At 42.0% G+C, this 144,179-nt stretch overlaps 2 protein-coding genes across 3 annotated transcripts in view; both read right to left on the bottom strand.

Moving 5' to 3' along the window:
- Window positions 1-42,710: 42,710 nt before the first annotated feature.
- On the bottom strand, window positions 42,711-84,620 carry nlgn4xa (neuroligin 4 X-linked a). 2 transcript variants are annotated; one of them, XM_041032497.1, is made up of 6 exons: window positions 84,145-84,620; window positions 76,190-76,230; window positions 71,891-72,043; window positions 48,928-49,113; window positions 45,952-46,741; window positions 42,711-43,605 (listed from the first exon to the last, which is right to left on the bottom strand). In XM_041032497.1, exons 1-6 carry the CDS (start codon window positions 84,618-84,620, stop codon window positions 42,711-42,713), a joined length of 2,541 nt encoding a protein of 846 aa, XP_040888431.1. The 2 variants fall into 2 exon arrangements, with proteins under 2 accessions (XP_040888431.1, XP_040888432.1); XM_041032498.1 differs by lacking the exon at window positions 76,190-76,230 and having other exon boundaries at window positions 84,170-84,285.
- A 44,153-nt stretch (window positions 84,621-128,773) lies between these two features.
- The window catches only part of LOC121177736 (pseudouridine 5'-phosphatase), a 16,732-nt gene continuing 1,326 nt past the window's right edge, over window positions 128,774-144,179 (bottom strand). The window contains exons 2-4 of the mRNA XM_041032051.1: window positions 144,101-144,179; window positions 143,549-143,778; window positions 128,774-129,364 (exon numbers count right to left, since the gene is read on the bottom strand). The exon at window positions 144,101-144,179 is cut by the window's right edge and continues 140 nt beyond it. Coding sequence (XP_040887985.1) covers window positions 129,188-129,364; window positions 143,549-143,778; window positions 144,101-144,179 — 486 coding nt within the window. The 3' untranslated portion in view covers window positions 128,774-129,187. The remainder of the gene's footprint in view (window positions 129,365-143,548; window positions 143,779-144,100) is intronic.

A 144,179-nucleotide genomic window follows, 5' to 3' on the forward strand; every position in this document is an offset into this window, starting at 1 on the left:
GCAAACCTAATAACTTGTGTCTGACATTTCTCACTAGAGTATGATTGTCATTTTACTGCGCAAACTAACCAACACTACAAACACAAAGCTGAGGGACAAGGCCATGAGGACAGGACACTACCTGGACAGGACTCAAATGAGCCACATGGGAAAAGCTGCATTACATAATTACATCATTAAGTACAGTTTCAGAAGAGCCAATTTTTTTAGGTGAATTTTACCCATATGATTTTTTGCCACATGAATACTTTTAGTGGAGAAAAATAAAAAAAGAAGAAGACAAAATATGGCTCCAGCTATTTTGCTTTCTGGACCCTGAACTTACCCAGAGAAGCCAGCACAATTCTGTAATCTGTGAATGTCATTATTCACTGTATCAAATTAAGTCTAGTTAGGTCAACTTTAACTAGTGCTGTCTCAGTGCTATGGTGAGAACAAAAAAGAAGAAAAAAAAAGAAACATTAAAATAGTTCAAATTTCTGCAATCATTTAGTGATTTAAATGCAAATTTCTCATTAAGTTTGCTTAAGAAGGAAAGGTTTGAAAATGGCCTGAAAATGTTTAGTACTAAAGGATCCACCTTCTTTTCTAGAGGGAAAGTCAAGGGGGAAAGTATCAATCAGCTGGGAGTGATTTACAATAGCTTTAATTGTCTAGTCAGTAATGGGCAATGGTGTGATAGCTGCACTACTACGTTCCTGAGCATTTCATCATCAACAGCAGCAAAATCACCCATCGCGCTCTTGGATAGAGGAGAAGTGTCCAGAGACAGGAACTCAAGCACATTCGGTACCCGTGAGCCCCGTCCCCATACATTCAGCGAGAGAGCAGTAGTGTTCTGCTATTCCCACCAAATATTCCAGTCTGGATGCTGGACAGACACTGTTGCTGGAGGCTAAGCTAAGTGTCTTACTTCTCAAGAGTCTACCATTTAGGAGCATATGGATGCTTTCAAGTATTATCTCTAGATTAATTGGTCCAGTAATCACGGGCTGCATTTAAAATGATGGGCTGTCTGATAGGAAGGTCATTGAGGTTTTTATGCACAGGAGAAAAGAGGAGCTCATCATATGGAACGGCTTAGAAAAGGGGAAATGAGTGGAACGAGAACAGCGTTACAGAAGAGCCTTTTGATAGTAAAATGAAAATCCTTGTAAAGTCAGTGAAGAAGAACTGAGTACAATATGTGTTTACGGTGCTGAAACTTTTCATGCATTTCGTTTTTTGTTCAAAATCATCTTCCTTTCAGGAACAAAGACAATGCTGAGAAAGGGACAGAAACTACACATTTCCTCTTTTTTTTTCAAAATGAATAGCTGATTATGACAGGGTATGATATTATAGTCGTGCCAGTTATTTGCATCTCACTGTGGTAAAATTAACTCATTTCATGGTCTGCTGGGTGGTCCGGAGGGGGGCCCACAAATAAGTGCGAATTGCCACTTGCCTGGTCTTGGGATGGCTGGGGCACTGAGCAGTGCAGAGATGAGGGGGAGTTTAGAGAAATGTAAAAATCAAGCCTGTAATGCCCAGCCACAGAACACATTAGTGCTCGGAGATTTGCATATCGCTTTCCTTTGTACGCTGTAAAAAGAGACACATCATTTCCCAAACCACAGGAGGTGGAGATCGGAAGGAGGGTCTCTTCGCTCTGATGTGATGTCAGTCTCAGCCTCCTGGACTGAGCTCAGATCTGGGAACTCATGCGAAAGCTCTGGCAATTCAATGAGTCAAGGTCATTTTGAACGTGAGTGATACAGCACTTAATGAGAGAAAGAAAGCTTAGTGAAAGTCACAAACAGAGTTTCCCACTATTTCAAAGCTTCACCAGCTCATTCATGTCTTCATCCAACCACAACCTGACATGGTCACCTAAAGTCAATCATTCGTAAACTTTAAAAGCATTCTCTCCTTGGTGATTCGTTACCCGTCTGCACCCCTTCCACCACCAACTGCCGATTGCAGACCATCTCCAATCAAACCTTCCAATCTGAAGTCTCCTTCTAAGAAGACATCCCAGTCATTACCACCACCAGTGTCTAGGCTCCGGGGGGAGTTTCCTACACATCTAATCCATAGCATGGCTTCCCATGGCGATCTACTTCCAGCTGGGTTCTAAGACCCAAAGTCTATTCTACCTGTTGACAATAAAGCTTCTTTAAATTTTAGTAATCAGCTAATTGTGTAATTGGATATCCTGGTTGTCTGTGGACTGGTTTGACGAAATATTTAAACACGAAATATTTAACCTGTGACATCATGTGTATACCTTCACAGGTTATTAATAATTTGTATCACCCTTTCCTCTGAATGTCAACTATTGACATGCACATCTGTCCAGTGTATCTTTTTTAAAACATGTTTTTTGATGGTCCTTGTGCTGATCCAGCTGGTCTGGCTCAGTCCCTTCTCGGAGATGAATACATTTCAGACAGTGACTCGACTTGAGTGCTTGCTTCATTGTTGCTTTCAAGCATTCAGCAGTTTGCCTCAAGTGGCGGTATGTGCTTCCCTTCAAGGCATCAGCTGCATCAGTGAGCTTTGTTGTGTGCCGAGCTGCCCTTGTTACAATGCTCATATCCACTGTTTTTAACCTTGGTTGCTCACTTTTCCCGGACTGAAATGGAGCCAGATCTCCGTTCCTAGCTACTGGGCAAGATGAGGATAAGAGGAGCTATGGAACACGAAAGGTCCCTGTGGGCAAGAAGGTTGGTGCAGTGCGTCCTGCAGACAGGCAGGAATGGAATAGACAAGGCAGCATGTACAGCAGTCACTTTCAATCAGCCAGTCCACAACTGCTGGTTGGGTCAAAAAAATGGGTCAGCAGTGTAGTTTTGGAAAACCAGAAGAAAGTATGTTTCCATAAGTCCCCAAGGCAGCAGGGATGTAATTTATTCCTTGAATCTTTAAGCCCAAAGCCAAACTGAAAAGCTTAATGTCTAATAAGTATTTCATTTAGGCCCGAGGCTGAAAAGGTTTAAGAAGGCCTTATCTCAGTGATGCTCACTGACCCAAAATCCCTATTGAGTTTTGAATATCAAAGCCTCCTACAAGGGAATTTATAGATGTTAGTGAACCTAGAGAGCCACATTTTTCCGGCTTTTACTTTCTACACTGCACTTTTTCTGACTGCCTTGCACCTTCTGTGGGTTCTTCTGTGGGCGCCTTTTCGTCATCTATTTCGGACGCAGCTTATTTAAAATGCCGGGTCGTCAGAGACGCAGTGAGAAGCCAATAACTCTGATTGCTATTTTGGTTGCAAGGTACCTTTATCATAACGGATGCTCTGCTGGGAGCTGTGTGAAATTGCCCCGCGGGTGATTAGAATCCTCGAACTCTTCTAAGTCATGGAGTTGTGATCAGAACTAATTAGTTTGCTCCCACTTACATCTAAAATATGTCTGAAAGTGAATCTGAGGTCACTGAGACATCTATGCTGTCTCATGTTTCTTTTGATTATCATGCATTGCTTTGCCTCCTCTCCCTCATTGCTCCTACAAAGCCAGATAAGATATGAAAGAAGCAACACAGTCTTTTTTTCATGAGACTTTTTTTGGTCCCTGCAAAACAAACCACATGACTGGAAACAGGATGGAATGATTAACAGTTGAGGTGGTTGGTTTTGGGATGTTTTCTACAACTTACTCCAATTATAAGCTGCAAAATCTCAAGCAGATCAATGAATTTTTTTCTGGCTCTAGTCAGTTTCCAGTGTCTGAGACAAATAATACAGCGTTTAGAATAAACCCAATAAATAAAAGGCGGCAGCTGCCATCTTTAGCCAGCTCGTTGGCTGCATGATACAGAAGCACATTTCCAGCAACTCATTTCTCTACCATATCTGCCCCTGCACTCTTGTCTGCTGTTCAATATTTTCCGTGATGTATTGGCAGTGCAATCAAAATGGCTTGGTTGTAACTGTACGGCGCGTCTTATCAAGCAAACACACAAGCAACGCAGATGAAATTGTTATCGAACATCATCTGAGACCGAAAGTGGAGCAGCGACACTGAAAAATGATTTGGTGGGCGGCAGGAATGGCTCTGCGGGAAATAAATCATCTCATTTAGTTAAAGAAAATCTTTTCTATGAACGCAAAATAACCACAAATTGATGCCTAAAAAGGGTGTCATCCAGAACAAATAAAGGGAAATACAAAAGAAGTCAATATGTTTATGCTTAGAATTTGTTGCCTTAAATACTATATATATTTTTTCCCCCTTACCACTACCACCCCTGTTCTTTGTGACCTGGTGAATGATTTTAGGCCATCTTGGGAGTTATTCCAATACAACGCACTGTGTTTTACACATACATGTATACATGTATTACATTCATACATATATATATATGTATATATATATAAGGCATAATGCATGTGCATAAATGCATACACGTGCACACACACACATATAAAATATATACACACATCACATATGCATATGTGTGTATAGATATTCATATACATGTACTGTAAGGCTCAGTCTTAGAATCGGGGCAGGACTCAAAAGCAGACCGGATTGCGGTGTTAACAGTCTTTATTCCAAAAGAAACAACAAACAAAGGTGACAAAATGGCAGCAGGTGGATTCCAGGGCCGAGGAAAAACGTCAGCAAGGTTGGTGGTGAGTGAGCTCGGGGAATAGACCGGAGGATTCTGCAGCAGAGGAGAGGACACGGAGGTTAGTAAGGTCTGGAGCAAGGAAACACAATAGGTAAGTAATCAGCAAAAGAAGGTCTAATGGCGTAAGCACAGAGGTAAGTCACCACTGGAGATGACGGAACGATCTGGTGATGGTCAATAGGAAAGCAGAGCCTCTTATAGTCTGGAGTGTAGAGTAATCACGCCCAGATTGCGCACAGGTGTGTGCACTCAGGTTGAAAGTGAGGAGCTGCCCTGGAATCCACACCTGTGAACACACCCACACCGAAGAACACACCCCCACACAAACACAGAAAGAAAAGAGAACAATCCCAGGGGCAGCCGGGCTGCCTCATGACATGTACATGTGCACATGCATTATATATACATTGTATACATCTATATTTATATTCTATTTATATACTACTATATGTATTATATAAAATACATTTAGCAGTGTACATTCAAGCATTTGTCACATACACAAGTAGCCTAATATGAACTATATAACTATACATAGACATATATAGATATATTTACATATACATACGTGTATATATTGTAGGGAGCTGGCAGCCTCTCCCTCCTTGGTTGTGTTTCTGTTTCACCCCTTCTCAGTGTTTCTTTTTTGTCCCCTATTTGTCTGTTTCCTGTGTGTGTGTGTGTGTGTGTGTGTGTGTGTGTGTGTGTGTGTGTGTGTGCGCACGTGCGTCTAGGCCTGGTTGACCTACTTTCACTTTCCCGCCAGAACTTCTGCTCACCTGTCTACACCTCACCTCGTCAGCCACACCCTCAGTTCTTCACTCCACCCTTCGCCAGAAGGCGCTCTCCAAAACTTCAATGCCTTCTTCAATATGCCGCAGCTCTTCTCTGTACAAGACAAACAGACAAAAATTGTTGTAATATTTACAGATATTAAATTGGCATTTCCTTTGTTTCAGCTACATACTCCTGTATTCATATCACAATATATATTCATCTGACAGTGTGGGCTGAAAATGAACATTGATTCAGATTCAGACATCTGAAAGCTTCTGCTAGTTTTGTTATGCTAAAACACTGAAACAAATAAGGGGCAGTGTTAATTCTACTGAGAAATATTACCAGCTAGCATCAGTCTCATTAAACCTCCATTAAATAATTGCCATAATGTCCATCACAGTCTGCGCTTTGATCTTCGTGAATATCAATTGAGGCCACATTGTGAAAAAAAAAAAAAAAAAAATGCTGGCTCTCGACTGCGGATAAAGGACTTTATGAAAAATGTTGACAGCAGCCTCTGTCTCATAATTCAGCCTCAGCAGGTGCGCGGCCATTATGGATTCCTCATTATGACGAATAGAAGTGCACTTGAAATAGGAGCACCGGCGCACAATTATACATTACTGGGGGGGCATAAAAATAGCTCCCCGATGGGTTTATGTAACCAAAATGCGGCTGACAAAACAGAACTGGATTCTGTTTTCTGCAAAAACAAGACATAATCTTGTCCAAGTCCCACAGCATTGATATCTCGTACGAGACATTTAGTGGAAGTCTACTCTCATCTTTTCCTCTACTCCCCCTGCTCCCCACGCACCCCTCCTCACCATAATAGAGTAAGTGGCCCATATAAACCTGCCAGCAGCTCCCTAGGGTGCTGCTGGTGCATTAGGCTTTGGGTGATGCTTTCTGCCTTTTCTCTCTTGTTTTTGCAGCCTGGGTTCTAATGTCTAATCCACTGGACAACCCCCCCCCTGCCCATCATCATCCCTTGCTCGTTCAGCTTTAAACTATTTGGCAGACAGAGTCCAGAAAAACGGGCATCTCAGAGTCAGTTCAATATCTGACAGAGGGAGTAAAAAAAAAAAAATAAGATTTTTTTTTTATTGTTTTTGCTTTAAATCTTTTCGGTGGTGATCTGTTCAGAACGTCTTGGTTACAGCAGATATCTTTGAAGTGAGTTTTGCCTGTGGTGATGGTAGCAGGCGGTGTGTGTTGTCGGGAGGAGGTGGGGTGGGGGGGGGGGCATCAGCAGCTCGGTAACTTCCCAGCCGCTTCGTCAGCGAATTTGTTCAAGCGGGAGGGCGTGAGAGTTATGTGTCCGCAGGGTGAAGAGGACTGCACACACACACACACACACACGCACATCATATACTCCACTGGCTCCATAACTTTCTTTGAATATGTTTGATGTCAAACAGTGTCAGTCAGGGCTGTTTTAGGCTCTGGGATGCAGGGCCCGAATGGTCCTTGGCACCAAGGGTGCAAGGAACCTTTTGTTTTTGCAGAGATTATTAATTATGTTACTCTGCTTAATTACATTTTTGAGTTGGGTGTATGCCACTCCTTCGGTGGAGGACTGACAATATTTAGACTGAGGTTGGGGAATTCTTTCTTCAACATGGAGATCAAACTCAGAACACAGAAAGTTTGGCAGGTTCACACCCTGAACCCAGAAGTGATGGTTCTTATCACTGCACCACCAAAATCCAGGTGCACCGGTGGATTGAAGATGAATCAAGAACGCCTGGAGAAGATTGAAAAACAAGGACATTGCACGAGAATAAACGGATATAAGGAAGAGGATGGATGAATTGATTTTCTCCCCGTGATTAATTATGCAGGTGGCAATTTTCTGACAAGAAGCCTTGGAGTTTTTTTGGGGGGTGGGGGTGGGGGCAACAAAGTGGAGCTCATTTGTCTCCCTCTCCGCCTCCCTCCGTCTCTCTTTCTCATGCCGAGACTCATCTTTCTCTCCTTTTTTCTCCTCTCTGCTTCATTTACTCCCTGTGGTTCACCTGAGATTGATGCTCCTCTCCTCTGATTGTGGTAATTACCCCTGTCCTGCTGCTGCGATGCATTATGCACAACAGACTCACAAAGCATGAGGGGGGGGCAAGGCCAGATTGCTATTCATTGGTCTCTTGATGCACGCTGGGAGACGCTTACGTGGAGCTCTGTCAAGGACCGGAGACGATGATGGCTGACTTGCTTTTGGAAGTATTTAGCACGGCTGGCTGACAATTGATGTGTCAAGATGGAGACAAGTAGGACATTTTCTCATCCTCAGTGTTTACTGTTCCCAGTAAAGACTGATGCAGATGAAATCCCCCCCGCACCAATATATTTCAGAGTGAGACCTTCCTTGCTGTAATGTGGCAAACTGAAGATGATTGGATCTTGGGTGCAGGCTACAAATTTGAAATCAGTCAAACTTGCAATAACGGCAGCCCAATAACAACAACAACTCGTAGACAGCAAAAACACTGACATAACATTTTAAAGAGTAAGATCTCAAAACTGGTGTTGCTAACTGGTGTGGCTATGTGGTGCAGCTAAAATGGTTCAGCTAAACTGGTGTGGCTAAACTAGTACGGCTAAGTGGTGTGGCTAAACTGCACTGCAAAATGGGTGTGTCTAAAAACAAGATAAAAACACTAAATCTGAGGAAAAAGGTACTCAAAACAAGTGAAATTATCTGTCCATGCAGCAAGATAATTTCACTTGACAGGATTTCTTGAATTAAGATTGTTAAAACTAGAAATAAGCATGTTTAAAGATGGTATTCAGAAGGCTTAAAATAAGCAGAAAATGCTGGTTTTAAGATGAGATTACTTAAAATTTAACTTTAACAGCCCCAAAATAAGTGAAATATACTAAATATAAGCAAATGTGTATTTCGTTTTCTTATTTTTTGCTGCAAAAAATAAGAAATCCAACTATCCAATTAAGCTTAAGATTAGTAAAAAAAAAAAAAATCAAATTTAGAGAAAACACTTAAAATAAGAAATTAACTCTTAAAACAAGATAAATTATGTAACACTTCTACATCTAAGTGTTTTTTTTTTAAGAACCAAATAATTGTCAGTGTGGTGCAGCTAAGTGTTGTGTCTAACTAGCATGACTAAGTACTGTGGCTAAACTGGTGTGGCTAAGTGGTGCAGCTATGTGGTACGGCTAAAGTGATGCAACTAAACTGGTGTGGCTGAATGGTGAGGCAAAACTGGCGCAGCTAACTGATGCGGCTAAACTGATGCAGCTCCGTGGTGTGTCTAAGTGGCGTGTGAACTAGCATATACTTTGTGTAATTGTTGGTTACCTTGTGCTGATCAAATGTCCTTCCTCACAGAGTGATGACCATTGTACTTGAAATGCTACCAGCAACAGGTTACCCACCCACAGCAGTGGAGAGCTACTGTTACTCCAGGCTTCCTTGCTATGCAACACCAACGCCACCCTCCTCGCCATCTCTTCCCCAGTCACATGCTTCCTTTCTGCTGCATTGCAGTTTCCAAAGATCACTCTCAGCACATTTAAAAGAACTAATGTATGCGTTCATCTCTGGGGCGAGAGCTTGAGGTCGCTAATTATCATCACTTCCGCTCTTTCATTGATTTTTTTATTGTGAGAGAAAGGAGTTAATATGAAGCTGGTCCTGTACACCTAACAGGATTTAGTAGCGCTAAAGGATTTGATGACAGTCAGATTGCTTGTTAATGTCAATAAAATTGGAGCAATCTGTGTTTTTGAGTGTCAAACTTTTAATATATACTATCCATTTTTTTTTCATAAATAGTCATGAATGTTATAAAGATTTATCAGAAAAGATAACAAGCAACAAACTCCACAAAACCATGATACTTATATTCAGAATCGAAGCAGTCCAATCTAATCTACCTACTATGTGTGTGTGTCTTGTGTTTTTATATAATATGTGTACATATATTTATGCATGTGTAAGTGTTTTATCACAAGACTACAATATAGAAAGTAATGAAAATAAGAGAAGGTGTGTCCAAACATTTGACTGGTACTGTATGTCTATATACAGTGGTGGAAAAAAGTTTTCAGACACCCATAAAATTTTACACAATCTCAAATATTATCATGAAATATTTGCAGAAAAATCTTTTTTATCATGAAATACTTTACAAATCTTTTTTGTATTTCACAAGGTGTGGCTGCATCAGACAGACACAAACAAAACAAATAATTTATTTTGTTCATTGTTATCAAGAAAAAAAATAGCAAAACTAAATTCTTGTCAACATGTCAGTTCTCAACATTGTCGGTATCAAAGTTAACAAATAGCAAAGAATGTGTTCAAAACTGAACAAAAAATAAACCATCACATAACAAAATTAATATTCAGTACTACTGCCATTAGCACGCAGTTGCGCTTTGTTCTCCACGAGCCTTTCACACTGTTGAGGGGTAATCTTCTCGCATTCTTCTTGAATTACTGCTTTTAATTCCTCCAAATTCTTTGGTTTCCGCATTGAAACAGACCCTTATCCACCAAAGATTTTCAATGGGGCTCATGTCCGGGGGATTGAGCTGGTCACTCTAAGACCTGGATATTGTTCTCCTGCAGCCAAGTTCTACTTGACCTGGATGCGTGGCAAGGGGCATTATCTTGCTGAAACATCCAGTTTGTGCAGAAGGGAGCATGTACGTGGGTATTGAGAATGGCACAATACTTAGCAGAGTTCAATGTGCCATCACAGACAGTGAGGTGACCAACACCAGCAGCACTCATACATCCCCAAACCATGATACTGCCTCCACCATGCTTGACAGTAGGTACTGTACATGCTGGAGATAATGCCTCACCTGGCCTTCTGCATACCCTCACATTAGCACAAGGAGCATTAAGCTGGAAACTGGACTCATCCGACCACAGAATCTTCTTCCAGTTCCTAGCTGTCCAGTCCTTGTGTGCTTGGGCCCAGCGGCGCCGGGTTAACCTCTGCCTCTTGTTGATCAGGGGCTTCTTAACAGCCTTGCAGGACCTTAAGCCATGATGTAGGAGTTGGCCACGCACAGTGCAGGTGGAACACTGGACACCAGTTTGGTTTGACCACTGTTGCTGAAGCTCACGTGATGTCATTCAGCAGTTTTCCCTGCACATGCGGATCAGGATGCGGTCATTTCCTGCTGAAGACACTCTTGGACGCCCAGATCTTGGTTTGTCTTCCAAGCTGTTTGTTTGTTTATATTTCTGCTGTGTGTATCCAACTGCTGAAGGACTGCATCTGCGCTTTCTGGCTATCTTGTGGCAGCTGTACCCTTCCTGGCTGAGAACCTTTATCTTTAGGCGTGTTTCTTGTTTTAGCCATTTTTGATCTGAAGACCTTTCAAATGTGCTGGCTTTATATAGACACAAAGCACCCTAACAAAAATTGTATTTAATAAAAAGGATGATCTTCATTAGTGGGTCAGTCGTACCACAATACTCAAAAGTATTTTTAAGGAGCTAATCAATTTTAAGTTTTTAATGGCTGATTTTAGGATTGGTTTAGTATTGTGCTTGTGACTGTACAAAAACAAATTGCACTTGGAAATTTAAGAGTGATTGTTAATCCAATATATCACAAATGCATGGGGTGTCCCAAAACTTTCCCCCCCCATGTAAATATATATTTATCTGCATATGTAGCTCTGCTACACACACACATATACAGCTCTGTATATGTAGAGTTACATATATATGTAGTTCTGCATATCAGTATATCAGTCACATGACTGCCATGTGTGTTGTACTCTGTCTTTCCCATGCAGCAAACTTTGTTTCTACACTGTTTAACATATTGAGTGTGTTCATTTAACACTTGACTGGAGTGGGTGCAGTTGAGTGCAGCAGCCTTCAGCTGATCAAGTTTATCTCACAGGTGTTGCTGTAGTCCACCTACGCTACCTAATAACTGATTCTCTTAAAAAATAAATGTTGCTCATGAAAGAAAAAAGAACAAAACACAACAGAGGTGAGAGGGACACGTCTGCTCGGCACAGGCTGACCTCACACAGCCTCCTTCATCAGCTCAGATGAAGATATCACCGTAGTGATGCCTGCTTTAGGAAGCGAGTCTGCTTACAAATTCACCTCCACCTCCTCCTCCACTACTTCCTCGCAATTATACAAGCCCACACACTGTCAGCAGATATATACAGCAAGGAAAAAAAAAGATGATCAATCTGTGCATCTAATCCAACTTTATACAATGGCATTATATCTATAATTAAAAAGAAGATTAATAGGATCTTTTAAATATGACCTACACAGGGAGCAGAGCTGTTTCTGTAAACACAGAGCTGCTAAAAGTTACACTCCACTTAGTGTATGTTAATGCACAAGCCTTGTAATTAATGGGGAGCTTTTCAGTTGCATGTGACCTTGCAGTGGTGTGATGTTAACTGGGGACATGTTTCTCTGTGAGGGGTAAAATAATGTGCTGACATTCAGATACAACACCCCAACCCCCCAGCCCCGTCCCTTGCTTACTGTCATGAATAATTAGATTAATTTATTAAATCGTGAATATGGTTCACTTCTGAAGTGGTGCACATACGGTGCAAGGACACACAGCAGTGCTTGTTATAGGTGCTTAACCATAGGTGTGATGGATCAGAAACCTCTAATCTGAATTATTATAGCAGTTCAATGACAATTATTTTATCTGGTAAACTCCATACTTGGCATTATCCAGTAGGACAACCATGACAGGTAAACAGATTTGTGTATGTAAAATAAGTGAATTGCTCCTTTAACAAAGTAGCTTTTATAATAATAATAAAATGCTAATTATCATAGTGGGACGGTGGGACATCTTTTTGTAATACTCACAGTTTCTTCCCATTAAAGAATCATTTTTAATAAGCATGAAAACAATCACAGCGGAAACCAAAACAAATTTGTGGATAATCTACGGGGACAGTGCCAGCACAAGGATCCAGTTGCCGTCCTCAGAAATGAGGGAGGTCTGCTCACCAAAACATCTCAGCTGGGTTGAGTTTAAGCGAGCCATTTTTGGGGCCTCTGATGGCTGGGAGCCAGCAGAAACTGTCGCAGCACCTGTTCTGGCAATCAGCACTCCCAACTCCCAGCTACAGCCAAATGACTATAGGCATGCCAGCGCTAATGGGCTCGTGGTAAGGTGGCAATCATGGACGGTATCACTGTTATCAGGCACAATTCTTATCGGTGACATCTGCCCTGACTGTGGCATAATATCACCTGGAGGCAAGTGGACAAGCAGCAGGGGCTCATTTCACTATGAGCAGGATTTTGAAAGACACAGGGAAGGGAGGGTCGGGGTTGGAGGGGGCTGCATATCCTCAACAACATCCAACTTTATAATAATGCTTTGCCTTAACTCCGGTCACCAGTGTATGACAACCAGCAAGTCGTAAAATAAAAAGTCTATTTTCTGCCCTTCCCTCAACACAACATGAGCAGAATCCCATAATAAGTTCATTTCCATAATGAAGGACTTTATGGTTGTGCTGGGAGAATGACAGCAGGCATTTTGTGCCCTTTGTCTTTGCACCAGGAAGGAAAGGCGTCGCCTCATCCGTGGATTTTCTAGCTTGGTTTTTTTTTAATATGAAGGCAGTAAAAACAAGATTAACGTTCCACGCGGAGGCAGGTTAAAGACGAAAGAGGGGCCAGTTCTGCTGAAGGACATCATATTCCTACAGAGGAGGAGTTGAAAAGATAACATACATCACCATACAAAAGGTATATCTCTGTATACATGACTGTAACTGAAAGACTAATTCTGTTTTTTTAATTTTGTACTTCTTCTCAAATGAAACATGTATCACGTATTTAAGGAAGTTGGCACAATCTGATCTGATCTGCTTCACCCGGCGGTTTTACAGTGTTATCTCCTTTGTGCTTTTCAGGTCTTATTACACTGGATTAAAACACACTGTAAAAAAAAAACTTGAGCTTAAATAACAACCACAAGCTGCTACGCCTTACAAACTTCAGTGAGAAGTGAATGAGTCCTGATAACTTAATACAAATACAGCATAGATACCACATTTGTTAGCAACACTTATTTTCACCATTAGCCATGGCCAAAAGAACCACTACTGCTTCCTTGTTCCAGAAAGACAGCTGTGCTAATGTTTATGCTAACTAAGCAGGGAAGGCAGCTAATGCTAGTGCTAACTTGGCTTGCAGCAAAGTAAAATTAATAGCTAGAATCAAGCAGATGGCGATGATAAGTTTATTCTCCATTTCTGATTGATGGTGACATCAGAAGACACGTGACACCGCATCACGCGAAGTTCACAGGTTTAGAAGACTGGGAGACTGGTTGCATGCCCACTGTAGCTGGGCCTGTTACTTTAACATGCTAATGTTTTAGCATTATGTATGTAATGTATTGGACAAATGAAAAATTTTACCTGATGATGGGGCTTAGTCAAAAGAGGGTCAATAAAGTTAATAAAATTCATCCTGAGGGGAATACGAATGCATGAAGCACATCACATGATAATGCAATCCAATGGCTCGATGGAATGAACTCACCTTCCTGTTGAAACCTCCACTACTCTGCAGCTCCATCTGTACAAAATGACCATATGGCGTGTTTGACCCGTGTAAGAAGACAATGGATAAGATCTGTGGGAGCGTGGCATGGCATGTGTGTTCCAGCCAAATGTCCCCATCTCATGATGACGCTGTCCTCTCCTCACTTATACCTCCAGCTTAATGGCTCCATTTCATGGCCATTTACCTCTGCTCATGTGCTCCCATGGAGTCATTAGAGTGGATTTCTGTGCAGTCACAATTGAGTTATCCTCAGGAGAGCACATGATACTTCAAACACAGCAAAGTGGCACGACACTGGGGTAATAGCAGCTCACGCCAGTGCTTGGCGGTGAGAAACATATTATCAGATGTAGATTGGGGATATGGAGACCACAAACAGTTCGTGTTGCTCGGCCATCCCTAGCAAAACGAGCCAAAAAGGGTGAGCATTTACAGGGCAAGTCATTTATTTGAGTGTTTGGATGTGCCTGGCCACTTCCTGGGCTACAACCATGATTTTTTTATCATCAGTTTATTTCCCCAAGGATGGAGGGAGGGGTGAATGGAGGTACAGAGGACTGGAGGGTTCTCTGTGCAGAAGACCCTGGATCTAAGAAACTGACGGTCAGCAGATTTTGCATGATAGATGAGGAGCAGAGGGACTAACTATGCCTTGTTAAATGCATTTCGGCCAGTATTTATTCTGCACAGAGGGCTGCGGTTTGGTTTTGCATTCACAGAGGAAAAACTGCTAGTTTAAGAAAGAACCTTATTGGTTCACATAGTGAGCTCGGTGAGGAATGGCATTACCATAAAATTAGCATGAAAAAATCTCAGCCGTGCTAACGGTAATTTAGATTTTCTCTTTCTGTTCCCTGTCAACCACCTGTTGAGCAATAGACCTGATGAATTTCATTATTTGTAGATAGAAAAATTACCAATTTCTGAAAAGGTTGGAACAGTTCTCCGGGAGTGTGATGGATTAATGAGACGGATGCCGACATGTTTTCTTTACTGAGCTCGGCTTCATCATTCGACAATGCGCATGCTCGCTACACCTTGAACTTGTCTGTATAAACATAGATCCAAATAACACAGATCCATGTAACAAACGTGGTAAATCAATTCACCACAGGGAGCATTTCCTCAGTTTATTCTAAATTCTAAAATTCTTGTGGTTGCAGATGGAAGGTAGAAAAAGTTACTGATGACTTGATGTCCCTTTAATTTAGGTGTTTTAAAGAAAATGTCAGTACAGACATTCAACCAGTTCTGTTATGGCTTTGGATTATGAAACTAATGGCGAATGAAGGCAGCCTGCTTTAGCCTTTGATGGCGTTTCTCTCTTTTCTACCCCTGTCCCCTTTGATGAGCTCTCCAGGCAAACAGCAAGGCTCACAGAGGCTGAGGCCTGAATGATGTCGCCATTCAGGTGATTGCATCAATAGATGGCAGAGCACAATTTTCAGTCCTCACTCCTGTAGCACAAAATGAAACCATTATTGCCATTGTTAGCTCTTTGTCCTGAGCTGCAGTCTAAAGGACAGAATGTGCTGATAGTGATTGTTACATCTACAGCATTTTTCACATGACCTAACCTCATTTAAGACTCAATAACTTCAAATTAAAATCAAAGTGGGAGTTATTACAAAGTGTCATCGCCCGTCATGTGCTCTCTGACTGGGAATCAGTGGTGACAGTCAGATATGAGCTATAAAATGAAAAGCTTTCCAATAAGATAGCTAATAGTTCCCATTTGTTAGGGAAGTGACCAAAGACACGTATATCATTCGGATAAGCACAGATGATGAGCAGAATCTGATTTTAGTTGATTTATATTTGTGATTGCTTCCTGTTTGATCTGCATGAGGGTAACATAGCTCTGTGGAGTTCTGTGGTGCTGAGGTATGAAATGTTCAGCCTCTAGGGGGGCACTTCAGCCATGTTTGGCTGTTTAGATAATGCGTCCTTGGTATGTTCCACCTCCTGACAGCCATATCGGCGAAGAGGATCCCTGTATTTACTGAGAGCTGGTCCGAGCTGAGCCCACATTAAACAACACAGAACCCAGGACCCCATTACTGCTGCCGCCGCCTCTGACCAATGATCCGTGGCGCTCTTTTGTTCACAACACATTTAATCTGAATTGCTTGGCACAGGGCAATATCCAACAACAACCCCCCACCCCCCACCCCCAGCACACACATACACACACCTACACACATATACACCTTTATGTCTCTCTTTCTTTTTCTTTTTCTGCAAGCCAAAGAGGAAACTAAAAAAAAATAAAAGCACCATGCTATAATTTATTTAAAAAAAAAAAAAAAAAAATCCAAGGGCATTAGGGATTTTGGGGGCAATTATGATGCACTGAATGAAATGTTTGAGGAAATACCAAATACTGAAATACTACTATTGTTAAAATGCTTGTGTTAAATAAATAAATTGCTATGAAGTTTAGCTCTGACAAATAAGCCATTGCACAAGAAACTTTTTTTTTTGGATGAATGTGATTATTTATTGAAATTAAAAAGGCAACCGAGGCCTGTTATTCATCACGTTTTGTTTAGCAAACGATAAAGTAATTTAATTATGATTAAATAAGAACCAAACAGAGTGGGGATTTTGAAGCGACGGGGGGTGCATCTTTTATTTTGACGAGCCCAAGCAAGTCGGTGGTGGCTCGTTCTGGTGTCGCTCAACTTTGTTTGTGGCTGATTGCTGAAGCTTTTCAAGCCTTAGATGGCCATGTTGCACTGGATGACATGTTCCTTCATTACTACGAACAAACACACTGTAATTTATTTAGACTCAATCGCACACACACTGTACTGTATCCATAAATATTCAGTAGAACACCACAATGTGGATTAATCCACCGCTGAAAATAGTCCCCCCAAAACTGTAGTATTTCCTCCTGTTTGGGTCAGATTTGATAAAAACTACAGGTCCTGTCACTTGCTATATACTAATCCTAACACCACAAGCAGCAGTTTAGTATCATATTACATAGCCAACATTATCAGCATCTGGATGTTGAGTTGACATGTTGTTAATGCTGTGTGGTCTGTAGTGCTGCAGTCAGTCATAGTGAAGCTCTGACTGTTGCTCTGACATCTGACAAATGATGTGTCACCACCGATGAGTGGCAGGCTGTGTAGATATATGAACCCTGCGATGATGGCATCATTGTCTCTGTGTCATGTGGTCGCCATGGTTGCATGGCCTCGTCTTCACTCAAACACTGACTGAGTAGAGGAATGAAACATTCAATCATTCTGAGATACATCTAATGCTTAACATATACAAACGTATTTAAGAAATCCAAAACTACAGATTTTGCGGAACGTTCTCAGTTTTGCACCCAAGGACTTTGAGACTTGACATTTCAGTCCTGGTCTAGGAAACTGATTTTCCAATAAGCTAACTGGTAACAATGAATCTACAATTATTTAAATTTCAGTTTTTATCACAAACAAAATGAGAGGCAAAAACATGAAGTTACATGGACTTGACAGGTAACTCACTGACTGGACATCCCATCCTTGAGCTCCATTCCTCATCACCACCACCAGCATCTAGTCTCTGAGGGGAGTTTACTTCACATCTAAGCGATAGGATAGTTTCCTATGTGGATCTACTTCCCGCCACAAGCACAGTTTCCGACTAGAAAAGTATTCTCTCTATGGCAATTTGTGACCTGCCTCCGCCCCCTTCCACCATCTCAACTGTGGATGCCTGGCCCTATCCAGTCAAACCCAATATGAAGTCTCCTTCTGAGAACACATCCTAATCATCAGCACCAATCCAGTGGGAGTTTACTTCATGTCAGAACAATCTAATCCATATGATCGCTTCCCATGAGAGTCTACTTCCTGTCAAGCGCCAAAGTCTATTCTGCCTGTTCACGGTAAATTTTCTTTTATTCTTTTTTAAGTTTCTCCTGATTTAAATAAATTTGTTTTAAAAAAATATGTTCTAAAAAAAGTTTGTTTTAAGGACCTGGAGACACTGTGCCTGTAGTATAATGCATGTGTAGTCAAAATGCTTCTATCTCAGTCTCACATCTCATTTCTCTGGTGACCCTGAAATTCATTTATTCTCATTTTAAACTGACAAGGTTATAAAGCACCCAGAATAGGGTTTTCAGTTTCATTTCATGATTACAACTTTGTGTTATGGTGAAATGAGGAATATGGATGAGGCTGCCTCCTGTACTGACGGTGCAGCTCCCCCCTATCAAGAGCCCACAGAGGAGCCGCAACCTTGAACAACCTTGTTGCTGGACGCTAGCTCCCCATTGATGAAGGTAAACAAGGCGATGCTGACAGAATCCAAATGTCCCATTGTAGCGATCTGCAGGCATCTCACACTGATAACACTGTTTACATAATTAATCATGTTGCAAAATTAATCTCCCGCAGGTGAACGCTGGATACATTATCTCTCACCTTAATGCCAGATATCTAGGCGCTCCAGTACATTCGGACAAAATATCTATGGAGCTCTTATTATTTTTCCCTTTAAGACATTTCTGTGTTTCAATCCTGATTTCAGGCTCCACTGGGTCAAGCAATCATTAATCTTCATTCAAGCACTTTGGGATTTGTTGTGACAGTCCCCTCTGATTTCACTCTCCTCATTCTCTGTCAGTAAGCAACACAGCTCTAAATTTATGGCAAAAAAATAGGGGAAAAAAAAAAGCTGGGCAAAGAATGTGTAAAGGCATGGGAGATGAGAGGTGGGAGTTCCTAAGGCGCCTTTGACTCTTTGAATTAGAAAATCGATGAGACAAATATTCACAACACTTAAAACACTCATATTGCACAGAGGTTATTTTCCCTGTGGATTCATGGATAATTACATGCCCACTGGAGATGTAAAAAGCTTATATGAGAGGGAATGTAATGAAGGGAGATATAAAAGAAGTCATCAAAAGGAATATTTAAAACAGGACCCTACAGGAATCAAAAGATTTGCTGGGTAAAATTGACTGCAGCTATTCAAGTGTCCCTATGGTTGTGGTGTTCTCAGTTAAACTCTTTCTCTTAACTCGGCGCATCAGTTTCCATTGTCGGTTTTACGAGCTCGCCAGGTGGACAAGCACATTTGCAATGCGTCGACTTCGGGGGCCAGAGTCATATAGTACCATTGGTTTGAAAAAAAAAAACCTGCAGCAAATATTCTTTGTATGGCAGTTATTTGGCGTAAATTGCTTCTGTGTCATCTGGGTTCAGATACATGAGCTAATTAGGCATGACTTAAAAGATGTGATGCTCTGTGCACCCAATCAAAGATCAGCAGCCTGTGGCATCATCTATGCACAAGATAAGATGTACCTTAGTTTAAATGTATTGTGGGAGTTATCATTTAGTAAAAACAAACTGCAAGTTGCACCTTCCTCAACCAGGGGGAAATCAGAAAGGATCTTTCAACATTTAAGCTAGCTAATCACAATTACATGCAGATCAGCTTGGTCAGTATTTAGGCTATATATGTGTAGTCCTACGAGTCCTCCAAACCCAACGACCATATATGTTGCTTGTCCCTACCCTCTTATTGTATTGGAGTGTATTGGAATAGTGCTGCTACAGGTGGCCTAGCTTACTTTTTTCTCTACTACATATACTTCACAGGTTTAGTTATTAGTTCTTAAGATTTTGTAATAGCGAATTAAAAAATATTAGGTACATTTTATAGACCAACAATCAAACATAAGTATAGTTAAAATTAGCTGCAACAATAAGATGTTTACGTTGTTTACGTACTAATGCCTCACTATACTTAAAGTGAATTTTGCTCATAATCCTGGCCTTTTAAAGCACAGGACTGCAGTTAATAATTAGGGTTGGTCAGCCAGAAAAACATGCCTGACACTGCGCCCATGTGTTTGTGCTTTCAATGCACGCGCTGTTCGAGACCGTCTGTGGTATTGATGTATTGAGCTGTGTGTCTTAACCTGGCCCCACCCCCCCCCCCCCCCCCAAAATTGAGCCATCATCAGTTTAAAGTATCTCTCAGAGGCCTCTCAAATGAGGCCGATCCTGTCCAGACATCAATAATTGACAATGATCTTGGGAACAAGGGGTGGATTGATAAGCATGTTTCAAGTGGTCGTGGACATTGTCCTTGTAATAGCAACCGTCTCTGCAGGTGTTTCACGGGGGAAAACAGGCAATTCAGCTGCGTGTGGACTACATCTGGATATACTGTATATATCGTGAGTGTCAAAATGTCACCCACTGCTAGACAAATAAAGAAACACTAATCAATGTTTTATGTATTAATAATGGACCAAGTGACCGCTGCCTCTCGGCTCTGAAACTCTATAGCCTCTTTTAGCTCATTGTTTGCTGTTTTAGCATACACAATTAGAGGCTAGCTGGGAAACACAGTGGAACAATTGGCAGCTAAAGAACCAGATATTTCCCTCAGGACTCGGTTGAGACCAAAAATGGAGCTAAAAGAGAGGGATTATCGGACAAAAATCACCACTCCAAATGACCTATGCTCTGTGGCTGCTGGATATGGAGAACTGTTTGCTAGTAAGTTCATCTTATCAAATGTATTTTAGAGGGAAGCACTGCACTGTGATGGCTGGTGGCAACGAACTTCCAGGGATGGGATGCTCTTTTTTATTCCTGCATCAAGTGTATGAGAAAAATTGATGATGTACTTAAATGGCATTTGTCCACAGCACAAATCCAAAGCCTTTTAAAGACCAAATGTCGATGATTTCCTACACTCACGGCCACTGTCTCACAGCCTCCCCCCGCTGTACATTCAAGCTCCCGAGAGACTTCAGCGCAAACTACAACACAGAGTCTATAGACAATCACAGCGGCATTTTAATTTGTCCCCTCGATATCTTATTTGCCAAGGAGGGACCCTGGAGGGGCCTCAGCCCAAACGAGTGCACGGCATTATTGAACCAGTCAAGGATCACATAAAGGGCTTAGTATTGATGCAGACAGGGCAGAGGGGTGACAGAGAAGTGAAAGCCTGACTGGAGGATGGCAAGGGAAATGAAGGAGGGAGAAGTGGGATGAAGAAGCTGTACAACATGTGCTGTGGGGAAGGAGGAGAGAGTCTTTACAAAGAACTTTAGACAGGACTGGTGAGAAGATTAGTGATGTTACCTTTTTATGCACCAGCCTTCCGACTTTTCAACACACAAGGAAGTAGTCCACTTTTAATTAACATCTTTTAACTATTTCACCATACAGTATGAATCACAGATCTTTTCTATTCATTCCACTAAGATGCAGGAGGGATAAACTAGCCACATAAAAGAGTTTATCATCCAGTAAAATTCAATCAAAAGCTGCTGAGTGAATTGAGTTTGGGTGGAGGGGATGGGCGTAGGGGGTGTTTAGATGTTAGCTTAATTCAATTTCTTTTTGGCTGAAAGCCATTAAGAAGCACTAGCTAGATGAAATGAGATGATGAGATGTTACCTCCTGCAAATTATCAGCTGCTCAACATCTGCTAGAGGTCGTAGTAGAGTAGGTGATTATCCAATTTGAACCATGCACCTAAAGTGATGGTAAATGGTCTGTATTTGCACAGTGGGTTTCAAAGCTACATTCACCCACATTTATAAAACGATATATGCAAGATTCTCAGAATGGTGTATCATGATATATCTTATGATGTATCATCGGGGGGCAATTTGGGGTTCAGTATCTTGCCCAAGGACACTTTGACGTGCGGACTGGAGGACCACTGACCTTCCGATTAGCAGACAACCCGCTCTACCTCCTGAGCCACAGTCAATGCATAATCAATAACTTCAGCCACAAGAGGCTGAAGTTATCTCCACAGTCCACATTTATCATATAAAACCAGCATACAGTCAGTGTTGAAAACATCTAAATTGTAGTAACATACTTCCTGTGTTAATTTGAAAATAAGTGTATTGGATTTGCTAATTCAAAGACAGGGAGAAAGCCAGACGCTAATCTCTTAGTTTAAGCCATACACTATGGCTGAAAGCCATTAGGATGGACAGGTTGCTGACTCAAAGCCTGCCTGAATCACCCAGGTAAAGCCTGGGCCGTCTGTTCCATTTTATAGGACAGATACATCAGTTTAAGCAGGTAGAGACCAATCAAACCAGTGACAGATGAGCCCAAGGAGCCAAAGCGCTGACTGCGGTTTGACAGGGGGGTGGGAAGGGAATACCTGATCACGAGCTGGCACATCAGCCTGAGATTTAATATCCAACTCTTTCATATCAGCCCCAGATTATTTATCCCTGAACTTTATCTGCAAAACTTGTTTGCACAGATCAGTGGGCGCAGCGGATAAAGCACATCATGGTGCAATTTTGATGATTCCTCCATTTCAGACAGGCTATTTTTGTTAATGTTAATTATCTCAATGTCAGTGTACACAACATCAAAGTGCAATGATAAAAACACACTTTCAGATCCTGTAGTGGCACAAAACTCGAAACAAAACCTCAACAAAAGCCTGTTCAAAGTGCGATTACTGTAAAATTACTATGATGCAAGACCCTTTATTTAAAGAGGGCACCTAAAAAACAGAACTAGTCCCAAATTATATGGTTGAATTGTAATATTGTACTAAAGTGGTTCGCATTTTGTTTTTTTTTTCTTGGATACTAGTTAAACTAGTAGAAAACATAAAACAGTCAAAGTAATTAGAATTACACCCTTCATGGCCATCCAGCAGATGGGAAGTGAAGCCTGAAAGGTATAGACATCTTGTTCTAAAAGCGTGGGGAAATATTGGTTGTCCAACAAAAGCATTCTAAGAGCTTAACACATATGAATGTAAAGATAAAGGTATCTCCCAAGGACACCAAAACTACTGTAAACAAATACCCAGCTTCTTTTCCTTACCATTAGAGATGAGTAATTATTCACTCGGCACTAGTAGCAATCTCACACCTGTATGAAGATATTACACTTTAGTCCTAACAAGATGCATTCTGGCTTTTATGCATCTCCTCTCTAGAAGGACGACACTAGTTTGAAATACTCATTGACAAAGCAAATCAATATCTAATTACAAGCTGCACATTACGGTGCTTCGGCAGGGGAATGGGGAGAGGCCTTCCCTTCCTCCTTAAACCGAGGGCTCAATAACACCCTGTAGATTATTTCTTCGCCCGTCATTTGCATGCTGCCCCAGTAATGGCCCCTCACTTTGAGAATCTATTACCATTTTTTGCCTTAAAGTCAGCACTTTTCAAAGGACAGAGATTTGTCTTGCCGCGGTCCATCACTCAGCCTCAGCCGCATTCGATTTACACCACAAAAAGGTAATAACGTTGCCGCTGAAGGTATGTTTGTCTTGCAGAAATTTAAGTGCCATTTGCTGGCTCCAATTGTTTAAAAGTGGCAGGATTTTGTAACAGTGAAGTGAATCATAATGACCTATCTGCACCCACACTCAATGTAAAGAATCCAATAATAGGTAATATGAGGAGTGGGGGATAATCACTGTAATTCATTTAATTCAAGACATTTATCTTGTAATTAACTGTTTTCTTCCAGCCTTTAATTTGTTTAAAAATGTGATTACCAGAGAAAGCTCTTCTCTTAAACTCTGCCTGAGGTGATGGGTTTGTGGACATGGATCAGCTGTGCAGAGAATGATTATTCTAATGATCTATTCAAAATTATTTTAAAAGATCAGGGCTGCTCAAGTAAAGGGCATATGGACCACTCTCTTCCAAATGACATCTGAAAACATATCCAGATAAATTTCAATAAAAGTTTTAAGTAAGTAAGTATTAATAACATTCACATGACCTACCACCCTATTGCTGTTCTTAAAGCTTTACCAGTAGTGGAGCTAAAAATGTAGTTTGACTTGAGGTTGAAGTAAAGGTTATTGGGTCGTTAAAATAAAAGGGTTCATCCCCTTGAGAACAGGATCAGCAATGTTTCCTTTTAGACAATGAAGTATCTCAGGTGCAAAGCTGACATCCAAAACACACAAGGTGCAAATTTGTGGAGCAAATTGTGAATTCAATTCAATTCAATTCAAATCAATTTTATTTATATAGCGGCTTCCACAATCAAAATTGTCTCAAAGCGCTTTACAGAGACCCCGAGCCTGACCCCAGAGCAAGCACTTAAGGTGACAGCGGCAAGGAAAAACTCCCTTTTAACAGGAAGAAACCTTGAGCAGAACCTGGCTCAGATGGGGGACCCTCCTGCCGATGGCCGGGCTGGGTGAAAGGAGGAAAAGGAGGAAGATAGGACAGCTGGGAATGGAGGAGAGGAGGAGAAGGACATGCAGCATAATACAAACAGGGCTGGCATACATGGACAATGTATGGACACAGCTACAGCAAGGACAGTGGATCAAAGTTAGACCACAGAATCAGTCTGGAAGCTGTGGTTTCCAATATAAATTTATAATAAATAAATAATAAATTTGTGTTTGTTGTCGTGTACAGATACATCTTTTTTTTTTTAGCTATATCACCTCGTTCCAAAATCTCAGTAGTTCAGCCAGTGAATGTTAACTTGAGATACAACTACAAAACCCAAGCTGTAATAAATCTTAAAAGTCATAGGGTCAGTTGAAGGGATGTGTTTATGTAATGGCCCAGCATTCATCAGAGTAAATCAATATTATTTTACTGGATGATCTTTAGACATGATCTAAGCTTTATTGAGTGTAATTACAACTGAGACTTCCTCCTTGAGAGAAACAAATGAGACGCAAATGCGACATATATGACTCATGGGAATGACATTCTAGCCTCATAAATCCTTTGTGCCTGATCGAGAAAGGTCGCTGTGAACCCTCTCCTGAGCAGCGCCAGATGTAGGAGAAGGCACAGAGACCATTTTCGACATTTCCAATAAGTCACCGCTGTCGATAGAGAAGGTATATAAAGTTCACACAAGTCTTTGCTGAGGATTAAGCTGCGTACAGTCATGTTTGGACGGCTCAATCTATCAAGCACTAAAAGTGAAGCAGATATGCATTGGGTCATCCCTCTCCTTGTCACACCGTAAGAGTAGACGAGTATGTACATAAATCTTCTCCCTGTTTGCCACTGAGAATTAGCTTGACGCTTTGCAATGATCTTGCAGCAACAGACGCTTCTCTTGATATTTATAAATCGATGATTATACATGCTACATCATCTGATTATGCATGTTGACTGTCTGCTCTCCACACGTTGGCACAGCCCAGGCGGGAAAAAATGTTTATCTGGGTAAATGTCAAATCCCCTGCATGTACAGTGGAGGATGTATACAAATTATATACTCTATGTACTTAGGACTAAATGTAAATGAAGTGATAAACTTACCGATTATTCCTTAATGATCTCTACAACACTGTGGCACTTTTGTATTAGTGAATCCTGGAATTTATCATGGGCGATTAATCTAGTGGAAAATAATTAATAATTTTGACTGCTGAGATGTTCCTGAATCCAGATGGTGTTCAGCAAAGCACGAACACTTTATTAAATGTTATTTGTTGTTTAAACTGAGGAAAACATGGCATGAAATCAGTGATTTATAGATCATGTGTACACATTGGGATCATATCCCATGTTTCCAGCACATCTTATCAGTTCTACTCCCAGAATCAAAATGATGGTGTTGATCCACTATATATCCACAAAACCTCTTTAGTAGAGAAGTGTAAAAACTGGTTTTCAAATGACCTCAACACCATCCACAGTGTCAGCATTGAGATGTCCCCAAAACATTCTGGACAAGGAGTCCAGTGTTTAGGTCTTTGACTTTTTAAAGGGGCAGCAGCAGTGTCATCCCCAACAGTGCCATTACCAGAGCCACCATAGTTTCTGATCCAGCACAGGCACAACACCCCCCCCCCCCCCCCCCCCCCCCAACAGCAAAGCCAACGGACAAGTGCTATAACACAGGAGATGGGTATGAGTAGCAGGGGTTACCTATCGATACCACCCCCTCTCATCCAAGGCTTGGAACCTATTGCTCAGCCATACTCTACCTCTGCCTTGATCAACAATGCCAATTTCCCTTGGTCTGCCTGCTTACCCACAGGAGATGAGCCCATTCCCACAGCCTTACCACTTCCTTACAGGATGAAGTCTGGCAGATTCTTCAAGCTAAATCCTAATCCAAGTCCCAACCCTTGACCAGGATTGTATAGCCCCACAGATATCAGATACTGGGCAGATACGTTCAGCAAACTGAATAAACGGAGTGCATGTTGGCAAGGGTATGGACACCAGCATTTTGAACCTGTATGACAATGTGAGAAACCAATTTCTCTTGTCTGAAGCAAACTGAAGAAAGCTTCCTATCAGTCATTAGGAAAAACTGTTGAATGTGTCATCTGACTGCGGCCTACAGATGAAGTTTCACACAGTTTCGATGTGTGTGTCAAGAAGGAACAACCTGTCCATGGAAAGAAAGTGTTGGAGTAGCTATTACTCTTTGGATCCACATATTTGTGTGACGCCTTCCTCTCTGCGAGGACTGATCAAAACAAAGCAGAGAACAGACTGTGCTTGCAAAAGTTTGATCACTGCAGTTGACTCCCCTGTCGCCAAGAATGACAAAGATCCTCAGTGAAGCACAAACTCGTGTTTCATTGTTGCTGCATGATTACAAAAATTGGTTTGCCATGAATTTCGTGATGGATTCTAAACATTTCAAAGGTGCCATTTAAGTGTTTTTCAGACACTGATGGCACTGCACCCTTTAGGTCCCCTGAAGGGCTGGATCTTGTATTGTCTTGTATTTTAGTAACCCACCAGTTGTATCTCTTCACAGGGGAAAACTGCATTGAGAGCAAGACTTAGATTTCATCTGCAATAATCGCAAGTCTTGAATGTGAATTTGTCAACTTGCAGCGATTAAGTCCAGAGGAATTGCTTCCAGAGGATGTGTTTGATTTCTAAACAGCTTCTTTAATTAACAACAACAACAGCTGAATTATTCATATCTTAGGAAAAGTAATTTAGGTGCACTGACACTGAAGGAGAATTTAGTTGCATGTTCGCAATATAAGGTTCTGTTCTTGTTTTGAACATAGAATGATGATGCAGAAGTGATTCAGGTACATCAGTGGAAGGTGCAACGGCAGCACCATGGGTGTTGATAGCAGGCAGGGAGTGATTAACATGATAGAGATGCACCCAAGAAAAAGCTTCCACAAATGTAAATCATAAGTCTTCATTGATAGATTCCATTCCATTTAAAGCAGCCCAGCTTAAAGTTATATCACAATGACACTGCCCTAAAAAGTATAGGCTGAAATACAGTCATGTAAATAGATCTCAGAGTTGTTGTTTTTTTGTGTGCTCTTCAAATTCACATGCTTTTGAATGTGTATTGTCGCTGGGCTAAAGTGCATTTCTGCTGCTGCTGCTGCTGGAGGCATCCGAACTCCATATGCAGAGGGGTCAGTCACAATCCAGGGAGGGGAAAAAAAAGCTATGTTCAATCTTTCCCACTAAATTACCTTGGCAGATATCAAACAGAGTCCTTCACTCCTGCTGAATGATAATTGTAGCTGGCTGCCAGGACCAATACTCGGGGGGTCATCTGTGGCAGAGAGGCTGGATGTCGTGAAGAAATTACCGCTGCCTCCTTCTCCCTATTTTTACTCTCTTTTCTTTTTCTTTTTTTTTTTGCTTTTTAAAGATGCAGCCTGGAAGGCAGCTTAGTAACAACCGCACATTCTAAAGAGATAATGACTCACAGGTGTGGTGTGAGGATGATCGATGCAGTCAAATTTATCAAGTATCTCAGAATAGGAAATGAGTCCTAATTGATCCTAAAATTCTCGATGTGCTACATATTTAGTTTGAAGACATGTTATCATTTTTTTTTAACCTGAGAAAGACATTATATACTTTCGACTGATGTCCTTCATTCTCAGTGTTGAACTTGTCCTTGCTCTGAGTTCACGAGGGAAGCTTCATAAATAACTGTCTACCATGACACAGAGGAAAGAGTATTTTTAGTCCCTGTCAAACTTTCGGCAGCATTCCTCAGAGGGATCCTGAGTGGACACAAGTGGATATGAGGGATAGAGCTACAGTTTTAGAGCCACAGTGACCAGTGATGAGACGTCATCAAGACAGCTGGTCTTAAAATTAAAAAAAGTCCTCTGATGGTTTTTAGAAAGTACCTCTGAGCCTTAAAAAACCTGAGCAGAACATCACAGGAACGGCCAACTTTTCTGTCCTTGTAATCCATCTTGATTTGCATGCCACTCGCACTCAACCTTTTAGATTTCACTTTGGCCCATATTTAGCCAACTTTAAGTTGAGCTGACAGAATGAAAAGGGACTCTCATTTCAAGCATATAATAGGAAGAGACCCTTTCTAAATGGCAAAATGAATCTGCGATCGACCGGCCGCGCATTAGTGCTCACACATCCAGTCCCGTAACCAAGCCTGAAACCAAATGTCCATACCTGTTACAGACGCAATTTATACACATCAGTTCAGTTCACCCAGCTGCTCAATAGAGAGCTCAGGATCACCTTGTGACATGTAAATGAGGGTCCTTTAGTGTCGCAAGACAGACAGGGCTAAGTGAGCCTTATGATTTTCTACCCACCTGATTCTGACAGTCCATATAGAAACCTCCTGGCCTGTGCTGCTTGGAAACTCATTAAGCTTCCACTGAGACCAGTATGCTATTGATCTAATAGACATAGGACTTCCTTTATTTATCTAGTTTTCAGTAATATATTCTTCCATTGTTTGACCATAAATCCATAAAAATATACAACCAATGAGTCTCAGCAATTAGTTTAGATTAGTTTAAGGACCAGAAATAGAGGAAACAGCTAGCTAGGCACAGATAAGACAACAAAGTCTTGGAATTCAAATTAATAGTTTTCATTTGTTATTATGCTGCATGTCCTTCTCCTCCTCTCCTCCATTCCTAGCTGTTCTATCTTCCTCCTTTTCCTCCTTTCACCCAGCCCGGCCATCGGCAGGAGGGTCCCCCATTTGAGCCAGGTTCTGCTTAAGGTTTCTTCCTGTTAAAAGGGAGTTTTTCCTTGCCACTGTCGCCTTAAGTGCTTGCTCTGGGTTGAAATGTGTTAGATCCAGAGGGATCAGGACCTCAGACTGGGCAGAAGGTTCACCTTCCAACAGGACAAGGACCCTAAGCTTTCAGCCAAGACAACACAGGACTTAGGGACAAGTCTGTGAATGTCCTTGAGAGGTCCAGCCAGAAGCCTGAATAGAATATCTCTCTGGAGAGACCTGAAAATGGCTGCCGACAAGCCCCATCCAACTTGATATGTTTAACAATTTAGCAAAGGCAGGTGTTTAACAGCAGCTCAAAATGTCCTGAGCACATCACATCTACTCCACCTCCAACCAATAATCCCCAAAATAAACAGCCACCTCTCAAACACAAACACAGAATATATACAATAGATGCTTCACTGTGTGTAATTAAAAGGGGGAAGTGGATTAAGGCACCTGAGACAGAGACTGAAAAACTGAACAAATAACCCATCAAATACTGTGTCCGTTCAGATTACCTCCAGCCCAAGAAACACATCTGCTCTTGATCCAATCAATTTGATTTCTAATTAAGTTTGAAGGTGAGGATCTGCACGACTACATGCAGATAAATCTCTCAACACCTGGCCAATATCAAGTGACATGCGACCCGAGACAAAGCCAAATGAGGTGAAGAAACACTTTTTTTTTGCCCTCCTTTCAGTCGGCACCCTCACACCTCGGTCTCTGTTTCACTAGGCTGCTTTGAAAAGACAATCTCATCATCTATAATACATGGAGGTAATGCTTCCTTTAGAGAACGAATTGGAAAACTAGGCAGCAGAAGCCTCAAATCATGCTCCTTTCTTTGAAGGTACTTGAGGATCTTTAATTCAAAAGCAGAACACACCTCAGTCTCTGTTACAGAATATATTTTATAGTGAAACTAAGAGCCGTCTGATTCTCCTCTAAGTCTCTATTTGCCTTTCATCCGTAGTTCCCCGCTATATCCCCAAGCCCCCCCCCCCATAAAATATTGATCTTTAAATATTTATCCTGCAAACATTCACAGGACCTGACCCGTATTCCCAGCATATGTGAAATATTCACCTTTTTGCTAAATAATTGATGGCGGCATCCGTGTTTCAGCACCTTCGCGAACCTTTTAGTGGAAGCCCCCGGCCAAGGCGTCTGAGCGTGTTTTATCGGATGGATCATGCCTCAGAGAATTGGCCGTTTCTCGACAACGACAGGGCAAGCATTTAATTGGGCCCTTGGTTGAGAGGCTGACGGATGGGAGGTGGGGGGGTGGTTAGGTTGGCGCTTGGTGTGAAGAGGTTAGCATGATGACCTCTAAGATGCTGATGGGGTTGTTTTTTTTAGAGGGATACGACAGCGTAGTAATGGGATGGGGATGAGTAAGGATGAGGCCATAACTGGAATTGGGAATTGGGGGGGTTGTGCTGACTTGTGACCCCCCTGTCCTCAGTGGAAGTCACATTGATCCACTAGCTAGTAAAGACATGGTAATCCCCGACCACAGCAAAGGTCGGGGTAGCGGAAAATCCTGGCAAAAAGCAGGAGGACCCACAGGATACCTGCTGTCTGTTCACTTCCTCCTGTAGCAGAGTGGAACAACATTGTGTTGTGTGAATTATTCACATGTGCCTCAGGAGTGGGAAGGAGTGCTCAAAGATCCAACGCAAGAGGAGCTGTTGCATGAAATTTCAGAAATAGCACTTGGATGCCAATTCGAAATTCCGTAGGTGTTGAGTTGTTGAGTTCAGGATTTAAGAACTTTTTTATTGAATCTCAATCCCTTTGACTTCCATTATAAATTTATTACGCTTCTGCTTGCAAATAATGAATAACTAAATATGAAAGACTGAATTAAAAATATCTTACAAATTTTTGCAGTTTTTAGTGTCAGCCTGATTAACATTGACGGCCTGTAGGTTCCGCCTGAACATAGATGGGGCAGTTTCTGGGGGTCGAGGAGATGGAAAAACTCTTTTCATTTCTCACAGTATGGCAGGAAGTGCAGATTCTGTCTCAGCCAGACCTCCCTGGGTAGCCCTATCTGCTTGACATAGGCTGTTCCTACGTTTTCTATCATTCACCTCCACATACTTTATGTTTAAGGTCAAAGAATTTGGTCAATTTGAAATTTACTTTTGTGATTTTGTTGTTTCACTGCAATATTTGATGTAATTTTCTTTCTGTTTTCAGACGATTTAGTTGGGCCAGATTGTTTAGTGTGTGTCCCTGTGTGTGGGCAGAGCTTCAGGACCAGCTGGCAGAGGGGACTTTGTATCTTTGTGTCCTCTCCCTCTGTATCTATCCATTAACTCTCTCTTTCTTTCCACAAATAAAGTATGTCATTATCTTTCTCTTTTTCTATTATCTCTTTGTATTTATCCCATATGTCTCTCTCTATCATCTATCATTCATCCATCTATCTATTACTGTTCAAAGTATTTTTATTAATTATTATTTCTATTTTTTAGCAGCTCTTGGACCTGATGGACAAAACGAACATCCCATGTCCTTGCAGTCTTCGGTTGCAGAAAAAGATCCAACATTTTGGGACTTTTTATGTAACCAATCCACTCCCCACGCAAATACTGTTTTCATTCACGAATTATTTCCAATCACTTGTACTTCGTTGCTCTTTTGATCATTACTAAGCTACTGTTAATGACGTAAAATATAAAATCCTCTTACTCATTTTGACTTGACAGTTCTGACTTTGAGCTGCTTCTTTAAAGGTGAAGAGGTGTGAAAGTGAAGTCTTATCTCTGGACTGACTCCCCACCCTGACTTTCCCTACATGCATATTACTGCTTATTTATGGCCCCCTCTCAAAGTCACTCAAGTGTGGACAAGGAATCTATTCCATTAGGTGCCTGTGCTCAGCTGCATACCTCTTCTCTATTATGTGCCTTCATGTGTGCCTGTACACCTCACTTTATGAATGTAAAGAGCGGCTAATATATGAGTTGACAGGAGGGCCACTGTGGACAGCATCGTACATGCTGTCACCCTCAGTTCCCTGAAGGGCACAATCAAACCAGCCCAGTCACATTGCTCATTTACTTGTCAGAATCCACCTGACTTTCTTAGCCAGGAATTACTGGTCGTCTACTCTTTGATTTCACGGTAAAACACTTGAGTAGAATAATTCCTGTTTCTAAAACAGCACTAAATGAAATGCTTCAATGAAACACAACAAAATGAAAGTGTGTAAAACTGCTGAACACTTCGTACCAATTTTCATTTGAATTTTGCTCATTTATAGGGCCCATCGAAAAATCCACTTACAACAAATTGATATTCAAAAGGACTGAAGGAGTGATTACTGTACATCAGGCAGGTTCATGAATAATTTCCTTGAAATGAGTTGTCAGAGAAACAGAAGATACAGATTGGACTTCAACTGGCCTGGAGGAGGAGGAGGGTAAACGGGCTTCCCAATGGAGAGCCAAAAGTGGGCAGGAACATTCTTTGCATGGTAATTTAAGTGGACACAAGGGTCCTGTCATTAAAGCATGTCATTTCACTCCTACGTGGATTGTCTGATGAGATCTGTGGCAAAATGGTTACATGAAATGAGAGTCGACAAAGTTCATGAAAAGAATGTCCTCTTCTTTGAAAAGACGATCCTTTAAGATTTAATGATTTAAGCCCTGACTATGGAGGATTTGCAAGGCTAGTTGATGAACTGCTGCAACTCACAGGCTAACCGCTAACATGCTGGTCAGTTGGGTACATGCTGGCCCCCAAGCTCCCACAAAAAAGTACAGTTTTTAGCTTAATGGCCAAAGTCAGTAATGCAGGATCATGTGATGTGCCTAACCCCAGATTATTTAAAAAAAAAAAACACACAAAAGTTAAAAAAAAAAACATATCCAGGCTAGTCAATTTTTTTGTCTGATTAGTCCCCTGACCAGTCACCCACACAAGAGGCCACACTGAAGAACGCGTCAGCTGGCTGTCATGGTAATGGCAGTAAAAGGAAAGTCAAGGGACAGGACTGCATGCCACTGAGAGCAGGTGACACCAAGAGAGCTGCCTGGCTTTTTTACACTTTTGTGGGTAGAGTGGGAGGGTTTGGGGGGTGTCAAGGGAGTTTGAGCCACAGTTGTGGAATAAAGCAATGTGGCACTGAGGGAGGCTATCCAATAGAAAGGTCAAGGGAGATGATGAAAGAGAAAATGAGGAAGGGCTCCTCGCCAGGACGTGACAAGACATAAAGACGAGGGGGAGGAGGAGGACGGGCTCTCCACCACCACCTCCACTCCACCCTTTTATTCATCCTTCCATCACAGGCACAGAGACTCCACTCCCCTTCAACAATTGCCAATTATCAGATATGCTGACTTGGTTCTGTTCACTTAAAGCTGTCAGTCACTGCAGATGGGTGGTTAACTGTCCCATTTATCCAACACTGTCAGTCCTGTAGGTGGGAGAGAACACTGTTTCTGCTGTCCTCACCTCCGGCCATTTCTTTTTGTAACATTTCCATGAGCCTTCAAGGTGTGAAGCTCGCTATCTTAAATACATCCGAGTTTGCTGTGGTAGTATTCTGTCAAGATTTCTTGCTCTCAGCCAAAAGGTTGGATAGATACTCCTACGGTAAATTTAGAGTCACTAATTTGATCTGCGTGGTCTTTGGACTGTGGGAGGAAGCCAGAATACCTGGATGGAACCCACGCTAGCACAGAGAGAACACACAAACTCCACACAGAAAAGCTAAGCTAGCTGGGTGCTAGCTGTAGTTTCACATTTAGTGTACAGAAATGAGTGGTATCTTCTCATCTAAGTCTCAACAAGAAAGCAAATGAGTTGTCCCCCAAAATCTCAAACGACTGCCATATAATATATAATCACTTGAGGTTGGTAATGAGTTAGGAAGACATCTGGTGGCACCACCCACTACTGTATCCAGTGATAAAACTGGGCTTGGCTACATGTTGCATGTAGACCAGTAGAATGAGTGGTAGATATCAATAGTGGCCCTCCAAATCTGCCCCCCCCACAAACACACACAATAAAAACTACCTCTTTTCCTTTCATATTCATAGCAAAAGTTTAAATAACATCACAGATCAAATGCCGTCTTTCAGACTCCAGCAATGCAGTGTTGTCAGGGCAACAAACAAAGTGAGAATTTGCATACAAACCACTGCACATACTTAGAGGGAGAGACAGGGATAGACTCTTGACATGCCGCCATACACACAAATACATACAGACGCTAGCTCCTCTCAGATATTGTTTGGTGTCGAGTAGATTATATTAGCCACCTGTTGCTGCCTGGCATTTTGACAGTGCCTCCCAATACTTCTCGTATTAACCAGCCCTGTCACCTGGCCTTGGTGAAGAGAAATGAGAATTAAAGAGATTATTTTGAAAGATCAATTGCACGCTCTGTTACCTCTTTTGCACTCCGAGCTGCTTTTTATTCTATTTGGATGTGGTGAATCAAAAGTAGCTGATCAAACAACACATGCTGCAGAATGTTAATTGTAGTTGTCGCATCTTGATGGTGATGCCAAGCTGTGATAATCGCCATCCTGGCAACCGACAAAACATTCATACTTACACATACGGCAAGATCATACTTATTCATGTGCTCCAGTCCCAAATCCTGTAATTATCTCACCATGTATTAAATATTAATATTCTACACACGTGGCAGAAGCTATTAGACACACAGGGCTTTGACAGGTGGAGTAATTGTGGCGACTCTGCTTCACACAGCTCTTTCCGTCGGTGCCGGGGGACGGCTGCATAACGACGCCAACTGTAGGCTTATTATTCCTGCTGGGCGAATGCACACCCCACTCCGCCGGCATCCCAGTGGGACTAATTTACCACTGCGTCATTTACAAGCCTGGCTCCCCCACCACCACCCCCAACCCCAGACACCACCAGCAGCCGCTCTGACCATCTTCTGGCTGAGGCGTCTGCGCGGTCCACCGCTGAGCCGACCAGATCGATGATTGATTGGTGCATTGATTGGTTATGACTCATGTGTTTGCCTGCTGCGTTTCAGGGCTGGTGTCTGCGATGGCTGGCAGCTCATTTGTTAACATTAGAGCCCACATCAGGGTAAAGTTACTTTGCATTTTAAGCTGATATGAGCAGTTGCCAGCTCATATCAGCTGTGGCTGGAACACTGCGGTTGGTGTTCACATTATGTCACCAAATTCCATGTTGGTGGGCCGCCGCCTTGCTGCTGAATAACTGTCAAAATGAAAGTGGGTGTTAAAATTTTGTTTAAATCCTGTCAAATGTCAGCGACTCAAATCCCACAAAAACCTCCCTGATAGTTTGAAACTCATTTTGTTCAAATTCAAGCTGCAATATTTGGTAGTTTTCAGAAATTATTGGATGTCTAACATTACAGGTATTTAAAACTAAGTTTAGTGGAACTGTTTAATGCCTGGGTGTACAATGTGGCTTTATACAGATGTGCCGATTAATGGTGTCCTTTTTCAGCCAAGAGAAAGGTATGATTTCGCCTTGAGAGCATATTTTGAAAAATAATTTTCATGCGTTTTCATGAGTCTCAAGATGGAGGTGATGACTTGCAGCAAGGGGTGTCCAGGCTAGATTCGCACCATAGCTGCTGGGGTAAGGAATCAGCCTTGGTATGTGGTATCCAGAGTCTCAGAATTCTTGCAGGAGCAGGCAGCTCTGAATGAGCACTGTCAAGTCAACTACAATTTAGCTGTAGCAGTGTTCCTTATAATCAATGGTGTAACATTTATTGATTTCTCCGAGCAGCAAACCCTTATTTAATTCTGAACAGGAGTCAACATTTGAATATTCTCCAGATTGTTGTTTTTGTGGCATTAAAGTCGCTGCTAGACTTTGAAATTGGATTATCATGGTATTCGCTTGACTATAACTAGAGCCAGCGTGACAGAGGCAGAAACCGAGTCGACTTATAGGATCAGCAACTTAGCAAATTTCACAGCAAGCAGCAGAAGAAAAAAAAAATACCACCGGCGTGGTTTCTTGTGTGGTTAAGGCTTTTCTCAGGCTCATTCTCCAGAGCTGTGAAAGGACTGAGGGAAACATAAAAGCTCAGTGTGCTGTGGTGTCATTAATGGCGCTTAAAAAAAAAAAAAAAAACACGTAGGCAGGCTTTTCAATGGGTATCCCCTGCTACCTTCAAATTCCGTCAAGTAGATTTGGATGAGATTGAGGTTTCGGATGGTGTAACACAACATAAGGTGGTAGGCAACCTTTGCTGGACAATTTAAGACTTAAAAGGTTTGTGAGAACATCATGAATCGTCTTTGAAAGCCATGGAGTGAAAGTCTTACCTCCTTCTTTAGAGACAGGTGAGGAGCTTTGTAGCACTTTGGTCCATCAGCAGAAGATTTGTTTGTGTCTTTGTGCCCCATGCACGTTGATTATGGACTTTTATTTAGCATTTTCCTGCTTGGTAACAAATTGTAGCTGTCAGGCAGGGTTAATTCATTACATCTGCATATAAATTGGGTGGACAAAATAACTGAAACACTTGCGCAGCCTTCAAAATGATTGTACACTTGAAACTAAAACTGTTCCAACCCAAACTGGACTTTCCAACCTTCGTGGAGGTCGGATTTATTGCAGGACTGTTGCGTTACACAGCATTAGTTTAAATCTTGTGGACCTTGGTGATATCAAAGGAGTGGGTGTAATGAAAATATTATACATATGCATACTCATGTGCTCTTGCTGCTGCTTTTCCATCCCTGATGCATCATACACGCTGGCTCTGTGTACATTAACTGTGCTGCGGAGGTGGCGAGCTGGGAATCAGTGCAATCTCCTCTGGTTGTCATCGTCATCTCGTCTGACTGATGAGCGACGCTCTCTCCATGCAGCATGGATAAGATCCAGAGACTTCCTGTGGTGTCAGCACCTGCGTGGGGATGCGATCCAGTTTACATCAGCTCCCAAACAAGAAGGGGGGAAATGATTTTGTCTGCTTTAAAACTCAAAAAAGGGCTCATTGTCATCGTAGAGCTGCACAAAGTCATGTTCCAGTGATAATTACATATAATCCGGATCAGGATGAAGCCTGCAATGCACCAATAGTAAATTACTCACTGACAATTAATAAAGCCATTAGTTGGTTACCACATCAACCACATCAGGTAGCTATCTGTAAAATCAGCTTTCTTACATCTAGCTCACAGATTGCTCCTTTGAACTTGTGATTTATGCTCAAAGGTGGACCCAAAAAAAAAAAAACAAACAAAAAAAACAACCCACCCCCCTGAGAGAATTCTGTGGCTATAGCTACATTGATAGGACTACATCTGTGTCACTGTAATCCAGCAGTATTAAAACAACCTGCAGGGGAAGGAAGGCATGATTAAATTTGCTAGTCGGAGACAGACCTTTTACATTTCGCTGGTAACCCAATTTTGGCTGTGTCTGCAATTTTTGGGGGGGGGGGGGGGGGGGTGAAACAACCGCTCCCTTTGCACTGCCGCCATCCGGGCCAGCCACTATAAATCACCCCTGCTGTTTCATCTGGCGACCGGGTGGCAGGGTGAAAATATCATCCGGCCACTGACCTCCACGTCCGACATGCTGTGGTTTCCATCAGAGGGAGACTCACTGCTTCCTCTGTTTTCCTACACAGACTAACATCGGGTCACATATATATATGATATATATATGAACAATTTGCTTTGACCAGACCAGAAGTGCCTGAGAATAAATAATCGGAGGGAACAATCAGTTTGTCGTTGTGATGAGACACAATAGGAAAGCAAAGAGAGATGCGGACATTAGAGCATGCCAGCTGCTTCCCCCAGATGCCCCGCGAAAGCTTACAGCATTAGTCCATCCAGGATCACCGGGGCCCTGCTGGCCAGTCCATTATACACAAATGACGCCCATACAGTGGAACAGATCAAAGTCCAATTGCAAACAGCATATTTTTCAAACTGAAATCAGCAGAGATGAATGGTTAGAACTGGTTCTTGGTCATTAAACTAAATCTGTCTCTTGACAAATATGTTTGCATGCTATTAAAACAGATTAGTGGTAATATAATTTGCTAGCTGATCCATAACTAATGTTTCCCAATCTTAACCAAGTAATTCTAATCATGACTATGAAGGTCCCCCAGTCTTAACAATGTCCATTGTCTGGACCCTCACTAAGTCGTTTTTGATCCTAAACCTAGCAGGACTTAAACTTTAGGGACGCAAGATCAGAAAACTTTGTCAAAGACCTTGATAAGGTCTAAAAAACTTCCTGGAGGCAAATTTTGTATGACTTGTTGTCTAAAACTCAAAAACCATTAATATGTTCCCTTAAGATGACTCCCAAATTCTTATCTAAACTTGTGGACCTCTCTTGTTGAGGGGCCCTATGCGAAAATCTAGTTTTGACGATGAACCAGGGGCACTTAATTCTACAAAGACTTATTGAGTTTGGGGTTTTGGACAATATATACTGGGGCTGCTATGGATAATCTGCTGTGCCTGTGGCTACCGAAAGCCTACAATGCAATGAGAGTAGAGGGAACTGGGAGATCACTAGGGCCCTAGAGCTCAGTATTACTTTGGGACCCCCTACTGTGTTAATCCAGCCTTTTCTGTACTTAAAAATCTCTGGATATGATGAGTAACCTGCTGTCGTAGCTGGATCCCAAAGACCTCTTCAAGGAGCCAAACACACTTCATTAATATAATACCAGGCAGCCATTTTTAGAAATTTTGTGGAGGCGCATGTCATTGGCAGGGGAATTTAGAAATTCAGCTGGCACGAGTCCCATGATCCTTTGCTGTCATCACCTCTGAGTCACTCATTTACATAGACCAGAAGTGATGTAGAAAATTCCTCAGGTCATATTCTTTGTGATGGGGGAAACTATCGAGGAGGCAGAGTGCGAGTTTAGGCCGATCGTTATTATTTCTAAAAATAAAAATGATGTTGAGGGGGGATTTCTGGAGGCTGTTACAGCTACCTGAGCACTTAACTGCATATATATTGACTCTGAGGATTTCATATTCACCTATTACGGCTCAAGCTACCCAGGGAGGGGGATGCAATCAAGCCGGTTTTGCTGCAGAGGTATTTATCTGCATTTTAATTCATGTTTGGGGAGCACAAAGGAGGTTCATGCTGCAGCTGGTCACAGTGTTTCGTTTCTTTCTTTAAACACCATTTTTTTTAAACGCTGCCACCCTTTTCCCACATACACACATGCAACCTTCATCTCCAATTCGGCGCACTACCTTTGTCACCGTGGCGATCGATATGCTGCCCACCCCACCCCCCCACCCCCGGTAATGGCTGCCTAGAGAGTGGTGCACTTAAATGACAGTTCTGGGATCGTGGTTGAGTGATGGAGCGCTGCTGCCAGCTTAATTAACTTCCAGTCGAGTCTCCGGTATTCGCACTCAGCACCACTGGCCCCCCCACCCACCCCGCACCCCTACCTTCACTTTCCCTAAATCACCCCCCCCCCCTCCCAACATTACCCAAAGCGTAAACAACATGCCAATTAAAAGGCTGCCTTGTGCTGCTTTGTTTGCACACAAGAAATAAATATTTATCTCAGCACCTATAAGGCTTGTGTGCTGCATCATATATTATGGATCAAACAATTTTGCTAATGAAAGAAAGAAAGAAAGTTTCCCTCGTCTCGTGAAAAAGATTTTTACACATCAGCCTCTACTTATGGGCGGTGGAGGGGGGGGGGGGTGCTTTGCAAATGTCACAGAAGATTGTATGGAGACATCCACTGCGCCTCAGTAGCTGCAGATTACTATTAAAGATTTCAATTTTCCCCCTGTCACTTCAGTTTTAAGTCAAAAGCTAATTTGCTTGGCTTGTTGCAAAGGGGATCAATAGATTGAATAGTGAGGAAGGGAGGTGGAGAGGCAGTGGTGGGGAAGGAGAAGGGGAGAGGGGGTTCAAAACAGTTTTCCTGAATACAGCATGCTTAGAGTCTGGATGCGGGTGTCAAGGGAGGCCTGGCAACCACAGCAGCAGCAGCACTCCTTGCCATTCAGCTCAGATGCAAGTCTTGTTTTCCCTTACGGAGAAGAACGGCGAGGCCCATGCAGTCAAAGCATTCAGGTTAACTGTTTGCACATGCAACTCAATGTTTTTCAGAACTTTTCAAGCGCTAGATTGCTGGGCATTGATCAAGTCGAACTCAATAAGCACCATAAGGCTGCATCACTGAAACAAGAGTCAGTCTACCATCCATTCAGCTGGTTGGTAGAGTCTCAAGGTGTGGTCCACATAAACATAACAATAATGGAATGGGAATGGAATTAACTGTAAAATAAAGACACATGGTTAATTTAAGAAAAAAAAAGCAACAGAAAATCATTTCACATTCTGCAAAACTCAACGCTTCCTGCATGTTTCTACATTAAAATTGTGGATTTTAATGTGAACCTGCACAGGAAGTATTTAAAAAAAAGGACAAAGAAGAAGGGTGATGAAATTAATGCTGTAAAAATAAAATGTACACATTAGTGAACTGACTATATGAACCATTGCAACTAGAGGAGTCTAGATGTTTTTACAGTATCATAGAAAATTTGTACAATAAACAACAATGCTGCAAAGTCCCCCACACATGACATGACACAAAATGAATTCAAATAAGTCTCAAAGTCAGCTTGGGCTCATATTCGGGTCAGTGATAATAATTCTAATTGTAATATGTTTAGGAAATGATGTAAAAATATTATTTCTAAGCCTGTTGTTGTTAATGTGCCGCATAGATTTGTTTTTTAAAAGTAATTTTTGATTTTGGCTGTAAAAGCAGTGTGGAAACTTTGAGCACATCATAAAAATCATTTCCTTTTTATTTTTTTGTATAACTACCTTTATGATATAACATTTTAGGTTTCTTATGCTAAATTAAAAACTAAACTTTCTGCAATGACTCCTTTTTTCTTTATCTCGTAAGGGACCATTTTGTGTGTGTGTCATCCAAAGGGGGGCAGATTAATGTGTCAGGAAAAGTTTTGTTTCAAAGACAGCAGCTTCACACATTTAAAATAATGACGTAAAAGTGACAGGAAATAAGTAAATGTAGAAAGTATTTCTAAAGTATTTCTATGTCAAATAAAGAAGCGACAATTTAAGAGTTCTGACATGCACAGCTATCCAATCACATTTGACCACACAACGCATACAGTCAAATCCAATTAAACATTCCAATTTTTTTCTTTTTTTTTTTTTTTTAGAAAATACTGTGATATTTTATTAAAAATGTTGCAGAAAAAGTTTATACAGGTGTCCAGCCAGAAATATCTCTATTATCACTTAAGGCAAAAACTGCAAAACAAATAGAAGACAAACTAAGGATTTTAAAACTCTACATTAAAACCCTTGTTATTTTGACTGGTTTAAGGACCAAATGGCAAGAATATATCTTTTATAGAATTTACAAATGTAGCTTAAAATCTTCTGAATTAACTCCGTTTTTTTTGTTTTTGTTATTTTTTTTGTAATAGGATGCAAAACAGAAAAGAGAGTTAATGGTTACTTTGTTATAATTTTAGAATAATTAATATCATTAATATTTACACATTCACTTGCTTTTGTAACCCAAAATATCACAAGCCTGGCACAATACTTTACATATTGCTAGCATATGACAATTTGAAATATCTAACATATATTTCTTTACAAACATATCCAACTAATATTAATACAAAAAATAATAAATAAAATAAAAATTAAAAAATAAAATCACTGCCTTTTTTTGTTCTAAACAACACATTGCTGGTCACATTGTAAGCTCAGGCAGTGTTGAGATTGCAAGACGTAAGAAAAAGCCCATGAAGAAAACTACTGGAAGCATAACAGGATGACTAGCAGGTGATGAAATCCAGTCCAGAGACGTGTCAGAAAATATAGAGTAAAGCTCTTCCTGGACATGCAGTGTCTAAGAGAGTGGACATAAAGCAACGCACAAGACAGGTACTGGAAGCGATGGCCCGCGGACGCACAATGTGCAAAATCTTTGAGGATGGGATTGTGTTCGCATTTTGGTCGTTCCGTGAAAACGAATGAAAACGTAGGTTGTAATCGAGGAAGTGGGGGCTGGGAGGTGAAGAATGTGCCGATATATTTACATGCACCTCAAAAAACAAACAGAAAAAAAAAGATCTCAGCCAAAATGAAAAATAACAAAAGGAGCTTTTGTAATATAACTTTTTCCTCTTTTAACTTTTTAAAATTTTAACGCACAACTATATACCTTTTTTCATTATAATTTTTTATAATTTTTTTTTTTAAAACAAAGTTTTCATAAATACATTTCAGGCTGGGGGGAGGAGGTGTGTAGAATTGGTGTGCCCGAGTCAAGGTGTCTGATGCACGAGGGATCATGAAAACAATGATGCTCCAGACGTTCAATTGTTGCTTTTCAACAATTGTTGCCACTATTATGTATTTATGGCACAAAAGCCTCCAGAAAGGTTTCTTTGTCACACAGGAACTGTTTGTTTTGTTTTGTTTTGTTTTGTTTTTCTTTTCTTTATTGTAAGAATTTTAACAGTCATCCCCCTGGTTGCTTTTTCTTTTGGTGAAACTCCTTGAAAACCTTCCATGAAGCTTAGCTCCAAATAGTTATTACTATAGTAACATTCACTTTGAATATTTTCATGAGTTCATGATCAATTTATACTGTTTATACTTTTCAAGAAGGCATTGTAGCAAAATAATCTGCTGAGGTGGTCACTCATGTTTGCCTTGTGTGGTTAGTTGCTGGTCAAGAGAGAATCCGGCGCCTTCCTGTCCCAGCAGAGCTATACCCGTGTGGTGGAGTGGCCGTGGGGTAAGTTGGTACTGTTCTGGCTGCCACCAAAAGTATTGAAATTGTGCAGAGGTTGCATGCCAGCAAGCGAGTTGGGGATCATGGTGATGGTGCTGGGCGTCATCAGGGGTATGTCGTCGGGCGACCGGCGCAAGGTGAGAGTGTAGTCCGGTGGGCAAGTGAGTCGCAGCGTGTCGTGCGCCTGCAGCGATTCGCACTCATGGTGGTGCTCGTGCTCCAGCTGCTGCTGCTTCATTTGCAGGGACATGAGCTCCTCGCTCTGCAGGTGGGCCACGTCATTGGCCGCGGATGGTGTGTTGGCTGGAGCAGAGTTGCGCTGCGGGGTGGGGACGCGCCGGTTGGACTCGTGCCGCCGTTTGTCTTTCTTGTAGTAGAGTGCGGCAAAGGCAAGGATGTTCAGAAAAAGCAGGGAAGCTCCGACCGCGATGGTGACGCTGAGCTCGGTGGAGTAGTCTCTCTTGGTCTCGATCACCACCGTTGACTCATCGGTTAGGTCACCAGTCTTGCGCTGATCGGTGGTTTGTTTAGTGTTGGCAGGTGGGACCCCTGGGTGGCGGGTGGTGGATGGCCAGTTGTTTTTGCCCGGGAACCGCTTGGTGTAAGGGTATGGAGTGGTGTCCTGTGGGGGTATCTTGGTGGTGGTGGATACATACTGAAAAAATTCATTTATATTATGGAGATGCGGTACTAGTTCCAACCAGAACGCAACCTTTGTAGCTCTGTAATGATCTCGGACTCTTGGTTTGAGGCCAATGTGGAGGTAGAGCTGGTCTTTGGGGTTGTATTTGGTCCATGCTACCTCCTCAAACCGGTTGGGCTTTGTGTGGATGAACTTTGTATCCTGTGGAACTGGCTGGTTTGGATCCCTGAAAGATGAAAACAGAAAAGAAATCTGAAAACTTTCCTCATGCACCTGTATTATAAAGTCTAGATAATTAATATATAATATATCCATTACGAGACATTAAACGTACATTAATGGGACATAAAATAACAGGAAACATACTATTACATTCACCTTCCTCACCATTTAAATCATAACGAACATATTAAAAACAGGGTTTTATGTCACTCTGTAAGTTAACTTTTCTTTCAGACACTTAAAAGCAGCACCATAACATGAATGGGCAGTGTAACTCTCCATTACATTCACTAAGCACTAATTTGTGACACTACCAGATGAGTCATTACTCAACAAAGTCAAAGCCTTTCTTCTATTTTTCTGCTTCCTCTGTTCAAATTCAATGCATTTTTGAGGTGACTCAGAATTTGAATGCAGAAGCTTACAAAATGTTCTGTGTCCTTTATACGCTGATGACACTTTTTTTTTTTTTTGTACTTTGGAACACAGCTGTCTAGTGACTTTGTGAGAGTGATTTCATTAACTTTGGAGAGGTGAAGGGGGGAGACTTAGATGGAAACGTTGGAGCCGACACGCTGCAGTGTTTGTGAATCTGTGTGTGTGTGGCTTTCAGCTCAATCCCTACAATGGTCTGGTACAACACCCAAGTTACTGATAACTCTCACTGAGGCCCCTCCTGGAGCAAGACATGGAAGGGGAGCTTGCTGGTGAGTGTCTAGTGGCTGAGCCTTGACCCATGAGGCCTATGGGCGATCTATTAAAGGTGCTGCAAACAGATTGATCCATTATCTTTTGCCTAATATGGTTCTCTCATTCAGAAAAAGGCTGGACTCCCATAATGCAAGGTCTGCCCTCCAACTGGTGGTTACATATGGAATTCTACATAAGGTATTGCTAACATGTGGTGAGGCTTCACTTAAGGCCCCGTCATCTTGGTTCAAACATATGTTGGAACAATATGCCACTTTTTCTGCGAGTGAATTTGCTTCAAATAAATAAATAAATAAATAATAGTAAGACAACGCTGGAGGCCTTCCATGCTCACTGGAGTGCAAAATACATGCTTCGCTTGCATATGTTTCCATCAAGCCTCCAATCTGCTGATAAAGACAGTGACTCCTGTTTTTTCTTCTTCTTTTGCTCCCAATAGGGGTCGCCACAGCGGATCACCAGCCACATGTTTGTTTGACTGCACGGATGCATTTCCTTAACGCAAATACCTCACCTCCCAGATGAGAATGAGAGGCTTGAGAATCGCGTGGATCGAACTGCCAACCCAGGCAACAACCTGCTCAACCGCCTGAACCAAAAACAGTGACTCCCGCTATAGGTTGGAAAACTCACTCTGCGCACATCTCACTCTTGACAGGTGTATGAAAACTGCAAATTCACAGCTTCAGTACGTGTTGCCAGAGCAGCGGAACAGATGCTTTCGTGTACTCGGATTAGCTGTAATGTATTCAGTGTTACCTTGTTCTGTCTGACACCCGGTGCAGCTTTAAATGTGTGTGAAAAAGCAGCTTGTCCTGACTTTTTCAATCATTAATATACAGGTGAGAAAAATACTCTCAGCTTTATCAATTCACTTCTGTTGTATTAAATTTCTGTTGTATTAATTAAGAATTTCAAGCTAATAGTCACTGAAACCTCCCAAAATATTATGTAAACTTGTCATATTGTGTACAATTGTGGAACATGTGTGTGAACAGGTTTTGCATAATTTGTAATATGGACAAGATAAATATAAATATTGGATGAATCTGCCCCATCCCAGCTTTTTTTTTGCATGTTGCACTGATGAGGAAGACTTGTTGAAAAATGGCCATGCTCCCAGTGATGAATTTTCTCTCAGTCATTGCTTCATTGAAAGCAAAGAGAGCCTTCCCAAAATGTCTATGAAGCAGCCAGCCCCCGCCCCAACTGATCAGGAATCTAACTGGATGGCAGCCAAACAGAGAGCAGGGGGTGGTGGTGATGGTGGGGAGAGTGAATGCTGCAGCCTATGAAGCTGATCAAGACTTTATTTATCCACCCTAGCAGTGAATTTTCAGTATGACTGGGCTGCAAACACCTTGACACCTAATCTCAAGGTACGTGAAACAAAAACATGATCCAAATATACACAGCAGGAAAAATCCTCTCATCAAATCCAGCACGAGGATTTTGTGGATTTGACTCATTTTATTAACCTCCACCTTGTTTCTTTGAGCATTAAAACACTAACCATAACAAAACCTTTTGCTGATGCCCTATATTTCTCTTTAGAGTATCAAGTTCTTACAGTTTGTATGCTTTAAAGATAACTTTTAAACCCATGGATGTTAATTTGTCAAAGGAAAGGAGAACTCACCCTGTTTTTGCAAAGTTGGTCCAGTAGGTCATGACGACGGCGCTCAGCATCACGTCATTCTTAGAGAAGTTGCAGTTGAAGAGATCCGTGGGGCCGATCATAGGGATTCCGAACACATACGGCACTTCGTCACCGTGGGCCGAGTCAGCCCAGCTGGGTTTCATGTCACTCTGACAGTGGTGGTAGAAAGCGTAGAAGTAGGTGGGGGAGCCGTACTGGGCGTGGAGGTCAGCAGTGGCCACTGCTGGTGCTACCCACTGGTGATCGGTGAACAGAGCCACCAGAGTCTTGCGTCGGGTCTCTGGGTTCTCCTTGTCTGCCCAGTCTGTGTACATGAACTTGATGGTCTCACGCAGAGTGTCCTTGCCTTCCGGGTAGCCATAGAGATGGTCCACAAAGTCAGACACAGCAAAGTCAAAATCATTTGCAGACACCCCATCCTCGCTGTCCACGATGCCATCCACAAACTTAAACCCCTCCCCTTGATTGACCCCCAGCATGATGTCGTAGTTGAGGAACTCCCCTTGCTCCATTAGGATCTGGGGGTCATCTGGGATAACGTCCCCATCGATCACAGGCCCAAAGGCGATGTGGTACTTTGCGGGCGTGATGTACTGCTCGATCAGCTCCTTGTAGTTCTTGTTCTGCAAGCACTCCACCAGGTCGATGGTGTCCAGCATGTTGCAGCCCACCTTCTCAGCCAGGGCTCGTGTGTACTTAGCAGGCTGGTAGTTGACTGCCCAGCTGGACAGCGCCGTGCCACTCTGGATAATAGCCTTCTGGAACAGATCTGAGAGAGGAAGTGGTATTAGCGAAGGACGCACATACACATCATGCCGGTAGTAAAGAGTTCACGCTTTGTGTTCGGTAAAAACAGCAAAGTGGCTGCTTGGAAAAAGCGGGCAGAGCTCTGAGGGGGGCAGAAAGACAAATCTGATCAGTGCAGATCAGTGCATCACTGCTTTGGTAATCATCCATTTTTTCTTATACCCTATTGATATTCCAGTTTCAAATCTCATTGGGAGAAGCCCGGTCAAACACAGACGACTCTTTTCATACCAGAATAAAAACATTTCAAGGCAAATGAAAGGATGATTCAGAACACTAACGTTACAGCTTTGTGTCCCTAATGAACGAACCGGAACAGAAAAGATATTTGCTGTTTATAGACCAACAACACCTAAGGCAGTTTCCACATCCTGGAATAGGTAGAGTGGCTTCGCGGGCTGCCAATCAGCAAGTAGGGCACAGTACACCAGGAACACTGGAGTTATGTGTATATTATGTGTGTGTGTGTGTTTCAGAGAGTGCTATTTATACTCATGCAAACACACAGCGGTGGTGACTCAACCAGGCCGACTTGAAAAGTATGTTTTGAGCACAATGAAGACGTTTCCCAGAAGGCCTGGTGAGCCCGCGTATGAGGTTTCATTGTTCAGATGTGCGGCATCAATTAAACCTCAAGTCGGATGTTACCTTCAAAACTATACATACAGAGCGAGTGAGGTTTTTTTTTATGACCTTGGTATGTTACTTGCTGATGCACAAGCAGATGGTGCTACTGTTTTCATAGCAGCTTTACAACAGAGCTCCAGATTACAGAAGCAAACGCTAAAGGGAACATTACCTTTCTTACTGATGTATTATACATCATCGAGAATTCTTGGCATGCTACAGAGTGTTTGTCGGCTCTCTCAATCATGATTGCTGCCCATCAGAACATGAGGACTTTTATATAAATGTAAAGTAAGCCATTCCTATTCTCTCAAGTGCAAGATGAAGAAAAATGAAACAGGCCTAATAACATAGGGCAAGACCAAAGGGGAAATCGAAATTGAAAGTCCGCCTCGCTCCCACCACCATCAAGATAAAAAAGGTTGATTTTGTGGGAAGGTGTGTTTTTCCGCAAAGCCTATATTTGTCCCACATGGAGAGAAAAATGGCCTGGGAGCTGCCATAGCACTTTTTTTCCTTTGAGATTCAATCCTCCAAATCCTCTTCTTTTTCTGACAGATGGGTAGGGCCGGTTGTTCCCCGCCTGAGTTGCACAAAACTTGTTCATTTGTGAAAGCCGGGAGCTCTGTGAGAGCCCAGAAAATACTACAAGAACCATCTTTTGGCTGTTCTATTTAAATTTCCCATTAATAATACATATAAATAAAGATGTAAATATGGTATGATAATCCAGAATCCGCTCCCATTCATTCCTTCTCCTCCATGATGACTACAGAAATGTTTATAGAGACTGAGGCATGAATGAATTTAGTCCATTTGTCTAGCTCCTAAGGTGGTGTTGTCTTTTTGTGCATAATTCTGGTTTTGGTTGTGGTTTCTTGGCGTATAAACCAAAAATATTTTAAGGAAATACGCAGCCTATAAAACAAGAAGTCTGTAGTCTAGTTAGTGACCCTGAGATGCTACAATATTAACAATGCCCCATGATAATAAAGTGTCAGACCAGTTCTTCTCAACTTAAGGGTCAGGACTACCCAAGGGGTAGAAGGATAAATCTTAAAGTCTGTGAAAGTCTGTTTTCTTATAAAACACTGGAGAGCTTTACCTCCTCAGGAGACAGTTGAACCAGCTGTTTGCAAGTTCATCTTGGTCTAGGAATAAGTTTTTACTAAGCCACAAGACTAAAACAAGTACAAGATAGTAGCAACAACTTCTTTAGTTTGGACTAGTGGTCCAAATGGTGATTTTAGTGGTGTTTGCTCTCAAAACATGAAGTTCCTGAGAGTAGTACTCATGTAAAGGTCATGAGGTCATTTCAATTGAAAGGAATTTAGTGACTGATCACCTTGGGTGCATGATAGTGCTAGATAAATTTAGTCACACAAAATAATCTCATTAGATTATTAAGATATCTTGTGTTGTAAAACTGCAACCGATTCTGGTTCCATGAATCCATATTAGAAACAACAAAATGATGAAACGGTGCTTTGAGGGTGAGCATGTCTCTGTGAGTCCACGTACCTTCCGAGTAATGTGAGAGGGTGAGCAGGCTGACGCATGATGCTCCAGCGCCAGAGCCAAAAATGGTCACTCTCTTCGGGTCTCCTTTGAAGGCCTGGATGTTTTCTTTGATCCACCTGAGAGCCTGAATTTGATCCAGCAGCCCGTAGTTGCCCTTAGCTGCCTGGTCTCCTGTGCTTAGAAACCCTGGATTGATGGAAACAAACAAGAGACAAACACATCTCTTTACTTCTGAAAGGATTTTGGCATTGATTTAATGGAGACTCAGACTTCAAAAAGTACTTTTAATCTGTTCAGTGAAGTGCAGGGTCCATTCCTCTGTTGTCTCAAGGCTTAAATTCTCCCTAACTTGCCTCCTTCACTGTTTAAGTGAGATAAATTGGTGAAATTAAGTGGAAATCACAGCTCGCATCTGAATAAATCAGGCTGGTCTTTAGTATTTTATGAAAATAGCAGGTCGTACTCACATAAAAGTTGTACACAGCTACTTTAAGTTGAAGAAGAAAGTACCTAGAGTCCCACATACACTGTCCTATTGCCCCAAATGTGGATTAATCTGCCACTGAAAATAGTCCCAACAAACTTACAACAACTAACTTACTAATTTGTCTGCACTTAACTGTTTTTTAATGACTGATGTCTGTATTCTGTATCTGTATAATAACAAAAGAAAAAAATGTAGCAAAAGAGCTGTGAGTTGCCATGTGTCCGTTGGAACTTGGCACATGCCAGAATTTCTGCAGATTATCTAGACGGAACTGTGATGGAAACGTGACAGTGGACATTGGAGCTAAGCTTCTAAATTGGCAACACTGTTGAAAGGTGCAGTGTGTGGTTGTAAAAATCCATTCACACATACGGACTCAAGAGACTGGAGACATGACTGGATGCCTTTCAATGCACAATGCACGGATGCATATAGATTTGGTCATCTTCAAACCAAAATAAGACAAAAAGTTATTTCTTGCATTTCCCAAAACTGTCCTCCGAATCCAACTTCATTAAAATTCAGGACAACAATGATAATTAGTTAGTACATCAGCTTGTTTATAAGGCATTCAGCATTGAGTGGTGCAGCCCCAAGCGCCAATACACAAATAGTCAAGTATGCAAAGGCCTTTTAATTTGATTTCACCCACGGCTCCAGAAGTGGTCGGCCAATAGAGATCCCTTCCAGTCAAGTGCCAGACCGACCGGCCCTGGCCGAGAGCTCAACATCCGAAACTTGTTGACAAATTAGCAAATGCGCCTAAACCCATTAAGTGGCTTTCTAAATGCTGCCACTGGGAGAACTGGTGGCTCCTCCTTGCCAGGCCTGCTGAAGCTCAGCAGCCAAGCCTGGCAGCGAGGGCCTGTCCCTGTGAGCTGACTGAGACTGAGGCGGTGTAAATGACAAATGGGGATGAGGACCGCTGGGTAAGAAAAGAGGGGAAAAGGGGAGAGGTAGCCTGTGGCTGTTTGATAGAGAGCAGATCCGGTTTGTCATGGTGAGGTGGAGGGGATGATAGAGAGGGAATGGAGGGCAGGGGTGGGGGAGGATTACAAGGCCTCTGGCAGCTTCATACACCCTGTAGGATGACCACAGGCCCCTGGCGCTGGTCCCCCCCCCACGTCTCTTTCATTTCTCTTCTCTTCCCCCTATGTTTTTCCATCTCCTCTCAAACCTAACCACAAAGGAGCCGAGGAGAGAAGCATGCCTACCAGGTACTCCCCAGGATGTGTGAAGATTAGTCAAAGCTTCATTTCAAAGCATTATTTCCCGAAAATAGACTGCATACATAACTAAGCCTATTGCCTAGAGGTCCACTGTGGACAACGTCTGAAGAACAGGCTTATCTAAAACCAAAGAGACCTAAAAAACAACAGTCAATGTAGACTGATAAGAAACGCACAGATGTTTACATGATTAAAATAAACCTGTGCATGTGTATCAAAATTAGCATTTCAAAGTAATGTTCAAATAGCAAGACCTGTGATTATAACTCATATAATTAACTATGTCTTTACATGTTGTGGCAAGTGAGAGTGTATGCTGCTGACCACTGGTTTTACCAGCTATAATGACTTGCCTGTTGCTAATTACTGTTAATGTAATTTAGCTAAACATCATATACGAACAATATACGAAGATTTGAGGCTGTGAGGTAGCTTGTCTTGTCAGTTAAGCTAACACGAACTCGCACTTTCACTCTGTGAAGCTAACGTAAACTTGTCCCATCAGTCTGTCATGCTAATGCTAACGTGTCCTGTCAGTATATGAAGCGAATATAAAGTTGTCCTTTTAGTACACCGCATGCCAAATTATTATGCAAGTTGCATTTTTGTGAATATTTTAAAAACTATGTTAACAGTCATTTTCAAATTTATTAAGAAGTCAGACAGTGAATATATTTCTTCAGATGTGTGGTTAATATTATGTTTGTCAAAGTATTGTAGGCTGTATTTTTAAATTAATGCAGAATCTGCAGAAATGAGTGTGCCAAATTATTATGCAAGTTGGTTATAAGAGCATTTAACTTAAAATAAAAATTAAAAATTAAAATAAAAACTAGGGACCTTTTAAACATTTTATTGATTGAAAATAATAATATTTTCTACAACTGTATTCAAACTTCAACAAAAACAACAGTTTTCTTTACAATTGTATACAAAATAAAACTTATTAAACCTTAATGTCTGTGAAACATTTCAAATATAAGCTGTTTCTCTAATGTCCAATATAACATCCTTTCCATTCGAGGAGGGTCAGAAGTCGCTGGTCAGCTGATTTAGTTAGGTTTCTGATGACTTCTCTGCTGACACTGTGTGCTGCACCTTGTTTGGCTTACCAAAGCTGGTCTTTTGAGCTGTATTACGTGCTATCACTGTAAATTATCTTCTTTATTATTAACCACAAGTTCTCAATAGTGTTGATATCGGGTGAGCAGGCAGGCCAGTTCATGAGGTGATCATCTTTAAAGCCCTGAGATGCCAACCAGTCTTGGGAATAACGTGAGGCATGTGACGGTGCATTGCCATGCACCGTCTTTTTCTCTTCAGCGTCTTCTTCTCTTTAGCTGATTGCCTTTTCCACCATGGAAGGAAAGTGCAGTACCCCTCGGAATTCACTTTAACACCATCCTGAACCTGGAAAGGACCAACAAGTTCAGTTGTTGATGTCGCAGTTGAGTTAGAGCGGCATGGCCACTTGAAATCCAACCAGATGCCCACCCATCTGGTCCATCTAGGGTTGCCCAGCACTTATCAGTGAATATAACTTCGGAGAAGTCGGCTTTCATGTATTGTTTAGCCCATTCCAATAGTTTTTCCTGATGTATTTTCTTCAGTGGAGGTCTTGTCTTTTCCTTTGGACCTTTGCCACTCGTCTTAGCGTCCTACATTGAGTAGACCTGGGTACATCATCAAGCCCCACAGCTTAAAAATGGCCTTACTGGTAGCTAAGGGTCTTTTAGCAACCTCTCATTTGATTCTTGACAGTTCTCGGCTTGATAATATTCGACAAGCGTTTTCTACTCTGGGTTTTCTCCCATCCTGATTAATTTGGACATATCTTTTTATGGTTTGGGGGTCACGCTGCAATTTCTTGGCTATATCATTTGTAGAGTCCCCCTTGCCCATAGTCAAAGTTGAATAGAACTTGCATAATAATGTGGCACACTTATATACATATCGTCTGTGATAAAGGATATTAGAAAGCTTTGTGGATTCAAACAAAAAGGGCTTTGTTAAAGCACAAGGTCTTAGAAACATCATACTAAAACATTATTTTTTTCTTAACAACAGCCATCCAGATTTTCAAGAAAAGATCACTTGCATAATAATTTGGCACACAGTGTATGTGATGCTAATGTAAACATGTCCTGTTAGTATGTGATGCTAGGCCACCAGATGAGTGTTTTTAAATTAAAAACTAGCAAGGTTTATTTATTTAAATAAAGGAACTAATTTATATATAGACAAGATATGTATGTTATAATGCTTGGTTCAATATCTTGTTTATGTCATAAATAAAAAGCTGCAGTTACATTGATGGAAGATGATTATGATCATTTATATCACAGTCACAAAATTGCTCAGAAGAACATGAAAAATGTATATGTAGTGATGAGATGGATGGCAGCACTTTAGACACAGACAGGCTCAGTGTGTCTGTGCTTATAGCTGTCAGTTATCAAACTGGCAAAACATCCTTAATAAATTAAGCAAATAGCTGTAGATATCAGGGCGGTATTTCTCGAAAAAGAAGATGTAAAACATGACAGATATTTGATAAATGTAAAACCACAAAAATTGCTAAAAGTCCTTATTCATATCCAGGGTAATGCAAGAGAGTGAGATGAGGCGGCGATGCGGTATGGCTCTGACGGCCATTCATTCATTCTGCTGACAAGGTCATGATTTTAAAAGACTGACTGCCAAAGGAGAGCTGTCAATACTGAAATGGCTAAAAAAAAGGAATTAAAAAACACTAATGGTACGTATTTAAAAATACTCTGCTGAATGAATTATGTGAAGAAAATGATGTCGGCCCTTTCAGCTGGACTGCCAATGTGAAAATTCAAGTAAGTAGTGTCAATTTTCACTGTTTCGCTTGACAAGAGCAGATAACTGCTCGGTTCATGTGATGCAATAATAATACTTGGATTCCATTTGGAGAACTGTTGATGGTTCCTCCTGGAATCAACAGCTGTTTATAAATTCTATGCTGAGATTTTAGCCTGTAACATTTATGTACGGACCAAAAAAAGATAAGATTTGAAAGGTTTAGGATGTAACAGCTGTTATATTTTTGGCCAATAACTAATAGAGAATCATCTCATTGTTGTGTCCAGCTGTGTTTTTGCTGTCCTGTCAGTGACACTGTGATCTCTCAGTGAGCCCAGTGGAAGTACTTCATCGGCAGCACTCCCACTGCTCTGTGATGGTGGTGGTGGGGCATTAATCCCTCCTCTCCATTAATGCTGCCTTGACGGGGGCTGGGAGCTTAATGTAGGTCAGCTGTGAAAAACACAAGTGGACACAACCGCAAGGTTTAGACTGAAATGAGGCAGGAGGTCGAATGAGTGTCTGTTGTGATTGATTTTGAACAATTTTTAGCGAGAAAGTGACTGAAAACATCATATTTTTGCTTGATTTTGGAAGGTTTGCTTGTTTTTCTTTTGGGGGGGGGGGCATTTGGTTTGTCATGTCCCCCCTCTGGAAGTCAAAAATGATTTACGCCACCCCCCTGGTGTCAAGAGTCTTGAACTTCGTAGGCCCATCATCCATCTTTACCACCTTCCCACAACTTAAGTTCTAAATAAAAGTAATCTGTAGACATAATAAAAATGGCTGAATAGAATTTTACTATTTTACTAAAACGACATCATCTGCATATCTGCACATCTGCCCACATAACCACTGCATCATGGAAGGGGTAGGATCCATTTCGGACGCTAAAACTCAGGATATCACGATCTCTGCTGGTTTGATCATGACTGTTCTTTCTTTCATGTTTCTGTTCAGGTTTTGTTTTTTTTTGTTTTTTTTTGGAAGTGCAACACAAATGTTGGAAAAATGTGCAGTAATGTTTTTTGTGTGCAATGACTGTAGGACACTTAGGTGAATTTTAAAGACACGGTGAGATCATTCCTGTTAGTTTTAAAATTGGCAGGCAAAAATCCAATGTGGGTTAGTACAAAACCTGCAAATCCCACTGGATAAAGTCCAAATCCATGTGGTTAGATTTAACAAATCAATGAAACATTGTCATTTTTTTTTCTCCACCTGGCAGAAACAGAAATGTGTTTGCAGAGCACAGTGACTCAGCTCCATTTGGAGCAGCTGAGCTGACTTAATCTTCACAAAATATCTGAGTTGAAATTTAAAACAAATTTTTACCAACTCCTGAAAATACCATCAGAGCCTTATCTAAATGCCACAGCATGTTCTTGTACACAGTTTAATGTTACGGCATCAGATCACAGCAGGAGCTGCATGAGTGACACAAATGACACGGAGTGAAATGGCACTGCGGTGTCTGTGGACAGACAGCGACCCGGCAGAATGCCAAGTACTGGAGCTCTGAGCGCACAGCGTTCACAGGCCAGAGTGCCATATGAGTCAATGCACGTGTTTGATTGATTTCATTACATTGCTCACACTGGAAATGGAGACAAGTCTGTGTTTTGTGTCCTTGTTTGAACTCGAAGTTGAAAGAAGCAAACCTAGATGTGGGCTTTGATGAACGATGAACGAAAAACAAAAAAAAAAAAAATTACACCCTGTCTAAAAAACACACAGCAACAAGTCTCTAAAGACTGTCAAGTTTATTCAAAATGCTGCAGAGCAAGTACTGACTGGAGCTGTTTTTGGTGTGTTGTCAGTTACCAATCAGCCCCAGGTCTGTTAGTGCCTCCTTCTGGACTGAAGAGTTGACCCTGATTGAGTTCCACACAGATTTTAAAAATTTAAAAGTTTTAAATGTGGGTACTGGATCAGGAATCAATATCAGCAGTTACACTAAACTTTAGCTAAAAGTTGGAATCCTGAATTCGTGTCATCATCAACCATGACACAAATCTTCCCCTATTTACTCTTAGGCTGTTCATGATGTCGTGGGCAGACTGTAGAGATATGGATGCACTTTTCTGGTTCACAGCAAAAACGTGAGACATCATCATTTGGGCATAAAAGCTCGAATGAATCAAAAGCTTTCTGTGTTTTGGGTTTCTCTCACAGAAACCAATGGTTGCAATAATAAGGAAAAGTAAAAGTGAAACCAGCATATAATCTGGACATTTTTACCTCAAAGAAGTAGAGATCCTTTATTATCTTATCCTACGTAGAGATGGCGAGTACACTAACAACATGACAGTAATAGTAGTTAATTGTGCTCTGTGTCCAGAAGATAATCTCTCCTGCGGGTCCCACATGAAATGTTAATTATCAAATGGTTTTGGTATCAGCTGGAGCCACGTTCAAACGTCCTGTTCATGAGATGCGAATCTGCCCAACAGGCCACGACCCTGACGGCAAGGGGAAGGTGAAAGGGAGACTTTTGCTCGGGCGATTTCTCGTGACTGAGATCTCTAATTAGGATGAAGGCGTGCGCCCACGAGGGGCGCCCGCCTTGGTGTTAAACATAACCTCCGCCTGACTGGGACTGCAGCAGTGAAACAAACACACCACAGCTGTCAGAGCGTGTCAGCCCACGCCGGGGCATCTGAGGGACGCATCATGTGGCAGATTTTGGGTGACAGCAGAGCGGTGAGTCACACGAATGACATTATCATAATGACTGAAAAAGACAAATGTGGACATTTCTCTGCAACTTCTATTTTTTTTTTCACTGAAGCTGCAGGAAAGGACTGTTTTTTCATCATTAACACCAGTGGAAAAAAACACTACAGCAGGTTTTCCTTCCAAAAGTCACACAGATCCATTAAAAGGAGCTCACAGAGACACAATGCTGCCTTGACTAATGTCATCCATCATGTTCAACAACACGTGCTCTGCAGTTTTTGTCTTGCTGCGACTTTATTACGCAGCTAATTACCAGCTTAATGGGACTTTAAAAAAAAAAAAAAACTTTTTCCATTACTGTGCACTGTTACTTCATTTGTGTCAGTGAGGAGGTAAAAGGAAGCTGAAGGAAAAGTTCTATGTAGTCAACAGGAATACAGTGACATTCTTAATGTTAGCCATAACCCTGCTATGGATCTGTATTTTACTTTCAAAAAATGACATGAACAAAAACTGCAGTGAAAAAACTCGAAGTGACTCATCAATGCAGCCAAACGCAGATGTTGACCAGCTTAATTATTAACAGACATGTTTTTAAAGCGGTTAAACAAATACATCTGTTGTCTGTTTTTTTTTTCTCATATTTTTTTCTTTATTTTTTTTAAGAACGCCTTTGATGATATGTGACTTCTCTCCCAAATAACAAGGTGCAAGCCGTCTCCTTGACTTTGATGATGAGAGACGTCTGGTTTACAGCATCAAAGGGAGGAACTGTGAGTTCATTTGCTGATCTTGGTGAGCCAGACCGGGGCACAAAATACACAAATCTAGGTAAGTATTCTGTGTCTGTACATGAGGTTTGTGACCCATATCACACTATTTCATATCTAGATGAGATGTAGTTGACTACAATATATTTTTTAAAATATCCCATTAAGTAAAAATACAGAAGTGGTTTGGATACGATCTTCGCTACGAAGACGGAGCGGGTGGGGCATAGAGATGTGGATACGGTATATTTGTGCAACTGACTGAAAATGAAAATGTTTATTTGAGGTAAAGGATGAGAAAGAGAAACCAAAACACCGTAGACGTTAAAAACTGAAAGTGCTCACTTGAACTTCTCATTGCCCTCAGCAAAATGCATCATGGGGTGAATATTCAGAGTGAAAGTCATCAACATAAAGGGGAAGTCGGGGTGGGGTGGGGGGTGGGGTGGTTGCCAGAGAAGCCCTCTCAACTGTGGGAAAACCGTGATTGGTTCCGCGTCTATTCAGCCAGGGCGCTGCCCCCGCCAATCCGCCCGCCGTATGTTCATTAAATTCCACTGAGCTAATTAGAATCTATTTGACATCCGCGGGGAGGCCCCTTACACAGCTTGCAGAGCTGCACAAACAATTCATGGGCACAAGCAGCCGTGCACACTTGCAGGCATTTTTGAAAGGAGGGGTGAGGGGGCGGGGGGGTAGGCCATTGCGGCACGCGAGTTATTGTAAATAAAGCAAGTGACTTTACTTGACTTGAAATGTCTCATTAGCTATAGCTTTGCAAATGTAATCGATATTTACGTCTATTACTCCTCCTTTGACAATATATGAAGGTCTAATTTGTTTTCTCTGACTCAAGGACCATCAGAATGTAAAATCCATGGCTTTATACATTTCGCGCTCGCTGTGCCCCCCCCCCGAAACAGACTCTCCTGTTAGTGTTCCTTTTGTCAATCACAAATCTGCGAAGTAAATTTTGTGCAACTCGCTGGGGGCTGTTATCGTTAGCGTTTAGCACATTTGCAATTAATCCAATTACCGCAAAGCAGCTGACACAGTGAAATGTGGGGCCTTCAGGGCTCCTGAGGGTTAGAGGTAGGGGTGGAAGCAAGGAGCCACATTTACTGTTGTTACTGTAACAAAGTTGTTTCTTTGTGTACTTGTGTAAGAGTCTTTTTTTTTTTTTTACTCAAGTATTTTACTTAGCAGCTGCAGCAGAGAAGAAGCTTCTGGCGGGTCAGCGGCGTTGTGGTCCGTGGCGGCTGGAGGGCAGAGCCCCGAGTCTGAATGTGTTCTGAATGTTTACTTTAACTAACCTAAGGTCGAGGAGGGGGGTGAGTTTGCCCCTGGACTGGGTACAAAAACATGATTATGTAAAAGAAAACATCTCGTTTTTTTTTCTACAGTAAAATCTGTGTAAACAAACACAAATGCGCACGAATCACCTTGAATATCAGTGCCCCCAAAGTTGCTTCATCACATTCCAGCGCGGAGTGCGATGGTGAGATCCCGAGGCTTGTGACTCGGCGACTGTTTGTCACTTCATAAATGTCAGCGGAGTTGTCAGACTCCGACCGTGTGTCAGTCTGAGTCAGGCCTGCTTCCTTCTAGTCCTCCTTAACTTTCGTCTGTGACGGCTTGGCCTGGGGCAGGACGGGCTGCGTGCTCTGACACCCACATCATTAGGGCCTCATCGTCGCGGGGGGGCTAATCCATGTGACAGTACACACTCACACAGAAAGAGTGTGTGGGAGACTGACAGACCTGATGTAGACTCTCTGACATAGCTAAACAGCCACCCCACGTGTCTGCGTGGCACAGCGTGGGGTGGGGGGGGCATGCCTACAGGATGTGCTCCCCTCCAGAATATTCTGTCTTTACTCTGCCTTTGCCCCCTCCAACAACCCCCCCCAATCATTCCCCCCCCCCCCCCCCCCACCACTCTTTTTTCCCTGTCATGCAGCTGAGTTTAGCCCCCTCTTCGTTTTTCAAATTGCTCCCAAAACCTAGCCAGCCGTGGCAGATCTGCATTGAGGACGGAATGAGGGCACACGGAGAGGAATAAGTTTGCCTGAAATGAAACATGTAGATGTTTCTGTGCATGACGACCCCCCTCTTGACACACACACACATCTTCACCTTCTCCCCCAGGCTTTTAAAAAAAAAAAGAAATGGGTGAAGGAGTCACTTAGTCACACCGGCGGATAAAAGCCGACCTTCAGGATACTTGTGGAAGGACAGGGAGGCCATTTCTGATGATTTGTGTGTGTGTGTGTGTGTGTGTGTGTGTAAAGGAGGATGCAAATGAGTTCACAGTGAAAATTGACTATTTAAATCAACACACAACATCACAGGTGGAAAGTAACTGAGTACATTTGCTCAAGTTTTTTTTTTTTTTTTAAGCACAGTTTTGGATTGTTTTGGATTTTCTCCAACTGTTTTATATTCTGTCCGTCTACCTTCTCTTTTCTTCTTCTTCCTTTCCTCTGCCCTTCTTAATCCTCCTTCACCCCTTCTGTCCTCATTTCTGTGTAAAATGTCATTATTGTTTGTTTCTTTCTTTCTTTCCTTTTGATTTCTCTTGTGCTTCCTCATTCTATCACTCCTTTCCTTCTGGCTTGTTAAATTTTACTCTTCCCTTGATGTCCTTCCTCTTAGCTTTCCTCATTTTATCCGTCCTTCTTCATCTCTTCTTACTCATTTTCTTTTTCACAACCCTTCCCAGTTTTGTCTTCCCTCCAAAAGGATGAATAACTGTTTCCTCCTTTCTTTCCTCACTTTCTGCAGCGATTTTTCTTTTATTCTGTCCCAATTCTCCTCTTTTCCTCCTTATTCTATCCCATCCTTCCTTCTTAATATAACTGGAAGAAGACCAGGATTTTATTTCCAGCTCTAACACTTTATCTTGAATTAAGAATGAGAGTATTTTTCTTATCTTGTACCACGGTTCTCTTCCCATGTGGAGAAGTGAGGTGTGGATTTGCTGTCATCTCAACACTTTGCACTTGTCATTTGGGGAAATGGCCGACAGTAAAGAATAAAATTGGCGGAAACCTGAGGCAGCGATGGTGGACCTTAACAAGCTTTCTGCTCTGACCTCAGCTGTGCCCCCCCCCCCCCCCCCTGCCGCCAACTTGGACACCCTTGCACATATTGCAGGGGTGTGTGATGTGTGACAGAGCTGTCACGGGTATCAAGTCGGCGTGCGGAAAATCCATCGACTGTGGCGAGGAGCGCTGGGAGGGAGTAATGGGGGGGGGGGGGGGGGTAGTTGAGGTTGGGGTTGGGGGGGGGGTCTCCATCACAGTGACAGCTCATCCAGGTGGGGGACAGCTGTGTGACTGTAATGGAGGAGGAGTAGCATCAACACACACTGTCATCTCATCCCTATAGTCAGTGCTATTCTTGCTAGACTTTCTATACTCCTGAGTGTTTGCAGATTTGTACAGCAAAAGCACATAATACCGTGTGTATGCATACTTTACTGTATAATGGAGCTATACACACACACATCCAGAGTGAAGCCCTACAACAGCACTGAACACTGGACACATCACTGCTCAGGCTTGATCTGGGTCACAAGGCATTAAATCCCCTTGTTCATCAGCTGCCCTCACACACACACACACACACACACACACACACACACACACACACACACACACACACACACACACACACACACACACTCACACACATATACACACTGAAACCCACTACCATCACCTCACCGCATACCATCTGTCCCCCTCCAAAAGCTGGGCTATCAAATCCACCAGGGTCTAACAGGTCAGCTTCCACAGAGCCGCCAGGCGCACGTGAACCAGCCGGCTGACAATGCACACAGTAAAACGCACACAACGCCACTTCTATCAAACTGCATAGGCGAAACATCATCTTAGGCAGTGGCGAGAGGCACTTCCTGTAAATAATTTATGCTTCTAGTTGTGATGCGGATGAATAATAAATCACAGGAAATGTTGTCTTAATGCTTATTAATTCAGCTTTCATTTTAAAAATGTTCTTTTGTGGCTGTTTTAATCTTTTCCGACAGTCTCTTACCGTAGTAAAGAAATGGAATCACTTTGTAAATATGGTGATTTTATATCCATAAAAAAACCCATAAAGCCAAACTTCAATCCCTTTGTGATCCCTCTTAAAACTACATGATAGTAAGAACAGAAAATACTTTAGTAGTAAAATAATTTTTCATTGTAGTGTAATGACATTACATAACTCTTGTAGGATTTATGTCCAAAAGCTTGTTTTATTAAATTAAAGTATTAAAAAATATACTTTTTTTGTTAAAAAAATGTCATTTTTCTTTTTAATTCTAACATCAACTATCATTTATCAACATCAACCGAATTTTATACAATTTACAACTTTGCAAATTTTGCATACCTAAGTTCATTAAAATATTTCCTGATTATTTTGATTATAAGTGAAATGAAATGCTAAAATATCAGTATTTATGTATTTACAGTATATATCTTCTTGGCACAAATGATCTCCCGTAGAAGAACGTGTCCACATTGTAGCCTTACCATTCTTGGTCAGATTGCTGTGGAACACTCTCAGGCAGACTGATTGGATAACTGATGGCATGTCTTTGTTATCATTAACTGATGGAAGTGACCATAAAAAGAAGAACAAACAGGTTTCAGAACAGTCAGAGAGACAGAGATGGAGGGGAGGAATGTTTTCTGTAACAGGCAGAAGAAGATCAACTGAGATATGGAGGAGGCCGAAAATAGCAGTGTTAGCTTCTCAGAAAGTGTTTTCCCAGCCAGTATCTACCGTCAAACTACGCCATAAAATGCTTCAGTTGTTCTGATGTTCAGTCTAACTTCAGAAAATCAATGGAGGGAGATGAGAAAACTGACCTCGACTGCAAAAAAAAAAAAAAAAAGGAGGGGGGGTTTAACACCATCAGAGCAGTTCTGGAGCATCCAAATCAAATCACAGTGTTCAAGCTCAGGTTTATGTGGAGGATGAGGGGAGGAATTCTATGTAATAAACCATCAATATGTGTGATTACGCATCAAATTGACCGCTGAGGACACCGATGACAGAGCGTTGTTGTCTTCACCCTGACATGCCATTTTTCCAGGCTTGTGTTTCAACACCTCAAACATCACGCCAAGTCAAGAGAAGTAATCAATATTAAGCAAACATACCAGCGTGTCAGAGGAGCTGCTAATCCTCTTCAAGGCAGCAGCTCCTACAGGGAAGCTGACGGAGACGTAAGCGGCACCGACCTACCCCCGAAAACAAAGTGCTTTATTACTGAAAATATGTAAAACATGTTCAAATACTTGCTACGGTGTAAATACGGAAGTTCTAGTCTTTGCTTTGCCCCAGGAAACGTGCTAAAAGTGATTTACTATACTCTTAATGGTTCTTAATTGTCAGAGTGGAGAGCCCCAGGGGGTTTAAAATTGGATTTGGCAAGGTGGGGGGGATGTAGGGGGAACCCTAAAATCCAGTGTAGCAATGCAGGATGCGAATGAGAGCGTGTGCATCCTGGGACTGGGACTGTTTTTTTGACGGTCCACCGGGCCACATTATTATGCATGAACCTGTCAATCACAATTAATCGAAGGGGCCAGAATTCAGTTCTGGACTTGCTTTAACCCCTGGTGAGCCTTGCTCTTTTTAACGCAGTGAAGTTGTCATAGTTACCATTATGGGATATGTAAATTGCAGCGAAGTGCAGTGGTGTGACACCTAGGTCCTCTGGGTGCTAAGACAGAACAGGACATCACTCATTTCAGCCAGTGGATGTCACTCACACGGCCTGAAACCAGGTATTAGGGGACATCAGGTTCCATGCTATTTTTAAGATGCCAACATTTCCTCCCCAACCTACTTTTACTTTTCTAAAACTCAAAGGAAGTAAAAAGTACAATAAAACCACGTCTATGATGTCAAGGAATGGCACAGCCCAGGTTTTTTGGCTTTTTCTCATTCCTTTGCCACCTGGCTTACATCGCATGCATCACATGAAACCCTGATAGCTTTCCCTGCATTGTGGTTGCGGCCCTGCAGGGTGGCAGCCCTACGTAATGTTTCTGGGTTGTGCCCAATTGGGCTCCGTGAGGTCAAGGCCACCAGACGCTCACCAGTGAACTGCCCTCCCAGTTCTGGCAACAGAACAAGGGCCCCTGGTTTCCCTTGTCCCCGGCAAGGTGAGATCTTAAGGATCGTTCAGTATGTCAGGATCTTACTAAAGGTCTATCAGAAGTCAAAAACTCAACAGACTGACTTTAAGTACTTGAGTAAATTTTCCTTCCACTAGTATTGTGATGTTATGACAGCATGGCTCACAATTACAGTAAACAACTCTATATGTACAATTACTTGACTATAATTATTGCAGCTGTGGCGAAGCAAGTTATGTGTACAGTTTTGGACTTTGAACCGCCCGGAGATCGGAGAGTCGCTGGTTCGATTCCTCGACCAAGCATAATGGATACACACAATGGATATGGGTGGTGGTGAAGGAGAGGCGCCCCCCCCCCGCCTCTGTGACCATGGCCATGGCGCCCCTAAGCAAGGCACCGATCTACCCCAACTCCCTGGGCTCCTCCTAGGGAAGCCCCCTGCCACAGCGTCTCTAGTGCATGTGAATGCTTGTGTGTGTGTTTCGTTCACTTGGTGTGGGTAAAATGCAGAGAGTAATTTCCCCAGCTTGAGGGATTAAGAATAAACTTAAACTTAAATGATTCTGGTCTAAATCTTTGGTATTTATTGTAAGAGCAGTTCTTTGCCTTTCTCCAGAAGAAATGAAATGATTCTGCCCTCTAGCCTGCCCTCCTGGGTTATGTGAGAGGAGGAGTTCATACTCATGCACATTCATTAGGATTCAGATGGGTTAATTAGGGAGAGCCACCGCCTCCATGCTTGCGTCTTCAGAACATCAAAGCAGCACTAGCCCCCGCTTGGTGGTCAGCCATCTCACTTCCCTTTCTTTGCCCACAAGATGCTGAGCGACATCACTCTTTAATCAGCTTCGCATCTGGGGAACAGCTCTGCCCCACAGATATCATGCAAATGAGCCCACTTCTCTTTGGTGGAGGCCTGATGCATTCTGGTGGTCTGCTGCTCTAAAGCTCAGTGTTGGAATACTCCATCATTACATAAGATTGAGTTTGTGCAGGGCTGAGCCAAGGCAGTGCTGCTTTTCCAGCAGTCTCACAGGAACAAAAAAAAGTTTACCTCTTAACCCTCAATTCAGTTCTGGCAAGGATCTAGTTGTTTGTGTGGGCTTCCAGATGGATAGAACTGGAAAGCAATCTTTTCTTTTGGCTCATGAGGTATCTGTGGGTGTGAACCTGGGTCACTGAATACGTTACTTCTGGCTACATTCACCACAGCTTTTTCAATAAAGTCTTGGTGGCGGGTGTCTGTGGTCTGTGAGGGCAAATCCCAGCTGAACGTGGGAGGTCAGTGACCTCTGCTGCTGACGTATCTAAACTCTGAGATCCCTAAAAAGGTTCTCCACATAAAGACAAGTATCTACCTAGAACCAAGGACTGTGAAGAAACCCTTTCCTAATTGCAATCTTCTAGAGAGGTTCTTTGCAAGTCCAGACCAGTGTCTGAAAACTTTATACTCACTGCCCAATAGTTTATTTTTATTTGTACTCTACTTCATGCTAACAATCCCACAATACAAGACATATGATAGGTTTCTGCATGAAAGAGGCCCACCTGTGTTGAGGATAAAGAGGCTGCTTGGTATCAAGTCTCCGTGATTAGGATGTGTCCCAGTGCCTTTTGTGGATCCTGCATCTCTCACCTTGGCTTCACCTTTGGCCATGAGGTTGGCCATTTGGGTTCCAGGGACAGGAAGTTGTATTTTGTCTGACATGTGGCTGGTGGAGAGACTGGTATCCGTGTCAGTGCAGGACAACGGTTTTAGAAATAAGCCACGCTGCCAACAGCTGACCAGGTGTAAACATGAAGAAGTCCACAGAGAAGAAGAACCACTACCACTTTTTTTTGGGGTGGGGGGGGGGGGTGCACGGTTCACTGGCTGATCATATAATCCCTGAGAAGCTGCAAAGAGAAGGAATGTCCACCCTCATCTATTCTTCTATCTCTCTCATTTCCATACCTCTTCCATCTTAATGCAGGATATGACAGCCTGCAGATAAGAGAAGTTCAGTAATATCCTTTGACCGCAGCGTTTGCGTTTTTACAAGTCTAAGGAAGCGCCATCTCTGATGTACTAAGTGAGTGCAGGAGCTGAATGAAGGTATGTCGAGCCTTTGTGCAGACATCCTGCTCTTCAGTCATAACAGAGACAAACCTCACGATGACAGACACCTTTGAGTCGTCTGAAACAAAGCCATCGAGCCAGTCATCTCCCTTCAGCACTGTTTACGGTTTCGTATCATAGCTTTCACCTCGGTTGCCATTCAGATTCCAGGGGGGGCTGGGCTCAGATCCTTGGCTCCCATGCAGATCAATGAGCTTTGAGAGCAAAATGCTAATGTGACATATCTGCTGTGATGTCTGGATAATTGCTAAATGGATGTGCTAATTATTTATTGTTTTATCATTCTGTAAAGCACTCCAGTGCTAATTTGCAAATGTTAGCATTTTAACGTACTAAACAAAGACAACTACAATCAAACATCAATGTACTGATGTTAGCATTTAGCTCAAAGTGCTGGTTTCAGACTCCTAGTCTACCTAGTCTACTTGAGGTGCTGCACTGGTCATGTTCATAGACACTGTTATTATTGCTGCTAATAGCAGGTTTGTCCTCCAGTAAATCAGATATACATAAGCTGCATGTATTTTTTATGTATATTGAATTTATTTATTCAAGTACTTGGATTTGCAGCACAGTTAGAGACCAGTTTCATTCAGAGTCCGGTCCATGTGCTGCAGTACATACAAAATGGGTGGGCCCATTAAGTTAACAAACGTGTGACATTTTCAGGAAATTATATACACAAGGCATCGCTGTGAAATTTCCGATTTTTTCCATTTGAAAGTGATGATTGAACTGAAATGTGGCGAGGGGTTGCAGCGAGTGACTCAAGCGCTCCCAGGAGGCAGCGGGGAGGGGGGGGCGGCAGGCGAGAATGGATCGAGCTGATATTCTGTACATGCTGTGAGTGACCGAAGACACCAGCCCTATCAGCCCACCCCACCCCTCAGAATAACAAATCAACCCCCTGACACACAGCTGTCAGAGATTAAAAGCTAATGCAGCCATCTTCGTCGTCATTCTGCTCCACTTAGCCGTCTCTGATTTAGATGTTTTGGGGAATATTTTTTGTGTGTTTTGTTTAGTCAAAGTGACCATTTGGATGAGCTATTTGCTGTTCCCTTTCATTATCCTCCAGACCTGCTGTGCCGCTTTTTTCAATTCAAAAAAAAAAAAAAATGAGCCCACATCTAGCCTGCTGTAATTGCTGCAAATTCATTCGCAGCCTGCAATTATCTTGACTATCCTTTGCTTACAACAGCATTTATTCAAAGGAAAGTATATCACACTCATCTAACACATTCTCTGAGAAAACAGGCTGCCCTGGGGGAGGAGGGGTATTGGTGGTCGGGGGGGGGGTTGTTGCTGCTGCAGCCATTATCTGTCATCGGAGAGAGGCCGACTGGGGAGATTGAAAACAACACAGCCTCGGATCATGGAGATTTACCGAACGACTGAACACACACACAAAAAAAATCTTTTAAACACCATCCTACTTTTGCCTATTTTATCAGCTATTATTAGCCACGAACAGCCGTGTCCATGTGCAGGTTGAGGCCTCCCGGGTGAAAAACCCTCTGGGATTTTTTTCAAGCCTCTCAAATCCCTCCAGTGCATCTGTTGCATTCTGTAGCTGTATGGAGAGCAGCTCCGAGAGCTGGTAAATGCTTGAAATTGTAACATTTCCTCAGCCAAGCAATATTTTTTTGTATCCCTCCCAGTTATTTCAGAACCTCAGAGCTGGGAGAGAATACACAACTTCAACATGAATATCAATATGGTTTAGTTTTTGTTTGGAATCACAATGAAGGCCTGAGCGCGGAGCTGTGACAATGCTGACCTTTAAAAAGCCAGGTTTGCTAAGAAAACACACAGGCTAGCGTTATGTAAGAAGAAACTTTCAGACAAGTTACAAAAGCAAACAGAGTGAAGCAAGAGAGGAGATTTAAAGGAATAGTTTGACATTTTGGGAAGTTCACTTTCTTTCAGAAAGCTGGGACAACAACATGGTTAGCCTAGCTTAGCATAAAGACTGTACAAAGTGCAAAAAGCACACCTGGCGACACCTGTTTGATACGTTTCATATTAATAAATGAGAAGACCTGAATGTTTGAACCAAATGCTTTTCATTTTTCTAATTGAAATAATTCAAAAACACAGAGGCCTTGAAGGGCCAATTTTTGAATTCAATTCAACCTGCATTATATGGTATGTTAATAATACAGTATGTTAATGAGTGAGTTTTAAAGGTGTTGGTGTGTTTTTGAACTTTGGACAATAGCAAGGCTAGTTGCTAAGCTAGGCTAACCACATCTTGACAAAAGCTCTGCAGTCTTCTCATCTCACTGTCAGAAACAAAGCCGACAGACATATTTCCTGAACTGCTTGAACTTCCTTCTCTAACCTGATAACCTGAATCAATGTGGAAATGTGGAAATGCCTTCATGTGCTGTCACATGAAGGCAGCGGAGGAGGAGGAGGGCCGATGTAATGACAGCTAGTGGACACTGCTGATTAGTCAGGACCGTGACAGTGGCGCACGTTGTCAAAAGCACACACAGAGTGCCATTTGTCATGATAATGACTGTTTTGCCAAAGCGACAGATGACTCGGCTCGCCCTCCTCCCTCCTCACCCTCATCGCCGTGCATGCCGGCCAAGACGAAAAGCATGTTTTTGCAGGGTGTCTTTTCCTTTTTTTTTCATTGCAGTGGGGGTGGGGTCGGGGGGGGGCTGAGCTGCAGCTGCAGCCCTCTGCCTTTCTGTGTCATGTCAGAAGGCATCACCTCATTCCCTGACTCATGACCGGGGTAGATATCCACCGCTGACTACACCAACGGCACATCCCCCCCCCTTCCTTCTCACGTGTTGTCATGTGTGTGTGTGTTGGGGGGAGTATGGGATTTTGGAGTGGTAATGACCTCCTCCCAGCCACGGCTGTCCTTGCAGGCATAGAGGAGTCATAAAGCAGGAGGAAGAGGAGGCTGCTGGGAGGCTGAGTGCCTGCCCTCCAGCTACCAGAGAGGCCACTAACAGACTAGAATAGAACAGAGTGAAGCAGAATGAAATAATGGAAAACCAGAAAGAAAAACATGGAACACGGGGGGGGGGGGGGCAGGTGAGGACAGATGTCTCACTTGCTTTCTCATATGCCTAATAAAAGTTTATAATTGAAGTGGAGTTGCTGCTATTTCAGGGTTTGCTAAGCTAAACAGGATCAGGATCAATGATAAAAATGGTGGGTAAGCTGAGTGAGAGCAAAGCAGCCGCACATCTCCATCAGGCAGCCATCACTAGTCGCCTCACGTCTGACCACAATGGGCAGTGAGGGAGGGGGTTTGTGTGTGTGTGTGTGGTGTGGATGGGGGGGGGGGGGGCGGAGAGTGCCATGTGCCTCTGACAGATCCCAGTGCAGCGTAATGAAGCTCACCGTCAACTCTGGCTCATGTGACAGCTTCCTGAGGCCAGATGGCACTCGCTGTTATCCAAGAGCCCTCATCCTGGCACCTCCAGTGGCCCCCGCCGCTGGAACCCGAAATCTGCACACGCTGATGGTGCACTGCAGCTCTTGGTGCCAAAGGCGACCTGTGGGCCTCAAAGGGGAAAACCTGAACCACTGATGTTGACCTTGTATTGTAAATCTTGACCCCCTTGAGGGGTCAAGATTTGCACACCGCCCTCCACTCCTGTTAAGGAGGCATCTGTGGTGATGCACCACGGATCCCCCAAGCTTTCCACATGTGGAGACAAAGCTGTAACCACCTGGAGAGGACCATCAGAGCCTGGAGGTGGGCAGATGGTGGCGGTAGGTCGTCACCCCAGTGCCCAATCTAAATTGAGAATTCACTTTCTTAGCCCCGCTCATAAGTGGTCCAGATGTTTTTGAGCAAACATGGACTTTCCCAACACGTAGATCTTACTCGTGGATCATCTCATACATGAAAATTAAATCAAATTTTTGGAATTCATACCCCTATATGACTTGTAAATGGAAATGAAAGATTTATTTGAATTATTACAGAGGCCGTCAATGCAAGTTTTTAAAATTTCACCCCTTGCTATCCATCCATATATCCCGAAGCCAGAGACTCTACCATCCGTCTTGCAAGCTGGTTAGATAAATAAAACAAAGACTCTCTGGTGCCAAATTGATTCTTTACAGTCTTTGCTGAGTCATGCAGCATTTCTGAACAGGGTGAGCCCATCTTCTCCGGTTTGGCATGTGCATTTCGTGATCTTATTTTTTTTTTTTAGAGTGGAAAATGGAAAGTGGAAAAAATGACACTTTAAAGATCCTGTTGTGATATTTGGTACAAGATATTCAATTCTAATGCTGATCAGTGTTGACCCTAGAGAGCTGGCTTTACGGTACATACACTGGATACAGTTATACGTTTCAATCAACTGAGAGAAAGTGAGCAGACGGAAACACTGTAAGTGATACAGCTGCTGACAGATGTCCGACAGGGTGTGTGAGGCTAAAGCGGTGAAGGGTGATGAGTGTCTGGTGACTTCTCTCTCTCTCCACTCACGCTCCTCTCCTCGTCAGCCTGCCGGCACAGACACTACCGAGAGGCCATGTGCGAAGATGTCCGCTTCAGGCCGCTGTCGCACCATTAGCGGCCTTTCCGAGGTGTCGGTTGGAGTCACTTGAACCTAAATCCTGTGTCTTGCTCTGTCACATGTTACAATCTACCACAAGAATCCCAACTTGGGTCTAACTGAACAAGTTGCGCATTACCTGCAGCCGCTGCTTCACACATTAAAAGCTTTCCACCTGGGAACCAGCAGCATGCTTTTATTGTCAAGCATCTGTAGAACAGGATATGGAGTTGGGGCCCCTACTGACCCATCTCACATCTGTTTAGAAATATGCACCACTCACAGCACAACGGAGAAGCGAAGCGAAGAGCTACACACTAACAAGATCTCCACTTCTGCTCTGTCGCTCTTGTTTTCTATCTCTTCTACTCACCCTCCTCTTTTGTCTCTCCCTTTATTCTCATCTGCATTCCCTGCCTCTGCCTCTTTTTTCCCCCTCCTCTCTCCGCAGTGCACACTTTTCCAGAACACCTTCTCCCCCCGGCTCTCAGGCAACTAAATATAGTGACTGGTGCAGACAGCTCGGCCTTATAACAAATGGTAAGCAGAGCAGAGCGGTGGTGCGAGCGGCAGCGGCAGCAGTATAATGTGCTGTTGCTTCGCCTTCAACAGACAATGAGCTGCATGCAAACAGCAGAGGAAGCACATCAGATTCATAAAACCAAGATAACATATATATTTACATAGATATATTACTATTAACCAAGGATTAATAGGAACTTTCCTTTAATCTTATATATGTAAGTGCATAGAAATAAACTGATGGCTTCCACAAGTGTAAGTTGTGGAACCCATTTTGAATCGATTGCATTACTTAGAATACAAAATTAAAAGCCCCTAAAAGCTGTGACATTACTTATAATGTGTACTTTATACGTTGAGAAATATAGTTGGCATCATCATCACCGCCATCCATGTCCTCTTGAGTGCTGACATCAGCATTCTGACTAGCAGCAGGTGATTTATTGATTTAGGATATCTGTCGTGTATATGGCGATATTGATTTCAAATAAAGTTCCATTTCTAAAAACTGTAAATCCAATACTTTTAATACATAAAAAAATTAAGATGTTTCACTTCACTTTTGATTGATTGATGCATCAAAGGCAGCTGTAACTGTGACTTCTTCACGCTTTTACCATTTGCATCACCTGCTATATTGATGCAAAAGGAAATAAAAAAAAAACTGTTGGCAGCTCTGAGTCTTAGCTGAGTAAATCTGCTCCTGAGGCTGTTTAGAAAGGTGAGACTTTAGAAAGAGAAAGGTTTGTTTTCTGGTTACACTTTGAATTTAGCAAAAATATACTTCCTGAGAAGCATTTGTCACCAGTTTCCATAGCAAATGGAAAGGGGCTTCCTCCAAAAGGATTTCAATATAAAGTAGCTGAAATTTCCAAACTCACTCCTCCCTCGAAACGTTTGATGTTATCAGCCTCCTTTCAGACTCAAACATTTTCTTGGGCAACACAGTCCAAACCTTTATGTCAAAGGCAAGATAAAGTATCTCTGTGTGAGCCAGCAACTACTTTCATCTCACAGACGGGAACAAAATAAAGATGCACGGCACTGCGGTGTCGATAGCAAGCTCAGATACCAACCGATCAATTTCCCCAGCGTAAAATTTACGACGTTTGATGCTCGTGGGCTGATTAAAATAATTTAAAAAGGGCTACAAATATATGAGTCTTTGTTTAATTTGCATGTGCTTATCTTGTGCTGCATGGGTCATCCAAGGCTGTGTTGAAATCCAAGCATTTGGAAATAAAGAGGAGAATGCAAAGTACCTCCTACACCACCATTAGCAGCTGATTGGCAGTGGGGGAAACAAAACGCACGGCAGCCGGAGGTGGGAAAAGAAAAAAACAACCCCCCCCCACAAATCTATGCAATCAACAGCAGGAATGGTGTGATCACACATCTCCGTGTAAGTGTATATATATTCGCTTTATAAGAACGATACCAGAAATCCATCCTTGCATAATTAAAGGCATCAAAGCTTCAGAGGGTTTAAACTGACAGTGACGTAAATGTTAGAGCTTTCCCACACACCAGCTGGTGAAGAAGTGGGAGCCAATTAGTCATTAAATCAATCACTAAATTGATTATTAATTCAGTTTCTGATAAGGATTAAAGCCCCAGACTCACCCAGAACTCCAAGCCGGTAGTTGATTGTGATGACGATGACATTCCCGTAGCTGGCCAGGATGCTGCCGTCGATCATGTTTCCCGTCCCTTCCATATAGGAGCCTCCGTGGATGTAAACCATGACCGGCTTTAACCCGTTCTCGTCGTGAATATCTGTTTTTAGAGAATGAGAATAAAAAAAGAAATCAAAAACAGTGCTTTTATCCAGCAAAGCTTTTGATGCTGGGGCATGGCTGAATTTTTGAATATCACAAATTCTATTCCCTCTGAGCTTACTTTTATTCTCATATTTCAAATGAAGGTCATAAATCTCATGCAGAGAAAGCAGCAACAAATAAAAACAAAACAAATGCATGCATAGATTAGTAAAGTAAATGCAAAGCAACTATCATCAGAGGCACTCAAAGGCTTCTAGACATTTAGCTCCACATTTTTTTGCCTTTAAAAAACGGCCTTCTACACGGCCTGAAGCTAACGTAAATTACGGTGACGATTCATTTGGACAACATTGATCAATGATGCTGTAATCAACACATAAATGATGTAGGTTTGACATTCTCCGGCAGACCCTGATGAGAATCTGCATGGCTTTTAACGCTACAATGTCTACATCTGTCTCCTCTCATGCCTCTGTTTGTTCTTGATGAATACCTTGTTTATGAGATACTCTGGTTGTGATTAAGCTGCTACACGTGTAGGCGGCAATTAGAAATTAAGAGTAGGTTCTTGAAGATGGGAGGAGATAGAAACTCTCACGACAAGCGGGGGTTTATTTGACACTGGCTCATATTAGAGACAGTATTTGCTGTTAATGCAAACTGAAGACATGCGCCATCAGTGCAATGGTCACGTCATACCATTCTGGTACTGTTTTAATTCATCCATAGACTCTATTTTCTTGTTTTTTTTATACTGCCGTTAAGCTAATGGCAATGGAACTCAACACTTCCTCCGTCGCAGATGTTTCATATTAAAAGCCTGCCTTAGGGCATTAGGATAAGGGTTAATAGTCATATTCCCCATCTTTAACCCCAGGATTTCAAACGAGCTTGCAGAAATTGCACAGTTAGCACTGTTTAGTGAGCATGATGTAACATTTCCTAGAGATGTTTCAAATTAAAAGCCTTAGGTTAATCCTAACCCTGTTTACACTGGAGGCTTTTCCACCTCACATGCAATGCATATTCTTTGTTTTTGAGCAACATATTTCCGCTTCAAGTCTTTTTTTTTCTGCACGCCATAGCCCCTAACTCTAACCCTAACCTATGTGGGGGTAATGGTTGACCCTGGACAGATTTGCTCCGGCTATAAACACAAAGCTCTGCTAATTACAGAGGCAGGACAGCCGGGTGGTGTCAGGAACTTCCTGTTTGTTATTTAGCTCCGCATTAGGAGACAGCCAGTGGGACAGCATGGGATGGGCGGGGACAACCTTGAAGAGGCAGACACGCATAAAACAAACGCGCTGCCATTAAGTTGTCACGGCCTCTATAACTGATACGCATCTGATAGCCGCCACAGGCCTCTGTGGGCTCAGACACAGCAATTCAGCTGACTCTCCATCAAACAAACAGGCAAATTGACTGTTAGTGCCCATGTCTTTTTTTTTTTTTTTTTTTGGTTGTGGTGCAGCGGCGCAGAAGGGAAGGAAGGGGAGGTGTGTGTGTGGTGGTGGTGGTGGTGGGGGGTTCACTCAGGGCACTTTGAAATAGCGAGAGAGATCCCCTGCAGATTTAGAGCCATGTTTTTTTCTTGAAGCCTGGGGTAGGAGAGAGTGGTCTTGGGAGGGGGACTGTGTCCCCATCCTGTCAGTGAGGAGTGCACTTAAAACTAAAGAAATCAAACTGCTTCAAGTGCTCTTCTCTCTCTCTCTCTTAGTATCTGAGTGTCTCGCGCTCTCTCGGGCCTGTAGAGCTGCCCCCTGTGACTGTACAACAAGTTCGTCCGGGACATTCATCACTGCCACCCAGGCTGGGTGGGTGGGGGGGATAATATATTCCTCCACTGGCTGCACAGCGGCACACACATTACTCATCTTTATATGGGTGAGGCGGCGGGGTGGTGTTTGGGAGGAAGTGGGGAGTTCGTTCATTTGAAGGTGGTGGCGGGGGAGTCTATCTGAATTTTCCATTGTTGACAAATGTTAAGCAAATAGGACAAACAGAAATGGCACTTAATGGAGGCATCGCCCTCCCCTCTCCACCCACACCCTCCCGGCCATCACGCTCTCCACAGACCTACTTCCTGTTCAATACAATTCCACTGACATGCCAAAATAAAGCCGGGCCTCCAGAGTCACAGGAAGTCATTATCTGGGCTTGAGCCAATACGCAAAACCTGTCAGGAGCAGCTAAACAACCACTGAGAACAGTATCAGGACTGCTGTGTGTTGTCAACATATATTAAAAAAAACATATAAAAATCAATACATGAGCACGAATATTAAGTAATGGACTCTGTATTTTATACATTACGTATAAAGGGACAATTCACCACACACACACACACACACACACACACATTCCCTCTCTCACTTCTCTATATCTCTGTATTTTTGTGTACAGGTCCTCCCTCCTTTCCTTTCCCCTCCCTATGTCCTCATAAAGCTCCCTTCTTTCCTCCTGCACTCTTTCCTCATCCATCTTTCTCCTTCTCTTTTCCCTCCAGATTCAAGCTGAGCCAAAAGCTAGTTGCACAAAGCCTATGACCTTTCTACAGTGCCTCTTTTCAAAGAAAGAATGCAATAACAGTAAAATCTCAAAAAAGCATAACTGAATAATATATATATAATCGTATATGACGGTGAAGAGCAAACGTCCAGGAGGCGTGGTGATGATGTGGGCGAGTGTATGAAGGTCTCTGAGAGGGGCTGTCTGCAGTGCTGCCAGGTTTCTCTGCAGCAGGGCTGCTTGCTTGAGGTATAGGTGGAACCGCAGGGGAGCACGCTGGGAGTAATTCATTGCCACTGCAGATGTTGGAACAGTCAGAGTGCATCGATCCTGAAAACGCAGCCGAGTCCAAGGCAGGGGCCCCGAAGACGCTCTTTATATCCAGAACCCTTTCTTTCACCGTATAGATGTGTTTTCTGCAGGTGTGCTAGGTTTTTTTTTCTGTTGTTTCAATACGGGACAACAGAAAATCTGACACTTTCACTGCTCTTTTGCTTCTTTCTTTATCTCTATTACACTAAAGCTTATTCAGAAATGTCTCAGTACCTCAGTGAAAACACCTGCCATAAGCAGATGGTGTGCTTTTTAATCTATTTCAACAACACAGCACCATCTCCCAACGATCAGTCTCTTCTAATTTGAGCTAAACTATGCTACATCTGTTAGACGCAAATAAAATAATGTGGGCGTTTCCTAAGCCCCCCTGCGCCATTAGGTTCATTGATTTTATCAGCTTTATAAATTGGTTTTAAGATCATATCTCTACATTCCTATATATTCATTCCTTGGGTTTGAAAGTGCCAGCTATGCTCAGTCACAGAGCTGCTCAGCTAATGCTAACTCATGTGGAAGAATGTAAGGTGAGGATTATGTCAAATATCACTCTCTACAGCAACATCCCTGAAAAAAATAAATAAATACAAAAAATAAAAGTGAGCAACTGCCCATAATAATGGGATTCGGAAATGTCACTGCTTTTTCTGGCACTTGCGTGTCTGCCCCCCACCTCCCTCCCTAGAAGACAAATGGTGTCCTTTAACTGAAATGTCTCCTGTGGCTTTTTCACCTCCAGTCATCTCTCGGTCCCCACAGATTACCCAACAACAGTTTGGTTATTATCATGCACAGGAGTGAAATGTTAATAGAAGGAAGAATTAAAAAAAAAAAAAAGTGGCAGGGATTTGCTGCGTGCCACTGATGAACAAATTTCCACTGTCAAAACAACATGGGTTAGCGCTCATGCTTCGCCGAGCAATGGAGAGAAGAAAGGGGGAAAAGTAGAAAGGGAGGAGACGTGATTGTTTTAAAAATTGAATTCATCAGAAGAGGCGAACTAACATGCAGAGCTAAATTCAGGTAACATTTGAGTTGGTAAAAACAGGTGTGAGGAGGATTTACTGGGACCTGAGACAAGACCCTCTGGTTTAAATGAGGACACAAAAATAAGGAGCTGAGAGGAGTGCACTCAGATGCACTTCAGGGGTGGTAAAAAAATAAAAAGGAAGGAAAAGGGGTCAAATGAAATTGATTAAAAAAGAGGTCCGTAGGTCTGCTGTCATGCACGAGTGTCAAGCATTTATTTTCTTGGTCAAAAAAAAGGTGGGGTGGAGGGGAGATAGAAGAAAAATACCTTTATTTTGGCCACCATTACTGTTGAAATCTGCGCCTTGTCTGTTTGAGATGGCCCCTGGTGTTGAGGAGAAAAGTAGAATAAGGGGAAACATTTAAAAAGAAAAAAAAATACGGTTTTGAGCCAAAAAAAAAAAAAAAAAAAGCTAAAAAATGCATTAAAAAAAAGGTCAGGGTGTGAGAAAACGAGCTTGACCAGGCTGCGGAGCGATCAAGTGTTGGACTGGTGGGGGCCAAGACAGCGATTTGAGACCAAAACACTTCCATTAGCTAAAAAACAAATGTGCCACACGAGCACAACATTCTCATTAAATCAGGCTCGAAGAGCTTATGTTTCTAAAGAGTACTGGATTCACCACTTACAGTCACTACACCCAAAAACAAACAAACAAAAAAAAAAAACTGCGCTGCTCTAAAGGCTAATTTTACATTTTTGGGAAATGGACTAATTCACTGTCTTTCTTTGATGAGGAGATTGATACCACTCTTATGTCTGTTATGCCAAGTATGATGATATGACCAGCAGCTGATTAGCTTAGGCTTAGCATAAAAAAAAACTATAAAACTCAGTAATTAAAACCCTGAATCTTGTTTAACCCAGATATTAAGAATTTAAGAAATATTTTAAAGACTTAAACATATAGCGGGAAATAGTACTAACAGCAAAAGAAGACAGGCCGATTGGTCAGAGGTCCCATCCTTGACATGATGGAAGACCAGCACTGTCTCCAGACTTAGACCACATGGAGATAGTTTGGGAACAACTGGACGAAGAGCTGTCCCCACCTGCTTCCAGTCCTTGTGCTAAACTAGGATATATAGGTCCTGACTTCAGCTTTCTATTTAACACACAAATGTGAATAGTGATATGATGCTGATATTAAAATATTCAAAATCTGCTCTCAGAAAGAATTGGTATTTCCTTGTGTGTTCCCCAGCAACTCAGTGTTGATGTCACAAATTCAAATCTGTGTTGAGTTATGAAACATCAACAGTGTGCTTCATGATTTTGATGATACTATTGTGCACACTCTCAAAATCATGGTCTTTAAAATGGGAGAAATAATATGGTCTTATTGCTCCAAGTGCCGTGTCACTGTAATGAAATGAAGCAGGCATGATAAAAAACAGGGGCCTATTGTCCATGCTGCAGTCCTTGAGCTCCTCCACTCTGTTCTGAATGTATCATCTGCTCGTCTCATTGTGCTCTCACCTCCGTGATGCAATCACTGATCAGCAAATAGCGGAGAACGGCTCTCAACAGGCACATAAACGTTGCATCGTGTTTGCACAATATCGCTGCTCGCTGAGAGAGAGCGCAAAGTTGCTCAAACACGGGCTAGTGCTGTGTCGGTGTAACTCAGCCAAGCGTGAGCGGCAACATCTGCTCACGCTGGTTGCACACAAACACACACAACAAATGCATAACATGCATGCAAGCCCCAGTGAATCAGAATACATGCATATGGTTGGATATACACATGATTTTTTTTTTTGATGGTTTTAAAAACTCCTGTGACCTTAAAGTATTGGCTGACTACAGATGCAGTTGGAGTGAATGAGAGCTTTAAATGATCAGGCTTTAATGCAATAAAGATATTTATGGACTTCTACAGACTTTAAAGTTACAAAATAACTCATTTATATCACGATAAAAACCTTATGTAAAAGCTATCAGTGTGCAATATACTGAGTAATTTGGTATTTAAAGGTTTTGAGTTTTAAACAATGTCAGAAGTTAATGACTCATCAAGTATATTATCAAAAAGGAAAGTTGTTGCATCATCTGCAAAGAATTACATACTGTGTGACATATAACTTAGCCTGATAAAATTAAATGTAGAGAGAAGATAAAGGTAAATAATAAGTAATGATTATGAATCATTAATTCTTTTAATCTTTTATTCACTTCATTATTGTGTGTCTTCAGGATAAATCTCTCACACAGAGGGAATATGGAAAAAACTATGCTAATGTAATCCAGATGTTCTGTGCTAATGTATTTCCTAATTCATTCAGTGTTGTGCAACATGCTATATTTTTCCAGGGCTACCTTGAAGACAGCCTGATGGCAACCAAGTGCTGCATGTCACAAGATCATAGACTCCAAATGTCACATCCTGACTGTTGTTTCATCGCTGTCGCTTCCGATGAAGTGTTTAGCTGAACGTGGGGAGGGGAGTTAGCGACACAGACGCCACTTCACCGTCTCGCTACCACACTGCTGCCCCAGCCTCAAGTCATTTCCTGCTGCCTCTTTCCTAGCGTATGACTGGCTGTCACAAAGCCCCACCACAAGAAACAGAGAATGGCAGCTCCTTTCAGAGGCACTTTGAGCACTGCAAGGCCACTTAATACTGAAAAGAGGGCCAGAAGATCACAGCTCTGGTGTTAGTAAAAATGTTGCTTTTAACAATATCAAGTGGGATGGATAGGTGGATACTGTAGACTACTGTAGGTTCTCTCCCCCGAAAGGACTGTGGCAGACTCATAAATGTGAGAAAAAAAAAAGTTTGATGTTGGAGTCAGAATTTGTGTTGAAGAAGAAATGGAAAATGTGCACTTCTCAGCTTTAGGCAATTAGCCCCCTAGCTAGTACAACTAGCATGTGAAGACCGAATTCCAAAACAAAACCCAGTTAAAATCTTTCTTACTTTTACATACACCAGAACGCAGAAGATCAGATTAAAGCAGGAAATCCAAAACCAGATTTACTTCCAGTGGCTAGACCCTATCACATTTATTAAAAGTTAATTGATAACCCCAGACGCATAGGTTTGGTTTCATCAGTTAAGTTCAACGAAATAAAAACAGAAAAACACCTGAAACCATGTTTGTGTGGTATAGTTTTTAAATAATTGTCATGTTTTCATTGTAGATTAAAATGATGCTAATTAATTTCTATCCTTAATAGGTTAAAAGTCACAAAGTTGAATTTAGCTTGGCTTTATTTCCTATAACACATCAGGTGGACTGAGTGTAGCACTGACTTGGAGTGTGGGCTCCACCAAATAAAGTGGAAGTGCTGACTTTACACTCTACAAAATTACATAACCACTTGATGTGTTTGGCACCGAGATGCAAGTAAATAAAACTGAACGGCAGCGGCTCGGAAAATGCAGTCTTGGAGCTATTTTCTCCCGCCGTTTTCCTCGGTTTGCCTCATTTTATCTTTGCCTTATAAAGTGCTGCGAAGAGTATTTTTAATTTGAGGAACAGCTTGCTCCAGCGCTGTGCAAAAAGTCGACTTTTGACTTTTTTTTTGCTTTCAGAAAGCTTAGAATAAATCATGCCTGCTGCTGAAACATTAAGCTGCTCGGTAGTGCCTGTGGAAGGGCATATGAAGGGAACAGTCGAGCCCAGTGTCGAGCAGTAAAACAGAACTAATGTGGGACATGTCGACAATTAAAAAAAAATGGAAGCATGGCAGCCACGGTATTGTCTCCTTTTCTGAGAAAGGCCCCTCCGAGGAAACATCTTCACTCTGATTAATTCACCATCCAGCTGCATGCCACCTCCCCAGCAAGTTTGCTGCTACTGCAGAGGCTGATAAAGCCAGCTTTACTGCCTCGACACCACACGCTCCAAACTCTTTCTCTACATCCACACATCATCCATATCCTGCTTGAACAAATGAAAAGAGCTCTGGGGCATTTCGGCTGCACGGCCGGTAGTCGATTTGAGCGTGCTTAGAGCGGGGCCATAGCGAATTTTCTCTTTTCAAGTTCCAATCAGATGCCAAAAAAAAAAAAAAAAAAAATAGATGTTGCTTAATCTGTCAACCCACTTGAGGTGCGAGAAAACTATGAATCTGTTCCCTGATCCCGCTTGGCTGGCAGGAGATTTTGACATCACACCGGATTTCTGAAAAGGCCAACTCGTGACGGGGATATAAAGATATAAAGATGATGGGTAGCGAGGCACTCCCCACTGAGCTTAGACACATTATTATGACTCTTTTATGCATCGCTCCTCGCTCTTTTGTTTCTGTATTTGCCATAACAGAAAATAAATGATGGGAAAATGGGAATGCAGTGCATTATCTACATCTACAAAGTGCTGCATCTGGTCCATTTAACAAGCCTCGCATTTTCTTTTTTTGTGCAGGCAGAAACCTTGTCACTCCACTTCAGGTGGTTTTAACATGCAGTCCGAAGCCACTGCGGTGTGTTTTCCTCCAGGTTCACCTTTACCTCCGAACATGCACGGGCTCCCGTTGCTTTCAAAAACCCATTAAAAATAGCTTAGAGACATAGCGTGGCCTGGACTAATGTAGTGCATCGTGTTTCACAATGCCTGGCCTGATGAAAACCTTTCGAAAACCCCCATGTTGGATAAATGGATGGAGTCACAGTGGTCATGCTGAACAGCAGGCTGTTTTGGAAGTGGCAGGAGAAAAGCTGGCCTTTAGGACAAACATTACATTAAACATCTCAATGAGAAGACGTCAGTGCGTTTTACACAAATCCATTAGACGTGGACTGAAAGCAGAGACACAAATTGATTCACACAAAACTAATCAGTGACTATTTTGTTAATCAAGCAACAGTTTAAGTCCTTAAACTGAACTAAATGTCCATCCTGTGATGAATAATTGAATATGTATTTGGTATATTTGAGAGTGTTAAACAAATCAAGCTATTTTGAGGGTTTATAGATCAATTTATTGATCAGTGAATTGAAATAAATAAGCAGATTAGGTGATAATGAGAATAATACTGTCACCGAAACGCAACACTTCCTGCAGATTTTTCAAATTAAAAGCCAGGTGTTGCATGTTGCGTTTGCAGTAGGGAACAAGGAAAATTCAAAATGAAGTCCTCACCTCTAATAAAGGCCTGTTCCAAAGCTTCTCTTTGTCACTGGGGTAAATAAAGCCACTATTTTTCAAATCTGACAGTATATACAGGACTGAAACTAAATTCAGCTAGAAGCTAAAAAAAAAGTGCTTTAATAAGCAGGCTACTGCTACTACTATTGGTCATTTTATTAGAAAAACACACATAAAACAGACACAAAAACAAATCATTATACATACAGGATTGCTGTGCGCTGATTTATTGCACCCAGTAGAGTACAATAACTTTTAGGTAGGTAGTGAATCATTTGAGAAAAGCCCCTGCCTGTGCACCGATGCACGATTGTGAGATTATCCCTCTCCTGCACTGTTTTAATCTACCGTGAGCTCAAGAGCTCAGGGGACTAAATTTAGCATAGAGCTGTCAAGAGATCTCAGCCAAACACACACGTTAATATGCCTCGCTATCCATCCAACACCGTCTATGCTGCTTCCCAAAACAGCCCTGAAACCCCCCCGACCTCCAGCCGCTCCAGGTTATGTTCAAGCACACAGTTGCTTTTAATGGAGCACAAACATGGCTGCTGCAGGACCTGGTACAAGCATCACACCCACTCCAAGTGTTGCAAGTGTTCGCTCGAATGAGGGAGTGCAGAAAACAAGCCATTACAGATGAAGCCTTCAACCTGAGAGCATGAGAGCAATTCAGAACCTTACAGTGTGCTTTTTTTTTTTTTTTAAAAATCACTCTTTGTTAACAGCACTGACAGAGGCTTCACATTTGTCTTTTAGCCAAACCGTTATTTGCTAATTAGACTTGCTAGCAAAATCAAGGGCATCTTTAAAGAGCTCCCATGTGATTGTTTCATTTCATCCTTATGTTCATTGCACGAGGTGATGACACAGCACATACTGTAAAAAAAATAAAAAATTTAAATCTCCAACATTTTATAATCGTTTGCATTTGGGGAATAAAACCTAATGAAAACTAAAGCCAATGAAAAATCTAAACTCAAAAGAGCTTTTAAAATGTTTTGTTCAAAAGCTCTATGGGGTAATGTCAGAAACAGAAATGTTCCCCCTCTCTGCCTTGTGTGTGTGGGTATGTTTGATTGATTCCACATAGCAGATTAATTATATTTTACCCAGAGACCCAGAAAGCAATCAGTGCTATTCTCGAATACTACACTGAAAAAAATGTTTCATTGAATTTACTCAATTTTAATATTGAAAGTGGTTGCACGCAATACATTCATCTAAATCTAGTCATATTTTTTAAGTTGACTGTACTTAATATTTTTGAGTAATTTCAAATAAATTATATAAATTTTGAGTATTTGTTACTCTGATTTCCTTAGTAATTCTGATTAAACCCATGTTTAATTTTCTTAATTTTATTATATTGTAGTTACCTAATTTGTTATTGTGCTTTAAATTAAATTAAATTGTTTTATTCTACTGTCACAGGGAGACCCCGTGCACTAAAGTAAGGCACATGTGCTACGCACTCTTTCTCAGGTAGATTTTATCAGAATGTTGATCCTGGTGTGAACTGCTGGTGGTGATGTGTGTGGTATGAACATTTGGAGGAGGGGGTGAAGGAGAGAAGACACATTGTGATTGTGTATTTGATTTATTGAATTTAACTTGTGTTCACCTGTCTCCTTTGTTGCACTTCTTCCTCTGTCAGACCAGGAACAGCCAAACCTGGGCTGGAGCGGTCCATTTGGTTAAATAGGGGGGTTCACAAGGGAAGAAACCAAGTGTGGTAGAGTGGGAGGGGTGTTTTGTCTTTTGTGGTGAAATGACCTGTAAAAGTATCTTGTTTAAAAAGAAATATGTGCTTTCAAAGTAAGTTTAACTGAACTTCTATTTAATAATTTCTTATTTAATATTGGGATTACTGTAAGTGTGCTGGAAGAGATAATTGATATTGATTTCTTGAGAAGGTGCAGTCCACCAGTATAAAAGTGAGGAGGCTGTGGTGGCCAGAGGCTAGAGGAGAGAAGCACAGCTCCTGAACACAGCTCCAGATTGCAGCTCCTGCCATGGTGCCAAACTTTAAGGCAGAGGTGTCCAAACTGTTCCACAAAGGGCCGTGTGGCTGCAGGTTTTTGTTCCAACCAAGCAGCAGCACACCAGACTTCACTAATTTAATCAATTGATCTCAACCTGTAGCCACATGGCCCTTTGTGGAACAGTTTGGACACCACTGCTTTAAGGGTATAGCCAGAAAGGCAGTTTAGTGTGAATTCTTTTGTTGTGTATTATTTTGATTCTTCTTGAGAAGTGCTCTTGAGAATTTTTTTCCCCCCCTTTTTTGTTTACTTTTGTCTTTCTGGTTGGCCCAATGTGCATTTTTTACTGTGAAGTTTTTGAACAAGACTATAATTTTGTCAAATTACTGGAATTACTCCAGACTGCCACAACTTATTGTTGTATACCGGGTTTCTCGGCCACCCCCACATCTACATATGAATTTTGATTGTTTTAAATAAAATTGTGATTTGAATTAACATATTTTATATATATGCAGAATAAAACAATTTAATTTATAGAACAATAACAAATTAGTTAACCATAATATATGAATTACATAATGAATTTAAGTAAATTAAACATGGGTTTAGTTAGAATTACTAAGGAAATCAGAGTAACAAATACTCAGAATTTTTGTGCTGAAACTGCTTATCTAATTTATTTGAAATGACTCAAAAATATTAAGTACAGTCAGCTTAAAAATGTCTAGATTTAGATGAGTGTATTGCGTGCAGCCACTTTCAACAGTAAAATTGAGTAAATTCAACAAAACTTTTTTTCAGTGTATCCTTCTCCCATAATCCCACGTTTACTAATACCGTAAATACTCAAATAGTGGTGCAGGCGAGCACAGTCGCCGTGGTTGTGTGTGTGTGTGTGTATTTCCTGTCCATTGCAGGCAACTCTAAACTGATCAATGCAACATTTAGGCTTAAAAGTTGCACAATAAGAAGCATCCGAGACAACTGTGGCACCCACTGGTTCTGACTGAAAGTCCACAATAAAAGTCTGCACAGCCTCCTCCTGCAGCAGCAATATGCACCATCCCAACATTCCTGCTTTTTGTTTTCAAGGTGTGGAATGCCTCCTAACAGCCACAGAAAACTTTTATGCTCTACGGCAAGCCTGAGTTGGTTGACCTACCATCCTCTGTGGGGACGTAGATGTTCAGGTAGAGGCAGTCCTCACTCTGCTCCTGCACATAGGTTACCAGAGTATCCAAGTTGGCGGTGAACCACACAGGGAGCATGTCGTTGAGTAAAAACCGGTCCTCTAAGAACTGAGGACAAACTGGAGCAAACTGAGTAGCATTCCTGATGCCCGGCCAAGACATGGGTGGCTCCGGCGGCTGGAACCTCCGTTCCCCTGTTGGTGCCAACGCATACGGGATCCCCAAATACTGCTCCACTGGTCCCAGGATTTCATTGGGTAATGTAACCTTGACTCCCCGCAATTTTCCATAATTGGTGGTGACCACTGGGTGCTGCTGGGCCTCAACATTCGCCACACAGATGGACGTCAGCCCTATCCACAGTAGAAGGCTGGCCTTGGCTGTGAAGCGACACATCCATGAAGGGCCTTTGGGTGCTGACATGCTCCCAGTGTGCTGAGCCTGAGCCATGACAGGTCGCGGTTACGGTCCAACCTCAGGTCCTCGGCAAACACCCTCCAGCCCCTCCAGTAAGACACTTCCTGCTCCTCCTCAAGCCGTGAGCTGAGAGAAGGAGCCCCAGTGAAAAAGAGCAGCTTTCTCAAAGCCCCCCATCCTGAGAGCCTGCGTGGAGAACGACTCCCTTGTCCACAACAGGAAATGGCCTACAATGGTCTTAGGTTACCTGGGCTCCAGCTTGATGGAAAATCCTGAAAGAAAAAAACAACAGATTTGATCCAATGTAGCTTTATGAGTAATTATATCATTCTATTTTGCATATACTGTAGCAGGTATGTCACAGTGATTCAAGATCAGATTTAGCCACATACAGTGTTACTACTTCTTCCATCAGCTTTGATCAGCAAGGGTTTGGTCACCAATATCATCATATTCTGTAATCCTGGTTTGTTTTTAGCCATGATAAGGTGGTTTCCACTACCCTACTACCAAAGTAGTAGTCCACCAAGGACTACTACTTTTCCCCTAAGATGAAGAAGGAGCTCAACATAGTGATGACTATGTCATGGCTATTGTGGACCACTTTCTGGATGTCCAGGACCCCTACAATGTGGGGATCTGTACTCATTTGTGTCCCATTAATTATTACTGTTATTGTTAGTCTTATTATTATTATTATTATTATTATCCTCTGGCCCACCACCTGTAGGAGGTGCCAGAGGACTCGGCAACCTGGGCCTGGACCCAGATAAGCGGCACATGATGACATGACATGACATGCTAAGCTAAAAGGATGATCAAGGTAAACAATACCTGCTAAACATCAGCATGTTGTTCTTATTGTGAGCATGTTGGCATGCTGATGTTAGCATTTGGCTCAAAGTGCCACCATGTCTGGGAACAGCCTCACAGAGCCACTTGCATGGCTAAAGGATCTCAGTCTTGTTAGAATTATTTTTTTTTGTCCGTGCTTTAGCTGAAGCCACTGAAAAGCAAGTGAATTATGTCTTAATTTTCAAGATTAACCTGTAAAGACTTACAATTAAAACTCAGAATTTTTGTGGGTTTTGGAAAATGATTTGAAAAACTACTGGAGGCCCTGCTGAGATGTTGAGATTGGTTGAAATAATTTGATGACAGTTAATTCTCAGGCTCCTCTGGGAGGGAGTTTTGGAAAGCTTCTCTGAATTAGAAATCTGCTCTGTGGGCTTTTTCTGCCTCTCATGGACGTTTCTCTGTCAAAACCAGATGGTATGCAACCCGTTAATTCAATTTCCTGTTGGAGCTCTCACCTCATTCCAATGCCCCCAGGTTTTAAGACATTTTTTAAATATATATATTTTTATATATATTTTAAGTGGTCTGGTAGAAGAAAATCTCATGCCTGACTGCTTCAAACCAAAAATGTTGATTAATTACCCTCTCATTCTAAAAACACTGCATGTCACTCAAAGTAAAGCCAAATCAATTGTTAAATCTCAAGCTGACCGGTGCTGACTCCTTTCTGGTATCAAATATAAATGAAAAAGCTGCATGAATAAATAAGCTGAATTTTTGCTAATAGAGCCAAAGTACATGCCAATCTTTGCCAGCAAGATTTTCAAACTAAACAGTTTTCAAACAAGGATTAGTGAAACAGAACAGAAAGGATTCAAGCTGTTCCTGAGTGCAGCTGCAAGGATCTGTCATGTAGGCCTGTCTGCCGGGGAAACATATCAGCTCTGAGACAAGAAAATGGCTGCTGAAAATCCACCTTAACGCAGTGTCATGTGTTACGGTGGCAACAAACCAGAGCTGGTAAAATAAAAGCTTAATTGTGTGTTAGTGTGTATAGGAATGAGGCCGCCACAAGGTGGATGTCAGAATGTGTGCAAGGTCCTTATCATTGACATACAGGTGCATGAACTCCAGTACAACAACTATGTAGTCAAGTTGCTACAATATACACGATTATACAATTAAAACTCACAAAAAACCAATCCCTGAGACTCTCGGATGTGTTGGTCCTTGTTGTTCCGAGGTCCAGATTGATACACAAAGGCGACAGAACGTTTGAAGTAATGGCTCCCAGACTTTGGAATGACCTGCCTGGGGAGATCAGGGCTGCAAACCCATTGCAATTGCTTCACAAAATGTAATACTCTGCACAGGGATGCAGGTACGAGAGACATTTCTGCTGATGGTTTCATGCTGTTCCTCTTACGGTGGCCCAGCAGGCCAAAAAAACACAGCAATGTGCCAGAAAACGGCCAAGAAGAAAACTGCCGGTTAGCAAACATGGATGTAAACACTACAGGTTTCAAAATTGTCTTGGAAAATGTTTCACAATAAAAGACATAGATGGACATATATATTGGACCTCAAGTACAAGCTGTTGGACTAGTTAAATACAAAACAGAAAAGTGCACTCATCAAAAGACCAAATTATTTGCAAGTTTAAGTTAATCTGTTTAGGTAATATTGTTTATTTATCCTTCTGTCAACAAATTCCATTCCAAAAACACATCACTGAATCATCCTGTTGGGTTAGGCTACACAGAGTAGTTTAGCATGATTCAATCCCGAATGCATCATCCTGCTGCCCCAAAATTCCCACTAGAGAACAAAATGTGTATTCATCCAACACTGCAAATAGTCCCCAAACAAATGCACAGCTTCCTCTTCTTGTCTGACTAGGACACCAAAACTACAGTGAGTTTTTGTTGATAGCAAAGAACATAATAGAATAAAAATCAACTTTTAATCATAAAAATTAATCTCCCCCCAGGTTACCCTTGTTTTAAACCTAAAAAGTTTGCCATCCTACCCTCAGACTCATCTCAGAACTAGCTAGTGTTTCCATGGTAACAACCAATGGCACCTGCTGACAACTGGCACAAAAAAAAACTGAGGAAAAAAAAAAAGGTCTCATAATGTCTCATGCTTTGCTTACAATGTTGTGGAGCTGGCAATGAGAAAAGAAGACATTCTTCAAGAGTGCAGTAAACAAGCCCTTAAAAATATTTCTCAGGGGAAAATAGTTTCTTAAATTCCTGCTGCTCTTACTCTGTGCCCTGAATTTCCCCGGTAAAATGTCCTTGTAACTGTCTTTCAGACTGCTTCTGCTGGAGCGAAAGAGGCCGAGCAGCCTGCTGCATGCTTTCAGTTTGTGAAGAGAATACCCAGAATACACTGGAAGCTGAAATAGTCAAGAATAAATTGGAGGAAATTCACAGTTATGGCCCCAGGATACATGGATGACATGATGACATCATGATCCCTTTAACACCAAATATTATGCTACTTTTGATATTTGGCTGCTAGTACCTGTGATCAACTACAGATGGCTCAGATTTCACTGGGATGCTACAGGGTTTCAGTGTTGGTGCATCTCATCATTTTCAAATCTATACTTCAGTGTTCAATGTTTACAGGACTTGGTTTACATTTCCACACAGATATATATTGTCCAGAGACAAGTGTAGCAACCTCACGGAATCAGAGTTTTGAAATAAGTGATGATTAAGGTCTGTCACAACCAGCAGTTTCTGCAGAAATAAATCAGTAAATATATTAATTTTCTCTTACACAGCCTCAGATAATCCACTGATTGATTTAAAAGTTTTATTGGAAAGTATAACTATAAAATATAAGCTAACAATTGATTTTGGAATTATATTTTTGTTTATATGACCAAGATAATTTAGTCATCTATATTATTAGCTGGTTTTAGTCCAAGTCTAATTCTTGGGGATTCTGAAAGATTTGATAAATGTGGGCCCACTGGCATCATGCGTCCAAATCGGTAGGTACTATGAGCCTAATCAAGACTAAATTCTGTAACATGATCAAGTGTTGGCAGCGAGAGTGTCTCTAGAGAAGCTGGAACAGAGCCCAGAGGACATTTTGCAGGCGGTACAGTAAATACATGTCCTGATTCACCAGTGCTATTGTGAGTAAAGGCTGCAGGGTTGCAGAAAACCCGAGCAAACACGGTGCGAGTCCGCAAAGTCACGGTCTGATGCGCTGTTAATGGAGCGGCTCCACAAAGTGTCACTAGCTCTGGGACAGAGGTCCATGTATTGATTAAAACTGACTGTGAAGTCAGTCAGTATCACTGCTGATTTTTTTTTTTTTTTTCACGAGCACACATTGCACTGTTGACATTTTAAAGTCATTCGGTTCAGTATTTGGATGACAATATGCTGCTGTGCGGGAGTCTTCAACTATAGTTTTAGAAGATTTAGAGATTACCAGGGGAAGAAATAAGAGCAGGGATTATAGTTTTTCATTTGCAGATGCAAAAGATCACATTTTTGAAATGTTACAAAGATGCAGGAAGCAAGAAAATTGGCATTAAAATAAAAATGAACCTCGACAAAGGTGACAGACTTCTGCAATAAGACTTTACATTGGAAGATAAAGAGCAAATTAATGTTCTAAGAAAACCAGATTTTAACTTCTGCAAGGCATCTGTAGCTTGCTTATTGGCATAATATGATTATCATTAACCAAAGAAGAAGTAAATTTGGGAATGGTCGGCAAAAAATGATGCTTTTGAAAGGTTGCAATTATTAAGGCCCCTTTAATAAATAGTAAGTAATTAATAGGTAATTTGTGGTAACTTGCTTAAATCGATGCACCTTGTAAGCATAGAAAATAACAAAGGCCTTTGCCTTAATGGTTTAGAATGTTCTTTATGGTTTATGATGTGGTTTAATTGTGCATATGTGTCTAACAATTGCAATTCATTTAAATATGACACACTAAGTGAATAATAGACTTGGAGCCCTTAGGTCCTCTGAGGGTCTTACAGTCAGTCAGCAATGAGAGGATGAAGTAGTATCTGTGTTAGGCTATAAATCTGATCCACTACTCCTGCCACTGCTACTATCTTCCCAGTCTCTGACTGGACAGACTGGGTCGTCGTCAGTCTGACGGCACTTAAAGAAAACAGTCGACCGGTTACATAATCAGATTGCAAGGTAAGCCTGTGCGGGAAAACATTATCCACGCAGGTTTGGCAACATGGCAAATAGCTCGAGGTGATGGTGAGAGGTGAAACTTGATTGTGATTAGCCAGTGAGCCCAGTCCCAAAGGGATTTGACCCGGTATGCCTGATGGCCAGTTTGACTTTCAATAGGGCTGGAACAAACCAACTTTCTGGTAATATGCATCCCCCAATTTGTTTGGAGTATGAATTCAACAGGCCAGTTAATTTACTGTATGTTATACATATCCCACTATATCATGGCAATCATGGTGGAGCATTTTGTAGCCCCTACCACTGACATTTTCAGTCATTTTGATATCACTACATACATATATATCCTAGCAACAGGAGATATATTGCCTTGAGGAAGCAAGAATTCTTTAAGGTTCTTTATCATAGACTGTTTGCCCACAAGTGCAGGCAAATGCAATGAAATGATCAAAGAGTAAAAGGGGTGAATGCAGCGATGCTTTGCACAGGTGGAATTGCTGCTCATTGTTCACAGGGGTTATATGCTTGTAAATGTTTCTGTGATAAATAGACACAGTGTACAGTATTCATAAGAATGTGGCGTTTTATGATAAACTGTCCTTCAGGCGGCTCGGCCTGAATGCAGAGCGTGCTCAGTGGCTCTCCTTGGCAGGAGTATGCAGAAGATTGTGAACATTGTTCTCTCTCTTAATGATTATAAGAGATAAGTCTTATGAATACCAATGAAGGTGCAGGCTGTCATTTGCATTTCAATCACTATAAAATGATCCTGTCAGAGGCTCCATGTCCTCTTAACTATAAAATGTCACGAACACTTTGAACCACTGCAACTGATAAATGTTGCGACTGTTTTCCTGTGTTTCTCCGTGTCTATATTTGCTGTGTACCTGATCACTTTCACACCTGCCTTCAATCATCTCATCGCCTGCACTATATCTACCCAGGCTCTCCATCCATTCCTCACCAGATCAGTGTTTCAATTACAGTGGTATAAATGTTGCATATTCTAACATTTTCTTATCCTTGGCCATCCTCTGCCAGTGACACCAGGGCACCCCACCACCCTTTCTCGCCACCTGCCTCCACCTGACACCCATTACCTGCCATCAAGAGCAGCCAATTCCTGTTCAATCAGGCATTATTTGGACCACAATTGGGGTCAGGTTAACTATAAACCTGCAAATTACTGCCAGGGCTACAAAGCACTTTAACAGAATCTGGAACGCCCCCCTTCCCTTTACAATCTTAAACAGTGTTATAAACTCACTTAAGTACAGTGTGATAAAATTCGGCTTGCTTTAAGCAACGCAGGAAGTGACCGATCAAATCAAGGTTTCTCCTCACACTTTACTGTAGTGGTGTGTTCTTGCTGCTGAGACCGTTTAGTACTACTGTACAAACCAGTACAAAGCCGATATCCTCAGCTGAACTTGACTGCTTGACACTGGGGGCCCATACACCAAAAACGCCTTTGAAGTGTTGGGGCTTGCTGGATTCATTCGTGTACCACAGGAGACTCAGTGCCAGTTATCCTGTTAGCTTGTTAGTCTATGGCTATTACTGCTGAAGCCCTTAAAATACTTGACATATGTAGAGATCAACAACTGATAAAGGGAAATTAAGACTTGAACGTCCCAATGCTAGTCCTAGCGCTTTAGTTCCTCTAGTTTGATCCGGGGGCAAAACAGGAAACTAACCGCAGGAACCGCTGTGTGAGAAAAACAGCGCAAAGTTTCCGGAAACATGTTTTTAAAACCAGTTTGCCCCACCATGAAGGGCAGAATAAACACAAGTCAAACAATGAGGGGCACTTGAAGAGGATTCCCCCTCTATGGGGGACCACCTGAAGGGGTGCCCTTTATTTATTTTCGCCCCTGTACTGTCAAACAAACAAAGACTTGGAATGAAAGCTTTGCTCTTACGAAATGAAGTCTATCAATGGCAGATAGACCTGCAACAACACGTTACACAACTCCTGCTGCTTCCACCTGTTCGTTGCGTGTTTGTGCGCATGTGGTTTGGACAGATCAGCAAACAGCTGCCTGCTCTTCATTCGCATGTTGTCACTAACCTGTCAGATGAATGTGTTGGTGTAACGGGAGGCCTGCTTTGGAAATTGCGCATGGTGAGTAAAAGGACAAATAATTTTATTTGTAGTGCATTAACACCACAACACTAAATAACTTTTTTAACCTTTTGTGTGGACACAGGGAAGACTGGGGGTCTGTTAGCATCCAAAAAAACCGTTACGCACCCATGTTCACCCCCGAAAATTATTCTCAGACAAAAGAATAAAAACCAATTTCCTGCATTTGTCCTTCTTGACATGTTGTTTCCAGGAATCAGTGAGAACATTATTGCATGCAGGAGTGGTGGATTATGGATTGTGCTGCTTGTTGTAAAGGTTCTCATTTTGAATGACATGACTTTCATCCCGGATGAACCGTTAACAGTTTGTCAAAAACTGAACCTCGTGGGACAAAGACAAGATATGATTAAAAGAGGACGACTGCTTGATTGGACAGAGGACTGTATGTACGGGTGGTTTTTTTTCCCACCAATTACATGCGCATTTAAAGAACTTGGACATGTCCGGTTCTCTAAATCCCTGTGAAACAACAACTCAGGTTCAATTTACCATAAATCTTCACATGTTGCCTCATACAGTCACGCTGGTGTGAATTTACACCTGCCTGGCCATTTTACCTCTCTGCTAAAGATGGCGAAGGAAGGCAGGATTTGCTTTAGAGCAGAATTAAACGAAGCTTAGCTGCAGTGGAGGAAGATTTTTTAAAGCTTTTTAGGAACAAATTTCCTTCTAGATTCATTTAATTATTGGAAGGGAGAAGGGTCGCGCCGACACCTCTTCCAAGCACACCCACATATGCATGAGCATTAACTGAAGGATTTTATTTTATATTTGTGTCCTCATGCCCCCCCACCACCCCCTTTTAGAGCCGGGTTCAGTAACTCCAAAAAAAGCCAGTCTGGATTGAACTTAATAGTAAAGCAGGTATAAGGGTATATATGACAGCTCATACAAGGTCATGTCATGTTCAACCAGCAGCCTGTGCAGGAGCTACAGTGTGCCACCCCCACCTGCCTGAATGCCACCCAATGTGAATACAAGCTTAAAATCACAGCATTAGCAGCAGTGTAGCTGGAAAAAAAATATCATGCAAGGCACATACTCTACCCCCCACCCCACTCCAAAACACACACACACACACACACACACACACACACACACACGCACAGCCCACATCCAGATATCCACACCACCATCTTGTGGCTGCCTGGATGGATGGATGATGACGCGCAGAGCGCTGCTCTGGAAGATGCCCGTCTCTACTGCTCTGCACCTCAGACGCAGGAAGAGTTGTGGGAAAAAAACGCAGGTGTGAAACGAGTCTCTATCTTGAGGGAGGGGGTGGGGGTGGGGGACGAACCGCCTCTCTCTGCCGCCCTGTCGCGTTAAAGTTAACCGAGCTGTTGCTTTGGCGTCAAGCGCCGTCGCTCGCGCGTCTGCACATTAATGATGCTCAAACACTTTATTTCCATGCATTACAAAATATATATATATACGCACACACACACACACACACACACACACACAAACATATACATATATATTATAAATATGTGTGATTTGGCTGCATCTTCACTGATCATCCGTTCCGCCACCAACATTTGCAAATCCACAAAACCCCGACGAAAGTGCGCAAGAACGAACCTCAGCAGCTGCGGGCAAGCGCGTCCGGACAAGCCGTGAGGAGGTTGTGAAAGAGGGGGAGCAGGGAAGCGGGATGGTGAAGTGGTGGTGGCGGTGGTGGTGATGGGGGGGCTCAACGCCTGAAAACGCGCAAAATTCCCGCCGCTTCTTTCGGACATTCAGTCTGAAGGGATAACGCTGCAAGGCTCGGCGTCGCATCCACTTACCTCAGCCTGTATCTCCACCTCTTTCTTTTTTCTTTATGCAAGTCCCGACTTCAGATGAAATCCACACCGCATAGGACACGCAATAAAAACACAAAAATAAAAAAAATAAAAAACAATAAAAGTCCACGTCCAGCTTGCAGCTCTGCGAAATCCAAAGTAAGACGCGCAGTCCCCGATGCGCTGAAGGCAGCCCAACTATACCTCCAATACGTCTGAGTGTGTGTGTGTGAGGTGTCAGTGTGTGCGTGCGTGCGTGTGTGTGTGTGTGTATGTGTGTGTGGGGAAAATAGAGATGCGGCTTTATCAGCACACAAGATGTTTCAATGAGTCATTGCAGAGGCACTAGAAACGGTGCTGAATCTAATTGCGCTCATGGAGCGAGTGTATTGCGAGGACAAGATTAGTGATAGAGAAACCAGGTTTCTCTCTCTCCCTCCCTCCCTCCTACCCTCTCTCTCTCTCTCACACACACACACACACACTCTCTCTCTCTAGCTTTCCATTGGACTACACTGACTGAAATTTACTAAGCCTGCAGCCAATGGATTGCCGCATTCTCTCCATCACCCCTTAAGCAGCCGCTGTGTTGTGGCAGCTCTGGCACGGAGCGTGGCACCGGCTGCTTTTCAGTCCGGGGTCTTGGGTCTCTAAAGCCCCCCCACGACAAACCACCACCACCCCCACCGTCTGCGCATCTTCCTCCCTCTGAGCAACACCACAACAATTTTTCCAACTCGTTATAGTTTTTGTTTAAAAGCCTGAGTGCAGTCAATAGAGATGCTGTCGGTTCAGGGCCGGGTTTACACAGTTCATGACCCCCAGGGCAAGATGGGGGCCCCCACCACCCCCCATAAATTAACTCTGTTGTAATATGTATATATTTTTTAATCCTTGCGTTTTGACGCTCCACTTCCTTAATAACAAAAACACTACAAATAATTGCAAAATCAACCCTTTTCCTTCAGAAAACCTGTAAAATTAATTTCCACGATTAAATCAATAAAATTATTATATTGGCAAACGGTAAACAGAGGCTCTTGCATGTGAGGGCAGTAACTAAATATACAAATTCATTGTTATTTCACAGAATAATGTTTTAAATGCTACACATGCTATAGCATTGTAAACAATAAAGTAATTAAGCTACAAGGCTAAAAACACAAACCTGTGCTTGTGTCTATCAGTTAAGAGTATAAATGGAATGTATCATATTAAATAATGCATCAAGTCCTGTGGTGGACTTGAGAAACGACGTCAGTTAAACTTCATCCACAGTGAAGGCAGATCAGATAAAGCTGGGTTGGAGGACATGTTCATCTGAAGCAGATTCTTAGGGGTCCTAGGACATCAGCATAGACAAAGGACGTGATCCTTCTTCCCTTCAAGAGTCTACTTTTAAATTTAGATAATGATAAAAGGCTGGAAAAATGGACGCTAAAGCTTTAAGTCTGAATATGAAGGTCAAGTTAATTTTGAATCAACAGAAAGAAAATCAGTGTGTCTCATTATCGTGTTGAGCAAGCAGCAGTACTGAAGAGACCCCACCACCACCACCTCCCCCTGAGGATGAGGCAGGATGAGAGCAGTGCAGAAGGCAGGCCTCTCTTTGATATCGTCATCATTTATTCCCTCTCCCTGCATCATAACCTTCAGCGGTCGGGGGTATCCTCCGTGCCTCTGAAGTATATACCAGCTTCACTCCGCGGCTCATCCCAGGGTGACTTTCATGAGAGTGACAAGGGGGACGGAGGTGAAGCCAAATCAAATGCGGATTACAAATCCACCTGCAACCTGTAGCACCGGACCTGTGAATATGACACGTGACCTGTCTCCCTCTTTATTACTATGCATGGTGGCATGATGGAACTGTCACGGTTGATTTCGTCATCCAAACTCCAGCTGAACTGGAGGTTTGAATAGAAGTGTTGAAAGTTTTATTCCAGATTTTTGGTGGAAAATGTCATAGAACTTAGCACTAATTTAACTTGAAGCTGCAGAATCTCTGTATTTCTCTTAAGACACTATATGCAAGTAGATTGCACAGGTCAATTTTGAGATTTTGGGCTAGTTTTACTTCCAGTACTTCCATTACTTCCTGACCTGCCTCCTTTCAGACTAGCGGACAGAAAATCTAAAATGCACATTTATTTTTGACACTGTGTGTAATTTAAAAAGGAATATTTAAAATCTCTTTGACTATAATTCAGGAGCCCCCCTGAAGCCCCATGTAAAGATACAAACGAGGGGCCCCACCACCACTGAGAAGTTTGGAAACTTAAAGACAGCGTTCACTTAAACTAGTTTAAAAACTAATTAAAAAACCCCTAAAAATTAATTGTCATCCTATTTTCTGGTCTTTGATGATGTATTTCAGTCCGCTTGAATTTGCATCAACCAATTGATACCAGTCAACCACAAGGTGAGAACAAGAAGTGTCATACTTCACAAGCCTGCCTCAGATGATTTAGACAAAGAGTGGCAGTAACCGCATGCACAGAGAGACAGAGATCTGAGACGGCAAAGAGGACTCCTCTCTTTCTCTGTGTTTGAGCGCAGATGATTCCCGTCACCTCCGGGGGCTAGCGAACGGATACATAAAGGCAGGGAAGAGGCTCCTGAGGCGTGACGGTGGGGAGCTCTCTGGTGTGAGGATGAGGACGAGGTTTCCTCCTCGGATGCTTCAGCTTAGAGCTTCCCATTCCAGCCTTATCTTTAAAGGAGCAGTAATCAGTAATATTCAGACTTTCAGACCCCCAAAATGTCCCTCACTTGGGTAAAATCTTGATTTTAATTGATTTTAACGTAAGTTTACTCCCCCTCTGGGTCTTCTTTTACTGTGGATTTTAGAGACCTTACACTTTGCAAATTGTCACAAATAACAGTCATATTCAAAGGTCAAATGCCACAGGAATATGAGGCCTAATAAAGCAGATGTCACTGCAAACCTACCGATCTTTAAGGTGCTTGTGTAAACCGGGTTCTCAGAGTAGGATGTCTCCCCTCACAATTGGTGCCCTTAGTGGTGTGCAAGCTAGGAGAAATGTTGGTCTGGATATAAAGGAAGAATTATTATTCTTCTCAACCGCATCAAGCAGGACTTTTGGAAAGTGTTTTTTCTCTATCTGGTACCTCGTACATCGTACCTCTCTTCATTTTGAATTGCCAAAAGGTATTTCCACTGTCTGTTCTGCATTGATAATTTCCACTCTTCCCTCTCCTTGACCTGCCAGTGATCCTTTCTTCTCAAACTGAGAAGTGCGCCTCGCAGACGTCCTGTGTCACTCGTGAGTCTCATGAATTTGGATTGATGTTGCCCACAGTTCGTCCCCTCCCCCCGCCACCCCCGACCTTAGACCGCCTGGAAATTTCCAGGCACATCCGCTGACCAACTGGGGCTTTTGATCCAAATCATAAATGGCAGCTGCCATAGCAAGCAGGCAGACGGACAGATGGGGTGTCATGGATCACAATATGTACGGGATATCATGAAGTCTAAGGTGTTTCAGTGCTGCAGCTGGTGTTTGTTGCACATTTTAATCAAAGAATGTCATCCGTTTGAGGATAATTAGTGTACTTGAGTAGGACAGAAGTGAATTTGGTTTCACTGCAACACTTTTCCTCATGATTCATAAAGCTGTCCTTTAGCTATCCCTTTCTTACTGGCTTTCCTGTCTTATCATATAAACCCTGTTGTCATTCATTTCTTTATTTGGCTGTGCCATTGCATCAGATTCACCTGACAACCTCCCGGCAGGTCCAAAAAAGACTCAGCTGGCTTTAATCTGAGCATCTGACGGAGAAACTGAATAGGTGTAATGTCATAAAATCCAAGTATACAATCTTCAGCTGTAGATAACAAATCCAGTACATAATGGTTTTGATGTAGAATAGTTGACCTCAGGGTCTTGTATAATTCTACTTTCCAGTGAAAAGAACCAGACCTAAACATGTTCCTTCAAAAGTCAAAGACGCATTGACATTTTAACTGTCTTTTTCCATCATGGTCGACTGAGGCTACTGTCAAGGGAACTACACCACTGGTTGGCCTGAGTTCTAGCGTGTCCCCCTTTGACCATTGCTCTTTCAGCGAGAACCAGGGCAAACATTCCAAATTAATCGCACGTAAAAAAAAAAAATGTCCACAATTTCACACACGTACTAGTCATATACCAGAGTTTTAACTAGTCTTGTTTTTTTAGGGGACTGGTTGGGGGTGACTAGGTTTATCTGCGAAATAAGCACTAGGGGCAATGAAATTTGCGTGCGACAATAAAAAGAACGGCTCAACTCGGTACCGTTCGTACCAGCGACAACAAAACAAGGTCGTGAACGTAAACCATGGCCTTTTCCTTCCATATGCTGGTCAAGCTGAGTTAACCAGCCACAGTTAGGTAGCTATTCCTCTGTAGGTATTTATTTGAAATGCAACTTGCTAAGTAGCTTCTGAAACTCTAAGCTGACAGGAAGTCGATTTGATTTGTTTTTTATCCTTAGTTGCCTATCTCAGAATTCCTCACTGCTGCATTTGAAATGGATTAATTTTGTAAGTACATAAATCTCTGATCGTTCATCTAAACAATTAATTAGCTCATCACATTAGCATTATGTTGCTCCCCATTCCCTTGTGCTTCAGGGTTGTAATGAAGAGAAAATGTAAATTCATCACTAGAATAGCTTCCTTTTTCCTTTCATCTCATGCACAGGGGTGGTTAACAAACTGTAACACCTCAGTTGAGAGAATGTGGTGTCCATCAGTATTCATGACATGTCAGGCTTTCCCACATTTTGGAGAGTGGCAAGCCCTCTAGAGCTCAGGCTGACAGCAGTGACAGTAATACTAGAGACACGTTGTTAAAGGTCATGGCACCTCAGATTACAGTGTTTATGTCAAATAAAAGTTGCTAACACTACACTTTTATTTATAAACAACAAATAAATGATTAATATATGTGTGCTGTACCTGTAATATATTAAATAAAAGTATAAAATAAAGTATATTTTATGATATAAAATTGCATGCAAACATTTATAGTGTTGTAGAACTGCTCATGAAGATATGTTCAGCTCTTCATTTTTCAAAATAAAAGTATTTATAAATAAATGCTTCATAAATAAATATAATTATACAGATATTCTCATTAAAGATGTAATAAATATAGCTATAATATATTACAATACAATGATAAATAAATGCTTTACATTTCATTGATTTAATTTATGAAAATATATATAACTGTCATATTTTCATCATTTGCTTCTATAACATAGATTATATCTTCACATAGCGATGTTACTACTGAAAAAAAAAAACAACTATAGGGTACATTTTCAGGCCTGGGACTCCCTGGGTAGTTCACCATCTCCTGAACCACTAGCAGTTAGTTCACGACAGATAACTGAAACAAACCCCAGAATGCAAAGCTGGGCTTTCAGGACCAACATGATTCCATAACCTTGACCTGTAAAAAGCAGGGCCCTGCCTTGCAGCACTCTGCTCGCTGGCTGCAGCCAGAGAGAGCCCATTAGTCGCTGGCAAGGCGGTGCGGATACCGTGGCTCTCGCTGTCTGGTTTTGGGAATTGTGTTTAATCGCATAAAATTATAAGCTGCGCGTATTAGTTTGTATAATCAACGCATGGCTCCATGCTGTGTGAGGAAACAAACTACGGACGGGTGACAAGTTAAAAGAAAAACCTGAATAAATGAATGGAGTAACATAATTAATGCAGGTGCTTCCACACAGGTGCAGCCGCATGGCACAATTAAGCAGTTAACATCCCATCATGCTCTGTGGCATGTAAAAAAAAATGCTGACTAGGCCTAATTGATTCTGAATTTGTATTAAGATGGCAAGAGGAAAAGATTTTAGTGACTCTGAAAGAGGGTTCATGGTCACCCAGAGAATGTTACAGGCCTAAATGCTTGACCCTGAACAGGTTGCCAGTCAATCACAGGGCTGATGTGCAAAGACAAACAACTATTTGTCTGCATTGTCTTTGGACTGGTATGCGGAGGGAACCCACTCAAGGAACATGCTAGATCCACACAGAAAAGCCCCGGTCGGCAGATCTGAACACAGAAACTTCTTGCTTTGAGGCAAAACCGGTGCCAACCACTGCACCACCACACCATCCTATGAAGAAATAGCTCTGTCCCTATGGGAGTGACCTCTTCCAGGATGGCAATGTCCCCATTCATGTGTCACGAAGGGAGAGATCTCAACACCAAATGAGGGACTATCTCTGACAAATGGTGTCCCATCCCCTCAGTAGAGTTCTAGAGATTTGTAGAATCAACACCAAGGTGTATTGAAGCTGTTCTGGGGGCAAGTGGTGGCCCGACACCTTACTAAGACACTTCATGTTTGTCCTTTAATTTATCACCCATCTGTGTGTCAAATGTTCATTATAACTGTATTAGAGCTCTATCTGTTGGACGCTAAGTGGCAGGGTGGGAGGTTGCAGTCACACAGCTGCCATGTTGGATTAAGATGGATTATTTGTTTGGCAGAAAAAGTAACCCTGTGTGATTTATGATTGGCTAGAACCTGCCTGTGTTGTCATTGGTGTTTGTGGTGAGAAAGATACGATCCTCCCAACAATCATCTTATCACAATGCTCCCTTTGTTTTCTATTCATTCCGCCTCGGTTGTCGCTTAACTTTCAATGCTTCCAGTTCATTTAAGCCTGACAGTCAAAGTGCGTTCGGGGAAATCAAACGAGCGCTGCAGCAATAACACCCACAGGGACATGTGTTCAACACCTGGCTGTTATTCCTCCTTCAGTGAATAATAAAAGTGAGTCTGCCGGTGCCTGATACCCACAAAGGGTTAGTATGTACTACAATTAGTGGGACTCAACAACTTCAGGAGAATTTAATTTATCTAATTGTTGGGGTGCTTTTATTTTCGGTCGATTTAGATTTAGAACAAGATAAATTAGTTCCAAGCAAGAATACAAACCATGGATTCGGCTTTGTGCAACCAGAGAATCAGCAGTTATGACAGAAAGTCAATTATCTGTTCTCACACGTATCAGGCTCCACATGATTTCAAATTTTAAAGCCCGTTCTTGACCTTGAAACAGCAGTCGATGAAACAAGCGCACCTCAAGGCCCATTTGGGTGCTGCTCTGGGGGCTTTTGATCACATTTGCATGATTTCCATCACCACAAGGTCCATTCTGGTATTCACTTTGTGATATGGCTGAAATACAAACTACTACAAGGCTGAAATTCATCAGCAGCCACAGAGTTGCTGTCCGTGTGGGATTCACCTACTAGGCAGCTGCAATAATCATTTGTTTTTATTATTATTTCACTTCTACTGCATACATCACTAGCTATATGTAAATATTTTAGGGTTAAGTTACACTACGTTCTTTTTTTCTTCCTTCTTGTCATATTATTTTGAGATAGGGAGGATGTTGAAGGGTTTTTTTCCCCCTTAACCAACAGAAGGATCCAAATAAAATATTAATAATACTGGGAAGAGCTTTGCTTTTAATAAGTGAAAGATAAGGTTCGGCCTCCCTCCCCACCTTAATAATTTTTTTAGTCCAAAAGAAAATCGACTATAAAGGATAATTTAATTCTCTTTTCATTTTCAAAACTGTTTTTTTTTTTTTATTTAAACGGAACTCATCAAAGTAATATGAAATGGCAGGAGAGATGTTTACATGTCTGTCAACTGGGAGCATCTGCTTTCCCTGACAAAGGTTAACAAAGTTTACAAAGGAAACCGACGGCAATGATACGCATAGTGATGTGCGAGAGTAGTGTCGACTCAAATCAAGGTTTGTCAACAGTTTCCTGTGAGGAAGTGGAAATGGAAGTCGTTCACAGACGTCTAGTGTGAAAGCAGCATTTAAGAAAAAGAAAATAATTTCTAAAGGGCTTCAGAATGAAAGACAAAAGCAAGAGACATAAAGTGCAGACACAATAAAAGATTGAATGATACTAATAAAGAATCAGAATCAATGGTCTTTTAATTTATTAGACTGTGAATCAAGATTTTCCTGAATGAAGATGCAGCTAAGTGACTGATTTGAGTCCAGGACCACGTCATTTTGTCTGTACCTTCTAAAACTCTCAAGCAAGAGTTGGGTACAAAAACATCTCAGGTCACTGAGGTCTGGGAACCTTCATCGTCAAGGTTACTGTTCAATATTTCCTCCTTTCCTCACATCATATTTCCTGAGACCACTAGAAGGCACTGTAACTTGAATGTGAACAGATGTTGACTGATGACTGATGTCTTGAGAATCATAAATTGTCCATTTCTGGTCAAGTGTTCTTCAGATAGCACACAGACCTTGAACCAAACAGGAAACAGCTTTAGATTTCGGTTGTAATCTACATCTCCACTAAAAATATCTTGTTTTAGACTCAACTGTGAAGCTCTCGGAAGAGGTTGGATCCTCAGGGTGTATTTTCAGGGTCGAGAAGGCGAATGAAGTTAAATCTAAGAGAGAAATGATGCTGCTGGGTGGAACTCCAGTTCAGGAACAGTTCAGCTTTTATGGAGGTTCGCACTCTGAGTGCCTTCTCATTAGCATGAGTGATGGAAACTCCTTCTGATTTTACAGTTGGCCTTGAATTCGTTTTCACTGCCTCGCCATGCAAATGCTGTTTTCCACCCCTACTGAACTGTTTGGAGAGCTTTTCAGGCAGTTTTTTAAAAAAGCAGGAAAGGGGGTCTGTGGTTTACAGCGCTGCACCGCTGACCCACACATCAACACACAAATCAGTGACACAGATACACAACAGAGACAACATAGGCTACCTGCTGAGTACCTCTGTCTTTACTACTTCTCTTTCTATTGCATTGGTCTCTAGAATTTCTCAATTTCCTAATGTTTTTTTCTAGAAAGAACTACACAATTTGGTTGCAATTACAGGGAAAATGTTTGTCTTGTAGACTGTACGCAGCAGGTAAGATGAACAAAAATGAAATCAAATGAAAAACTAACAAATACTTCACTTGTGTGGAGCTGCATTTAAAACTTGTTAGGAAAGTTTTACAAAACTATGGATCTGATGAAAAGAACTGCTACTTTTTAAAGTTCAACTCCATTCCAGCACCTAGATTGGCTCTGTGCTTCCTTGTGAAAAAAAATCAGTAACCAAAAGAGAGAAATGTTTAATTATTTAGTATTTTGTTGGTTTCCTGATTGTGCCTTGTGTTTGTGCTCGCCTGAGCACATCTGGTGGACAGGTGAAAAACTGCAGGGAGCAGGACGCTTTATTAATAAACGACAAAGGGGAAGTGGGAGAGGTTAGAGAGTAAAATGAGGGATGGACGCTGCGTTATGGTTGTATTTTCTGTAGCGTAATTAAACGTAGCAAAAAAATGTTCACATCGTTTGTGCTTCAAAGGTATTGGAAATTTCCATCAGCTCCAACATCATCACTGGCGTCCGAAGCTCTGATTGGTCGAATGTTTTTTTTCCTACCAGGAAAACAGCCATCAAATGAGCATCATTTGCAAAGTTGTTGGCATGCAGCCAATCAAATCATTGAACTGGCACCGTGCTGTCATTGGCTAACGCTTTCAGCAGCAAACATCCCAACAGCATCTATTGGTTAGCGCCCCCTTTTGACTCAGCTAAAGAAGCATTTCCAACAAATCTCTACAAAACTGAAAAATGTTCAAAAGAATTTTGTTGTGTTTCAGTTAAACAGTCAATGTCAGATGCCCTCCTTTAAATAAGGAACAAACACTGCTTCTCGCACACAGACTCAGCATGTTGCAGAGTACACAGTGAGATGGAGAGCTGCTCTGTGTCCTATCTTTCTCTCTGCCTTTCATCCTGTCGAGTTGTTCTCTTCTCTGCCATTAGTGTGGGTGAAACTTCACTGGCTGCACCAGCCATGAATTTATGTAACACTGCATCCAAATTACCAGTCCACATCACAAACTGTAGAGTGGCAGCAGAGTATTATATTCCCCTGAATTGACACGTGGTGGTAGCTTCACCTTGTTTTTTTTCCAAATTACCTGTATATTTGGATGCCAGGTACAACAGCTGGTAGGAAACTCTATTAGTCAAAGCACAGTGAATCCAAAATAAAAGCTGAAGACGCAAAATGTTTCTTAAGCAGCATACATACAGGAAGTGGAAAGAAAAAAACTATCACCAATTTGTCTAAGAAGGAAAATGATTAGCTAAAATCATGCAGCAGAGGTCAAGATGTTTAGACCTTTAGTCCCTAGAATGGGTCAAAGTCCTAAAATACTAGATCCAAGAACTCCCATAAGCTTGGTTGTACTTGAGCTACATGGACTCCACCAGTTTCTAGAAAAACCGATGACCCATGTTACCCCAGAGTAATCTGATGGCGTTCCAAAGAGCTTCTTGTGGTGTCACAGAAGGCTTAGCTTGGCTGTTCAGTGGGGTCGAGGTCAGGTGGTTGTGGAGGAAAGTCCATGACAGTCAGGACTCCTTGGTCTTCTTTAGTCTTTAAGTAGTTCTTGCAAAGCTTTGAGGTGTGTCTGGGGTTTTCATCCTGCAGCAGTATGAATCCTTCTTTGCGTGTTAAGATAATTAAGCTGTGATCTCCAGATAATCAGCCAAAAGAAAATTAGAAACAGGATGGCAAATCATATGCATTACAGAAAATATCCCAGATCCAGATATGTGTGCTCGGGAAAAAGTGGAACATTTGGATGCCGCTCAACACTTGCTGCACCAGCCTAAAGACAGCGCTGTCATCTGACACTTTGATCTGAGCCTCAGTGGGATTTACCTGACTGCTAAATCTCGACTGTGTAATGCTTCAAAGCAGTCCACACTCACCCCACCGCCTTCTATACAAAGGAAATGCAGAGACTGGACATGGACTGTTTAGTATTCACTCAGACCCACAGAGATGTTTTTCCCTCTGCCATGTATTTTTTAGCAGCATCGTTTTGGCCTACATAAATTAATTTTTTCTGAAGGACTCTAAACTCCCAGAGCCAGTTGCTGCCTGCTCTGCTGCATGGAGGGTTATTAGTCCACTTAAGTTTAGCAGGCAGGTCTGTGAGCGAACCTACTGAGAATTTTGGAGAGCCGAAGTAATAAAAGGCTCAACTTAAAAGGGTTCCTTCTTAGGAGATGACTTTTTTTTTTTTACCTGCAAGCATTTTCACTTGGTAAAAGTTTCCTTTTCGTACAAGTCATCTTTTGATACTTCACCTACACACGACATATGCCAATAGCTGAAATATGCTAGTAGGATTATAGTCACTTACAGTAATCTTTAGTAATTTACATCCAGAGACAGGAGCCTGTTTTTGGCCTGACAAAGTGCCACCAGCCAGGTTAACTGGGTGTCCAGTGACCGATTACCTTACACGATGATGATGCAATTTGAAGCTCAATGAAACTATTGTCATGAACTGGCTCAGAGTTCACAGCAAAAGAAGGAAGATCACACAAACAGGTGGTTGGATAATCAAATAAATTTATTTATAAGTATAAGAAAACTTAATTTCAAAAGTTAATATAGGAATCTGTACTGTCAGTGATGTAATGGGTCTAGGCATGGGTGAAAATGTTGGATGCAAAAGTACCCAAACAGAAAACAAAATAACCAAACCTTACCAACCAAAATCTACATGCTGGAGTGAAAGAGAGAGAGCACCAGCCTTGCCAGCCCTCTTTTATGGCTGAGTGAAAGTCAGCTCAGGTGTGGCTCAATCAAGAGGACACACCCCTGCTACTCTGTCTATCACCTGAGGGAAAGGGGAAAAAGAAGGGAAAAAAAACACCAACTACAAACCCAGGACCACAGAGTAGGAAGGATCATCACACTATATATATAACAATGAAGAATATATTGGTAGTTTTAATGGCTGACCAAGGATATTTTCTTTTTGTTTGCTAGTTTCATTAGCTACTTGATAATCTGATGATACATAAACTTTACACTGACACCATATTACCTTACTATTGCCAAGAACAAGGCAGAGTTCTTCGTTCCTGAACCTTACTTGATGTTGACGCATGCTACAGGTGAGAGAGGGTGCTCTGTCAAATGGTGAGCTTAAAACCCTTCTATAACCAACAAGTCTTCACACCCAAGCAACAAACTGTTTGCTCCCAAAGCCACTGAAATAAAAAGCAGCTGAGCTGCTTGACATTCCCTGAAGATGACGTTGTGACATGATCAAAAGGTCCTGAGGAGACTGGACAAAACACATGATGCATAGAAGCGACGCTGGGTATACTGTGTCTACTCAGTATTATAACTAAAGCATGCTAAATATTGCAAAGCATGTATGTACCTCCAAGATATTTGAGGAAGCTTTATGAACATTTCAAAGTTTTCTAAATGGCAATTCACAGCACTTGCATCTTAATACATACAAATGAAGGTACATGATGGTAGGCCTGAAATTTCCACTCAACTCTGTTGTTTCTGGTGCTTTCTTTCCATTTGCACAGAGCAATCTGCAGCTAATTTTGTCTGTTGAAACAGTCCGTTTTTCGAGAGCGTCTGGGGGGACTGCCAGCATTTGCGGTGCTGCATTAACTCGCAAACCATTCAATTGTTTCATTATCCTGAACACTAGGGAGCTACCAATCAGTGACTGTCAATATGTCTTTATCTCATATCAACCAATATAGGCTGAATATGCTGTCAGTTCCCCCTTTCAATGTTATATCTTCCATTACATTCTCATAGTGAATGAAAATGAACGTCTAAACTGTAACCCCAAATGTACTACTGACTAATAATGATAATAAAATCTATATATGTATTTGGGGCAATCTGGAGTTCAGTATGTGCCCAAAAACACTATAACCAAAATTCCCACATCAGCTCTGTTCCTGGTGGCTTGAGGTACACCCTCCAAAGCTGCTAGCATGATTGCAGACTCATTCATCACTTTCACAAATGTAGTCTGGTGCATTTGGTCAGGAAAAAGAATTAGCATGACTGAGTGTAAAATAAAACAACAGTCTGCACTGTTTTAGAATTTTCCTTTTACCCAATAACTGTCTACCTGGATGTCAAGAAAAAAAAAATGCATCCCTTGATGGTTTCAAGAATTTCAGGCTCCTCTTTTACCCTCTTTTCCACAGGCTGAGTCTGAGTCATGGAATCATTGGTGATATTTTGCTGTTCTCAAAACCGAGCAGTTGCTGAGTGCATGACCCGTACAATCACTGTTTTACAGCCAGTTTCCTGGAGTCAGAGAGTGCAGCGTGTGAGAGTATATTAAGGAAGGGAGAGGGTGTAGGGGAAGGGGATGAAGTGGGGTGGGGGGGGGCGTGTGGTTAATCAGACACAGTAAATGGGGCTCAGGACAGACCATCAGCAGCATTCAGCTGCCCCACACATCCCATGTGAGTGGCATGCAGCAGCACTGGCCCACTTCTCCCCACTGAGAGACCATTTATGGGCCTCGCGATGGGAAGAGGACATGCATAAAACAAGGCTGCGCCCCTGGGGTTAGTCTGTGGATGGGAAGCATGGGTGCAGAAAATTCAGTGACACAGAAAGCCTCTTATGAAACCAGAAAGGGCAAAACGGAGAGGAGAGCCACTGCCGGACACATGGAGAGGATGATGGATACACCAGTGGAGTGTTTAAAGCTGGGTCCAGGGTCGTTCAAGACGTTCTGGTGGATTTTCAGGAAAAACAACGTTGTGTTTCTTTACTTTAACTGAACAGAACATCGTTCTTATAAAATTGATGTTCACAGGGTTTGTATCAACTTGAGTCAAAGGGTTTGACTCAATTTAATTCCAATTCTTAGATGCAATGCAGGGTGAAATCAATGATAATTAAAAACTAGTAATTCATATCCACCAGAGGGCTACTTCAAAAGCAGCCTTTACTTATGCTTACACATTTTTCAATGAACTCAAGTGCCTTCATGCAATATGAACCAGATCAGTACTAATTTATCAAAGGGCTTTCGTATTTGAAATCAAGGCATACGTTTCACGAATACCCATGCTCATCATTAGCCTCGCCATGGTTGGCTTTGGTCTGGCTTTGGTGACCAAAAGTCTTTTTCCGGATTCAAAGGTGCTGTTTTGTTGTTGCTGTTGACAGCAGTAAAACATTTCAATGCTATCAGTGTCTTAGTTGGGAGGGAAAAAAAACAGTTTGTAACAGGAGTTGCTGACAAATGCCCCAGCCTGCCCTATCTTTTTATGACATATAGCTGTAGATTTGTCATTAGCCACCCAGGGAATCATGAAGGCCATGAGTTGACTGGCTGACGGATCCGTCGGACGTTTTCTCGGAATGGCTTGATGAGTTTTTGGGTACGATCGATACAGCCACTGACTTCCATCCATCTGTAATGCCTCCCTTGCTTCATCCCTCACGTCCAGAGATCTACATGTTTCCCTCTAACCATGCCACATCTCCAGACGAGAGCTCTCCATTTTAATAGATTCTAACTTCCCCTCCAATGAGGCTACAGAGAGGGAGGAGGGAAATACACAGAGAGCTTTCTTCATTAGGCAGCCAGGGAATCTTAATCAAAAAGCTATTTGCCCCCTGCAATTGATTTGTGTCTCAGAGTTCAGATATTAGTGTGAAAATTCCCTCTGAAATGGGTGTCCTCCTTTGCATTACAGGTGATGAGAGAAAATGGAGAGTGGAAGTCTGTAAACAGAGAAATATCAACCCTCAGAGAGAAGCTGCACCTGATTTGCGGTTTGTTATCATGCACAAATTACCCTAAAAGCATCAACAAATGAAGCAATATTGCAGAATAAACTTCTTGATATTGTTTCTTTTTCTATCATACATTAAAAATGAATAGAATAGAATCCAGGATATGAAGGCAGATTTAATACATTTTCACATTCAGACTGTTCTGCTTTGCGATTCGGGCTCTGTTCATTAGGTTTGTATCTTGCCTGAACTTTTACCTCAAGGTCTTGTTCACTGTTTGTTTTTTGTTTTTTTTGTTTTGTATTGTTTTGTTGATATGATGAGTCAGAGTGTAATCCATCTACTGTCGCATGAGAAGCAGTTAAAGAGGTGGGTGGGGTGGCCTGAGGTGTTACACCAAAGGTCAGGGTTTGCATTCCCAATCCTGTCTGTGCTTCAAGTGACAAAAGCGCTTTGGTTAAGATGGTGGTTTTCGTTAAGATCAGACCAGGATCTTTACTTCACCTTAACCAAGTGTTGTGAGAGTCTAAAAAAAAAAAATGTTCCTCTGGATTCATGTGCAGTGTGACTGTGCCTGTTGCTCTTGAAATGTAAATCAAGTCAGTGACCGTGCTTGATTGATCTATCATTTAAGACAGTAGAGAGGGAGGTTAAATTAGGTATTGAACCAGCCCCGGGCTAATATCATCCATCGTTTTGCTAGGCTTTGACAAGCCAGACACAAGATGATATAAACGACTATATCATTTGTTTGGAGCCAATCCCACAGCAGCAACGGGCTATTGATAAAGAGTTAAGCAGGATTACACCAAAATGAGCTGTACTTTACTATTACTACTATTATCACTATATGGTTGTGGTACATGATGATGTTAATATAAAGCAGATGTAAAGCTGAGTTGGTAGAAGGAGCAAAGGCGTTATGCTTCATTTAGCTTTGTGAAAGCTCATTCAGCTGTGCTTATAAAGATGACATACTCATGCATATACCAGAATTCCAGTCGAAAATCATTCTTTTTCTAATGAGCTCATTTGATTTAACTGCCCTCTATTAAAAATCTCAGTTAGCTGGTGGCACTTTAGTCACCGCCAGTCAATAATTAAGACATGGGTGTACTTGTTGGAGTTGGAGCCGTACACAGATATGTGCTATGTGACGTTGATTGTTCACCATCTGTTCATGCTAAGCAGTCATGATGTCTGAGAACAGCCGAGCCTCCCACGTTGCATATGCACACAGAATCAATTCAGGACTCCAGTTCCAGTCTCCAGTGGATTTTCCTGGCTCACTAGTTCCAGCCCACCATTTCACCTGGACGTATACCTCAACCTGCTACAGTCTCATCTGAGCCAGTCCTGCTCCGGCGCTAAGAACTTCATACTTTTTTGGCAATGAAACAAGACTGTGGAAAAAACATCATTTTCCTTTAAGGTTGACAGCTTGTTAACCACTGATTCAGACAGATGGGGGATTGATTGGTGTGGCACTCTACTGTCTGGAGTAAAGAAAGGCAGACATACTGCCTCTGATGGACTTTTAAATTGTCCGTTGTGGTTTTAGAAAAGAAATCAAAGTTTGGCTGATGTGTGGCCTTGTCCTCACCTTAGACATGTACAGGAACGGATTAAAGAGAAGAAAGTTTAAGACCAAGCAGCCAGTAGTTTGACAACCAAGAGACTGGCTCGGCTCTGATATTTATTGGTGGTTTCTGCCAGTGTACTTATATAGTAAGCATGAACTGAGGCGTTCCTAGTCCCCCCTCCCCTGTGGAAAAGACTTTTTTTTTTCATTTAGAAGGGCCATAGGTAACATGCTTTATACCTCCTAAAAATATAATCTAATTCCATGTTCACTGGACGTAGTCCGGGGCGTATCCTTACGTCAGCAATTGTATGTGATGTAAAATCAATATTTCACAACCTCACTTCAGGTACAATTTTCATTCTACACTTATCTTTGGAATAAAAAGTCACTAACCCTGCAGGTCAGCTCGCCTTGGGACTGGGTGCACTCCAAATTCAGGGAGCAGCTGGCTTAACTGCACCACTTTGAGGAGACTGGTCTAATCTGGTGCACACAAATTAATCAAAATGGGATTGTCACAGTTGTTTCAGCACTTGTTTGATGTTTGATGATTATCATCCGTAACAAAGTACTTGTCAGGTACTGATGGATCCCGGATTCATTCAGGAACAGCCCAAACATACAGCAATAAAAGTCATAAAGAACCATCTTCAGAAACAAGCCAAAGGAGGAGTCCGGAAACAGATGGTTCTGCCCCCACAGAGCCCTGATCTCAGATTTGGAATTACATGAAGAGACAGAAGACAATGAGCCTGCATGTGCTGTTTGATAAAAGGCCAGTACAAGTCTAACATTGTCTAACATTGTCTAACTCTATTCTATCCATATGGTTGGCACAGCCTTACCATATGAAACGTGGAACTTAATACTGTTCAATGTCCACGGCAGTCATCGACCTCAGGCCTCAGAACATCAGAGAGACATGGCTTCCTGCTGTGTATCCAGCCCCTGCTGCGAGCTCATCAGCAACCACAGTTCAAGAGACCAATGCTTCCTGCTGGGGAGTGGGGTGGGGGGGCTCACAATCAACGTGAATTTCTCAGATTTGGCATCAAAGCGATTCCACGCCATTCTGATTGAGGTGAAGTTGGCGCAAAAGCGGCTGACATCCCACCATGGTAGCAGTGACGGTGTGGCAGCAGGCCTTTCTGATCTCCTCCTCTTTCTTTTCAGCAATCTCAGCACACCCACCCCTCATACACCTTCACCCCCAACCCCTGACTGACAGAAATCAGCTGCAGGGCCAATTAGCAGTGCACGATTAGCCCAGGATAAATGTGGCCCTGAAATTGATTTAACTCCACTCTTGAAGATGACAATGAGCAGAATGAGGCCAGCTTGGATGATGGGGGACAGCTCCTGCTGAGAGCCACGGGACCTCCATTCACATAACAGAGGGGACGATGACGTCCATAATAGAGTTACACAATGCTGTAAACATAAGATTCTCGCACTCTGCTGATATATTGTCATCGATCTAACAGAAAAGCCTTCTCAGGCAGACAAAAAAGTCTCAGTCGCCAGTTTTGTTGTTGGTGTAGTAAACAGCTGAATCGCAGATGGACGTGGACGTGGTTGTTACTGCACACAGCCAAGTTCCCCAGCCAGTCATGAATCTGGATGTTCTGGGTCATGGTCAGTAGAGGCCACCAGGGCACCTTTAATACTCTTAAATATTCCCCACTTTAGGAGAGAGCACATGGGCCATTGAGAGTTTCCTGACATGATGAAACCATTTGGGTTTACTTCGGTTAGGTCTGCAGTCTTTGGGTTTTAGACCAGTGCAGATCATTATTTGAAGCATACTGAGTCTTTTAGATGCTCTCACCAATATACAGGAGGCAGAGCAAAGATGAATTCAATTCTTCAGCAGCTGTCATGGTCTGCAAATCCCTTTTTTCTTTTATAACTACTACTGCTTTTTTTGTTACAAGTCAATATTAATGAGAAGAGGATTCTACCTGGAACTAGTTGAATCTGCATGCCTTTTAGTGACAGCTCTCATTTCACTTATCTGGTGTGCGGTGTGTGGAGGCGAGGGGGGGGGTGGCGCGCTTGTCAAGCAAGCCCTTCACGGAGTGATAATCGTGTGTGGCGTGTTGTGGCTTCCGTTAGCTTGTGATTGTAATGAAAACCAATGAAGGCAAATGAGATGATGAGTCAAACCAATTCCGGGGGGAGACAATATGAAATGGAAATAAAGACAAACTCAGTTCTACCTTTGAACGGATGCTGATAGACATGACACGACTTCATCAAACCCGTTTCTGGCCTCGCTCATGGACGAGCTCTAACCCTTAAAATATCCTCACCACTGGATTCTTTCACCTTGGGAAGTTTACAACCAAACTTGTGCCATGTAAACAAACTTGTGCAAAGTGAAACACATAGGAATCTAATTACTATTGATCTCATGCCTGTCTGCAGTCTCAGAGTAAATTCGTTTGGCCAGCACCCCATGCTTCGCCAGCTGTGGTCTAAAATCCTTTCAGCCCGTCGATTTACACGAAAGCCAGTGGCCAGTTAAGCTTGGAAGACAGCCTCAGAGCTGTACTCGGCACCTTCGCATGTGCTATCCAATTACAGCAGTACTCGACTGAGGCATTTTTTTTTCTAATTATGATTCATTAGGCCAGCCTATATTCTCCTCATCTGAATATGTTTTCAACGCTTGGCCCCGTTTGAGGTTGCTCCAGCATTGTTCTACATGCCTCTTGAAATTCAGTTCTCTCTACAGTGAAGCCTGTCTAATTCAATCCCACTTCATACAGGAACACTCCACACTGCTTAAGCACTGACTGGAGCACTATCTCCTGCATACACACACACCAGCAGAACAGGTCCTTTTTTTCTTTTTTAAAACCTGCAACAGCAGACAACTTTATCCTCTTTATTACAGATGGGCTGGGGGCACGCCGTGACGTTCGGTGAGGAGGTTAAGAATGGCATCAGCCTGACAGGCGATAAACAATCTGGGAAGCAGATATAAATGATCACCGTCATTAAACAACTGAGTCAGGGAAAGAAGGCCGTCTGTGTTGTTTGAGTGTGGAGGGAACGAGAAGTCTCAGCACACAAAATTCCTTTATTTCTCAGGAACCCAGAAAACCCTGCAAAAACATCGTACAATTACCCAGATAAACCAGATTTATCTTCAAGCTAACAAACAAGATGCATGACGTTGACACATAAGTATGAACAGCTGCACAATATAATCCAGTGCAATACAAAAGCTTGGCAAGTATTACTGGTATGGTGTTTATGATGTGTATATCAGGAAGTGGAAGAGGGTCAAAGGACAAGGGACATCTTTTTTTAATTTTTTTTTTCTTGCCACTCTCGCCTTAAGTGCTTGCTCTGGGGTCAGGCTCTGGGTTTCTGTAAAGCGCTTTGAGACAATTTTGATTGTGGAAAGCGCTATATAAATAAAGTTGAATTGAATTGAAATGAAAATTGAAAAATGGACCAAGCCCAAGTTTTTTTGTCGTAAAACACTGGTACAGCTTTAGAGGGTGGGCCTAAGTGCTTTGTGCCAGGATGTCATCAAGCAACGATTTCTGGCCGACCCCCCCCCCCCCCCCCCCCCCAAAAAACAAATCCTGAGCACAACATACATGTATAATGTGTTTAGAAGTAAAAATACATAGAGTCTGGCTCAAGGGAGCCAACCGACTGGTCCCATCACTGGGTCCATGCATAATAGTCTCATTCAGAAATCCATCAATGCAGTTGGGTATTAAATATTGCAGTCGGCTCTTGATAATTTTACCTTTGATTAATAATAAATGGCCCAAATGATCTTCTATTTACCCAAAACAAGACTTGATGCATTCAAATCCACTCTTTAACCCAGTATCTGGTATTTCTTAGACTCTGACACATCTTTTCACGCAGCCTGTGCTCTGTGTCATAGTTAGAACCCCAGCAGGGTGCCAATTACTTTACTGCAAAGTGGAAAGGAATCTCAGAATATTACAAGTTTTGTTATGTTTAATGATTATTGCAGAGAATTGCTCCAATTTCCTCACTGATACAGCCAGTTTGGCGCACTGCTTCTTTGGCAGCACATGCATTTTTTATATTTTCTACTGTATCAACTTGGTATTTCATTAACATGAACCTCCATTCTTTAGTTTCTGGGTTTCTAAAAGAGAGCCGGAGGGGCTGAGCGGTGAGGTTGTCCTGCAGCAAAAGCAGCGCAAGATCCGTGGCAAGAAAAAAAAAGCCTTAATTTCTTCATTTGTTCACTGAAGCAATCAGCTGCAGGTTTCTATGTTTTATGACAAGTGTGAGGCTCAGAAAGCTAATGCTGAAACCGTGTAGGGTTTAATTGATGCAGTGAAAGGAACCCTCTCTAATGGCTCCGTCAAGTTGGGCAGAAAGAGCCATGATAAATAATTTAAGAATAACCCTAAAAGGCGCTGCATGGCGATCAGTTTAATCGGTGTAATTAGGCCCTGCTTCACAGAATTTGAGGAGGAACAGACCTGAGACTGAACAGGAGGAGACTGGAAACTTTTTTCACGTCTGATTGATGAGGCCATTATTACTGATTTGGTTCATTGCTAAGGTTTATAGTATGTTCTCTGATTCCGGCCTGTGTAGCAACCTGCAGCCTTTGTTATTTAACTTCTATGCAGACGATCAAAGCTGGTAAGCGAGTCAGGACACGGCTGCCACATTGGGCAAATCTCCATCAATCACGTTTTATGCAGAGGTCATATGCATTATCTGCTCTTCCACAGAGGCACTTCAACAGGATCTTTCCATTTATAAAGATTTCCATTATTAAAATTATATTATTTCCAGTGAAACCAAAAGTCACTGCGCACATTTTCTATTTCCCAGATTTTCCCTTAGTTTCATAATGGCCAATTCAGCAGAGGGTAGATAAATAGCGGATAATACCTGACAAAAATCATTCTACACAGTGAAGGTCAAACGTCTAAGAGACGTAGGCTGCACAGTCGTTGCAGTGGTTAGCACTGTCACCTCATCACAAGAAGGTTCTGGGTTTGAACTTTTCTTATGCCTGCTTGGGTTCCCTTAAGGTTTTTTGGCTCCCTTTCACAGTCCAAATACATGCAAACTAGGTTAACTGGCGACTCTAAATTAACCATAACTGTGAATGTAAGTGTGAATGGTTGTCTGTTTCTATATGTCCATGATATACCCAGCCTCTCCCCCTGTGTCATCTAGATTTGTCAGCTAGCTAGGCTTTAGCTGTCTGTTGATTTATGCCAACCAAGAAAAAATATACCTGTCATCTGTTTTGTCATCTAAAAATATAGTTAAAAAGTGACTGACATCAGCAGCTTTAATCTCACATGATCTCACATGATTCATGAACTGACAAATCCTCAGCCAGCATTCGTGGTGGTGATATACTGTACACACTATGAAATATTCAAAAAATTGGCTAAAGAAGACGCTGCCAAGAGCAAAATCAGCAGAAAAAAAAAAAAATAGAATAAAATCATAGCAGGAAGTTTTCAGCCACAGAGGAGCAAAACTTCCTGATCCGGAGCAGATGGTGATATAAAAGGCAGGGATATCCAAAAGTTACATAAAGCAACTCAAGAGGGACTTTGTGTGAGCCCTGTTGGTGTTACAGTGTAGCTTTCTGACAGCATTTAGCGGATCTCCACAGTCAAAGCCACAGATTCACCCCCTGCCCTCTCGAGGTCTGCAATGCTCTGCTCTGCCAGCTTGAAACTGTCTGGCACATCTCTCTGCTGAAGTAAAAAAAAAAAGAAAGAAAAGCCAGTGTAACAATGTACCAAATGTAGATTTTAAACTTTAATCCACCTTTCAATTAAATATAAGCAACAGCGGAGAATTCAGCATGAATGGAGAGTCTGACCAGACAGGGCCAAATGTGAGGATTTCTGGGGTGAAGATTTATACGCGTCATGTTTGTTTGATGATGTGCATTAAAATTGAAATGTTGCCCATGTAGATTTAAAACAGGATTCTTGTTGCGTCCGCTGCATCTCTGCACCTACTTCCTTACAACTCCTGCAACTCCATTATATAAAGCCATGCCTATTTATAAGGCTGTTATGGTATGTGGTCATCTGAACAACTATTGGATGCATTGCCATGAAATCTGATGCAGGCGTTTATATTTTTGGTGACTTTTCAACTGGTTCAATAATTTGGTTCATGACCAAATTCCCATAAAACTAATGATGGGTCCCTATCAGTATCTGTTAGCATGCTAACTAAGAGAGTCACTGTTTCTAAATTTTATCCATCTTATCGCTATGTTTTCCTTCATTCAGAGCTGCTAGGGCGCGCTCATGTCCAAACCTAACTACACACTAAGCAGCACTAACGGTATTTAGTTCTTAGCACCCAAAACACCCCAGGACAGCAAAAGAGTCATCTGGTCCATGTCATTGAGTGCAGTGAGGGGTATTCACATCTGTACATGACAGACCAAGCGGCCCAGTAGGACTCAGCAGTGAACACATGTCTGGAGGCCAAAAAAACCAGCTGAGTAGCAAAATATCTTAGAAAGACTTTGCAGATGGTTTGAAACTGGAGTAAAAGAAGCAATACTGTAAATGACAAACCAAAGAGACCTTTCCTATACACTACTCTCACTGGTCTTGAGGTGAAGACTTCCTGTCCTCATATGTCAGTATAAATCAGTAGTCAGACCAGTTGGTGGTTGCAGTGATGTGGATTCACCATTCTCATATATTCTCATCTGCAATAAAATTCTTTCAAATGAGACAAAACTCAACATGGATCACTGATAAAGTCCTTCTTTTAAAAACAGGAAATGCTAAATTTTCAAGTAGTTTTCTGGTAAATTAAAGTAACATTTTGTTGGAAAGTACATCCAGTCATCCAGCAATTTCTGAAGCAATGATTTTCAACAAATACACAACTAGTTTAGACAAGTTTCCGTCCTGCTGCTATGAAACTACTCCTATTATAGTTTACATGGATTCATCACATTACAACACACATACCAGCTTAAACAGCTGTTTGTTGAGGTTACAGAGTCTCATGCTTGGGGAACATCCAAAAGAAAAGGGGGAAGAAGAATGTAGAAATTAGGAGAAGAGGATGGGGGTAGTTATTAGTAATTCAACATTTCCTGTTTTGTCATGTGTGAACAGCTTCCTCCTTTCTAAACTGGCGTATGGCGTTTACAGGCTCAGAGCGTGGCCTTTCCACATTAATTAGCTGATTTTGAATTCAAGACGGCAACATCCATAAGCAGTAGCACGAGTCTCATCTCTGCCAAACCCAAAGTTCAACCTCTCTAAAAAAAAAAAAAAGAAAAAAAAAAAGACTTTGAATCCCATTGAATCCTCTCACAGAAAGAATAAGGGGATAATGTCCATCAAGCTAAAAGAGGACGCATGGTGATGACACTCTGAATGTGGTATGTCGATATGGGATAAAGTCCCGGTACAGTTTGCTTGGATTCATTCCCTCTCCGAATTTGTCCCTGTTCCCTAATTGTCCCCCTCTTCTTGGGTCGGCGTTACATTAATTCTTCCAGACAGAGGTTCTCATCAAAATGCAGCAGGCCTGCTTGGGTAAATAAAGGTCTGGCGAGGGTGGAGGGGGGAGGAGGAAGGCTGCAGCGTGCTACATTTGAGCCGTGGGCGCATATAAAAAAGATATTAGATCCATTCTAATTACGCTCTTGGAAAACATGGCGACTTGGCCTTCGCCGTGTACAGTAGAGGTCAGAGACAGAAGTACGGTGGTGATTATGAAATCAATAGCTCTCCACTGCGGGGCCAACTGATTCTAAAAGGCCAATTATCACAACAGCTGCCTCAGCAAATACATGCTATTTTCCTACTGCAAAAAAAAAACAAAAAAACAATCAGATTGGAAATAAGACTGTTATCCATACTCTGGCAAAGTTAAACAGAGTTGAATGTTATACTTTGAATCCTACAGGGCACTGGATGTTTTCCTACCATGCTACCGGTGTCAGTCTGGGTACACAGTGGCTTCTAGAAGGATTCAGAACCCTTCACTGGCACATTTCTTTGCCAATCTAATCTAGACTTTGAGTCAGCTTCAGGTCTTAAGTCTTCCAAAGCTTTGCCCACTTCCTGGGAGATTCCCTTGATGAAGTAAAAATGCAGATGCCACCCTAAGAGACCCACAATTTCAGCTCTTATTGGACTTTTATAGATAGATAGATAGACTTTATTAATCCCAGAGGGAAATTAGTTTGTCCCAGCAGCACACATACACAACAAATACAGTATAGTTATAAATAGATTAAGTGAGATTCTCGTGAAATTCAGAGCACAGTTCTGGAGGAACTATTATACAGTATTATATATATATAATACTGTATTATTATATATATATATAGTATTATATATATATACAGTATTATACAGTCTGATGGCCTCAGGTAGAAAGGACTTGCTGTAGCGCTCCTTAGAACATCTGGGCTGCAGCAGTCTGTCGCTGTGGGAGCTCCTCAGACTGTCCAAGATGTTGTAAAGGGGGTGAGGGCCATTGTCCAAAATTGCTCTGATCTTTCCAAGCATTCTGTCTCTCATCACCACCTCTAATGGAGCCAGACTGGTGCCAACAACTGACTCAGCCTTTTTTATGAGTTTATTTAGTCTGTTTGCATCCTTTGTTCTGATTCCTGCTCCCCAACACACCACCGCAAAGAAGATGGTACTGGCCACTACCGACTGGTAGAACATGTGGAGCATTTTATTGCAGACATTGAAGGACCTGAGCCTTCTAAGGAAATAAAGTCGACTCAGGCCTTTTTTATAGAGCACCTCGGTGTTTGTGGACCACTCCAGTTTGTAGTCCAAATTAACACCGAGGTATTTGTACGATGTTACAATCTCCACATTTGATCCCGCGATGGAAATTGGCAGTGGCTTAGCCTTCTTACAGCTGAAATCAACCACCATCTCCTTTGTTTTATCCACATTGAGCTGTAGATGGTCTCCTCTTCCCATCCCCTTTCCACACAGCCCACTATGGCCGTGTCATCAGAATATTTATTGCAGATGACACGCCTCGGAACAGTACTTAAAATCCGCAGTGTAGGTGGTGAAGAGGAAGGGAGAAAGCACAGTGCCCTGGGGGGCCCCGATGTTACTGATCAGACGGTCAGACACACAGCTCTGCAACCTCACAAACTGAGGTCTGCCCGTCAGAAAGTTGGTGATCCACGTGATGAGGGAAGGGTCCACATCCATGCTCTCCAACTTTTCCTTCAACAGTCTTGGTTGGATGGTATTGAAGGCGGACGAAAAGTCGAAGAACATAATCCGAACAGTGGTGTTAGGTCTGTCCAGGGAGGAGTAGGCCCTTTGTAGTAAATATATAATTGTGTCGTCCACCCCCACATGGGGCTGGTACGCAAACTGCAGAGGGTCTTGAGTTGCACACACCAGCGTCCTCAGGTGTCTCAAGACCAGCCTCTCCATGACCTTCATTATGTGGGAGGTCAGAGCTTTGGGCTTGTAGTCCTTCAGTTCCGCAGAGCGGAAATATGCACTCAGTTGAATTTCCACACAGTAAACCTGTGCATAAAATCTATTTATAACATCTATTTAAGCAGCTTTAAAGACTTACTTATAACCAATATTTCTTTGGTAGCATTAAACCTGATTGCACCATTTCTCTGGCCCCAGAATCTGCACTGGGCCAACCCATTTCACTCATCGGTCAATAACGTCCAGAGGCTAGAACCAGCTCCTGTCTTCTCTGGCCAACTTCCCCACCAAGAGGCTTCAGTGCAGAATCCCTTTGATGAGCACAGATCCTGTCTAATTAATGAGGGGGGAAATTAGGGGATACAGGGATTTTTTTTTAAACCAGCCCTAATTCTTCTGATGTCTCATTAAAATCCAGTCTGGAAGTGACCTGTGCTATAACTGCCCCTGATCTGTCTAAAGGGAAGTGGGTGGGCAAATGTGCTTCAACTCCCAGAGGATTTGGTGTTTGATATGGCAGGATGGTCTCTGGGTAGCTACCAAACAGTAAAAAAAAAAAATAAAATACAGAGAAATGTGAGCCTGTTGGGGCCTTGACTTTAATTTGATCCTGTAATAATTCCATTTTCGAGGGATACGATGCACTGTACCTCCTCAGGGCACACACACAGGGGATTTGGAATTGGCTATCGTTCCACTGCTACCCCAATTCACTATATTTGACCACGGTGTGCCAGAAAATTCAGAATAAATCCTTCTATAACGTAGTAGCCTTAGGTTGATTTCTACTCCTGCTTTAAATCAACTTCAAATGAAAGTAATAAATGTGGACTTATTTCAATAATCATCACTAAGACACAATAACACAAGAGTTTTGGGAAACAGTATAGCAGCCAAAGATCCAGTAATTTTTCTAGGAATGTTAAAGCAAAAATGCATGTATTGCAAATAGGACTGACACTTCAGCTGGCAGGCCTGAAGAAACACTGCATTATTAGACTTTTGTGTCTATGTCCTCCTGATTGATGTAAGTCTAATATTCACTCTTTTTTTAATCTCTGATTTTGGTCTCCACCAACTGAGAGACACATATCTGGCTTTTTTGCTAGGTTAGGTGTCTGTAGTGACTTGATTCAGTGTTCAGTTGTTTCTTCCAATACTATAAATGCATATTAAATATGAATTCTAACTATATATGAGATTAATTTGTGAACAAATAACAAAATTTTGAGTTTGATGTTGATGGACAAGTACGCCATTGCAACAATGATAAACACGTGGTTAAGGCTGTCATGGTTTGGTTTAGGTTTAGACACAAAAACTACTTTAACATTGGACGTAAAAGATTATGGCTAGGGTTAAAATATGTATTTCCTTAAGGTTTGAGGACATTTGTTGTCATGGTTACATTTATATCAAACGTGGTTAAGGTTCATATCTATCTATATATATATAGGTTCCATATACTACTTCAACAGACTGAAAAAGCAGTGGGTGAAGCTGCAAGGGATCAGTAATAACAGTAGCAGTAGTTATTAGACCTATAAATGTGACATCGCTTGTCTCAGTTTCCTCCTCCATTCCCCAGCCTATAATCAATGCATTAGCTCCAAAGCACTAGGAGACATGAGTAATTCATCATTTTAGTAATTCATAATTAAAGTGGTGCTGCAGCACTGATGCAAACACAGCTCTCGCTGCACTGTCTTCTCTACCCTCGGTGCTCTGTGAATTTGTCATGAGCCTTGTGTGCTGAGTCACGCCTCCTCCAACCGCCAGTAAACACATACTGTTCACGCTCCTCCACGTAAGTGACGACTCCAAAAAAAAAAAAAAAAAAAAATACAATACACAAGGGTCAACAACTTTTAGATATTTTCAAATCTTAAATTCAAAAAGTATAAAAGGTGACCGACTTTCCTCTGTGTCTGTGAGTTTGTTTACCAGCGCAGTGTCCCGTGAACACATCCCCCATCGTTTACCGAGTTTACCTCTGCAAATCGCACTCTGTGATTTTCCTCCCCCTGGAAAATTGCTACTCTGTGTCCCAGATTGTACATGAAACATGACGACGTTCCCATTTAAAAGGATCAGTGGTGGCTTCCAATAAAGAAAAAGATGCACAGTCTCTCTTTATGTTTAGAAGAGAATTAAAATTAATGATATAAATAGGTTTATGTCAATCGTGACTATGCACGGATGGAATCTGAACTATTAAATTAGAGGGGTCCCCAAAGGGCCAACATATTGATTAGGGAAAAAAGTCCCTAAGTAACATCATACTTGTGCTTCCTATTACTAGTACAAGTCATGAAGGGGACACCATTCCATGGCATAGACATTTTAACGCAGCCACAATTTTTTACTCAATCTAGCAAGTATCAAGAGGAAATGTATTTTTAATAATCTGCACGCAGATTGTCTTAATTATGATTTAAAGTAAATTGTGATTAACCTTTTTCATGCTTCTGATTAGTGTGTTGGTTCAGTCTCACTGCACACTACCTGCAAAGCAGAAGTTAAGAGACTAGAAATTGCATTTCCTAAAGAAAATGCAGTGCGAACGCTGAAAGCTGAAGGAAATTGCTGGAGCACCGCTGAAAATGGTTGATAAATCAGCTGATATCAAGTGAAATGCTTTTGCTTTGAAAGCTTAAAAGTCGAAAATGGATGAAAAGATGAACAACTGAAGTTCAAATGGAAGGAAGCAGCTCTCAATTGTGTGTGTGTGTGTGTGTGTGTGTGTGTGTGTGTGTGTGTGTGTGTGTTGGTCGAAAGTGCCTATAAGGTGTCTTCAGGTAAAAGCAGTTGTAAATGAATCTGGGGCCTGAAACAACTGAAAGTTTGACTTTAAGCGAAAATGCAAAGAAAGTACCAATGACTGAGCACAGTTTAAAGATAATCCACCAATCAGAATGATCTCTAAAGGTAATCCATCAATCAAAAATTATCTCTGAAGATAATCCACCAATGAGAATGATCTCTAAAACATAATCCACCAATCAAAAATGATCTCTAAAGATAATCCACCAATGAGAATGATCTCTAAAAAATAATCCACCAATCGCTAATTATGTCTAGATGTAATCAACCTGTGGATCCATTTTGTGTTGATGTAGGTGGAGCCCAAAATTAGAAATAAGGAACAGAGAGCGCCACTAAGGGATCAATCAGACTGGACACTGCAACCCCCACCTCCCACCCAATTAAATAAATAAATAAATAAATGAACAAAAGAATGAATACAGTTAGCTTTAGCTTTATTTGTATAGTACATTTCAAGCCCAGGGACACTTAAAAAAGCAACTATGAAAAAAAGATGGGATTTTTATCAAACTTTTACAGAACTTTAATAATTTCAGTGAAGACTACAATATTCACTTATTTACATATTATGAATTTCCCTATAGACTCAAGTGGCGCTCCAAAAAGGAGAGTAGAGAGCATTTCCTGCATGAAACAATAAAACAAGACAGGGTTTTTATTCTTTTCTGCCACCCAGTATTTTTCCAGCTGGCTGGGAAACGGGTAACTACAAGTTTGGCTGTCCATTATAAAGTCTTAAACACTGCTCAGGCTTTTATTGTGGCAGAGACCCTGGAGATTTTCGTCCATTTCTGTCTTGGTTTTATTTGCCACAAAGAAAAGCAAAATTTGTATAATTTAACCCTGTGAGACCTGAACTATGAAAGAATGGTCAGAAAATTCTAATTTTTCAAATATGAACTCTTTATTTGTCCCTTTGACAAAATGTAAAAAAAAAAAAAAAAAAAAAAAAAATTCTAAGTATATTTTTTGTTTGTATCACACATGTCAAAACATTTGGAAAAGTGAGGAGTGTCTACCAGGAGTCAGTATACGAGCATAAGAGTTCATCTAAAAGGGTTAAATGCAAAGTTTATGCTTGATGGTGATGCAATGAGTCCCAGAAATGTGGGTATCATATATGATACGTACGGGCTCACAGGGTTAAAGTGTGTGCTATCAGTGCTGCAACTTCCTCCTTTGGGATCTTCCAGTTGAACAAATGTAACACGAGATTTTGAGACTCTGTTCAGCAGCCTGACAGCAGGTCTGCTTCACACCAGTTTAATAGATCCATCATGTGCTGTATGTGGACAGCTGGAGGTAACTCTAAATTGAAGATTCCACTACAGACCCAACTCATTGGTTCTAGTGTTGTCTCTTATGATCACCTCTCTTCCTGCCCTGCTATGCAATAAAAGTCTATAACAAATATGGATCAAATTCATCTGCCACTGCTGCTTGAAAGTCATTCCAAAGGGATCATCAAACAGCTGGGGTTGTTTAATATGCCATGTTGCCATGGTTTGAGAGCTATTGACGTCTTAGCAGGTGACGGTCTGGAAGAGAAACACTTCTATCGACCTGGGCCGGCCCCCAGAGTGCCAACCTGCCGACCTGTTCGGTGCCTCATCAGAGCCGGGCTCTGACACCGACTGACAGACCTCTGAGGAGGAGAGGGCCTTTCCTGGCCACTCAGCAGACTGCTGATACGAGCATTTAAATGGAGGGACAAGGGGCATCCCTCACTGTCCATTAGGATCCCAAGGATAGCCTGGAGCACGGGTCATTAAAGGATGCTTTACAACAAGGGCTTGTAAAAGAATTGTCTCCTGCTGGTTAGGTAGGAGGAGAAGTCATGTGTCAAATGATTTGGTATTAATCTTGCTGTAAATATGAGGGTGTTTTCCAGCCATTATCATGGCAGGGTATGAGCGCTGTAAAATGGTTGTAGTAAGTTAGTTTGTGGAAAAAATGGACTTGTCAGACGGGTGTAGGTGCGACTGTGGAATTCATTCATATCATTCTCATAAAATAAGAATATCAGTCTCATATTAACCATAAATTTTGGAATTTTAATTAAAAAGTAAAATTTGCAAAATGGACGGAAACTCTTGCTAAAATAATTAGTACTTGAATTTAGTTAGAATTGCGTAATAGAACCAATTGGGAGCACTTTGATTGCAGAGGATGGCTTCAGGCAATATTCTGGACAAGCATAACCAATGACAGCTGCTTATAATAATGTAACAGGGTCCTAACTAGTGGTGAGACTGTATACAGATATGTGTAAATAGTTCACCCAGACTATTTACAGCTTCATGGCCTTTATTTGGACTCAGTTTAGACCCGAAGTGTTTGGAAGTGGTTGCAGATTCTACGGAAAGGAGCCAATGTTGCTCCTATCACCTTAGACTCACATACATAATTCAGGAAATCAAGGGTGACTAGATGTGTTCACTGTGAAGCCTGGAGCACTTTTTATTGAACCCCAATGACCTTTACTGTGTCATTTTCTTCACTTGAAATCATGGTGTTCTCTCGACTGTATACATTTATATTTCATTTTCCTTTTATTGTTCCTGTAATGGGGAGACGTCTCTGTGAAGTGGAAGGCTGCAACTGTCGTCCTGGTCACACTCTTGCTGATGTACGGGAGGACGGAAGAGGCACTTTGTGGAACACTTGTTCGCACACATTTTCCCGGCTTCAGTGGAAGCTTTAAGCTGCATAGTGTGTGCCTCAAAAGAGGAGAAGATTAACAGCGAGAGATAAAAAGGAGCAGAGAGAAGACTGAAGAGAGTATGAGGACTGTGGAAATGAGATGCTGATGCTCCGTTAGCTCGTTTGTCACTGTTCGTCTTCACAGGAAAATCCTGTGTAAAGTATTCATGGGCTCCCTTTTGCTTTACACATTTTCCCTTTCTGCATTAGATCACTATTGACTCTTGTGGAGCCCCAAAGAATCTGAGAGAGAACAGCAATGATGTGCCAAAGACCGATATCGCATCTGAGGCAGAACGTCTGCCGAGGCATGCCCAAATGACTATTCCCTTGCCAGATTAATGGCGGCGGTGTCAAACAAGTGGAAAGCAAAGGTGGAATGGATAGATGTGATTGCGATATAGATGTGATTAAAAATGAAGTCAAGAATCAATTCCTTCCATAAATAATGCATCAGGCCAGTGGAAGCTCAAATTAAAAAGCATACAATCTTATTAATGTTTGATGGGGTAATTTTAGTAAAAGAAATAAATAAAATTTGGTAGCCTGGGGAAAACCCTGTCTTCTAGAAATTACGTTTCTATAGAACTAAAGTGCAACAGGAAATACATTTTGTAGGAAACATAATCGGTTGGTCGGATTATGTTCAGAGGCGACGTATTTTCAGACACACAGGGAAGTGGTTGTGGTGGATGGCAAACCATCAAACAACAGTCCCCGTTTGTGGTTTAGGCAAAAAAAAAAAAAAAAGCACTCCAAATACACAAATTACCAACATGTCCTTATATCCTGTATTCATGTCATGTCATGTCATGTCATTATCAGCCGCTTATCTGGATCCAGGCCCAGTTCCCCCCAACCCCCAAAGTTCCTCTTGAAAGTGGCCTCTTGCGACTACCCAACCTTGACCCAACGTGACACGTGAGCAAATCCATAAGTGGAGCTCATTATTCCATGATAGCAAAAGGCAACAAAGTGTTGTCAAACCGTTTAATTCCACAAAGCATTATTGCAGAACATGTTAATTTGATATTGTCTAACCTTAATTGTTCATTAAACTCTTTGGCGTTCACAAATCTGCTTCCCAATTTTGTCCTCACTCATCACCTGCTTCTGTAATCAAATTTCATCTCTCATCTCTCGAAGCTGAATAAAACATGAGCTCTATTAGCATCGCCGAGGAACCACCGAGTCTCAGAGCAAGAGCTGAAAGTGTCTGCATCCCGTCTCATAGCAGACAATACACTCTTTACCGCGGTCAGAGGCCTTCGATATCTTCATCTCCATGAAATCCTGTTTGGTTCAAGTTGAGGTTGCACACTTTTGGCAGCGGAATACAAAATGGCATCCAGCAGAACTGCTTCCATTCTTCTATGCTCTATCCTTCTTGGCAATTCAGCCATGTCCTGTGCTTCGAAGATATGCAGCCTTGAGATATGCTTCCGCTTAGTGTTGAGAATAGAGAAATCTATACAGTTCTGCCACCTTGTACATAACAGAGTTATTTGTTTTGGCCATGCCTTTTAAAGATATGGAGGATTTTCTTAAGAAGTTGGCATACTCAGAACTACTTTTCAGTATTTAGATGCAAACTTTTGGATTTATGTCAGACAAATCAATTAAAATACTTAAATCACTGTTGCTTCAGTGGATTCCCAAACCATAACACACAAACCCGTGTGTTGAATCCCTCATTTCCTTCAGTAAGGTGAGGACTTTTCTTTCCAAATCCCCTGAAGCAAAACACAAATGCTGCTTCCTCAGCTCCTCAAAGATATGACATTCAGTCAGTATCTTTTGACGAGGCATGTCTGGGACAAGATTGAAGGGAATGTACAGAAAAAAGGTCTGTTGGCATTATCTGATGAGCTTTCCCCAACCTGCTCTTTTCACATTCAGTTTGAGGGACTGTTTAGCAGCCCCTTAATGTTTAAAATGAGGTCATCCATACAATGTCGCCTGCCCAGCATCCACTGTTTTTCGGCTTTGCCTCTAGAGGAGCTGCTTGTCTGAGTCCTGATAAAAATACGGATATAAAACCTGACGCTGAAGATGAATGTGTCCCCGCAGCCGCTCTCGCCTATCAGTCGTGAACACAGGCGAGGAACGGTGGGGGGGGGGCTGGGAAACATGTTGGAGAGCTATCTCTGCCGCCGCTCGCCTCCTCTTGCCTGCCCTCTTCACTCACAAACAGAATTAAAGCTGAAAAGGTTTGCGGCTAGGATAAAAGAGAAGGGTGACTGGCAGAGATGGGAAAGAATGCTAATATAGTTTGATTTTTTGTGGGAAAACAGTATATAGGCCACAGCCTCAAGCGCTCTTATGGATTTTATAATAGGTATGTTCAGAGACACGCATTCAGATGGCTGATGGCTGACCCACTGCACAGTCACCTAGCCAAAAGGCCAAAAGGAGGCTGTTTTAAGTATGACAAAAAGCCAGAATGAAAAAAAAAAACATCATTTTTGCCCTCAGCTGGAAACCATTATCTTGAAATGGGTCAGCACATGCACAAATGAAAGGATAAATGCCGAGCTCGACGACGCTCTTCACGAGCCCCTGGATTTCAATTTCAAAGCAAAGAAAGGCACAGACCCTTGTAAACATTTTTGATTGAGTTGTACTCAAGGTTTATTCAGACTGACAATTTTTTATCTTGTGTTATTTGTCCAAATATAATTGTTTAACTGTTTTGCATCACTCTGAACAGCCAATGAATTGAAGATGTTAACTAGGAAATGGTTGTACTCCTCTGGTTTTTGGATGTTCCTGAAGCAGGGTTCCTCCAGCTTGAGTCAAGTTAAATTTAAGACTTTTTGATGCCACTCCGAATGAAATTTAAGACCAGCTTGGGAGTATGGGAACATTGCATGGAATAAGCCCTGGTTATACTTTGATATGATGCACAATTGAAAGTCTACAAGAAGCATTTTATTTGAAATGACCAGATGCTCTCAGACGCATAGAGTTAGACAAATAAAGCATGCAGTTACTGCTTCTTATTTCCCCCCACAATTTATCCGTTGAGCTGCACTGGACAGTTACGGACAGTAACACTAAAAAGGAGATTTCTATTTAGTAGCTGTGCATGGCTTTGTGACACAGACTTTCTATTACTGAATAATAATTTCAGGTCATTTTTCTTTTATCTTGCCATTTTCTTTGATACGAAGCCATAAACAGGAAGAGACCTTGTCTTATATTTGATGTTTCTTTCAGTAGTGACGCTGTAGTGATTACGTATAATTGATCTTCATCTAACTATACAGCCAATGAACTGTACGTGAGAAGTTTACAAAAGCTATACAGCTTCAATCTGAATCTAAATTAAAATACAGACGTCCATATTAACACTTGCTTCACGGTGTGATAAGAGCGTAAGGCAAATGCATACATGCACTTCAGGCCAGGAGAGGGTGAATGATATGTAAAACTCCAGAGTGATGAGTGTGTGAACAGGAAAAGAGGGGGAAAAAAGGAGCTGAGGAGATTACCCCCCTCCTTGAGGATGAAGGGCCAGGAAGGCATGGAGGGGAAGTGGATGGGAAGTGCAGCGAAAATCCTATTTCAGCAGCCTGAGGGAGCCGTGGCACCATCCATCCCCCCACCCCGTTAAAGCCTGCTCTTCAAGAGGATGGGGTACATTTGTATTGTAGTAAGAGGTAGACATGAGCAGAGATGAAAGAATGAAGACAACTCACAGCCTCTTTACTGGATTACACTGAGGAGAAGAGTAGTGTCTTTGGCAATTCGACACTGATCCCACTTTATGTGCGTTCAAGAGCTTTGACATTCAAATGACCAGCCAAAAATGGCTATTGTGCTATGATGTGAAGCATTTAACTCTGGTGCTGCCAGAATACCAGAACTGCATGAAAACAACAGCCCTCATGTCAGAGGCTGAAAAAGTAACTGTATTATAGCCCAAAACAAAATCCCTCAAAGTGTTTTGCTGGTCAAACAAGAATAAAAGGGCAAATGACGAATCAAACAGGTCCCGATCTGAAGATCGGATCCACACATCCAAATAGAGTCGCACTCATGCTCCCGAACAATGGTTTAATGCCACCTAGACACAAAAACCTCCAACAAAATTCAGCTGATTTTTAACCATTTGATGATTGAGCTGCAACCAGTGAGAAAGTGCAGCATATTCAAAATATCACCAGAAAGTGGTTGCACTCTCTATAAATTTTAACCAAAACTCAAGAACCATCTTGTATAGAAATTTTGAATGACAACCAGCCACAGCATAAATGCTCGCTTCATTTGGAAATACACACTTATGACTAACAGCACAGGACAGCCAATGACAGTGGAGCTTTCTTAATACAGAAGAGAAACATGATTTCAAAACAAAGCTGCAAGATCTGATTGATAATTCCATTTCATTCAAAGAATGATAATGGACACAAAGACTGAATTACATAGTGAGGTTTTAGGTTTGGTTTCCATCTCATTATTCGTATGCTGGCAGGCCAAAGACCTGTGGCTGGAAATCCTCCATGCTCCTGAGTCGCAGCGTGGCCTCCTGGGTCAGGCTGGGGTCTAGGTTGTCGTCAGGAATCATCACCACCTGCATCCGGGCAGCAAGTGCTGCCTTCACGCCGTTGGGAGCATCTTCAAAAACCAAGCACTGAGCAAGGACAAGAGAGAGAGAAAAACAAAATGATATTATCCTCTAAGCCTATTAGGTCCACAGGATTTCACCCCTGCAGACGCCACAGAGCGGAAACCAAAAACAAACACGGGGGAAAATGGGGAAACAGGACCGCCATTTCCATTTTCAATGCGATGAACTTGACATTCCTCAGAGGAGTACTGTTTACCTCTGCCGGGTGAAATAACCATTTAATCTACAATTTGAAGAACTGTGTCCCCTTGTCGCCCCCACTGCCAGACTGATTTGAGGTGCATATCAAAAGCCTGCATGCAATAAAAGCCAAATGCGATATGAGGGTTTTCAGAGTGCTTTATATGGGTGTGTCTTCATCAAATAAAGTGTCCAGTGAACACAGGTGCATAAGGGTTGCATACGACGCCCTCATTCTTAGAAGAAAGGTGCGCGGTATGCTGCTGGATTGGCATCACCATACCCTATAATGTGCCTCTACTACCGCCAGGGTGCACCAAGATTGCTTGTGCCGACAGCTGACTGTATTTCCACCAGTGTTCACCACCAAAGTTGAATAGAAGAAGAATTAGTACATGGAATACGGGGTTTGAATTTAACCACAGGGAAATGACACTTATCCTCTTCAGAGTCAAAGAACATTGTTTTTCTGTGTGAAGTTTCTTTTTATATAATAGAATCCTGCCTATGTAAGTCTTTGAAAATGGATATCATTTGATAGGCAGAGCTCTGTCACTGTGACGCGCCAAGCCAAGTGGAAATGTGAAAAACACGAGGCTAATTGGCTTCTGAAATACTTATCCGTGCATATGACAAGACAATTCCAACAGCTGCAGTAATTGAATATGGCTGAACCTTCACCAGCAGGTTAATCAGTTTTCAGTGTCCAAGGAGGGCGTGGAGGCTCAGTTCTCCGAGGGTTAGGAGGAGCAGTTAAAACCAACTATTCAGCAATACTTTCAGTTGGACATAGAGCCCGAGAGAGAGAATTGGACATGCGGCATCATTACCATGGCATCAGCCGAGGGGACACTTGAGTTTGCGTGTGCCCACAACCACCAGGCAGCATCTGTGAGCAAGGTGGAGCTCATCAGATGCCACTAAACAGTTCAAATACAGTCAGACTAGTGCGGACTAGAAAGACCGATGCATACAAACTGATGAAGCCCCTTGGATAAGAGGCGAAACGTCTTCCCAGACAAATACAAGTCCAGTTGCCTTCGATTCAATTTGAGAGAGAGTACAGGTGCTAGAAAGAGGAAATACAGCAGCACCACAATCAACTGACAATAAATGCCAAGAAACACATTTATTTTTACTTGGAAGCAAATTTATTATTACGTTTCATGCCCTCTCATTCTAGTTGTTTTGAGTCAACTTCAACATATGAGCGTTAGAAATATGGCCTTAACCAGTCTGTATTTTCACAGGTTATCAAAGCTGAATATTCTGTTGCAGATTGAACAAGGTTGAAAGAGCAAGAAGATCATTTCCTGGACACAAACACTGTGTTCGTGTGTGTGTAGTTTAAGTAGGTATGTGAAGTGTCCTTGGCTGGAAATCACACTGAGGAGGACTGAGTTCACGGTTGTATCCACAAGTTCTCTTTGGGCAAATAAAACAGGACTGTGAAAAGAATCTCTCGTGAATAGTATTTCAAGGAGACAGACATAAGAAATAAAAAAGTCATATTGTTATTCATGTCCTGAACACTCTCTGGCACAGTTATGAGAGAGGTTAACCAACAGATACAGTTTTATGCAAAGGATTGGGCAAGTGGCAAGAGACAAGAAGTAAATACAACACCTGCAGCAAACAGACAAAAAAAAAAAAAAAATCAAGCTTACTACTCAAAATCTTCTATAACTCACGATACTTTTGTCAGTTACAGAAGAAGCTCAGTGATATTTGATGTACAGTTCTAAAACGGCCATTGGGGAATGTGTTTCAGGGCAAGATCTAGGACCACGAAATACTTCCTTCTTTCCTTTTTTATTATTATTTACAACACTGGATTTTAAATTCATTAATGGGTTAAAACACAGCTTTAACTTTGTGGTTGCAAACAGCACTTCAGTGTGAATAAAGGAAGCAGCTGTACAATGAGTTAAAAGCTCTTCAGAAGCAACCAAAAGCTAAGTCTCAGAGAAAGCCATAAGGACCTTTGTTCGCCTCAACTCTAATACTCAGGTAGAACAAAGGGGCCTCCTCGAGTCTCTTTAAACCCTAATTGACTTCTGTGATGTCACTAAGCCTGAAACTGGAGGATGTCGAACAATGGCGGCGGAAACACTGAGAGTGCACAACGGAGGGCTCTTGCTAATTCCCTTGACTGGGAGCAATTAAAACTGGTAATTACCCAACGAGCCAGAGAAATGACCCTTTAATCTTCTTCCAAATGCGCTGCATTGAAATGCATGACAGACACTGATGCATTGCAGCTTACAGTTGACTGATAGCTCAGGTGTATTACAAATGGAAGTTACAGAAATGAAGAAAAAAAATCTTTATAGGTGAATGGACCATGATTTGTGATAGTAAAGGGTGGTTAAGACGCTGTAAGATAAAGGTACTTCCAAACAGCGTCTTACCTCCACTTCGTACCATTCTTTTGAATTTTATATTTGACTTGTAAAACATATCTGGTAAACAGATTTATCTAAATGCAGTTCTGGGGGAATTCAGTCAAGTGCGTACATTTTTACCTCAACTGACTGCAGTAGGAAAACCCACAGCAGCATCAATTGCTGAAAGACAGCTGACTGTGGCCCCAAAAAAAGGAAATATTTCCCAACATGAGCTGCCATGCAAAGAGGAGGTGTTCTGCTTGTTAAACACCCAGCCACAGAGTGACAAAGCCTCATAAAAATGTAACGAGGTAAATCCACCGTCACCAGCATTTTAAGACTTTAAACCACCTTTTCATGCCAACAGAAACCCTCATAACCCAAATTATAATTGGAAAAGCAAAACTCAATGATGTAAACAGGAAGAAATGTGGAAAATCACTATTACTGGTGACTGAAGGTCAAACATAAGCACCGCTGAAGGAAAGGGATTCATGAAACCCATGATAGAATCAATGATTTTCTTAAATGGTTTTGATTTGATGAAGCTGGTTCCCAGCGATGCTGGCTGGTCTCCTAGCTTACTTCCCTCTGGGTGAAACTGTGAGGAGATGTGGCACCTGCTGGTCTTCAAAAGGTAGCATGGAAGATTTACAACCTTTACAACCTTCTTCAGGCCTGCACCCTGAACACATGCAAGATTCATCAGAGTCTGGATTCTCTGTGGCAAATGAGACAAGACAAAAGGGAAGTGGGGTAACGCCAGAGCTGTAAACTGTGCCTGGTCTGCAAAGACACATACACACACTTTTGCTATTGTCTCAAAAGCAACTGGCTCCACTAACACAGACACAGCCTGCCCCCCCCCCCCCCCCTTTAGAGGAGCGTGTTGTGGCGGGATGACAGCAGCCGATGCCTGTGCGATGTGATTTGGAGAGGATCCAGGGCTGTGCTTGGCTGCAAACGGTGCTGCTGGCTGCGAGCGGATGCTCAATAAGGAAGGCCCCAAACAATGAGCGGCTGCCTGTGAGGAGAGCCTGATTGAGCAGCGTCCCGCTACATTTCAGCCGGGGTCACAGGCTCTCGTTATCAGAGAGATCAGTTCTTGGGATGGGACTTTACGTCCAGTGAGGGGGGGGGGCACCAGAGCTTGAAACATATAAGGATGTTGATTCTTCAAGGAAGACCTTCGAGTAGCAGTCTTGCTTCAAACTTCAAGTGATCAAATTTACGACTTTCAATTACTCCAATCATTGGGTTGCAATGTTTTAATAGTGCTAAATCTAATTTGCACTCACAGTATTGGCACTAAGACAGAATACAGAACACAAAGTGAAAGAGGCTTGCGATAGGAGGTGCTGACCTGTTTGTAAAACCTACTTCCCTCATGTTTTTGTATGGAGTATAAATAGAAAGTGTTATTTTAAAGTCAAATGAGACTAATTTGCTCAGTAAAACCAGCGAGAGAGAGAAATATACTGAAATGTAGTATCTCTGACAAATCTCATTGTCCAACTGGCGACACGTGCACCATCATATGTGTTTCACAGTCTAAAGGAGCCTTAATCTTCAAGAGTCCACATCTTTCCTCTTTATAATAAAGGCCTAGGATGTAGAGCCGTAAACACAGCTCAACCAAGGAGTGTCTAGTGGATTGCTGGATTCCAGCAAGAGACAGATCGGCACCTGCCTGACTTGTGGTTTGCTCAACTTAGCGACTTTGTCAGCGCATGACACTGAGGTGTCTGACAGTCTGTCTTCCTGACAGCTTAACGTGGCTGTGGGACTGAATACCTCATGGTGACAATGTCCACCAGAGAAAGCAGAGACTGACGTCTTATTGTTTGGAAGTGGAACGCATGCTCAGTGGTAGTTTGACAGTGACACCAAGGATGCCTTAAAAATGTGATTTGAAGACCTCTGCTACTTTTGCTTTTACTTTTTTTCTTGTTGTTGATGTTGTTATTTTCTAGCTCTGTAAGCCAGTTTTGTAGTTTCTGTATTTAGCTCCTGGCTTGAAGTCTTGTTAACCAGTTCTCAGCTGGACTGGGAGTTCATTCAAAATGTGATGTTTTCATCTTTGATGACTTTGACGTAGAGCTGCAGCTTACAGACAACCTCTATATTTCCTCCAGTTCTCTTAGATTATCCAGGTATTTTGCCAAATGTGCACCATATCAAACACAGAACCAAACCAACCTTATACCATAGAACTGCTATACAGTTTCAGTAACAGGTTCAGTATTTGAGTAATCTCTACAAATAAAATGATATATTATATATATGTTGTGAAACACACATTTCACAGAATATAATATATGACTAAGTCTCTTATGATTGACTTGCTCATTGTGTATAAAAGGATCATGTGTTTTACTCAGAGATGTTGCTGCCGTTGCTCCCGACAGGGCTATGAAAGGAAGACATATAAGACACCAACAACAATAAAATATTGCTGTTATTACAGCTGATACGCGAGGCTGATACATGATGTGAAACATTAACAAGCTGATGCACCCATGTATGTGTCAAACACACGTGAACGCACGCCAATGATACGTGAGGCTGCGTCCTGCGTGCAGCGGCGGGTGAGGAAGCGACAGTGACAGACTGCCTAGTGCATCTTCCAAATGATCCTGAAGCCCAGGGCAGGGGGGCTTGAGGGAGGGATATGTAACGTTTCGTCATCTTTGTTGTGGGGGGAGCAGAAATAAAGCCAGTGTTGATGACAGAGGGACGCTTATAATGGAGGACAAGGAGCAGGAAGCGCTCAAAGATTGTATCTCAAAGGTTGCACACACAGCCGCAATGGTTCAAGGTCGATTCTGAGGCCTTTGTCTCCCCAAGGCAAAGTTCTAATGACTTCTTGGGTACAAAAAATAAGGTGATACATCAACATCAGATAGATGTTAAGGGAAAAAAATGCTATAAACGTCTGTAGTGGAACTCTGACTGTATTATTACCACACTGCTTGTTCTATCAAGCAGTCAGTGACCTCTGTAAGGAATAAGATGCTACTCAAAGGACAGAAATCCTGCATCACTATGACAATGCTCAACTTACATAAGGATTCAAGAAAGACAAGGTGATCATCTGCCAAAGAACGCAGTGATATAAACAATTACAACTACAGTTCCCATAATTCTTTGAGGGATGCAAATGCCAGGCATAATATCAGGGGCATATTTTTTATATGATTTTTTTTAGCAGACTGGAACTTAATTGTTCCATGAATCTTTTCTGGATTCATGGAATCAGGTCTAGAGTTCGTCATGTCTTTAGTTCAAATTACATTAGTGCAGGATTATGGAGATAACTGTTGAGATTATAGTCTGTCAATCAAAGGAATTACATAGAGTTAAATCTAAATATTGTTCGGACTCGACTTGTGTGACTTTCAGCTGAAAAGGTTCTTTGTGAAACTGCTGCGGAAGGAACGTGGGCCGACATGTTTACTGACTGACACAATGCAATCACAACACAGGCGGCTATTACTGAGCACATTTTCATTAGGAGATAACTTACTGCTGTGCTGTGTGTTAAGAGATTGCAATTGGCTCAAAGAAAAGCCGATGGACAGCCCAAGGACTTAATCAAAAAAAAAAAAAAAAAAAAAAAAAATCACCATTGGGCCAAAATGAGTGTCTGCAAATCTCATAGCCACCCTGCCTCTCCTTTGCTTTGCTTGTGATCTAAGGAGGACCCTGCAGCAGGCTTAACCCACACATTTGAAGTCTGTGGTGATAAAGTATCCAGCCAGGAAAATGCAAACAGGGAGAAGGGACTGAGCGGTGTATCCAGATGCAAGTTGAGCAAGTTATACGCTACACTAGATAAGGGGAATGCGGAGAGCTGCAGAGTGTGGGGCTAAGTGGTTTTAAATCAACTTGGCCATCACTGCACTTTACACCATTCACCAACCCATAATATTTTGTCAGTTTATTCCAGCAGCTAACCATTTTTGAATATTCTAGAGAGAGGGGGAAAAAAAAGAAAAATACAAAGTGAACTTCTTAGGCTGAGTACCATGTGGAACCTCTTGGGACTTGTTTTGGAAACCTTTTAAGGCAGATCGCGTCATTTTTCAAAGCTTCTCCATGCTAACAGATGCATCCCTTCTACGAGTGACCCAGGCCATGTGGAACAATCAAGCATCAAGCTTTAGAAAAATGAAATGGCTAAAATGATAAATGAGTGATTGGAAGTCAACAGATTGCAGTTTTTTCCCCTCATTCTGGATCAGAGCGCTGATTCTTTATTCTGTGAATCCTTGTAAACCCCCTGGTGGTTTCAGAGGGATAAAAGCCAATAAAGGCGATTGGGGTGGGCAGGTCCTGAATTATAGTTGCCGTGTTGTTGCAGCATCATTATCTGAACATCTAAAGCTGCCGTGGTCAAAAGGGAATTTGCCGACTCTATCCAGCCTGCGTGAGAACCTTTTCTTACTCACTCTCATTTCTCACTTCATGCTTTCAAGCTTAATTCACTGCTCCTCCACTGTTATGACAATGAAAGGCCAGTAAAAAAAATCACTCATCAAAATCACACACACACACACACACATATATATCAATCATAGGAATGCTTTATAAATTTCACAGTCTGAACATATGAAAGTTAATGTGTGGTTCCAAAAGGGTCAATATTGAGCCCCCAAACTTTGTATTTCATATCTGACTATTGAATTAAAAAAAAAAAAAAGATTCTGCTTTCAGAAAGGTGGTTTTCAGACGCTGTTAGACAATCTAACAAGCACACAGGCCGTTAACGGTACTAAATCCGTGCTGTGCTTGTGAGAACTCTGTCAAAAAGCCAAGGTTGTCCTAACCCAAAAACCCTCTAATCTAATGTTAAATCTTAAAAAAAAAAATCTGACTCTTGAAAATCCACAGCCTACGGAGGAGGGAATTTGGAGGACGCTTCGGCAACTATACACTCTTGACGGCGGACACATCACGGCTCAGTAGAATTAACAACGAAACAAAGCAACAGGCGTTGAGCGCCATCTCCGGAAAAGAGCAGTGTATAAATGATTGATGAGCACTTTAAAAAGTGACCTCAAACACTTAACTAGTATATTAAACATTTTTACATTAAAAGCCTTAAATCAGAGATATGCATTTGAAAATCTATGGGCTGGTGTGTATTTGACCAAGATAAAGGTCAGGGGTGAATATGGTAAGCTTTGTCAGGGTTATAATGGGCCAATTTAATGCTCAGATAGAAAATCGCATGTCTTAATTGTACCTGATTTGAATATCTGGATTATTAAGCCTTCCCCAGGTGTAATGCCATGTATGATTAATGGCAGGGAGAAGAACTAGTTCTCCCTACCTCTCTCCCTCTCTATCAGTGTGAGTATGAACTAGCTCACTTTCATGTTTCATTAATCTTATTCAGGCCGCCTCTCGCACCTTTTGGTAAAATCTCCCGTCTCATCAACAGTGTTACTTTGGAGTTATGAAAAATGTCTCGGCTCTCCACTGGGGAAAAAAGGGAGCAGCCATTTTTCTTTCGCTTTCCGAGCAGCTCAGACAGCGCCCGTCGACGCCACATTACTCACCTGTGAGGGTCGGCGGACTGCGGCGTTCGCGGCACGGATGGCGACGTGAGGCTTTCTCCGCTCTGGCATTCTGAACGCCACATTAAAATCACATCTTGTAATAGATTTGCTTTGCTGCTGGGGGTGGGGGGGGGGGGGAGGGCATTTTCATAAAAAGCATTCTGAATAGGACACTTATCACGTTTCTCACTCTGCCTATATTGCATCACCTCAAAAGCTTTGTTTTAAAAACCCTGCTCATACTTGCCTTTTAAGGATGTGTCAATACGAAAAAAATATTATGGTGATATAGTATCACTATAATTTCATGGGTGATAGGGTTTTCCATGCACTGAGGGTTAACGTTAAGGGTTAGGGTTAGGGCCCTCTTTATGCTGGTCTTATTTAATGCTGACTAGCATAACTAAAACTATAGATGGAGAAATAACGGAACTAAACTGATACACAGGAACTGCTGAATGCTCACTGGTCACTTGAAAACAACCAACAAGTCTGTACAGAAAATCCTAGGTCTGTCTGAGTGGACTTAAGTGTGTGGCATTCATCTGTCTCTCTGCCTGTTTCTCACATCTTTGCAACCAAAAACAAACTGGTGTTTTTTTTTTTATCAGAGTCGAATTAGGGCAGGAAGAGCTGACAATTGGAAGTGGGGCTATTACCATACGCTTGCTTCTTCTGCTTACCTCCTCCTCGCCTCCCTCCTCCCTCTAGCTTCGCCTCTGTCTGAGCTCCCTCTGTCTCGTCTCTGCTGCTTGCTCACCCCCCATCCCCACCACCATCCTCCTCCTCCTCTCCTCTGTCACGGAGTGGGAGCCAGGGAGTGACGCATCATCATTCGTTATTCCATTGAACACTCTGTCGATTCCCCCCTCTGAGCCGTGGTTTCATATCTCATCAAGAAAAATGCCAGCCCTAACCGTGGCTGGCTCCAGATTAAAAAATCAGGTGCGCCGTGCCACGGGCAGACCTATTTGCAGCAAAAAGCCTTTAAAGTGAGAGGAAAGGAGAGGAGTTAGTGAGAACATATCTATCGGATGCCTCAAATTTCCCTGTTAAATTAGGCTGTAAAATGTCCAAATGCAGGCAGAGGAAAATGCCATAGTTGCTCATTTTTTTGAGTGATAGCTTTCTGACTGCACCTTGGTTTTTATATCATCCAGAATTCATTTTAAAAAAGGCAAGGTTTTATAGTTAAAATGTCATATATGGTCCCTCTTGCTTTTTTATTAAAGTTAAGGGTAATGACATCCATGTGGTGAGGCCGGCTGAAGGATGAAATTTTGATGTTACTGTGTGAGTCAGTTTACAACTGCTCTTCCCACATAAAACTATGCTCTTACTTAAGACTCAGAACTGAACTATATTCGCATTTCACATTTTTGGTGATGGTTCCCATTTCTTAACAGAGTAGGGACCAGAGTGTGCAGTGCAACCGGGAGAATGCTAATACCACAGGTACTAGAAAAGAGACTGGCTGATGGTCCATTCAGGATTCAGGAGAGGCAATGCAGATTCCATGCTTGAACCAGCTCTTTACCCTTGAAAGGGTGCTGAACAAGTCATGGAAATCCGTCCATCCAGGCTACTTGAAGTCTTTGTGGACCTGGAGCAAGTTTGTCACCATGACCTTTAAGGTATTTTGTGGGGGTTACTGCGGGAGTATGTGCAAGTACAACCCGCAAGCGCATTCTCAATGGACATTAGGTTCCTCTAGGGTTGCGCCTGTGTACCTAATTCTGTTTGTAAGTATTGCACCCTCAAGGAGTTGGAGCGTGTCAACTATGGTGCGCTCACCATGACCTAAGGGGTGTCCTGGGACAGTCTGCAACGAAAATGTCCAGCACCTTTCCAGCCTGAGCCCATGCACTGCTGCCCGTGCCGTGAAGGCAAAAAGGTACCTTTGTGGTTTGGAATTTGGAATCCAAAGGGTAATTATTCAAACTGATCAACCAATTTAGAGGCATCTCTTATATAATGGCGGTCTGTGGATACTAGCTGGGGTCCATGAAAATAAAAAACACTAGCAGAGCATGGGGAGAGTGTGACATGGTTACAAGGTACTCTATATTAGCTCATTTCTAGTCCCACTAAAATGCCATATTAGCTACAATGCTCCATGCTCGTTCTGCTAAAAGATTATTCTAGCCCCCTTCAAGGACAGATGATTCATTGTATCTGCTTTTTTATTATTTTGTGTGTGTGTGTGTGTGTGTCAACTCCACACATTTGCATGCGAACACACTGCACCATGGTCATTTGCTCATCACGTTTCTATAGATACAAGCATAATTAGTCCCTTAAATCGGATGTGTGAATGACAAAATATCAAGAGATAACAAACACATTCAAACAAGTAGGGAAATGAATGTCTTGTGAAACATTCAGCTCAGTTGACTTGTTTGCATTAATACTGAATGCAATGAGTAATGCAAGTGGGCAGCTGTTAATAGGAAATACTTCAATAAAAGTTACTTTTCAGGAGGTTTCAAAAAATTCAGCTATTTCTCTTTTTTTAACAGGATTCATGCTCCAAGGGCACGTTTCCAATTCATTCTTTGCGCACGGCTGTCCTGAACCAAGTGAATGCAGAGGATGTGCTAGTTGAAGGCAGTGCTTAGAAAAAGACATGAAAGGTCCATGGTCTGGTTCCCCCAACGTTCATACTGTCAAAATAAAATAAAATACATCCATTGACAAGCGAAGGCCTGCTCTGAATCCTCATGGCACAAACTGAGCAGCCCATGCAGAAATTTCAGAAAATATGTTCATCAGCATTATTAAGACTTGCTAAAGGCCCTCTTTGCGATTTATACTTGGTATGGCTGCTGCTGCCATAGATGGGAGTGAGCAGGCCTCAGAGTCCTGTCATGGCAACCAACCAAAATGTGTTAATACACCTACAAGAATCTATATGGTTATATGTACAGCGACACTGCACTCTAGTATGTATTGTAAAAGCTATATCAGCAAGGCATCTGTCAGTGTCCATGGTGACTGACGATCTCAGGTGGCAACAAATCCCGCCTCATTCCCCTATTCCCTCTTACTGATCTGGTGAACATTACCATTAGATTCGTGCTTGTCTAGGGTCCATAAATTGGAGCTAGCTGTGGGGCGTCCACAAATCAGAAGGTCAGTGGTTCGATCCCCAGCTCCTCCAGTCCACTTGTTGAACCCGTAAAGCGCTGAGAAATGAGACAATATTGCAGAACCAAGATCCTGAACCCTTTTGTAATTTTGTCAGCCCACAAAAAAAAAATAACAAAAAACTACAGCTTCCATGAAACCTCTGCTGTCTAAAAACTCTGCAGCTATGATATGATTAACCGACCCCAGACTGTGAGACTCGGCCCCCACCTCTCCTCCATTCGCACGCTGAGCACCGGCTCTCCACAGGGCTGTGTGCTGAGCCCCCTCCTGTACTGCCTCTACACCCATGACTGCAGTCCGGCCCACAACAGCAACCTCATCGTTAAGTTTGCTGACGACACTACAGTGGTCGGACTCATCTCAAAGGGAGATGAAGCAGCCTACAGAGAAGATGTCCTGAAGTTGGCATCCTGGTGTTCAGAGAACAACCTGGCTCTGAACACCAAGAAAACCAAGGAGATCATTGTCGACTTCAGGAGGCACAGCACCAACTTAGCCCCCCTCTACATCAACGGCGAGTGCGTGGAGAGAGTCCACACTTTCCGGTTTCTTGGGATCCTCATCTCCGCTGACATCTCCTGGACAGAGAACATCACAGCGGTCATTAAGAAGGCTCAGCAGCGGCTACACTTCCTGAGGGTACTCAGGAAGCACAACCTGGACTCCATCCTGCTGCTGACCTTCTACCGCTCGTCCATTGAGAGCCTGCTGACGTACTGCATCACAGTATGGTACGGCAGCTGCACCATGGCAGACAGGGAGAGGCTTCAGAGGGTAGTTAAGGCGGCACAGAAGATCATCGGCTGCCCCCTCCCCTCCCTGATGGACATTTACACCTCCAGCTGCCTCAGCAGAGCAAAGAACATCACCAAGGACAGCTCCCACCCTGGCTTTGCTCTGTTTGACCTGTTGCCCTCAGGAAGGCGCTACAGGCACATCAGAACAAAGACTAACAGACTCAGAGACAGTTTTTTCCCAAAAGCCATAACCATACTGAACTCACACATGCACTGAACCCCACAGTCTATTCCCCTGACCCCCCGGACTTCCTTCCCTCTATCCACTCACCGTGCAATATCCGTATACTGTGCAATATTCATTAATGTGCAATAACCCATACTTGAACTGTGCACCTTACCCCCCCCCCCCCCCCCCTTGTATTTTGCTTTTTTCTCTTCATATTGTTGTATAGCTTTCCTTTTATATTTTTGACTTTGCACTAAACTTACTTAACTTAATCTTATTTTATTTTATTTTATTCTATTCTATGCTGTATATTCATACATGTTGCACTGGAGAAGGAGATGCTTTCCATCTCGTTGTACATGTAAAAGATGTCCAATGACAATAAAAGGCATTCTATTCTATTCTTCTATTCTATTCTATTTCCAAGTCCTGGAACAGAACCTGGACATTCTGGATCCACTACGGCTCTATATTATGACCGAATGACGTGCTGATAACAAAGTCATGCAAGTCATTTAGTTACATATTTAATCAACAAGCCACACACTGAATAACACTACAATTTTTTAACATGTGAGCTACAGTGTGAGTGCTTTCCTGAAAGTAGGTCAGGTCTCACACTGTTATTTGGTGACTTTTTTTAGTGAGATATTCGGCAGCTATTTCCTACTGGCTCTGCGACACGCAAGGCTTCCCGGGTGTCTGAAAATGTAGCTGAAACAGCCTCACGGACGCCGAGAGCTCGCCGCTTTTGATCGAAAAGTGTGCATGGCGGAGGTGCGTGTGTCTGTGAGCAGCAGGCGACGGGGGCCCTGCCTGTGTAACTGCAAATGGAACACATTAACTGCAAATAAAAAAAGCCACTCTAGTTCAATACAACTAAACAGAGGACATACTATACATATTGTTTGACATCCTGCTGACATATAGTCCGGCATCTCATCCACCGGGCTGCTGCAGCACTAAACCGAGCACTATATGGGTCCAGTTTTTCCAATCCATGCAACCACACACACCACAAAAAAGAACACCTTGAGATGCACACAACAGCTACAGCAAATAGATAAAAGACAAAAACAAATAAAAAGCAATGCAGATACTGAGGTACACTAATAAAATCTACTGCAATTCAATACAACAGCTCTTTTAGATAACGCCGTCATTTGAAGTGTCTTATTATAAGATGTATTACAGTATGTAAAAGACTTATTAATTTATTTTGAATGGTTTGATGCAGGGCATGTCGTTCTAATTCCCGGTAGGCTTTTAATTTGAAATCATTGCAGTTTTGTTAATTAAAGGGGGTTAATTGTGCAATTGCAAAAAAAAAAAAAAAAAAAATAGAGAGGAGCAGCAGATAGAAAATTATCAGTGTTTTGTATTAATGCTAGGCTGTTTGTACATTCCTACAGATTATTCTCATCTCTTATTTGTTATTGTATATTGTTTTATTAAAGTTTTAATTCAAAAGCACAATTCAGGAGTTAATGGTTCTAATGTTTCCTTTATGGTGAGGAAGGTGTGCAGTGGGGAGTGTTATTAACATATTAAAAAAATTAAGTAAATTATAGAGGCAAAAGAGCATTAGAGAAAAAGAAAGAGGAAAGAGAAAAGGTTAGTGAGTAGTAATGCGGTTGCAGCTGTCTGAGAGATGTAATTTAGGTGGGTGTGGGGGAGGTGGATATGACAGCTTGTGTTTCATCTGAGAGCTTGTCACGTGGCACATTAAGCCTAACGACGGCAGTTTGAAAAAGCAATGACATTTTTAAAAAAAAACAAAAAAAACACATAAATATAATTAAATAAAAAGCACATTACCAATGTTTCCTAGCTACTTTTTTGTGTTACTTATAATGAAAGCCATGTGGAGATGAAACTACAGATTGAAATCCTGAAACAGACCTGGACTGGTCTGTGATGCTTCATTTTGCGAGACCTACCGACTCTGGAGAAGCCGCAGGGTTGAATCTGCTGGCGCAGACCAGGAAGGAGTCCGGCTGGGGTTTGCCGTTCTTTACGTCAGGATCATCGCCCAGGACGATGTGGTTGAACAGGCTGAAAAAGTCGCCGTGTTGGCTTGTCTTCAGCTTGAACGTCACGCCTGCCGAACTGGTTGCCACTGCAATGGGGATCTTGTGCTTGTGCAGGTGGTGCACAAACTTCTCCACACCTTTTGATGTGGAGAATATATATTTATATTCATATTCATATTCATATTTATTTAAATATATTGGATAAAACTACTTGATTATAAGTTTGGAAACTGTGATTTTCAAGAGTTGAAATGCATCCGAATACACAACTTTTCAGCTCCATTACCATCCCTATGAAACATGAATATTTAAAGATTTATTAGGGACAGTAGCCCACACAAAAACTAATGATAGCCACTCTTGATCTAAGAGAAAATCAATTGCTTTTTACTGTTTTATTTCTGTGTTAATTATAAATGAACTATAAATAATATAAAATTAACTATAAATTAGGAGTACCTGGCATGAGTTTGGCAGAGGGAAAGATCCTTTCTTGTATTTGTACACTTTCAGCCAGGAGCTCCTCAGCCGTCATGGG

Source organism: Toxotes jaculatrix, chromosome 24 (assembly GCF_017976425.1).
Source record: "Toxotes jaculatrix isolate fToxJac2 chromosome 24, fToxJac2.pri, whole genome shotgun sequence".
In the NCBI taxonomy this organism is placed as follows: Eukaryota; Metazoa; Chordata; class Actinopteri; family Toxotidae; genus Toxotes; species Toxotes jaculatrix.

Bases quoted from the DNA above. Each gene is read 5' to 3' on its own strand.
- nlgn4xa (XM_041032497.1), bottom strand. From the start codon at position 84,620: ATGTCAGCACCCAAAGGCCCTTCATGGATGTGTCGCTTCACAGCCAAG. The intron at 72,044-76,189 runs GTATTTTTCTTC...CTCTAAAAACAG, and splicing joins TAATGGTGGCCAAAATAAAG to ATATTCACGACGAGAACGGG. The intron at 49,114-71,890 runs GTGAGTCTGGGG...CCATCAATCCAG, and splicing joins CTACCGGCTTGGAGTTCTGG to GGTTTCTAAGCACAGGAGAC.